Raw genomic sequence first — 115,611 nt, 5'->3', positions numbered from 1 at the left:
GCAGGAGAGTTTAGAAGTAGTAGTGTGGAAGAGTGTGTGGAGCACTCCTCCAAGACTGCATTCTTGGGCATATGCAGTGTTACATACGTTATCTTCCTGGGGAAGCAAGGGGTGATGGATATGAGAAGAAAATATTCATTAACCAAAGGCATATTGGAGCTCAACCCAATCTCAGGGTGGTGTGAACCCAACAGGTTATGGCACAGAGCTGCTCTCTGGTAGCTTGCTAAGGCCTTTCCTTTCTCAGCCCTGGCAAAAGACTCTTTCCTCTTAACTTTGCCGGGAAAGGCAGAGTGAGACAAGGCCAGGAGAATACTTTGCTCTCAGTGTCACGACAGGGTGGTCACAGTATAGCCCAGGGCTTCCTTCTGCTGGAGGGGAATTCAACGTCACCAGCTCTGAGGGCTGACACCTCATGCAATGGGCTACTGAAAACCAGGCTTTGAGTCATGAGGCTTTGACAAAGCATAATGCATGATGAGTCTTTTTGCTTCCTGGTATCAAAACCCCTAGTAGCACACACAACTTGAGGTTTGAGATTTATTTTTTTTTCATGTGGAAATCTGAAGTTCTCGCACAGTAGCGAGAATTGGGAACTGGGTTACAGAAACAGGGAGCATCTCTGGCTGCTGCTGGGGTTTCTCCATCGCTGGCAGTCCATGGTATCATCACCACATTAACATCACAGCAACCAAAAATATCATCTCCATTAATTTTTTCTTCTCTTATGGCTACAAAGTCTGTTTTTATGAGAATATTCTCCCATAGACTGGACAACAAATGTCAGGTTGACCTAAGGATAGTTCTTTCCTCAATTTCCTTCAGGCTCCCTTTTCTCCAGCTAGCTGGGTACAAGTTGTTTCAAGTGTAATTAGACTATTATAAATCATCTTCTGCTCTCCCCCCCCTTCCACAAGGAGCACATTCTCATGCATTGATACACACTTGGGTTTGTTTTGTCTGTCAGATTTTGTGCAATCCTCATACCTCTGCAGCTGACCAGCACAAAAGTGTTTACCAAACCTCACCAAGAACGAATCTGCAGTCTCTCTCCCAGCAGTGTTTTGAAGAGGAATCAATCATGCAACCAAATATCACAGGTGCCTGGACCTGGACCTGCAGCTGCTCTGGGATAGGCTCATGGTAGGACACAGGTTCAGGTTAGTGGAGATGACCTACTGCTGTCCACACGGACAGGGGATGGACCTGTTGGCCTGCTCTGAGACCAGGTCATGGATCAGCTTTGAGAGTGAATGTGTGTTTCCCCCCCCTGCCCCCCAGCCCCATCCCAGTCGACTGTGGGGAAGCTCCTAACCATTTTCACTTCCATTATCCATGGTGCCACATCCCAGGGCCGTGCCTGGATGTATCTCCCTGCTGTGGTGGCTTCTCAAGGGACTCTCTGCTGGGTTCCCCCACTGCTGCCCGGGCATGTGAATGGGAAAGCAATTTTCCTCTGCCCAAGCAGACGTGGGGTACCAAAGCAGGCTCAGCCCACAGCTGCAGTGCGGACATGCCCTTCGGGCTCCTGCCAGCATGGTGTTAAATATGGGGTGTCTTCTGTAACGCCATCCTGATCCCAGATCAGAGGAAAGGGTTATGAGAGAGAGAGAGGACAGGTCTGAACCGAAAACATGCCCAGGACCTTCTGGATACTGGAGGGGAACATGCTTTCTCTGATTACTTGCACACAAATACCCTCTTGGCATTGCCTGGCTGAATATATCTTAGTGGATCAAAGTAAAAAGCTGCAGCCAACAGAGCTCAACACATGTAAATGAGCAAGGAGCAAAGCAAAGGAAGAGAAAAATGAGAAGGAAGGGAGGAAGTGATTTAAGAAAAGTGAGAATTGGCTCCTTGTGAGGAAGAGTAGAAGGAAGGGAGGGCGAAAGGAGCAGGAACAGAAACAGGGGAAGGGACGACAAGAAGCACTCAAGGAAATGTCTAGCAGGAAAAAACACAAATAGAAAGGGAGAGGGGAAACGTAAGGAAATGGAAACGAAGGTCCTGATGGCAAGAAATCATCAACAGTTGGAAAAATAACGGTATGCAAAACTTGCAGAAATCCAGCCTCTAGGCGCGGTTATGGGTGCTTTATCACAAGTGGGTGCCTCTGCTGCTTCACATGTTCTCCTGTGCTTTGGGGTCTCTCCTCTCCGCCTGCCAGCAGATTGATGCCGTGGGTGGGCATCTAGCGGCAGTATGACGTGCAGGGTTCTTGTGGGGGCCTGGCTGCCCTTAATGCTCTTGCGAGGATGTCAGCTCTGCAAAGGGGCAGATGGCCATCTTGCTCTTCTCGCATCCTCTAGCAAGTGTTTAATTGCTCTGTTGGATGTTTCACAGTCAAAACCTGCTCCATGTCCCCCCCTGGGGCGGGGGTTGGCTGCTGGTGGGGCCTGCTGCCCTGCAGCTTTTTTGGTGACCAGGGAGCGGGAGCAATGGGCAGGACTGCGGGGCTGTAAACACCCACTGCTGAGTGATGGAGGGCAGGGCTCTTGAAAGGGCAGGTAATTTTTTTTTTTTTTTTTTTAAATTTCCACTTAACTTTTGGCGTCATGTTGGAGGATGCAAATACGCCCTCCGCCCCTGAATGCGGATGCAGCTGCTGGAACCGTTCATGCAGACAGTTTCTGATGTGACCTCTGGCTTTCACTGTCTTCTAATGAAGGGAGAGCTGCGTGTTAGGAAAGACTGGGCAGGACTTGGCGGGCATGCTGTAAGGCATTTGTGGGTTTTGTTTAGTTTTTTGGGTGGGCTCCTGAAAAATCTTGCGGTTTAGTCTGGATTTAAAAGCAAATTAATTAAGTTAAATTATAGGTGCTCTACCTGGATAAAGCCATGCTGTCGTTACCAAACCCTTTGCAGTGCCTGCCAGTGCCTGCAGACTGCCATGCCAGGGACCGCACTGCCCTTCCACACACTACAGCTTTCAATGGAGCTGATGAGGGTTGGAGGCAGGGCAGGGCTGGGCCAGGGCTGTGTTTCATGCACCCCGCCAATTTCTGAGCTCTCTTATGCCAGTAGCTTCCTGAAATGGTGACTAAGCCTGTAGCAGAGCACTGGGTGACAGATTAACACTTTATGGGTTTATTGCTGCCATGCACTCTCGGTGGAAATTTTGCACATACCCACCTTCCACTCTTTGCTCTAAACACTGAGTGGTTACCAGGGCTTTTCGGTGCTTTTCCGACATCAGGCTCACCTGCTACATCCCTGTCCTCAGAAGCTGAGTGATATTAAAGTGGCGATGAGGGAGCAGCCGCCAACACGAGTTTACTGACTGCTGAGATCTGCCCAGCTCTGGCAGTGGTGGCTAGGGGCTCGTGCCCGCCTGCACCGTGAGCAGGCAACAAGCAGCTCTGCTGGGGCTGCTAGGGCTGCACTGGGGGAAGATGGATGGGAAGCATCCCCCAGAGACAGGGCTGTGGCTCACGGGCTTTCCTTGGGGTTGGCCAGCAACAGGGTGCAACCAGGGCAAGGCTCGGACCTGATTTCTCACATTTCCCTCAGCGCCGCTTATGCTGATATTGTCTTGTCCAGCACTCGAGTCATGGCATGAGCTGATTGCTCCTGTTGTTTCCCCTTGGGGCTACTCCTGAAACAAATGTAAATGACTGTTTCAAAAAAGTTCTATATTTCCTGTAACTTGGAAAATAAGCCTAAAAAACTCACTAGTGATGAGTATGTGATCTGAGCACAAAGCCTGACTGGCTGAGTCACGAACGAAGCCCTTGCCTGTGTGCTGGCTGCGATTGATTCCTAACAAATAAAATATTAGCAGGTTTGTAACAGAAATAAAACCAGGCTGGAGTGGCACCTTCTCCGTGCTGCAGCTGTTCAGGGTGCTTGGGGCTCCCCTTTCATTAACGTCCATCCTGAATGAAGGTTCTCGTGGGGCACGCTTGCCTTGGGGTTGGTTTTAGAGGGCCAGCTCCTTCTCCCTTTTCTTCCAGCAGCGAGGCTCTACGCAGGATGCCATGGGATGCCCTCTGCCATTGACGGGCTGCTGTGCTCCCAACAGGCTTCCCGGTGCCCCCCTGGAGCAAAGGGGAGGCAGGCAAAGTCTTGTTTGGGTGCATTTTGGTTTATCTTCATTTATCTCTCACCCCTAGCTGATCCCATAAAATAACACAGAAATATAAAAATTGAGGCCGTAACTTTCCCAAAAGCAGTCACTAATTTCCTCTGCACAACCTCTGCTGCTTTTACAACACCCACTTAGTGCAAAACATCAGCCCTCCTTGATGTGTTGAACAGGACGTGCTGAGATGTGTCTAAAATCACACGAAAGCATACACCAGGTTTGTAAAAGCAGCGGAATGAAGGAGTTTCTCAATATTCTGGTTCCCACCTAGGGCTGCAGTGAAGAGGTGGCCCCGGCTGACCCGCGGTGCCTGGGCAAAGCCAGGAGCCCATACCCGGAGCGTGCATTGACTGTGCCAGTCACTCCCACCCTGGCAGGAGCTCTAGACCTGTGCTTGGGTTTTGCTGCCCCGGTCATCCTAGGAGCAGGGAGAGGACAAGGTGCAGAAAGGAGCTCTCTTGTCTGGCTAGCACAGGCTCCACTGAGGACCCAAGGTCTTTCTTGCTGCTTTGGCAAGGCAGCTCTGTGAGGCAGCCAGGCCAGGCTGGGCCAGAGGACCACAGCCCAGCGAGTGGCAAATCTGTATGTGGGATGCGCAGATATCTCTGCTCCTGCTTTTTTTGGAAGACCAGGCCTCCTGCAAGAGGAAATGGAAATCGTGAAGCCACTGTCTGGAGTGGTTTCTGCTAATATTTTTCCATAGAGTGAAACTGGAAATGACTTTTTAGAAAAATGTAGAGTGATTTGTCTGAGTATTTTTGTTCTGCAAAAATACCTCATCGTAATCAACAGCATCCTTGCTAGGGAACAAAAATAAGCACATTGCTAAGGATGAGCTGATGTTTTTCCTCCTTGCATAGTAATAAAAAGCTGACCGGGTTCCAGTTACATTGCACAAATCCAGAGAGTTTCATTGGTGTAACTGCAGGTGTCTCTTGCTTAGCAGAAGACTACAGGTAAAATGGGTAAAGGAAAGGGCTGGGATGGGCACCATGTAACTGCGAACACTTGCAGGGGCAGTTGCTTGCAGCGGTGATGAGAGTGGTCATGATGCTGGTTTAATGGCCGGGGAGTGCCGCTTGGCTGATACCCAGAGCCTGTCGAGTGCAGCCTTGAGCAGTCTCATTGAATTACGATTATTCTCTCTCCTTCCTTACCTGGAAGATGGCTTCAGGCTTGTACCAAGCCTTCACCTAGATCACTTGGCAGCACGCTGTCTGGGTTGCAACTCTGCTGTGCTCAGGAGCAGTAACAGTATGCCTCACCTATCGTAAAACCAGGGCTGGGAAAAGACCTCTGTGCCTGTCCTGAGGCAGGATCCACTACTGAATTCACCCTGATTAAAGTCAGTCCAGCGTGTTTCTGAAATCCTTGAGAGCTGGGAAATGCAGAAACCTCTGAATGGCCAGCACAGTTGCTACCAAGCCTGATGACGAGCCTAACTTTTCTTCGCTGAAAGGTAAACCTGTTATTACATGTCCTTCCCACAGCGGTCACCGGCACTTTATACCCTTGCCTTTGCAGCAGCTTCTTACATACTTAGAGAGTGCTGTCATGCTGTGCCTCCGGCTTATCTGCCACAGTCTAAACAAACCCGGTGCTCTAGGGGCTCCCCCCAGGCCGTACTCCCCAGCCCTCCCGTCGCTCCTCCTGCCTTCCTCTGGCTTGCCCCAAGCCAGACTGTGCCTTTGGTCACAGCAGGGTCCCATGGGGCTGAGAGCAACAGCGGGGTTATTGTACACATCCTTCAGAAATGCTTATACAGAGCCAAGCTGATATTTGTGCCTTTTTTTTTTTTCTTTTTTTTGGCAAAAGCTGCCATTATCAACTTGATTGCACAGGAACTGCTTTACCAGCAAGCAGCAGGCTCCCCTGGCCACACTCGCAAGCAACCCCAGCACTTGATGTGCCAGCTTTCTGCCAGGGATCAGGAGATAAGGGGGGTTCATGTGCACAGGCCACCGCACTTCAGGAGGGTGTGTGCTCATCCAGAGCTGTGCTTCAAATGCATAGTGAATTTAAATTTAATAAGTGTCCTTATTAATTAAATATCAACAGGTTATTAAAAACAGCTTTATTGGAGATTAGCAGCTGAGAAGGAGTGACATCTCCATTTAAATAAACTGGGGCTGCTTGCATTGTGGGTTGGTTTATTGTTTGTTTGGGTTTTTTTTAAGCTTGGAGAGCATGTGGAAATCACTCGTTTGGCCCGTACGGGCTCTGCTAAGGACCTCGTGGCTTTGCCTTTTTGTTGCTTACCCCTGTGTCGTCACCCAGGACGGGCAGAGTGCAGCAGTGGGAGGACGGCGTGTCTCCCCCAGACCCCTGCCCTGCTTGTGTCCCTGAGCACTGGGCAGCCTTTGCGTCCAACCCATCGCTCTCCAGTTAAACCTGACATCCAGGAAAGGGCTGGAGATGATGTGCTGAGGGTGCTGCCAGCCCTGCGCACACCCTGCTCCATCACCCTCCCTCCGTCCCAACCTCATCCAGGGTCTAGCACAATGCACATAAATGGCACCAAACTGGACTCTGAGGCTTGCCTCCTTCCACACACGGCTCTGCAAAAGCCAGACGGCGCTTGGTAGTGAGGGCCCTGCTTTTGGGCCCTTGTTCGTTCTGCTGGGCAGCTGCTCACTTGAGTGCTCCTGGCTCAAGCAGTTGGCTTGGGATGCGAGGAGGGGACCCACAGCCCACGCCTCCCACCTGGGACACAAACACCCGGCAGCAGTGGCTGGGGAGCCCTTCCCCTCCACCAGCAGTCCAGGTCTGCGTTCAAGCCCCATCTGCAAATCGGCTCTGCGATAGACCGGCACCAATTTAATCCACTGCAGCAGGACAAGAGCCCCAGCCAGCTCCAGCAAAGCACTCTGCCATAATTGCTCTCCTGCAGATTGCACCCAGCACCTTGTTTACTCTTCTATAAATAGCTCCTGTTGAACACTGCTCACAGAGCAAAACCCAAGCGGGGTATTACCAAAGAGCTGTCAAAACAATTCTCAAATTGAAATATATGTATATGAAGTAGTTCTGCTGCCAGTCTCCTTAAATTACAGGTTCCGCACCTGCAATTTTTGGTAAATATTCTAATGCATTTCTTTACACGTGGGCGTTAGAGCAGCAAAACCTGCCTTAGCACTATGTCAGATGTCTTGTTCTCCTCTTGGTTTGCACATCCAAACTACTCCATGAAAGCAGTCCCCAGCCTTGGCACCCCATGCCTCATACGAACGGCTGTGCTGGATCACGGCAGGGGTCTAGCTGGTGCTGTTTTCTGTCCCTGCTAGCAGACGCTCAGAGGAGGGTAGCAGAACACAGAAGAGTATAAAACCTTCTTGAGACAGATCGTGTCCAGTGAAAGACCTCTATGTCTTCTGTGGTCTTTTATGGCTCGCCCTCCCATGACCTAAACAGTAGCCATGAGGACTGTGTGCCTTTGCTGATGACAGAAAGCAGGGCAGTGCAGGGTCTCACCAGCCTTTGAGCATCTCCTATCCATGCAGGTGCAGGTGGCCAAAGTACAGCGGGCTTTGACACCGGGCACCTCGCTTCTCCTGTGCTGTTCTTTTTTTGAATGATGCAGTTTTTTCCTGAGTTTCCTCATGGAAAGCCACGGGAAGCAGCATGCTAGCAGGCAGGCTCCATCGATTTCCTGCAGAACCTTGTCAAATCCTCTGCAGGGATTTTCCCTCTCTGCTTCATGTCAGATACGCTGGGCTATACGACTGTGCATGTTTCCACCTCTCTCCTCCATCTTCACAGTTTCTCAACTTTTGCAGTATCTCAGCTATGGGAAATAAAAGGCTGACTCTCTTATTTAATTGAAAAAATTGATTCTAGATTTTTCAGATGGCTGAATACCCGGAACCTGTGACAGTGCCCTCCGCCTCCTACCAGCCACCAATTCATACACAAACTTTTTACAGTAACTTGTCTGTGGATCAGCTTAATCAAAAGAGTTGGAGTGAGTGGCGCAGGGGATCTGCAGTGCCCTTCTAAGCGCAACTCCCCTCGTTCAATGGAACGCTTGCAGAAAAAAGGGGAGATTTTGAATTAGCAGGGTCACAGTGATGAGGCCAGATTTTGCTTGCTGTGTTCATGTGAGTAGCTGCAATGAAACTGGAGTGCTGTGATACGTGTGACTGATAGACGATTTTAGATTAGGTGGGGGAGTTGGTACGCAATATTTAAAGCTAACAGGGCCTGAACTGGCTTTGATAAAAACATCACAGTCGAGCAATGCTGTGCAGACTGCTTCAAAGCTATTCTGTATTTTGAGGCAGGGCTGGGAAAGGTGCGAGTTTACAGCCTCCCAAATGCTGCAGCTGAGCAGCCACACAAAATCTTGAAAAACATGCTGGTAGGTTTACAGGATCCCTTGAGGCTACCCCTGAATCGTTAACAGGGCTGTGATTAGGCTTGGCAGCCACTCCAAAGGGCAGAAACAATCTTAAGCACGGATTCTCGTGGCTGGAGAAGTAAGAAATGTGAACTCGGGCCAAAGAGTGGGGAGCTCATCTCCTGATGCCGCACTCTGCCCTTTGCCGGAGAGCTGCAGAGCCGGCGTGCACCATGGCAGCAAGGGTGAGGAGAACAAGAGCGATGGCTCTGTCTCCAGGAAACAAAAGCAGTTCATTTGCCACCTGTGCAAAGGGTCTGGCTGCTTCAGCAGAGTCTGAGCTCTCTGCTGAAATATCCATGCGGAAGCTGGGCTGGGAGCTTTTATCTGATAAGCACTGCTCTGCAGGGTGCTGGCTGTTCCCTGCGTGACGCGTGTGTTGCTGCCGACGTGCAGTTTTTCTCCTCCGATGTCCAGAGAAGCCCGAGTTCCCGGGACTGCGCTGCTTCAGCTGCACTGCCCGGCACAAGAGGCTCCTCTTGGTGCGGCTTTGCTGGTCCTCCTTGTTCCGGCCAGAAACGGCTGGAGAGAGGGAAGAGACAGAGTGGAAAAGGAGCTGAGAGCAAAGCTGCCTTGACACAAGCCCAGCACGCAGGGTAGGACATGGGCTCCCCAGGGCTGTCCCGGGCAGCCAGGATGTGTTCTGCAAATGTCTTTATCATTACCTCTTCTCTTTTTGCTCCAAAGATCGTTCTTCATGTTGAAAGGCCTTTCCCAATGCCCAGCTTTTGCAAAGACACTGCATCCCTCCCAGCGCCCAGTGTGGCTTTGCCCACGTGGACATTGCGGAGGGGGAAGTCTCCCAGTTACGCTTGCTTTGGCTCTGACAGGGCAGGTCAGACGTGCCTGTAACAAGGCTTACAGATACCTGTGACCCTTTTCATTTAAAAGGAGTGCAGCCCTGTTGATGCCACTAACCTTTGGTAGCAAATCCTCTTTAATGGTCCTCCCAGCAGGCACAGCACAACATGGGGTAGCTGTGCTCTCATTTGCAAGATTATTCTTACCAGAGCTGCTTGCCAGCTCTCTGCTTCCAGCCTCTGGGCTCTTCTGGCCTGACTTGTGTACATCATGTGTTCGTTTTGTACCTCTGCTAAGTTACTTCTGCCTGTGGTAAATACGGCATGTCTTCAACCACCAGACTATCACAAACCCCCCAAACCTTCCTGTATTCAAGGTGCAGCAGGTCTGGTAAAGAAGATGGAAAACAGAGGTCCAGAGAGCATAGCTGCTTACATGATCGTATGTATTTTTTGGACAGCAAAAGAGATCAAACTCCATTTCTAAACTAGTGTCCTGATCAGTGGACTGTCCTGCCCTCTCTAGGGCTGTGGATGCTCAGTACTTAGAAGAATTCAACCCCAAGTGTTTAGATCTGGAAGAGAATATGTGAATCTAGTCCCTCGTTAGAGATGGCTATTGTCACACCATTCTAGGCTAGAGTTTTATGATCTACTCCTTATTTTCCTTATGGTTGTTGGGGCAACTTATTCATGGACTCATGCAAAGGGACTCTCCTTCCCCATCCACTCTATAGGCGACTCCTGTTTGGAAGATGTTAGTATGTGACCCCAGAAAGGGCTCCAGGATAGGAACTAATGGCTGGCTGTCAGTGCCTGGAGCTCTTGTATTGTCAGTGTCAAAGTCTAGTCGAGCTTTCACTGAACTTGCAGAACTTGCCCATGCGGCCAGACCTTGGTGTACACGCCACCTCAGTCTTCAGCGGTGTCTCTGCTCATTGCCGATCAGTGAAATTCTTGCCTCTTTCCTTTTAGAAAGAGCAGTCTTATGTCCGGCTGCACAGATGTCCAAGGAGCACCAGAAATTTACTCCCTGTTGGACAATATTTATTTGCCTTCATCCAAATGATAAAACCCCCCAAACCCTGGTGCTTCAGAGAGAGGGGGCAGTGCCAATACCTCCATAAACAGCCAGTCTGGAGCTGCTGTCCACTTGCATGAACTTGTATGTGTAGTAAAATTTCCCAGGAAAGCAGCCTGGAGGAAGAGTATTTAGGCTTGTGGTACCTAAATAGGAGAGCATAGTATCAGTCTCATGCCACAAAATAGGTAATCTGATGTACTGACACTACTGATAGCAAGATGGATTCACACCTGCCAAAAATAACTTCATAAAGCTAAAGTTACTGTAAGATTAGCATGAATAATTGTATACCTTCACAGACCTTGTGTGCTCATCCATATCAATAGCAGGCCACTGGAAAGAAGGCTTTCTAATAAACACAGGGGAAGAGCTCTTGGCCAGACTGTTGCACAATATCATTCTTTGGTGCTTGTTACCTGCAGCTTCGGTCATGACTGATCCTATCACAGCCATAAAGAAGCAGTAGCAGCAATTTTATCAGCACTAAGAAAAGGTATCTCAGGGAGCACAGAGAGGAGACACATACCCCTAGAAATCCAGATCTAGCCTCAAGACCTAAAGCATTCACCAGATTTGGGATCTTCAGTTCTAGAGCTACTTTGTATGGGGATAGGCTGGACAACCTTCCGTCGTTTTGTTTTAGGAGCTGGGATGCAGGGTAAGGATTTAAACAGCTGTGATAATGTTGTGGATCAGGCCCAGGTTTGTAAAGCATTTTATGTTCTTCCCTTCATGGAAAAAAAATAAAGCCTGATATTTAAATGCAATGATACTTCAATACTATAGACTTACAGGATTTCTTTTGTTTTGCATGCCAAGACAAACCATGTACAGATGTGTAAGAACCAGAATCTCCTTCAGAAAAATCCTAAACAACTAAGTTTTATGCAAGAGTTCATACTGTTGCCCACCAGGACAGGTTTTTATTGAAAATACCATTACAGAACGCCTGTCGTGCCAGGTTGCACAAAGGACTGGGTAAGGAAATTTTGCAGTAAATACCACTATGGAGTCAAATTCCTGTTTATTTCCCATGAACTCAATATTTGCATAGTCAGACCAAATGGCTTTAATTTTCACTTGGATGTAACAATGAGGCCGACACACCAACTGATGCCTTTTCTAGATAATCTCTAGCTGTGATCTGCTGAAGTCAGAAGACTCCTGCTGACGGAGACATTTCAGGTGCTTTCTCTCTCATTCCTGCACATTTTCCAGAGCATTAAGCATGTGAAGCAGATTTTAGAAATGTTCGATAAAACCACAGAAGTGTTTATAGGAGTCTACATTTTTTTACCACATTCTGGAGGCCATTATAATACACAAAAACAAATAATTATTGCAAGCAGCATACCAGTTAAATGATGAATATTGTTTTGCATTAAAAGCACACCATGTGTCCTAGCCTGGCTTGCTGGCTGGTTCCTAGCATCAGTTGACCAGCTGTACCTACCAAACGTTGCTGCTTGATTTTCATCACCTCAGATCTTCAGCATAAGCCCTAAAATGCTGAGACAGCTGAATACACAGCGAGCCATAGAGTGAACTCCACTTAACCTTCCTCAGTTGCTCACCGCCACATCTGACCTCTGCGCTGGAGGTGGTCCAGAGGGAGAAGGCAAATTCTTCCTATCGCCACGCTCTTGTACAGCACTTACTTGTGAATGAGCTATTGGGGGGGCAGGTTTAATTTACTGCTTGAGTTGTGAAATCTTCTTTAGAAGTACTGGAGATTTCTTGTTCTGTCGCCAAGTGATATTTATGCAGCTTGATAAAATTTCTCGAGGGTGCAGGAGGTACGTGCTGGGACACCGAGCATTGCACGGGGCAGGAGTTAATTAGCAGCGCTGTCAGGTCCTATATCAGCACCCAAATAGCTGATTGAAACAAAAAGACATCCAAAGACACTGGTTGGTATTGGTCTTTCATAAGCTGTGGGTAACTGGTTGTGCATCTGGGAACCAGTTGTTCCCCTGTTATCTCCTGCCTGGGCACAGCACAGGCAGGCACGGGACGGCAGCAGCTCCTCCCTGGGGGGACGCAGCCCCGTCCCCCTCCCCATGCTCAGCACAGGGGTTTGCAAGAGGCTGCTGTCCTGCCAGGGCTGAGGAGGGGTTGTGAAACTTGGCTCACTAGTGATTTATGTGTCTTTTGTTTTTAAAAGGGGATGAATCTAGGCCTGAAACACAGGCGGTGGAAACTTCTCAGTCATCGCAGTGGATTTATGTAAATAAAAGCTGTACCAGCGCAGTGCTGCTGTATCCCAGCTGCTACGGCTGTGTTAGGTGAGCCCTGCGCACCTCAACGTGCGTGTAAAGGAGAGGATTGCCTGCTTTTCCCCTTGCATATACAGCCTCCCAAACCTCTAAATGCTCTCACTGCCCTTCTTCGAACATCTTTTGGTTTCGCTTGCCCTCAGAGAAGAGGCTGCATCTACCTGTGCACCCTTTTTAGAAGGCATGAGGTCCGGTGCCCCTCTGCCCAGGCTGCTGGTGACGATGTGCGGGATGCGGGCGGTGGTGGCTGCCCCAGCCCAGAGAGGGTCTCAAGGCACCTGCGCATCTCGCAGGGAGCAGCCGCCTGCTGAGAGCAGCCGTGGGGAGACGTTTCTGTTTTGGGCAGATGCTCATGCCAAGGGAGAATGAAGAAGTAGCAACAGTTTTAGCTAAAAACAGAAGCACCAAAAAGGCTCCTTAATGCTCCCATCCTCCTATTTGCCTCCCCTGGTTGTGAGTAACAGACGCTTGAACCTTTCTCTTTAGCTGGTGCTAAAAATCTGCCCTGAAGGAAGACTAAAACTGTTGCTGGCTGCACCTAGGCAAGGGTTTGCTACAATCCCAGTGCTGCTATGGACCTGCTGCTAATTCTGCTTTAATATCCAGTGGGCCCAGCTCATGTGTGCATTGAATGGAGCTACCTCGAGAAGGAACATGCCCCCAGGTCTCCTCCCTGTTGGGGCCAGAATGCAAACAAACTTAATCGCTGGCGGTGGGCAAGGGACTGCAAGAGCCAGAGCCACGGCTCTCACTTCAGGCTCGCTCGACACCACATGGAATTCATCTGCCCTCCCCAGATGTCTCTATTTCTGCTCATGGAGGCTGTTACAACATGAGAACTCGGCATGTGAGTTGTTCAGATTGTTCCTTCTGATACACTGGGTCTTGCCCGTGTCTTCCCTGCACTTCACGCGCTGGCCTATTGCTCAATGAGCTACTATGCTACAGTCCTGCCAAGCTCTTGCCAAATCGCTTGCGGTACAGACAGAATTTGCTGCCTTGCTCTTCACTTCATCTTCTAGATTGAGCCTTAAGAGAAGTGCGAGGAAGCACTGTCGTTAGGCTGGCTGCTCTTTCTAGGGTGGTACCTGGCTGTTTCTGTTTCTCGTTTTTCTTTCCCTCTCTCTCTCACGCACACAACATTTATTTGGCAGCCAGGCTTTACCTCTCCCCTACAGCCTGCATGCTTTGCTAAGAGCTTCTCACGAGGGGCTGTATCAAAAGCTGCAAGAGCTCTCAACAAATGATTTTTCACTGATAACACTTCAGAAGTGCAGTAACAGCTGAAGTAAGCACGATTAAATGTACAAATGCTGCAATAGGTTGTCCTTACCCATTAACTCCTCTTCACAGGGAATGTTGCCTGCTGGCCAGAGCATAAGCTGGGAGACAGACTTGGGCAGGATTACAACCAATGCTGAATGCAAACCCTGGGGAGAACAGTAATAAGGTACAAGTGAGGGCAGCAAAGCTGGGCTCCTCTGCGGAGCCAGTCAATCCCACAGCCCAGGAGTGCAAAGTTCAGCACTGAGCTTGCTCTGGGAGTCTCAGCCGAGGGGCAGGGAGTGGGGAGCGTGGTGTGGCACAGAGGAGCACAGCTGCGGCCGCAAGACACCTTGATGCCTCTAAACGACTGAAATTCTCATCACCTCCAATCTCTCCCTGCAATGGGCAACTCCAGGATGCAAATACGGAAAATGCAGTAGTACATCTACCTGACTTTAATGGATGCAGCATCAAAATACCACAATCCCGCTTCAGCTACAAGATGCAGCATCAAAATACCACGCTCCTGTTTCAGCTACAAGCTTGACAGCTTCTCCAGCCTGGCTTGGAAGTGCAACACGAGCATCAGCTGCTCCTGTGAGCTCTGTGTTCCTTAGGTTTGTGTTGCAAACATCTGGCAGGCTTTTGCTTGTTTGTTTTTCCACACTTGCACACATTTTAGTCATTTCTGCCATGCTCTGGACGTGCTGCCGCGGACGATGCTGGGGGAAGCCGCAGCACTCTGCAGGAAGTGAGTCTAGCCAGTGCAAATCTGTGCTTGCTTTGGGAGGGAAGTCGGGAAGAATGAATATTTGCCCTGTGGCATCAATTTCCTGTCTAGCATTCTCCAAAAAGCAGCTGGAAAACGCCCAGGAACACAGATGTATACATATGGGCCTGGCACCCTCCTGGCAGGGGTGAGAAGGAAAGCCTTTGGTCTTTCCCTCTGCTTGTCATAGACCTTCTTCCCTAGCCCCGATCACTGTCCCTCTCCAAAATTCACAGAACCATCACTTTGCTGGAGAGCTCCTCTCCTCCAGAAATATGAATTCATTATTCAATTTAATGTACCATATGGGCCCATGTGGAAAAATGCAGATTCTGCCTCAGAAGACCGAGTGATGCAATCAACTGGGTCAGCAAGATGTGTGCGAGGGAGGCTGGCTGCACGACAGGTCCCGGGCCAGCCACACAGCCAGCAGCTCCTCTGCCAGCGCTTAAAAAGCCTCACTCAGCTTGTCAGGACACCTCCGAACTACTTGACCTTTTTAACAATAGTGAATTTTAACGATTTCCTTTACGAGTCTTATGCATGGTAATTCAGCGCCATGTCCACTGCTGACATCCTTCAGTAGGAGTTGGTGGGATTAGAGGACAGAGGAATATAATTCATTAGTCATAGGAAATTGCCTCTCGTTGCTGTGTAGTTTCAGTAACAACAACAAAAAAAACCCCAAACTGATTGATTTTAAATGTGCCTTACCTAAGAATGAAATTTTGTTGTGGATTTCATGTAAATGGCTTTTAATCCTCAAGTTTTGCATGTGTCATGAGTACAGGTTTGCTTGAGCATGAACTGCTTTAGCAGGCAGCTGCAGCGTTGGGGGCCTTGCTGGGCAGCAAGCACAGACCCGGTGCCTCCTGCACAGCTTGAGAAGACCTGTCTGTGTGCTCTGCTAACCAGGAGAGTTCACAGCATGTGCTGAGTCCATCTTCAAAACAGGGTGCTGGATTATAGCCACTCCATTTACTGTTTCAATAGGTGGCATCTGTATCCTGTTCTATTATATGACGCTGCTTGCACACGAGGTTTCTAATGAAACGCTGTGTTGTCCTGGCCCTCACAGATCAAAAAAGTATTGGCCCCTTCCCAGGCATTTCTCGTACCCCTCTGATGGCGTGGAGCAGAACATTGTCTCTTCCAGCTCCTTCCCACGCGGGCAAATGTCTGCTATCGAAAGCTAGCTTCTTAATGGGACCCAAAATAAAACTTCTCAGTCCATGTTTTCACTTTCCTTCTCATGAAACTTATTCAAAAAAGACTTTCTTTGTCACTTCACAAACTGTTTGCACTTATTGGTTCTGGTTATGGAAATACTTTATTTGAATAGTTATGGGAACAAATGTCAGCCTACGGCTTGGTTCAGCTCCAATCACCTCCTAGCAGCGCTGAAGCTGCTCTGGCTGGGTCTGGAGGCACTGGTTAGATCTCTTCCAGCGCTGAAGTAAAAGGTGAAAATCAACAACTTTCTGGGATCTGGCCCTTTCGAGTAGAGGGAAAGGGAGGCTGCAAGGTCCTGTGAAGGCTCCACGTTCACTCAGCAGTAAGGTCTCAGCTGCTGTTCAGTCCTACAGCCGTGCACACAAAGTCATTGCTGTCATGTTTGCAGTGAAGGGACTACGATAACAGCATGGCAGCAGTTCTTGAGGAGGAAGGACAGAAAAGACTACGAAGGTTGTCTTGGGAAGGAATAACAACTGAAAAGAGTTGTATTATGGTAACAGCCAGAAGACGGCGAGCCCGCAGTGGAAGGCAGTGTGCAAACCAGTAAGATGATCTTTGCCCTAAGAGGCTCAGAGTCCAGCTGAGGGCAGTCGGTGCAGAGGAAAGAGCACTCAATGGACGTGTGAGCACAGGGGGAGGATTAGCTGGGTAACAGCAACAGATTGCACAGATTAGCTACACTGGTGGCACAAGGCTACGGGGGCAGCAGGGGGGAGTGCACGTCCGCAATGATACCTTTCTGATAGCCTTTCTGATGTCGTTCTCCCTCCTCTCTTGCCCTGGAGCAGCCTGGCTGTAGCTGGCCATCTTGGCCTGCACGCAAAGCAATGGGTGCCAAGACTGTAAGACTCCCAACACCCTCCAGCATTTTGCATCATTAGCTTAGATTTTTTTCTGATTTCATCAGTTGTGTAGGTCCGAGTCAGAAATGTATTTAAATCTTATTTACAGTTCAAATACATGCTGAAAGTTAAGCAGACGCTAAGCACTCCCCTGATACAGGCTGCTAGTAGTGCGTTTGGGTTTTATTTTTCTTTTTGTATTAAATCATGCGCATAAATAATGTGACTGAATTTATTTGGCAATCTTTTCATCTGCAACGTATCTTGTGGCTTTTGAGGGGAAGTAAAGCAAAAATAGCTATAGCTATTGTACTAAATAAGGCTGTCACCAACCCCAGCTGTGGAACAGGGGATCATTACCTGTCTGGACAAATAAGTGGATTTTTCTGTCTTCTAGGGTACATTTTCCCTTTGCTGTGCCTCTGTAAGGCCGATTAACATTAATGGGAGTTGTATATACACACCCAGAAGAGAGCAGACCCTTACAGGAGGACCTTGTTAGCTCTTTCTGACTATGGCTTTCATTCTGAGTTGCTAAATTTTATGGATTAGCAAGAATGCTAAAAAATATGGAAAAGCAGTCCTGGATATTGCCATACCAAAGTGCTTACTTAATGAACTTTAACAAGTCAGGTTTGAGAATGAATTGGTAGGTCCATGTATAACTAGACCACTGGAAAAACTATACAAAGGCAATCTGATCAGGCAGCTGTATAAATATCCCACTGCATGGTCCTGACCTCTTCCACTCAGACAGTATAATTCCCTGAGAAACTCTGTTTCCAAGGGAAAAACACTAGAAATTCTCATAAACTTTGCTTTCTCAACCTGCCAAAGAAGAGGCATTTGCAAAGGGAGTCACGCATAGGAGAACGCCCAGAGAACCTCCTTGGGACAATAATGCTACAAGGATTGCTCATCTCCTGGGACAACGCTGACAGTCCTAACCATCCTCCATCCTCCAGCAAACTGAGCTGGTGTTTTTAAGGACACTGTGTATTTAAGACAACTATGAGAAACCTGCAGCCTCTGACATCATTTCTCTGGCCTAGGGATGCTTGATTTTTCCCACGTTATGGTGGGATAACATTAGATGTGTTTTCATGTGTGGTCTCCCAATGGTATTTGAAGGGCCCTCAGCAAGGAAAGATTCTTGCCTGTTTCTTCTTCTCCCCGTGGGTTTGATGGAATGTAATTGCAGAAGGAAGGCAGGTTCAGCAGTGAAGCTGTTTCTCATCCCTGTCTTACCATATACACCCTGCACCCTGGAGTGCAGCCTGGAGTGAGGGGCTGGGTTGTATCAGAACAAACCCTACATATTTGCCGGTCAAACAGCAAAGCATGTGAATTCAATGTGTATCAATATGGACTATCAGGATCACGGGAAAAATGAAGACAGTTGAAAAGGAATGATGATACCATTATAAAGCACACGGAGATTGGGAAAACACCCTCCTTTTTAAAGAAGCAAGTTTTGAAAATCTTAAACAAATGTCATATTTAAATAGAAAAATGTCCCTGTGCAGTAGCGATCATTTCATCCAGCTGGAATCCCACCAGAAACTCTGCCTCCTGTTGCTGTTCTCCAGCACACGACATGTTGTCTTCTGCTACATGATGCCTTCCTGCCATCCCCTCGCAGAACGCCTGCTTGCAGAAGGCAATTGCTGGGGTACCTGAGGCAGTACACAGCCCTGCTAAATTCAACTCACTACTTTTTTAAAGAAAGCTGGCATTTGTGGGGAATTCTTGAAGGCCTGGAAAGTCTCAGGACTATCCGGATACTCTCTTTCCTTCCCTGCAGTCATCTTCAAAAGTATTTCTGTTCTTTCTGCTCCTCCGTGGAATATTTTTTCATTCTTAAATTGATGATTTGTCCTTTATGACGTTTCTGTGTGATTTACATGTCCTCCAGTGAGGCACATAAATAAAGAGCTGAACTCTGAAAGCCATGCAGCCTGGTTTATGTATCTCTGAATTGCCATGATTTTTCTCCTGACTGCTCACCCTGAACGTCCACTTATCTCCACCTGCATCTCTGTTCTGCACCAGACAGGTCTCACTGAACTAGGCTCACTGCAGGACAAGACCTAATTCATTGTGCTTCCTCCAAACAATGCACAGACAAACACTGGCTCTGGGGGAACTGCACTGATTTCACTAATTTGCTTTTGAAACTCAGTTACCTTAAATTGCACCATGCCCTGGTTGGGGCTTACTTGCATTTGCATCTGTAGTACGCTGATTTAGCTCAGAAAAAGCTCTAATTAGTGTGTCAGCTGGTGCAAAGTGTAAGGGCTGAGTGCGGGGATGCCCAGGGGGTGGCAGTCAGTGAAGCCTCCAAATACACTTGGGTATAGAAGGGGAGAGTTAGGTCTCCGGGGGAAACACTGCGTGGGAGGGCAGGAAGATCCATGAGAAAACCAAGTGGAGAAGGGACCTGGGGTGTCTTCTTTATCCTCAGACTGTCCACAGCCCATCAGTCCTCTCCCTGCCTGTCCTCACTTCCCACGTCAGTGGAGAGTGGCCTCGTTTACCTCGCCGTTTACCAAGGAGGGGACTGCAGCAGAAATCATGCCAAGCAGGGAGAAGAGGCTCCTGCAGCTGTCCCACATGAGGCACCTAGCTATTTTGATATTCTCATCTCCCCTTTCAGGCCCTGTCATTTTGAAATTAGCTCTTGGGGTTGAATTTAGCATTCTTACTTTCAAAAAAGCAAGCAAACAAAAAGACAAGGTTTTCTTTTTCATTTTTATTGTTGTTTCCAGTCCAGCTCTTTAATGTTATTTTTAGAATCCTGTGTTTTAATGCTGTGGCATGAATTGCTGGGATTTCCCTTTGCTAACACAAAATAGACGATCTGCACTTTGGTATTAGCAGTCAGCCAGGAAATCCATGCCTGGTGCCAAAAACGGGCCTTCTTTCATAAATCTGTATTTGTTTTAATTTCCTTTTGAGGCAATGACACACCAGATCAGCTGCGTTGGTTTCTTGACATATTATGTAGTGCCATATAACACAATAGGCTTAACTGGAAATGAGAGACCAGATTTGTCTCTATTTGATTCACTAATGATACACACAGCTGGGAAACGCCAGTGTTTAAGAAATTGGGGAAGAGACCATTTTCTGATCCCTATACAGAAGAACTGGCAGAAGGCAGTCGTTCTACAGGGAGCTTTAAATGTTTGAAAATATAAATGATTAATCTGGTATGTCTAATTGCCTTTAACACCTTGACAGAATTATCTTTTACTGATCACACATTTATTACAAGGCAAGGAAGCTGTAATCAAGTAGGCTGAAATCAACTGAAGGATCCAGAAATCCGGATCCTCTTCCAGCTCTGCCACTGTCTGAGCAACCCACCTCTGTTTTGCTGTGAAATGGAATCATTCTGTTGATCCACTTTCTGTGCAGTCTGTGAAGGAAAAAGGCTCTGTATAACTAACTTGAAATTATGCTTCTCTCTGGATCAGAGTTAATTTCCAAAACACTCATGTCCTGTTGCTACTGTGGCTGGTCTCTTCCTCTCAGCCAGGAAGGTATTACGTGGTAAGGATTACGTGAAGCAATTTTTTAACTTCTATTTTTAAGAGTTCTGAAAGGCGATACCTAAATGTTAGTCATTGCCATCCTTAAAATAAACAAAATGGCAGCTCCAGGCACTTTGACATTCATGGTTAGCAGGGAACACGCAGAGTGTGGGGAATGCAGAGCAGCAGCGTGCATGGCGTGGCGTAGCATCGCTCTGTACAGCTCGCTTTCAGCCAGGTTAAGGTTCCCAGTGTATCGTACCAGCTCTCTGGCACAGTTCCCTCAGACTGCCTCACAAAAATACAGCTTGTGCAGATGTGGTCCAGCAAGGACTGTGACAGCCAGTTCCTGGAACAGGGGTCAAAAGGGCTACAGTTTATCTCACTGGGATGAACTCCCTTCTCAGGGGGACAAAGTTCGGCAGAGCTGTTCAGAGCAGTCCTCTGCTCTGTGCTCAGGGTGGGGGGAAGAGTTCACCAGTCACACAGCAAGTGCTGCTCCGGGGGAGCTGGGATCTCTGGGGTAACCTGTTAAAACACACTGGCAAATCAAGCCAGGTGATTTGTGTACCACTGGCGATGCACGCAGAGTGTGAGGCAGCAGCCCATGAACAGATTATTAGAGACTTAAATTCATCTCACAAGTAGATCCCTGGAGGCTAATGAAGTCCCAGCGAGTACACTGGCACAAATGCCCGAGCACTCCTCACTACATTGTGCTGCAGCATGATAACGCACAGGAATGTGCACGTGAATAAGCAGGTCACAAGAAGCAGCAACTGAAAGCAAGGCACAAATGCAGCAGTAGCAGCAGGTATTGCACTTCATTTACTCCTCTGCAGTTTGGCCCACAGTGATGCGCTGCATCTGGCTCTGTACCTTTGAGCTACGCCCAGTGCCTCGTGTAAGGATCCTACCTTGGCATGCTATGAGCCACAAGTCAGGCTGGAGGTAAATGTGAGCTCAGCCTCGCTTGCTTTGTTGTGCTAAAGCTGATCACTTCAGATGATACAGCAGGCACCGTGGAGAGCAAGTGCTTTGAGTTGCTAGAGGAAGATGTTCAATAATCTTCCAGATGTGGATAAAGGTGATGGTTAGAGGCATGTTACACACATTCTTGGATTGCTGAGTACTAGACCTTATTTACTCGCAAGCCTATACTTCCATAGGCAGACTTGTATTAGGAGGCAAGTCCTGTTGATGCCTCTGCTGTCCCAGCCAGTGAGAGGTCCAAATGCCACCCCTGCACTTCCCTTCAAGGTCATCTGCTTCCAGGATTTCCTCTGCAGTCAATGCCAAGCTGCCCTGACCAGAAACTGCTACTCTCACCCGATCCCCAGTCCTGGGCTTAGTCACTTCCAGCCACTGCTTCTGCTTCCTGCCCTGGTGCTGCCAAGGCCTCTTCTAATTGTGAAACCAGTGGTTAACATCATGCCCAGCAGTGAGCAAGCACGCCCATCCCACTGCCGTGTGCAGGCCACCCTGTGGCAGTCTTGCCTCCTTGACTGTATTAATGCCTGCAACACACCTGGGTGAAGCAGCAATATTTGATATCTAAGGAGTTGCACAAGAAAGAAGCAGAGTCACTTGCCCAGGACGTCTGAGGAATAGAAATTGAATGTAGAACTCCCACGGTCAAGGACTGTGCTTCTACCTACCAGAATCCTCTTCTTGTAAGAGGGAAAAGGTTGTTCCATGAGAAGAGGTACTTCTCAATGCAGAAAGCTTGCCCTGTGCTGTATGGTTTGTTTTTTTGCCAGCTCCCATCCTGCCCACTTCAGGAATGGTGCATCTTACAGAAGTCAGGCATTTTTAGCAGAGGGTCCTCATCTGTAAAACAAACGGGAGCCAGAACTCAGCATTAAAACAAAGCCTCCACCCTCTAGTACCACTGATAACTCAGCTGGTCTTTCCACAAGCAGAAGGTTTATGAAATAGGCATGGCAGGACAGCTCAGGCAAACAACCATCCCAGGGCAGTGGGTAAGCCTGAGCTGGGGCTGCATTCTTTTGGGGCAGGGACTGGCTCTTATCGTAAGTTTTTAGAGCACCAACTACTGTGGACCTTAATCCTGATGGGGCCTCTAGGTGTGACAGCTATATAAATATTTAATGTGCCTTTAATCTTGGGATGGGGAATATGACTTGTATCCCCAAGAGGAAGTACTGATCCTCCGTTTGTATGACTGTGTCATTGTTGTACTTAAAGATACTATGCTGCGTATCTACTACAGTATCAACTAATACACTGTAAAGTGTATTCAAAGGGATATTGCACAACAAGCAAACAGTAGCATGGGAGCGCTTTTATTCTGCAGGCACTAATCCCAGCTCAGCAAGTAAAACACTGCAGAACTCCCAAAATCACAGAGTCTTTGAGTCATATCTGACTTGGATCCTAGAACGGGGGTTTCTGCTGTTTAGTGTGGTGCCCTCCCGCAGAGGAATGGTAAGAAGGAAGAGCGCAACGGCAGAGGGACACATTCTGTCCTGGTGAGCTGATCTCAGTCTGCTGGGCTGCCAAGCACCTCAAACCCTGCTGAGAGAAGTGGGGGTTCTGTTGGCCTTCACCCATTTGCCAACAGCTGGTTGGTTTAGCTAGAGAAGGCTTTCTGCACACCTTGTGGAACAAATACACAGCCTTTTCTCTCACATTTGGAAAGAAAGGCCATCAGGTAAAGGTCAGGAAGCTTATGTTTTTGTGTAATTTTGTATTCTGTAGGGAAGAAAAACATTGACTGTGAAAGGAGCCTGTAAACTGTAGGATGCAAGACTTGTTCTTCTCCGTGGCTTTCCTGTGGCTAAGGACATGACTAATCCCCTGTGACAGCGCCGTGCCTGGAGCCTGCTGCTCTTACTGGTGCAGCTGGGGACTCTGTCTCTTTTCACCATCAAAACATGAAATGAAAACTCTTTTGCAATGAAATTGTTTCTGCAATGAAATGGAGGATCACTAAAGCACTTGCCACAACCGCTGGGAATAAATTAACTTTTATTTTATTCACAGTATTGTGAATAAATGGTGAATTATGTATTGCAAATGTCCCCTGTGTGGTATGATGTGGGTGTGTATAGTCCTGAATGAACTGTGAATACCTTTGGTTTTAAGCCATGAGCTACCGCTCTTTAAGATGGACCCGGAAAGTGTGGCAGCACCCTCTTAGTCACTCTGGTGGAACCCCAGTTCAAGCCTGACTTCCCAGTGAGGTTCAGTCTCGCACACGTACTGATGAAATGTACATTGTACCTTGCTGTTCTGGATTCCCTGGGGAGCAATTTCACCCCTGCAACATATATGGGCAAGTCTGCCCTCACTTGTACCTCAGCAGCTGCAGCCTCAGTGGGCTTTCAGCAAAAAGGAGGCCATGGCTACATCTCCTCTCAGCCCACCACGATGCAGCCTCCTGCACTGCAGCATCCTGCAGCGAGCTCAGGCTCCGCGCAGCCAGCCCCATGCCTGTCGTTCTTTCAGACCATAAAAAAGCTCTGGCAAGTTTTATCGCCATGGCGTGTCAATGTGGCTTGAAAATTGTGGCTGCAGTTCACCAGAGATGGGTGCAAAGCTACTGGTGAAAAATTATGTAAACAGGAAGAAAATATGCCTGTTCCCTTAGTGACTCCATAGTGACAGAGAAATGCTGTCCAATTTCACAATCATCTCTTCCCTCTCATGGGTCAACTTTTATGCGCTGGCTCTCCTGACTAGGCCTACTACTGTCAGTAGTGTGACAGTCTTACTGTGAGTAAGACTAGCTGGATTCAGCCCTCAGCAGCACTTTGCTCTGCACATCATGACATGTCTCTGCCTCTGGACTGCCGACCTCCTGCTTCTCCCTAGAGACAAGCTGCTAGGCAGCTAAAATGTACACCATAGGCACCAAGCTCTGGTAAGCAGCTGGACGTTAACCTGTCATGAACCTTACCTAGGGGCGAAGCAGTGTAGAAATCAGACACCAGAACTAAGGTCACTCCACGTGCTGAACCTCTCATGGAGCCTAGCAAAGGGCATGCTGCTGTTGAAAGGCTGCAGCCCAAGCTCTGCTGGCACTAGGTATGCTCTTAGCAGGAACTATGAACACCACTTTGTGTGTACCTCTGATAACATACTATACGTCTCCACTTGTGCTCCCAAACATCTCAACAGTGTGGGCCTTCTGCCGACAACTGTTCCAAATTCTTCAATAGCTTTTTTCAGGACAAATGGCAAAGAAACCTAGAGCTTTTAAAGCAACTATTTTGTCTAAAATTTCCTTTCTTAAACCGTTTAGGATAACTACAAGTAGCAAACAGATTACGTAAATCATGACTCGCTGACAGATAATTCACAGGAATGAGAGCTAAATTAATGCAATGAACTGTGGTGCTGAGCAAGGTCATCATGCTCTTCTTACATGCCACAGGAGACCTGAAGCAACCACCTTGTAACGTCTGCTAATTTCTATTCCAGGCCTCTCATAAACCAGCTTGCACAATGATGGTGATGCCTGCCACAATTCATTTAACTACATGAGCTCTCATGAGCTGCCAGCTTAGCCAGCATCAGAGCAGCAATGCGATGCTGGTTATCTTAGGTGGCCACAGGCCATGACTGCTGAGCTCTCTTTTGCTTAGTGCAGTTGCTGATGGCAGTGCAGTTGGTCGTTAACAGTGCACAGGGGTAAGGGAGCAGAAGCAAGTCAAACTCACTTGGCCGTCATCTACCCCAGTATCTATCTTTAGATCCCAGAAATAACCATTTTTGCACTTCAGTAAATGTTACTTATATTTTGGGTAGCAAAAATACAGGCCCCCATTTTGGATGGGGTCTTGACCTTGCCCCATTTGAAGTCAATGGGTTTGACTGACGAGTGTAAGAGGGAACAGGTTCTAAATCACAGCAAGAAAAATCTTATTCTATCCTATTTTCATTTGAGTTCCACACACCAAGGTATAAGGATATGGCTGTATTTTAACAAGGTTGTAGCAACAGCATGCAGTCAACATACATATGGTGTTACCTCTTTGTGGGAGATAAATTTAAATTGCCAGGCCATGCCATGGAAATGCAACGTTTGCATTTTCCTTTCAGGATGTGCCAGGACATTACAATGCAATCGCAAATCATGAGGTAATAATGTGAAGTGGAGGGAGGAGTAGCCTAATCTACTGCAAAGTACTATATGCTGTCATTTAGTATTTTAAAAGGGTGCCCATAGCACCAGGAGATGGAGTGGAGCCCAAGAAAAGCTCCAGAACTGTGTCAACAGTAGATATCATAATACAATTTCAGGGCTTGCAAACCCAGACTCTCCTCAATATTCCTTATTCATATGGATAATCCCATTCCCTTCATTGTAGGCTGGGAGACTGATGCATCGTTTTTGCATGCTGGATCTCAGAATGATGTATACGTACTGATCTTGCCTCCTAGATTAAAGTCAGCCTCATCATCTTCCTTGGTATGCTCCATCCTCTAAACATCCAGGCTTCCTTCATTTTTCTCTTTATCTTTTCCTGTTTCACAATGATTCCATAGTTCCTTCATCATTGCCCGATATTTCTTCCAGTAGCTCACCAAGACTGTAAGTAACATCTGTCTTGTTTCATCCATTCTCACCCTCTTTCAATGGGGAGGGCTTTGTGTGCAGTTTCTATTTTGGCAGGATTTTCAGAGGTTTTTTTTTAAAGCCAACAGTATAAACATATTCCTCCCTACAGATTGTGTGTTTAAATTAGGAAAAAGCAGATCACTCTGCTCCTGGATGGGAGGAAGGGGAAAGATTTATGGGGTTTCTGAGTTCCCGTGGGAGTTTCCCAGCCGGCCCCTGGGAAACTGCCGAGTCCTGCACAGATAAACCTCACCCTTATGGTAAAAGTTCTGTTTTGCCCGAGGAGCCATCAGAAGTGCCACTTTCATCGTCGTCCCGGAGCATTAGGTGATCTTTTAGATATGCTGAGCCCAGGCCCTTGAATGCCTTAAAGAACAAAACCTTGAACCCTTCTGCACCGTTTTCCCAGGGGTTTGGGCTTTTGCTTGGTCATTTCCTCCCCAAATCACATCCTGTTAGCTGGCTGTCCGTGCCCTCTTGCCCTTCGTGCCCGTTCCTAACCGCTCAACTGCTGAAGCTGCCCCTGTGCTCTGCATTCCTTTCTCACCTCAGCCTCGTATCTGTGAAACTTTTCCCAGCACCCCTCCCAAGTTCTCTTGCTGCCAACTCAGACTCAGTATGAGCTTCTTGTATTCCCTTTCAAATCCTTTTCTATCGTGGCAAATAAACCCACTGTCCTCTACACATACACTCCTGATACTATCCTTGACAGCTCTTCACTTCTGGCACTCAGCTGCTGTTTAATCATACAGATTCCTTCTCTGATTCACCTCATGTGCTCTTGCGGCCAAAAGCTTGACTTTGATTTGGCAATGTCACAACAGGAGTACTGGGATCTCCTCCCTTATGATCTGATTCCTGCCTCGCATGCCCCACTGTCATTAGCACGCACCTGTTTCACTCTATTTGGGCTGGCATCATGGCGCCTTCAGAGACTGGTATCATCACCTCACCTCTGCCTTTCTGCACATACCACCAGTACCCTGCTCCTTTACGCTTTCCCTGATTTTATCATTTTCAAGCTGCTTTGGAGAGTTTCTATCCTACTGCTGTCCCTTTGCACAGAATGACCTGCCTGACCTTGACTCCCAGGTAGCCCTCACATTCAGATCCCTCCTCCAAACATCCTTCCACAGAGACTGCTCTCCCACCACAGTCTCATCCTTGTGACATTTGCAAAGTGGGGGGGCAGAGCAAACCAAACAAATCTAGCAACCAATATAGCTTGAAAACCGGAACTAACACGATGTGTATGCAGCACCAGAAATAACCGTGCAAGCCCTGTCCTTCCCTTGACCCCTCCCTCTGCACGTCTCCTACCATCTCTCCTCTTCGTGTCAGCCTCTGCTGTGGGCCCCACCACCGGGACCCCTCCTGCTCCTCCGCAAAGCCCTTGCATACCTACGGCACCACAGGTCTGAGCGATAAGCGCTTGAGCTGTGCTCCTCCCTAGCAAAACAACTGGAACCGCCAGCAGCTTCCCAGAGGAGTTATTTTCAGATAATGCTGCAAAACCACTTCCCTGCACTGGTCTTTGTATTGAACAAATGAAAGGACAGCCTAAAACGAGGGCTAGTATAAAAGTATGATTTCTCTTTTACCCAGGAAATGTTGCAGGTGCAGGCATACCTATTCACCCTCACAAACACACCCCAGCCGGTCCTGCTTTGTGCAAAGAGAGTGTTCGTGTTTATTAGCCTTTTTCCCTAGCTGCCCACTGGCACAGACTTTGCTCCTCCGGGTTGGGACTTCTAAGCAGCGGGAGGCTTTCCACGTGTGTCTGAGAAGGTACAAACCCTGCCGGAAAACAATGGAAATAGCTGGCTTATGACTGCTGCGTGTCACGCACTCATTTCTTGCCTGTTCGTTTGTCCTTGCAGCTGCTTGCACCGCCTGGAACCTGATCTCAAGCGGTCCTGGTCATTCAGGCTGGCACGCACACCAGCCTGCCGCCACGCCACGTGGGCAAGACACGGCCGGACTCTGGCCCGGCCTCCCTGCCCTGTGGGAGCTGGAGGCCTGCGACAGGGGCAGATAGACCCCTCAGCCCACTGGAATCTGGAGCCACCCCAGAAACGCGGACTAGGGTGCAGAGCTCATGACAGACAGGGGATTTTCTGTGGGCTTTCTGCTGGGAAATAGCCACTGCAGAGGGGAGTGTGGCAGGAGCAACCTCTCCTGTGCTGTGCTTCCCCCAGGGCCCCTTGCCTGTGAGTGTCTGGGCTGGCAGCAGCATGGTGCCTGCCAGGTTCTCCTCACCTCCTGGACAGGCTCTTCTCACCCCCCAGGACAGGCTCTCCTCAGCTCCCCCAAGGGCTAGATGTCCTCACCCACCCCACCCCCCCCGGACTGCCTCTCTTCAGCTCCCCCAAGGACTGCATCTCCTCAGCCCCCCCCAAGCACAGGCTCTCCCCAGGACAGGCTCCCCTCAGCCCCCGAGGGCTGGATCTCCTCACCCCCTCCATCCCCATAAGAGGCTCCCCTCAGCGGGCACAGCCGCGGGCGAGGAGGGAGCAGTCAGCGTTCCACCGCCTTCCCTGCATCTCCCGGCCGCTGCGTGACGGCCGCCTTCACCCCCCCGCGAAGGGCCGCGGTGATCCGCGCTGATCTCATCGCCGCGCCGCACGACACCCTTTCCCGGCACGTTAGGCGGCCATCGCGTGAGAGGCGCTGGGCGCCCGGCCCGCCACCCCCCCGTCGCCATCACGCAGGGGGAACATATGCCGGCAAGGCGCGGCCAGGCGCCCCCCGCGCCCCGCTCTCCGCGCCGATCAAAGGCGCTGCCTTCCCCGTCTCGCTGTTAATGCCGCTCTTAATTAAATGTCTCCGCGGGGGGCCAGCCGCCCTTCACACGCAATCCTCCCCCCCCCGCCGGGGTGAGCCCCACTGCCAGCCCGCAGGCACCGCGTAGCGGTGAGTGCAGCGCGCTGGGAATCCCTGTACTTCATATTTATTTTTAAATCCCCAGCTCTTTTAAATCTCCCCTATTCTGACCTTTGAGCGTATGCGATGGGCGAGTTAATGTTTGCTTTGCGCTGCAGGGCGATGACTTGGGCGACATTCCCACGCCACCCCCCCTTTCCACGCGAGACACCCCATCTGTCTCCCGCTCCCCTTATCCCAGACCTCGCGTTGGATCACGAAGAGGTTAAAGGAGGTGGTGTGTGGCGAGGAAGCTGGGGCATGCGCCTCCGGTTGCTGCCAAACCGGGGATTAACGATGCACCGCAGCACGGAGGCCGGCACGCAACGTGGAACGGGTCACGCCGGCAACACACGCGAGGGCTGGGGGGAGGGGCAGCCGTCCGTGGTACGGCGCTGCAAAGCCGGGAGACGAGGGAGGGCATCAGGTGCCCGGTACCCTCCCTCGCCCCCCCGGCTTTGCATCTTTATATCATTGCAACAGCTCCTACTCATGCAATTTTCCTTTTTTCCAATAAAATTCATTATCTTCTTCAGTAGCAAGCCCTGCCCCGCCCTTGCCCGCACACAGCTTACTCCACCAAAAAAACCTATTCCCTATTCAGCTGCTCGGCACTGCTCTGAAAAACATTGCTGATTCTTTGCCCTACACGGAGCTGCCCCAGAGACTGAACCTTTGCAGCTAAGAGCAAGTCATGCATAAATTAAATCAGGTTAACAAGGCCGGTGGAAGGTCACCTCGTTTTTCAGGATGGCCCCTTTCCAGTTTTTAGTGGCTGTCCCTAATTTATTTTTGGGGGGTGTATCTTTTTGTGTAAGGCTTGTAGGGAATGCTTCGGGCATATAGGAAATTCTCTGGGCATATAGGAATCACTTTGGGCAGGCTGGAGATCGGCTTTGGGAGGTGAGCAGCCCTGCTGCGCTCATGGCCCCTCATCTGCAGCATCACACATCTACGCGAGGTTCAGGTGGAGAGAGACCCAGGCTGCGCCAGCTCCCTTGCTGGGGGTGGTGGGGATGAAGCAGATGGCCACTGCGGCACGGCTGATGGGATGTGATAAAACTGAGTCTCATGGCAGTGCGGTTTTCTGACCCCTGTCGAAGGGACCGCACATAAAATAACCAGCGATGAAAAGGAGAGGGGGGCAGAATGTGAAATTAATTCCACTGAAATGGGGTTATACTGAAAACTCCCGATTCTCACATCTTTTCCTGATTTACTTATTTTTATTGCTTTGCTGTGAACTCAAGTGGATTTCATTGAGAGCTGGCAGCGCAAACCCGGTTCATACGGAGGTTGAGCACATGCCTCGGTTTTGACATGTAGGTGACCCAGGCGTGAGGGTCAGTTTTGGGGCGATGGCTCAAATGAAACAAAGGCTTTGCAGTGAAAGGGGGTCCGCATTTACGCTGTTTTCCTCCTCCTACAGAGCCAGCTCCAGCCCTGGCAACGCAGCTCCTCCCGTTCCTAGCTATTCATTTTAAATCGGGCCGGTTCGTTATGCCGGGGCTCGGGGGGGAAGGATCTGGGGCACCGCAGGCCCTCAGCCCCCCCCAAACCCTGCCGGCTTTGCGCGGGCCCAGGCCAAGGGCGGCCGTTCCGCCGCGGGCGCGCGCCCCGGCCACGTGACGCGCACGCGCAATGCTGTGCGCCGTTGCCGTGGTTACGGAGGAAGCCGCGGTAAGAAAATGGCCGCCCCCGCTGCCTTCCCTCACCCCGCTTCCCTCCGGCTGCCCCGGGCTCCGACGCCTCCCGTGGGAGGCTGCCCCGGCCCGGGGGCTCTGTGCCGCCGCGTCCCGGGGCGGGTCGTCCAGTCCCGTCCCCCGCTTCCCTCCCTTCCCTCGCCCCCGCCGCAGCCTGCGCGCCGCGACCTCTCCCCGGGCCTCGCCGCTACCGGCAGCCACGGCCTGTCCCCGAGCAGGCGGTGCGGGCGTGGGGAAGCCGCGCGGGGCTGGCCTGGGCCGCGTGTAGCATGCGTGTGCTTGCATTTCCGCGTGTGGACCAGAGGAAACGTGCGGCCCCGTTGCTGACGGCATGTTCTGACCCTGTGACCTCTGGCAGCTTCCCTGACGCCGCCGCGGAGTTTCGGGAGGCCATGGAGCAGCACATCCCCGTTCATGCGCTGCCCGAGGAGATTCGAAAGGTATGAAACAGTGGAAGTACAAAAAACCCAACATTTGGAGACCGGATACTACAGTAATTTAGCGATATTTCACTGGCCTTTGGACACTGGTACATTATCTGGTACATTTTGGTCCTGGTTTTAGACTGGGTGTGTTCTAGGTTTCATCATTATATATGAAGTGTAATTACACGCTAGTGCTATAGGAACACTATAGAGGAACATACTAATTCTGTAATGGTATTGTCACTGCTAGGTGAGTTTCACATTCTACCCCATACAGCATGTTTTGTTGCTGTAAGTTTGGAATGACTGCAGAGCATAACATGTAATTGTTCCAAAGGAGTGTCAATACAAATAGGAACAGAACATTCCCCTTCATCTTTTCTTGTATCTTCTCTTTGTATGCGAGGCTGTTCTTTTGTTTGGGAGACAGATTATTACCAATGTAACAATGCTGCTGTTTATATGAGTTAACTTATGGGGAGGCTCTTTATATGTGGTGATGCACACAAGTGGAACACGAGTCACTTTTTGTAACACTATGAAGTTTGTACTTTGGCAATAAAACACTTTGCTGTCCTCATTTTTTGGTACGTGTCTAATAATCAACAAGTAATTTAAAAGTTTTATGTACTTAGGCTAGCACAGCCTGGAGAAATTCTCCTTGGAATAGTCCAGGAGACTGTTGAGACAATTTCTGAGCCATCAATGATGATTTCTGAGAATTCAAGCATGGGTAAGATAGCCAAAGGAAGGGAAAAAGGAATACTTGCCCTTAAAGAAGGGGGGGGACAGAACCTGGGAAATTTACAGACTCATTAGCAGCTATTTTGGTAGCAGGAAAGATACCAGATATGTTTGTGTATTTAGAAATTAGTTTGCAAGCATCAACAGGATAAGGTGGTTAGCAGAAATCAGTGCAAGTTTCTCAGAAAAAGAGTTGTGCCAAATTGTTGCATGAAGTATATCGGGGAATTGAGCAGTACTAGATCCAGAACAATATTTCCATTAATGATTTAAGGTTGTAGTTTGGTGGCACTTCAGCTGTCTGGCTTTCATTTGGATCAGTTCCTGATCTGTGCTACATGTGTGCTAGCACAAGGAGGAAGCAGGTGTGAGTGCAGGCACAAACTGGGAACAGAAAGGGGGTGACATTACTTCTTTCAGTAGGAGTGTCAGTGTCTGCTGTTTTTCATTGAGCTAGGATCTTAGATTATAATAAGGAATATACTGATGCCAGTTTGGGAGGGGTTGTGAGCACTCTGGGAACAGCATTAAACTTCATATTTTTGGTAAGAATAAGGCATATTTAAAAAGAGTAAGTCCAGTGCATCAATACAAAATACATAGTAACTGATTAAGCTTCCTTGTTACTTGCCAGACCTAACACTGAGGTCTATAATCAGGTCATAAGCAGAATAATATTAACAAAGTGGTGTTACAAAGAATGCAAGTATTAAATGTATTAGTATAGGAATTGCATGTAAAACTTGGGCCATCATTATTGCTCTGTTCAGGGCTGTTGAGGTATCAGTTCTGAGCTGCAGGCTTTAAGAAAAATAATGCAACTGATGGAAATCTAGAAGAATGCAAAAATAGTAGAGAGCTTAAAAATCCTGTTCTTGGAAAGGGTAATAGAACTGGGTTTACTTATTCTAGAAAATATGTGAGGGCACAGTAACAGTATTCACATTTGTGGGAAGATGGTGGTTGTCCTTCATCTCCAGCTGCAAATTAATCTTATCCTCACCTTTCTGGACTTGCTTTGGTTGAATGTTTGGAACTCTAGATGTAGGCGTAGCTGAGCACTGGAGCAGCTCACCCAGGGGAGTTGTGGAATTCCTCCAGTGGTACTGAGGGGGACAAGCTTTTGCTTTGGAGTGGAGCACTGGACAGGCAATCTCTTGAGATCTCGTTTCAGTTCTGCAGTACACCTTTAGCGAAAAGATCTATACGGAGAAGGCACATCAGTACTTCTAGGTATGTACATGAATAGGCTTATGTTCCCATCCCATCCTACTCTGTCACCTCAATGTGAGATATGTGAGCTCTGAGGCAACGACAGCCCAAGATTTTTGGGTTCAGTTAAGTGTCAGGGTTTTACATATCCTTTGCTGCTGTTCGTCTCTTCACTCAGCTGACTTGCATTGTAGTTGGAGTATAGTTACAAGATACAGAGCTTGATTACAAGTCATTCTCACAATTTCCTGTCCTTGTATTTTCTACCTTTTATGTACATGTGTTCTCATTCCCTTCACATTCTCTGCTTCTTGGATTTTATAGCATCTCTCTTGGAATCTTTCTTTTTAGATTGCTCCTAACATAAGCAGAACTTGTGCCAGCTGTAGATTGCTCTGCCAAACTGAGCACATGCTCCCAACATGCAGCTTGCAGGCCAAAGGAACATGTGTGTCTGGAGGGAGTATGTTAAGCATTGTGATTTCAGCTGCAGAATGAAGAATATTCCCTTGCTAGGTGCCGTTTTGAGTTGGCTTGCTGGAGGTTGGGTTGTAGGGCTGACAACGGATCAAGCAGCTGTCTCAAAAGAAAGGATGCAGACCAGAGCTCTCATCATTCCTCTCGTTCGTGCTCCTCATGCATGGAGCTTCACAAGCTGCTTATCAATACTTGGAGCAGTGACATAGCTGCCTCCAAAATTGCACTCTTCTAGAGGATAGTATGGAGAGGGAAAGGGGAAGGGAGCATCTTGTGCCAATCTGGACCAGACTGTTCTACTGCCAGAGAGGAAGACTTGTTAGAGTAAAGCCATGGATGTCATGGCAGAAGTTGATATAAATTGACTATTTGCAGACTGGGTCCAGTAGGTGTTGCCCACTATCTTTATTAAATTTTAAAGGAAGTTTCAATCTAGAGGGGGAGAGATTTTTTGGTATTTTGTTAATGAAATGACAGATGTGAAGGGACTTTGGTTCTTCAGATTCTGATCAATTTTGCCTTAGAGAGTCATGTAAGAATTTTACATGGCCCTGCTTCTCTCTCTCTCCCCCCCACCCTCTCTCCCTCCCCATCTCTCCCCCCCCCTTCTACTGCTCTCATACCTCTTTCACACAATATGCATTGCAAGATGGGTGCTAAATGAAAATCAAGAAGTAAATAAAAAAAAGATTTTAAGCTTTAATAATGGACATGTGGATGTTTATTTATTTACAGTTGCATACTTCATAGGAACTAATTATTAGTAAAGATCTAAATCATGGTTTGTTTCTAAAAAAAATAAAAAAAAACCCCAGAGTTGTGACTTTGCCTGTTAGCATTTTGGTTACCTCACTGAGCAACGTTTGTCAATGTTAGAAGTCAGCTGGAGTCGGTTTTCCCTGCAAGTTTTGAAGGAAGCTATGCCACATGGTGTGGTGGTGATGGTGAATATGGAGAACAGCTGCTGCTGTTTTGGCAGCAGACAGGGAATTGGTAATTTTCCGGGAGGGAAATAACCATGTCAGTCAATGGCAAAGTCCAAGCCATCTGTGACAGTTTTTGGGGAGGGTATTCTCTGGTTCTTAGCCTTATTTTAGGGACACTTGCACACTTCTGGGAGGTGATGTTTGCAGATTTGGTGTGCCAGATAGCAGGTGTTTTAGCTAAATGAGTAAGTTGGTTGGTCTGCCTCAGTAGAACCCTACATTTTCTTGTAAGTGTACTGTCACAGGACTGTAGAAAACTTTGCAAAGATTGCTGGCTTGTAATGCCTACTTTTTCATATATTTACATGCCTTAAGGTTTATGCCATCAAACTCAGTCTGAGAGGTATCATAGACCACCGAATAGTAAAGGTGTTTCCTTTACTCCAATGTTATGGATGTGTATTTTGGGGGAGTTCTCTTTTTGTTGTTTGGGGTCTTTTTGGGTTGGTTTGTTTGGGGTTTTTTTTCCTCAAGAGAAAAGAAGATTATCATATTGCACCTTGTTAGTTGTCTGTTGCTAGTGGTGGACAAATCTTTTATATGCTTGTGAACTTATTAAAGTTCTGTTTGTTTCAGCATTGTTGTTATCCATTTAATGTAAGTAGATGGGAAGATGCAATTTTGCCAATGTTACAGCCTGAAGAGATGGAAGGCTCTCAACAGTGAACTGGTTAGCCATGGACCCATAGTTGATTTGGGAAAACCAGTTCCCGGATAGTAAAGGCAGCCTGCTTTGTTACCACTGCGTATTGCGGTATCAGAGGATTTGTGAAAGCAGATCTTCTGAACTTGGATAATGATCTTCCGTTCCTAATGTGAGAATTCTGGAGTCACTGGTGGTCACCTAGGACAGCAAAGGATTTTGATCTCTTGCTATACTCATAAGGCTAGGGCTGTATTCACTGTGTTCAAGCTTTTCTGTACCCTTTCTGCAACTGGCATCCAAATATGCTGCTAGGAATTGGAGGGATTGCAGTATCTCTTGCATCACAAGCAGTTGCATTGTAGCTAGGAGGGGCTTCCCAACTGTTGCAACTACAAATGCAAAAAGTCAGTATTGTCAGCCAAAGATATGGTTAACAATGGGCCAAATTATCTTTTGTCTGTGCAGGCATCATTTTGTTGCAATGTACTGTGGTTCAGTTTATAAGAACTCTCTGCTCTGTATTGCGCTGGAGAGCTGGAGTGTGCCGTTAACACATCCTGAAAGAGCTTATGAGTACCAGTAAGGTCTGCATGGCCTGTTGGCCACGTGTTAGGTATTTGCAGGGCTTGTGTGAGTGTGTGCAGTTACTAGCAGTGCAACACAGTCTTTTATGATTCATTAGTCTGCTTTACTCACAGGCAGGAAAAAATTAAAGCTACCTGAAATCCGAGTATTATTTCCTGTCGTGACAAACTGATTATTTCAAGGCATGTTTTGAATGAAACTTTTGAGAGCAGGACATTCTGTTTTTACTACAAGCCTATTTCTACACTATTCATATGTATTTAAAGCAAGTACTGTGATTTTTATTTTGCAACTGCTATTTTATGGAAGTTGAGCAAATAATTAGGTATGCAGCGTGGCTTAGCATTACAATCTGTATTAGTTTCTGAGTAGATGCTGACTGAAAACTTTGACTCAATAAATTTTTTTTTTAAGACGTGAAGTTTCTACTGAGACTCTTAAAAATCGTTCTTTGAATAATACAAAAAGATCAATTTCAATCAAATAACTCTTCAGTTTTGCATATACAGCAGAAGACTCCACTTTCTTCCTAGAATATTAAATGTGTGGTTTGAGTAATGACTTCTTTCTTGTGTAATAAGGATTGGCTAGTTTGTCAGGAGAGGGACAAACAGCATGAGAGAAATGAAAGTAGTATGGGAGAGGAGAAGTAAAACAAAAAGAAAGTAGATTCAGATAATAAGGTAGAATCAAGTAGAGGTAGAATAAAACAATCAATATACAGAAATAATTTAAGAGCACCCAGCTGCAGCATAATGATTTCCCCCCCCCTTAAGTTTTATGTATTGTTCTGCTACAAGTGTAGTTTGGACAAATACAGGGTTTTTTTGTTATTTGGCCAGTCCTTGCTAAAGCAGTCTCAGTCCTGACAGATCAACTATGGAGGGAGCAAGAGCTGTTATTACTGTGTTGTGCCTAAGGACCACTGGGTGATGCAAGGAGGATGGCGAGTGCTGCAGTTCCCTTAGGCTCTCCCTCCCCTGCACTGTAAAATTAATGTACAAGGAGTACATCTGTGCTCATGGCTCTATGTTTTTATTTCAGTGATGCACAGAAACATATTCAAAGCTTTTTAAAAAATCTCATTCATTGAAGACTTAAGTTCTGGCTTTTAAGAGTCATGGCTATTTATTAGCTGCTTGTAACGGACTATTTTTAGCACAAGTGATCCATATGCTGTATGTTGTAATACCAAGGCACTGCTAAGTGAGAAAGTAGATTATTTTTCTTTTAACAAGAGTTTAGCTCTTTATCGTGGTAATTTTTACGGGTGGAATCTGAAATATCAGAGGACAAGAATAGCAGTGCACAAGCTGACGCTCCCTGTAGTTATTTGGTCAAGTTGAAATGATATAAATTCTTGTCTTGTCATTCAAAAGGCTAAAAATGGTCCAGACCACCAAAGTAATTTTTTTCTTTTTTTCCTCATAACTTATGCTCTACAGATGCTTATAGTACTGAGTCAGACAGATGTAATTTGAGTGACTATCCATCTTGGCTCAGTTCTCCACTTGCCCTTGGTAGCTAAAGAAATCTATGTAACCATGGAATAATATTAGTTCTTCCAAAACTGAACGCAGCTTTGAGTTGAAACTACTCCTACAGATGCTGTAGTGGAACAGCTGCTGGAATATTGCAGCTAGATATGTTACCTTGCGATACTGTTTGTTCTGGACATAGCTCTTGTCCTTTCTTTGTAGCATCTGGTGTAATGTGTATCAGAATTGTAGCTTAAAATCTTATGGATCAAATATCTTCCTAGCACTTTGTCCTCAGTGAGTTTGTTTTTCTTTTTATGTTGTTATCGTGCACGCAGTACTGTCGTGTTAACTCAGATAGCAGTAGTTTTTTAGTATCCCTCTGTTACCTCTTGGAAGTCCTCTTTGCCCTCAGTTTCTCTGTCCAGGCTTACCAAAACCACAATACTAAAATGACCTTCTATTTGGTTTTTTTTTATCCCTAATTAATTTTTTTCTATTCACTGCTTATTCTCACTGTTAAGGACGTATGCAGTCCCCTTTCTGGTTAGAGCTCTGATAGTTTCTTTTTCTGTTCCTTCCGAACTCTGCTTTTCCCCTGATTTTTTTTTCTGCTTTGCATTTGAGAAGATGACAACAGTCTTTTGATCAAATGTAAATAGTGAAATATGGAATCTGAAAACATAAATCACTGTGTATGTAATACACATTCTTAGTGGTTACTCAGCGATAATATTATTCCGGAAAAGGTAGCTTTGTAAGCATAAGGACTATGAAAATTTGTTTCCTACAGACTTTTGTGTAATGGTTGATCAACTTTGGTGTCTAAGATACAAGGTCTAATGGAATCTTTTCTCCTGGACAGACCATTTATAAGGCTCTCCCCTATATGAATTATCTGATAAGGACTGCGCTTACACTCCAGAGTTTTCTTCAGCAGGGAACTTAGGAAGTCTTTATTGCCTACCTTGTTGTCTAAAACTTTTAAACACTTAAATATTTCTGCCCTCAGTGTCAGAATTGGTTATAAATGACCATTCTGGTTCACAACTTATTGAAGGGTGTCGATAGAGAAATACACACATGGATGAAGTAATGTTATTTCTCTTGGAAACTGCAAAACCCAAAAACATTTCATTTGTAAGTAGTCTTCAAAGCTATAAAATGCTTTCTGGCTCTGACCTTTAAATTGGTGTAGCCCTAAGATAGCTTTGTCATTATTTTGGCTGAATGAAATAAATATGTACAGCTTGACAGCATTTCTCTGTACCTGCCTGTGTGAAGCTTCAGTAGCTTCTGAAAAATGTCCAACCAGCTCAGGAATTTCAGGAGATATTTTAAGTATCAATGAAGAGAACTCGGGTTGTGATGTTGACGATGCGGGGGGGCGAGGGAGGGGGCGATAAAGTCCTGCTTATGATTTGACCACTATGGGCATGAGAGAGGAATCTTGGGTTTAGGATGAGAATTCCGATTAGTATGCCCCTTGCTCTGCCCAGTTCAGGCCTTGCTCTTTGGAGCTCTTCACTTTCAACTGGGTCCTGTTAATTTTCTAGGCATATTGGGTATACATGTGCTGGATGTAAATTAGTTAGCTTGCTTATTGGTGTTAATCTACTGCAGCATGGAATTTAGTTTGGGCTAGCTTGCCTGTTGAGCATCACTCAACCCAATCCAAACCCATTACTGGTATTAGGAAACCGCTACTTATACTCCAGATAGATATTTTAAAACTAGTTCAATCTATATACAGCATATTGCAGTGGCTGCAGGATAATTGTGCATGTACAGAAGCAAGGTTCTGATTAAAAGACAGAACTTTCTTTCCTTACTGCAGTAATACAAAGCCCTCGGGCTTTCCTGTGATTTTTTTTTTTTTTGACTATGTAGCAAATACTTTAAAAATTCAACCTGATCTGAAGTCCTTTCAAGTTTTTACTTCAACTGAGGAATGGACGTGAAGAACAGGACCCATTTCCTGCTAAGTCCAAATAGATAATATTTATTGTTCTATGACTTCATTTATTTTTAAGTTCAGTAACAAAATTGAATTTGAAAACTAAAAAGTTTTAGTACTTGCATAAAATATTTTCAGTTCAGGACCCCAATTGTTTTATTTTGTTTTTAATCCTAGTACCCAGTGAAATTTCTATAAGTGTTTATTTGAAAGACAGCAGTGGTGGTGCTGCATGAGAGCACAATGTTCTTTCTGGGATATGAGCCCCCCTCCTGTGCTCCTTATAACAGCTCATTTTGTCCTTTTTCAATATAGTAATTTTAGTGCTTTGGAACTTTATGGTAGTTATCCTGAATAACAGTTTCATATTTCCAAGCACAGTTTGCAGCTGCCAGGAAAAATAAACTTGCATTTTCAGCTCATTCAGAGCAACTGTAACTAGGGGTATTTTAAACTGGGGCAAAACTAAGAAACTGGAAAATAAAGCTTGGCCTGGTGCTTCCAGGGCATCCTGAAATACCATTTTTATCAAGATATATTTAAAGTGCTAATGATTATTGAATCATGGGATAACAAGTCTTTAGCTTATAATTTTTGAAAACTTTTCTTTCATCTGATTTCTTTGAATTTATCCCAATGTCTCAAAATGTCTTTTTTTCTTTTTCTGTAATGCAAGGGATTCTTACATTCGACTTAAACTGTTTGCAGTTTTCCAGCTTTCTGATTTTCATAGTCGTTGTGTTAAAATTCTTGTAACAGTTGATAATTGCAAGAAAGGTTAAAGCGCGTTTTAAGCTCTCAGTACACAAACACACAACTGCTTTTTCAGCTGCCACCCATTTCCCATCTTTCATGTCTCCAAGCTTACCAATACCTTTTTATATTTGTTGCTTTGAGGTTGTCTCTTTAGCTGTATTATGAGTGTCCTCTGATCTAGTCTTAATTCTAACCATCTCCTCTCAAATACATTTATGCTGTGACCCAAGAACAGGGTAAAACCTGTCACATTCAGGGATCTGTGCTGGTAAGCAGATGCTTGCATGTCCCCTACTGAAGTGTCAGACCTTCTTGGATTGGTCTGGCTGATTTATTTACTCAATATCCATTCCTTGTGCAGGTTCAGTTCTGCATCACTTGTAAACTGAGCATTTTTTTCTGGAAGTGAAAATTATTAAAATACACAGGAATAACTGATATACTGAGTAGTAAGTACGTATCAAAGTCAGAGCACATCTATCTTCATATTTATGAATAATAATTTGATCACTTACAAAAGTATGTTTCTCAATTTAAGAAGTGGTCTTTCAGTTAGATGTGTATTACGTACTCTGTATTTTTTTTTAATCAGTGATAAATACTTCATACCTAGTAAATGGGTTACATTTTCCACAACACTCAAGTGCCGTGGACACTACATGATAATAATTAGTCCCTTACTGAATTATTTTTGTAAAGATTGCTGGATTACATCATTCTTCCACTTTTCATCTTGCCTACTTCAATCGGATATGAGTTGTCAAAAAAACACAGTAAATAACATTTTTCTGGTTCAGGCGATCACAAATTCATTAAGGAGATAACTTTGTAAAACACAGCATTTTATTTTAAATTAATACATCAGATATAATTCAGAAGTACTTCCGTTTAGAATTCCAGCGGGAGTTCCCACATAGTAAATTGCATAGTTGATATATCTTGTGAAGTTTCCAGTAAGCGAAAGTACTGCTATAGCTTGATTTCATTTTGCTAATGTAGAATTTTGTCTTTATTATTTTGTTAAAGCAATAATATAATCTGATCATAAATGCTCCAGAGCAGTAAACGATTTAAACTATTCAGATTTATTATTATTATTATTATTATTATTATTATTATTATTATTATTATTATTATTATTATTTTATTTAGTGTCATTCAGATTTTTTTTTTTTGTTCAACTTGTTTCTTACAAACAATCTTACAATTTTATCTTTTTCTAGATGTCCCGGGATGAGACAGTGTGTAAATACTGTGGAGTCAGCTATTTGATACTTCATGAATTTAAGGTGATGGAAGAAAAAGTAAAAGCAATGGAAAAGGAGATTAAATTTTATGAAGGAAGTATAGAACGGGAAAAAGGACTTCAAGCAGAATTGCAGTCTCTTTACCAGGACCTTGAACACTATCGAGCTGACAGTGAATCAAAAACGGAAAGGTCAGAGCATATTATGTAGTCTGATGTTATTCTCATGTATGTGTATTAGGTAATTTCATTCCGAAGAAGTTTAAAATACAAATAAGATTTGTCTTTTATCAGATGTACCATATATACTGTAACATTTAATTTAAATAATCTTTCATAGTATTCTCTGGAAGCAAGTTTTAAATTCCTTAATAGTGTAGAAACGGTCAATATATTTAAAGTGAAAGAAAGGCCAGAAGGCATTTCAGAGGTATCTCCCCTGCACACACTCCCAAAGGGAAATGATCAAATATTTTATCTTATAATTTTGTGATAAAATTGTAGTATTTTAAATGAAATTCCACATTTTTGGGAGTTTCACAGTTCTGAAATTTTTACTTATTGTCTCATAGTAACATGGTAAAGAATTACCAGCGTTCTTACCCTGAGAAGCTTACAGTTCACTCTCTGAAGGGATGATACAGAATACTAAAGCAATTATGAAAATCTTGGGTACTGCTTGTGGCATTGTTCCTCAGAAACAGGAGTTTGCAAATGCTTACTGGCAGGTATGTAAAGGTCCCAATTAAAGGGGGAGTTTTGCACTCTTAAGAACTCTAGCAGTTAACAATAGGCCTCAGAGCCACATTTATATTTTTAGGGCACAATGATTAGAACCTTTAAGTGTGTTCTCTTTCAGCTCATACTTACAGGCTTTTGTTGTGTTCTTCTTCTTTATCACATTGTGATAACTTTAAACTTAAAACAGGGAAGACATACTTTGAAAATATTTGTGCTTTTGATGGGCCTACAGCACAGCTTTGGTTCCTAAACCTTCAGATTGGTACACCAAATATAAAAGTTCATTTTGGGGTGGACATGAGAAAACAAAGCATAAAAGGAAAGTTTTGAAGACTACTTTCCCCTCTACCCTTCCTTCCTTCATAATTTCTAATATTTTTCCTATTCTTTGGGTTTGCAGTAAAGGGTGCAAAGGTAGCTATACCCAAACTAGCTTTAAAATACATGGCTGATTCATATACTCTAAGTGGCATTACTGAGGCAGTCCAGTGGCTGCAGAACCTGGCATCCACCTGTGTTAGGTTTTGTGCCACCATAATTAGAGTGCCATCAGGTTCTCAACCATGAACTTCAAGCTAGCTTGTTAGCTTTGATTTGTCCATCCTCAGTGGTTATTTATACTGTATAAAGAACTTAGACTGAGAGGGAAATTGTTGTAGTCAATATGAACATTTTATGATATAATTAGCATTGTGGGTGTTTTTTTAGCCTTATTTTTGCTGTAGGATTTCTGGACTGATATTTCTGGTTCCTAATCATCCTTCTGTTGCTTTTATGCTGTTTTATGACACCATGACAATATAACAAATTTCATAATAACAAGTTGTATCTTTTCTGCACTGTTCTGTGAAAGAAATAGAAGTGTTTTGGCCTCTTCCAGACCTGGAGCTCTGAAGAACTGCCCTTCCTTTTTTTCCTCTTATCTTCTACTCTTCATAGTCAGATTTAACATGGATACTATGTGCTGGCTTTCTGTATCCTAATTGTCTATCCTCATATTTTGGAATCTATTGTTATATTCCAGTGGTTGTTTACAGTAGGACTATAAACATTGATATTTATAGTTGGCTAATAAAAATACTTTATAAAAATATAGTTGCTATCAGTTGACTACTGATAGAATAATGTGGTACAAACAAGGGCATCAGAAACTTCCTGGTAATTTCTCGCTCATCTGAATCAAACTGTCAGAAGCTTTTTGTAAGAATGAGATTATAATTTTAATTATCAGCTCAGTCATTTTGATTGTGAAGACCCCCAATAGAGGTGTTTCTTGCATGACTGACTCATACCTAGTAACAGGTGATCTCAAACTGATAACATGGGGCATTTTGAGTATTAAGGTGCTCTCAAGAGGTTGGACTGGAATGCTTTGGAAACACTACAGAGGAAACAACTATAGCTTGTCTATAGGTGAAGCACTCAAATCCATTTACTACTTTTTTTTTTCCGAATAACTCAAATGTTAAGAATTTAACATTACTATTAATGGATTTAGTTAGGCTTGTGTTTGGTAATATTACTAATAAAAGATTAATTTTAAAACACAAGTTCACACAAAGCTGAACAAAACGCATATATCTTGTAGAGCACTCTACTCATATTGTTTCTTGCAATATTTTTTTATTTGAACTGAACATCCTCCAACCCCCCCCCAGTATTCAATGTTTTCTCTGGTTTAACATTGTATTTTTGAAGAGTGCATATGCTCCTTGTTCCTTTAATGGCTCTGGGTGGCAGTTATGGTGGCAGTATTCAGTGTGTTAGCAAATGCAGTGGCAGCACATTCTTCTTGCTGAGGATCATTTGCCAGAGGTAAACTTAAAATTTTCATTTAGCTGACCTTTTGCAGTAAAGCTGGAACAGTTAATAAAATTTTTATCTCTGCATTTTTTTTCCTCTAAGGCTTGACTTGATTTAAAACCTGCTGAAATCAAGTGGAATACTTTCAGTAGGCTTTCAGTCAGGCCATAAATCAACTATTATGCCTTGTTAAGTAACTTGTCTAAATATTCCTTATCTCCTCTTTACTATCCTGGGCCTCTCTTGTTACCTTGTGCTGTTGGCATAAACTAACTATTCAACGTGCTATCTTCTGGTTCGTGCAAGGTTGACAAATCATTCCTCCCAAACTGCAAATGTTTATCAGAAGCCAAATATGCCTTTTAAAAAAAAAAAAAAAAAAAAAAAAAAATCTCTGGTAGACCAAGAGATTTAATCTTTCTTGTTAGTTGCGGACTGTTTCATTTTTATATTCCTTTTAGGTTAAAGTATTGCTATTGTACCTGTTGTTAACCTTGAAAGCCACCCGAGAACCTGAGCTTTTGCAGAAATTAGTTACCTGCCCTTTGGGATTTTGTCAGAAGAAGGGAAGCTAACCATTGTGCAGTTAACTACACGATTCGATTTAGCTATTTAAGTCTTATTCTTATTCCATATTAAAATCACTTTAATTCCAGAATACTTGCATGAGAGCTATTCCTGAAGGGTTGTGGCTAGCTTGAAATAGCAATGTCAGTCAATACATGTGCCAACTTGAGGTAGGCTGTGCAGCTGGTAACTGCATTGTGCTCTGCGCTGTTGGCTTTTCTTCTAAGAGATACTGGCTACTGTCTGCAAGAGCAATGATTCATGCTTAGTTAAGCTGAAATGCTGGTGTGTTGTTCGACTAACCATTTTTGGTGTGTTACCTATTTAAACATATTAGTAACAGGCACTTTCATTGGGGGCCTACTTCTCTAATTCATTGGAGATAGCTAAATCCAACCATACTTCTATGTCTCTGTGTGGGACCCCGCCAGATTCCCGGAGTCCCTAAAGCTGAGTGTATTAACAGTTTTTCTCTGGCACTGTCTTTTGACATTTGTGACACTGCGTGAGGGGTACACCATATTTGTGGTGAGAATTTTGATAATTCTCGCAACATCTAATATAAGAAATGTAAAATAGATTTAAATACTAAAGATGCTTTTTAAAGGTATAGTAGTGATGAATATCATGAATGTGACAAGGAGCAAAAATGTTTTATGATGTTTAGACGTGTGGAGAGGTGTATAGATACCACTTACTGAGTCCTATGTCAAAGATCCCTTGTAAATAGATTCCTGAACACTTTTTTACAAATCTAGCAGGAGGAGTTACTTGTTGGTTACTACCATGAGACTTATGCTCCTGAGTCACGCATGTAGATGTTGAAAATTTTATTCATAAATAATAAAATCTTGAAGATAATGTAAACCTAACATTTTAACTTGCGGAAATTGTATTCTTCCATATTTGTGTTTTCTTGAGTTCGTTGGTTCCTACCACAATAGCAAAACTTAATACCATGGAAAATGCTCTGTTGTTGAATTTGCCTAAAATAAATCTTCCTTTTTGCAACATGATTGCTTAGGAAAGCAACAGCAACTACCTGGCTTTGTAAAGTCTAAACTTGTAATAAACACTAAAGTCACTGGGCAGTGATAACAGCACACTACTCTACCCTTAGCTACCAACCTACGCAGCAGTTTGGTAGAAATGATGTGTGGTTTCTTGTCCTAGGAGACTGAAAATACTGAAAAGCGTAGGGAAAAAGGAGTGGTACATGCTTTAAGAACTGTGTCACCGTTTTAAAAATAGGTTTTGAAGGGAAAGAACACAGGGCAAAAAGGTCACTTTAATAGATTAAAAAAAAAAAGTCTGTTTCTGTTGAACATTTAGTGATAAAGTGGAGTTGAGTTGGTGTAAAAAAATCATTGAGAGTCAAATCTGAATGAAATAAACAGAGGTAAAGAACTAACCTTTTCTGAATGTGGTTTAGGGCATACAGCTGGTTATTCTTATTATATACCATCATATGTGGGTACCTTGGGAGATTGCACATCTTTTGACTGTTTTAGAAAGCATGACTAAGGAATAAAACATTATAACCACTGCAGCACATGTATTTTCAAAATGATATTGGTGTATCATCTAATGCATAAGAAGAAATCAGTTCATAAAGTAGTAAATGAGTGTTCTTGATCACACTACAGATGTTCTGTGCGAGTTTCAGGTGGGTGCTCCTTCAATGGCTGCTTGGAAGAGGCAAGTAAATACAACAAGCTGCCAAGAAGTATCAGCTGGGCATGGGATTCAGTGAGTCCCTGGGTTTCGCACTCATCATTTCCCAGCAAAAGGAAATAATGTAGTGGTTTTTCATTGTAGGGAGAATATACAGCACATAAGTACTGGAATTTTTCTGTCTCTTTATGCATTTGATTCTACTTCTAGGTAGTTCAAGTTGCAGTGTTTAGAAGTGCACAAGGGCTGGTTTGTACTTGGAAGTGCCGTGTGTGTGAGTTTTCTGAAAAGAGGATTATGAAGTTTACTAAGAAATAGCGCCTTCAACTTTTTTATTGAATCTGTTTTGTAAATAACATAATGGTACGTACTTCTCTAATTAGCTACATGATAATTTTAGGGTGTACTTATTAACCAGGAAAAAGCAGAATTTTGTATAATGCCAAAGTGTTTTAATATATTCTTTTTAATAGTTGCAAACTGATCTGTATGTCTTGTCCTGATGGTGTCATCATAGTGACTTGGGTATGGCTCAGGCTTGTGCAGAGAGCCAGCAAAAGGCGTAACAGAGTTTGTGGGACCCAGGTCCTGTGTTCACCCTCTGTACAGCAGTGAACTTTACTTTTTATACTTAAAAAAAAATCACTGACAAATCTTGTCACAGTCTCAGAAAGCCAATCAGCACAGTGCCTTGGGGAAATATGTAAAGTATGTTGAAGCCAGTGTCTTCCCAATAGGATACATGCTTTTTGCTACTGACAAGCGATAGCTCAGTCCCACTCTTGATGTGTTAAAATTGTGGTTGTTCTAGTTTTGACAAGTTTTGTTCTAGTAATGTGATTAAGTGCCAAGATTGATTATTAATAAGCAAGACAAATTTGTTTACAGAGCTAGTTCGGAAGAGTGATTAATGAGTTGCAAAACTCTGCAGTAATGTTCAACCTTCTCCCAAATTCCTGATAAAATGAACCTTCTTCTGGCAAAACAAAATTCCTTATCTGGAAGAGGCTGAAACAGCAGTCAGTGGAAAATGCAAAAGGCAACATGAAATCTGCATTTTTTTGCTCCCATGCATACTTTTCATGTATATTTAATTAAAAATATTTTCATATTTAATTAAAAATATTTTCATATTTAGTAGGTAAAATTAAAATTTAAAGTTACATTTAAAAAGTTACCACAGTTTTTGTCATCTGAGAACAGTGCCGCATAATGCAAAAATAGCCTTGAGAGGTGTTTATTGACAAGAAAGGTCCAGCAAAGATTCCACATAAGTCTATGCGTGCCTCCATGAATGGCTAACACCATCAAGAGACTGTCAGGCAATTCAAATGCGATGTTTTCAAAAGGGCACAGAGACATGCATGAAGTCATCAATTTAAGGGCAGATGGCTAACTTTTCTCAGGAAAATAAAAGTAGTTAATCTCCCTTAGTGTAGGTTTTTGCGTTAGGGATGTATTTTCAGTTCTTTCTCTGCTTATTGTTTGAACAGTTTATATGCTACAGTTCTTGAGGTTTTCCAGCTTCAGTGCTCGCAACCATCTGCAATTACGAGGACTAGTCCCTCTGTTATACCCTTGCATGGTTCCAGTGCTGAGTCCCTGCACAGCATCATGTACAATGGCAAAGGCCATATTTACCTGTTTACTAGGGAAAGAGAGCAACAGGTCATATAACTTAACTCTTATTGTGAACAGCACAGTTGCATATGAGAGATTAAAGTAATGCTTAGATATTATTTTATTGTAACCTGGTTATGATACTAATAAATTGTCAGATAATTGAATTTGTGTTTAATATCCTGCATTGCATGGTAGATAGAAGAAAATGGTGCGATGCACATTTGTTTAGGTTTTTTCCTTTCCTCTAATGGGTAGTCATTTATTTGTTCACACTATAAGCTCAAGTTAAAACTTTCAATTGCTTGGGTTTAGTGAGTTACTATCCATTTTGTGACTGCTAGTTAAAAGCAAGAAAGCAAGAATGCAAGAATGACGCATCAAGAAGTTTTTAATAAAATAATTTACCTGCCTCTATCTCCACTTTATAATTTAATGTGAGATTTGTAAGCTTGATCCGTAGTTGTAAAATTATTCTGGGCATAATTGCAAAACCTTAAACAGTTTCATTCAGCCCATACTCAGACAGAACGTCTTGCTGAAATACACAGGGGGTTCTGCTTTATTATCTTTTGAAGTGAAATTTGAAAGCTTTGTGGTTCTTTATGGAAGAAGGTTAATATATTGCATGCATGTGCATACAGGACAAGGTGTTATGTTCTGGAGTTCTCTATGGCCACATAGCAATGAAACTTGGATGGGACCAGAGGGTGAACACAGGCTAATCTTTGAATACTGAGACACCTATTTTCTCTTCTGTTTTTGACTTCCTCTTGCACTTGACTCTGCTTTTAAGACTGCAAAACGGGAAGGTGGCTACCCAGAGGAAAATCTGGGGTAAGCTCTTTTGACCATGGCTGCGTTCTGAAGGATTCTCTAGTAAAGGGAAGAGGTGAGTATGGGATGGATGAAGGTCGCTTGCTGCTCTAGATCACTGGGCTCTGTGGATTTGGAGGTCAGGGAGCCTCTCATCAGAGGGAAGATACGGAAGAAGAGATTTCATGTTTGGCAAGAAAGAAGTAGTGAAAAGATAGGTTTACTTGGATTGTGACTGTGTTAGAATTCAGAGGGAAAATTTAGTTTCCGCTTGCATTCAAAGATGTAATAATGTATGTAACAGAGTTGGCTTCATCAGCAAGACACTTGTCTAGTTTGAAAAAAATCCAAACACATAAAATGAAATATATTTGTATTATGTTAGGGGAACACAATGTATTGTCTTACTTCATATAATTATATGCTCTTTACTGTGCCTGCAAATCTAGAAACTAAGAAGACTTCTGCTTGGGAAGTATACTCAAACATACACCCTTGGGAAACTTCTGTTTGAATCTGCTGGTGCAAATTTGTAGTATAACTAAAAGGTCACCTTGCCAACGCCTTGGCACCACTTCTTTTTATGCAATTATCAAATTACTCATAACTGTAATCTTTTTTTTTTTTAACTGAATCAGCATAACTCCACCAGCTTCAAAGAAGTTTTTCCAGAGTTACACTGCTCTGACAGTACTGAGTATGACTGCTATGACTGAAATTGTGTAAATTGTAATTACTGTAGATTGGTAGCTCTGGGAAATTAAAACCTGGGTTTCTTCAGAGATAAATTTTGAAGTGGTTGTGACAAGGCAGTCATCTTTCTATCATTGTTTTCCAGACCTGTTCCAGAGATTCACCTTTGCTGGAGCAAAAATTATCCAAGATGTCTTCACAATACATTTTATATTTTTGCTGAGATAATAAAGAAAGATAACAATTAATGCAAGATTTGAAATGACTGTCAGCCTATGTGAGACTTGATAGAGACCTTCACAAAGAGCCTCTTGGTTGTCAGAGATAATTTTTGTTTGCTGTCAAATTGGGCCATATGCTAACCTGCAGTCGAGAGGTGAATGATTCTATAGTGGCACATGAAAACTATTAAATAGTCTTGTCTTAACTTCAATAGTCTATGCTGAACAGAATATAAAAAAAGACAATTATGAAGAAGTTTGTGGATGATATTATGTGCAGTGAGTTTCAGACTGTGCAATTTTATACATATTCTATGCCAAATTTATGAATGAATACTCAGGTTCTTCATCGCGATGCACACTGACTTGTCTACTGGAAGGAATGCAATATGCTGAAATGAAAATGAGCAACTACTGGCTCTGAGCAGGTCCTAAAGTTTCATGGAGCTGAAAATACTGTAATGAAACTTTTTTCATTGACAGTAAGTTCCAGCCTCCTCTGTGCATACTGTCCCTGCTGACTCCAAGCAACTAGGGATGCAATTGCTCATTCAGGCTTAAATGGGTCCTACTGGGACTCATAAAGGGACTGTGTACCATGTAGTCTGCAAAGATAGCATTATTTCTTCAGATCTTAACTTTTGTGAAACGCAATGTCTTAAATTTGAACAACGGTGGTAATTGCTCTTGTCATTACTTTTAGGACAATGAGTATATTTGTTTGCTGGCAAGAATCTCTTGCAACTACTTCTTTATGTTCTCATGCTATTCTTTTCGTTGTCAGCACTAGTAGTTAACATGTTATAATTCAACTCCCACTCTGGGCAGGCTTCCTCTGATATTCACTAAGAAAGTATGCTGGCTGCAAAGATAGGATTTTAGTTTTCACAGTTCATGTAAACTATAGGACAGAGGACGAGATCGCTATGTTCTCACGATTCTCTCTTCATGCTAGCATTTAATGATCCATTGAACTTTTGTGCTAAATATCGCCAAAATAACGTTTATTTTTATTCCTTCTTATGGTGATGATAGCAGAGTGCAACTGTCTTGCCTTCTCCACCTGTTCTTTTGTGTGTGAATGACCAGGGCATACCGATAATGTCCCTTTGCACTCTGAGGCTGCAATTCTGTGCTAACCTCATTAGATCAGATCTCTGGAATGGAAAGAGTAAGAAAATGTGTCTGTACTTATTTGCAAGTTTCCTTTTTAAACCAAAAGATCTTCAAATACTGCCCATTCTGGAATGAGTAAGAATAGAAAATGAGCATCCAGTTTTTCATGGATCCCAAAGTTTTGATTTGCTGTTGTTCAGTAATAATCACTGCTTTTTTTGCTCAAAGTATAGTTAACAGAATATATCATCTGCAAAAGTAGATTTGAATTTGTGTGACTGTTAAGGGGATGATCATTTCTCCATTAGTCAGTGACACCAATCTGATTCTGCTCCCAAATGCAATCAAATGGATTTTATTCTCTCCCCACCTGCCCTCCACCTCCAAAAAATTTACAGGTAGATATGGGTAAATTTTCCTAGCAAGGTAATGCCAGAAATTTCTTCAATTTTTTTAAGTTTTATCCCCCCCCCAGTGATCACAGTTGAGTCCAAACAACTTGCTTTTTAACTACCAGATGTTCAGTTTTGGTTTTGGCAGAGCTCTACAGATCCAAGTTTCTTTATCAGGACTAATATTTTTTTAAATTTGCATTTTGGTGCAAGTGTGTTACAGATGATCTATCTGATAACAGTAACTAATGCACATTAATATTATGGCTAAATTTTTTTTTAACTATAAATCATTCTCATTTTCTTTTGCTTTTTAAAATGGAAGCAAAGGCTGATGTAATGCTTCTGCCATCCTTTGGTTTTGTAAAATATTTGTTGATTCAAATATTATTTATTTACTCGTGACAATGAGTCACCAGTAGACAAATAGATCATTTACTCTGCTTGCAGTAGGTTAACAGTAAGTGTTGAAAGCTTACAAAGGGACTGATTTTTAACAGTTGCATATCATTGTAGTTGTACTTTTGGGGATAGAAGAATATATTAGAATGGTTACCTACAGCTAACAGAAAAGAAAAAAGTTGTACTGTAAACTGGTATTGATGTGCTATGTGGTATTCTTTCTGCGCATGTAACACAGGAAGGGAATTGGATTCAACTGTCTGTTATTCCCATACGGTTCCATTAATTTCATTACAATTATGGGAATAAATCCTGAGTTGTTGAAAGAACAGTGTTTAAAATGTATTTATTTACACTGATAGCTGTGCTTGAAAAATAAACAGGTCAGAACTGCTGCTGTAATGAAAAAGTTCAAAAGGTAAATTTTAGAGGCAAAGAAAAACTTGCAGGTCAGCCGTCTGCTCCTTTGAACTGGGCGGCTGCGTTTGCTGTAGCTTAGTGTCCAGCACGAGGGTGGGTCATATCCTAAGCAGGCAGGAGAGCAGCGCGTGCAACTGTGCACAGCTGTGCAGTGACGAAAAGCTCCCTGTGCTTCCCAGGGGCTGCCATCCTCCTCCTCTCCTGTGAGCAGGTGATGGTGGTAAAAGAAATACTGGTCGGTTCTCCTGTGTCTTATCATGGGGCTGTTTTTTTCAAAATACATGTACAAAACTGGAAGCGATTAAAATGAGAACATTGTTCAGATGTTAGCAAATGCACTGAACAGCGACCCTGAGCAGGCAGCATCTCTGTGTGCTTCCATGTGACTACAGGAATTGTGCCCAACCGCAGCCTCTGCTACACCTGGTGTGGGAATGGGCTGAGCCGGCTGCGGAGCAGGCAGTCTGGCTGCCTACTGCAAGAGTGAGGCTGTGAGAGTGGGAAATCCCATACATGGGGAAAGCCTTCGCCAGATCAACCTCATCTGATGAGGCGTCTGGTTTTGTTCCCCCTTTTTCTGGGTGGGAAGTGCTGTGGAGACAGAGCAAAGCCTCTGTGAGCGGCAGTGCTGCTTCTCCCCAGCTGGGTGATGTTGTTGTGTGGCCGAGGCAGGGGCTGGTTAAGCAGCACTGTCTGCTGGCTGTGAAACAAGCTGTTAGTCCACAGTGGTGAAAGAATGTTTTTTCCCCACTTTATACTTATTATACATCTTGAGTTGAATATTCCCGTACATAACCATGAGCACGTATCATCTGTCTCTGATCACTTTTCCCCCAGCACAGGTATTCTACCTCTGCAATGTCATAATCTCATTTAAATAAGCATAATTGAAGCACAGATGTGACAAATGTTAATTTGTATTTTTAATGGGAGGGAGGGTACACAATGTATTTGTGAGTCCTGATAACAGTAAGCTTTTCTTTCCCACTCCCAGACTTAGGATCTTTTTTGGTGTCAGATTTGAAGTAAAATGCTGGAAGTTGTCACCTGCACTGTAATTTAAAAATTACGTGCTGTTGTGATGAAGCACACTCCATACCTAGGAGAAGGAAGCATGAAAAGACTTTTCAATATATTCAAGGCAAATACTTACAGAGGGTGTTGTGGCAGTGTCTCCTTTGATCCTCTTCTGTAAGATGATCGCTTGCAGGCATTCTGAGGGGTGTTAGGAGAGGGAGGGGAACCTGAGGAGAGCTGAGGCTTTGGTAGGAGCCTGACACCTGGCCAGGATTTGACAGGTAGAGCCAACAAATCACAGCCTTACCACTCTGTCTTGTGGTCAACAGTGTTCTGAGCCCAAAATCTGTTGCGTGGTTTGGTGTTTTTTTTTTTTTTCTGAAAGGAAAGAGAGGGGAGTAAAGAAAATAAATGCATGTTCTCTCTGGCATATTGTGGGACAAGCTGGGAACATGAAAACCTAGCTCTAGTCCAGAACTTCCTGCTGTCTCCTTAAGTCTTCCTTAAGACAAATGTAGGAAAATAACCTTACTACCTTGACATTTTTGATCATTTTAATGCTAATGTCATTGCCTGAGTACATGGAAGTAACATCTGGTGGAAACATTTTCTGTGAAAAGCTTCTCTTTAGCTCTTTAAAATGCCATTGTCAAGCAACAGAGGTCTAAATTCCAGTTGGTACAAAAATAATGGACAGGAGGAATATATTTTACACATGTATTTTTTTCTATTATTATTTGCTGAGCACCATTAATTAATTCAGCAGTGCAGAAGTACAGTTCCATGGACATGAGTGTGAAACTCTGGGCAAAGGGAAACGAGAGTGACTAATTGGGATTCCTCTTTTGCAAATGTCTGAAATTAAGAAATAGATAAACAATTTGAATAGAAAAAAATTATGGTAACAGTAACCAAATATTGAGTATTTGCTGTTTGTTGACTTTAGACAATTTCCCCTTCAGCTTAGGTGAGCTCTCCATTACCCTTTCCTGCACGTCCTTGCAGTTGTGTGTAGAACCTATGCAGCTCATTCTGGTACCTTGCATCACCCTGCTGGGACAGGGTACCTACCTTTTGGGTATTGTAGCCCCTAAGCTGGGTACTCAAGTTGAACTTTAAGCTGAGATTTTCATAATGGCGCATGTTTTTTGGAGGATGAATGGGTTCTGTGTTCCATCTGTGAATGACCACTGGATTCTTAAGATATTTATATAGCATTGCATATGAGCTGATATTGGACATACACATTTCCACATTATTTTACAAATGTATTATGAGTATTACTTTGAAAGAGTTGCTCAAGTGGCTCATACAATAGCCAGAAGATTAAATTCTCTCCATTTGGAGATCTGATACCTCGGTCTGAAATACGTGATTATTATCTTTGGAAAGACTTTCAGCATGTTTTTAATTTAAAGCTGAAACAAAAGTTAGAGGTTGGTTAGTAGTGCAAATAATACTTTCTGATTATTTTATTTACATCTATAGAATAAAAAACCTAACAGTGGAACTTAAAACCAAGCAAGATGAATTAAAAAATGTGAAAGAAGATTTGCGGTATTTCCAAGAAGAAAAGGAAGCTGCCTATAAGCAATCACAAGTGCTCAGGTAAGAACCCAAAAAGAAATCCCAATGTTGTGCTTCCTGTGAACACATACAATCAGTTTAGAGGATTCAGTGGAGATGCAGGTGAAGGCAAGGGCAATACTGTGTGTGAGAAGAGTGTTTCTAACCATCCTAGTGTTTCTTGCTTTTCCAGAATATAGTGAGATGCTGTAGTGTTAGCAAATGTAACCAGAAAATACCACTGTTGATTGCTGATGTTATTAGCCACAGGATAAATTCTTCACAAATTTAAAAGTATTGATTAACATTTAAAAGCAAATGTGTACCACTTGCTTGTAATGCATTGGAAATACAGTATTTCTTACATATATTGTTTATAAAGAGTCAACATAAGCTTGGACATATGGTCATTAAACATGATTACTCTTTCTCAATAAAAATGATTGTACAATTGTCTGTAGAGTTTTCTTCATTTATACATGTAAGCTCTAAATCAACATTTAGAAGGGAGAAACTTTTATTAAATATACAGCATATTTCATACACTAAATTATGTAACCCAATATAGTATGAATTATCATATAACAGAAAAGTAGATAACAAGTTTACTTTAGTTCCCAAGTTTACTAATAGTATTTTGTCATTTTAAAAATGTATGTCTGGTATTATTTTTCTGTCTTGCAGAAATACATTGGAACACCATTGCTCAACTCTGAACAAGGCTGTCTCACTGTTTCCTTTTATTAGAAGTGAACTAGACAGTATTAAAGAAGTCATATCCTGTAACCTGGAGAACTGGGCTGCCATGAAAGAAGAAATTTTTCTACAAATAAAAACTGTTAGCAAAGAAGCTTTGACAGGTAAATAATCTTGCAATAATTTTGGGCAAGATAAAATATTTTTTGGTAGTTGAGTGTAACACAGTAAACTAGAAGGTAAAATTACTTAGATAATTTCTAATTCTGACATTAACTTGTCCAGTTCCAAAGTATTAGAAGACCCTATCTACTGCTGTGGCACCATGCGAACTGAGTTGAACTCGGTCCAGTTCCTGTTGGATTAGTGTGCTGGACCAATTGTTCAGTCAGCCAAGTCAGACTGAAATGGAAGTAATATAAATATTTACCATGATTTGAAACATAAATAATACACTTAGTATATGGATATGATTGCAACACGAAGACTTGGAGATATTTTAATTGCCTTTTGTCTCCTATTGCCAGTTTTTAGCACATGCTCGTATACACACACGATACTATACGGCAATGGTATAATATCCTTTTGTGGAGCTGCTTGAGGGTCCTGCAGTGCTACCTCCCCATCCCACGGGCAGGCTGCACCTCTTCCCTTGAGCAACCGATGGGTGTACACATGTGGTTGCCTTGAATGCATGAGCCACTGCATACGAGCAAACCTGCACCCAACATGTAGCAGCTACTCCCTCCTTCCGTTTCTGAATAAGAACAAGTAATACTCAAATACAGCTGTCTTTATCTGAGGGGTCTTTGGGATTGAAAGGGGCATGGAGCAGCCCGTGGGCTGAGAATAATTCACTTGGCCCACAGCCTGCTTCCTGCTCAAACAAGGGCAGCCTTCAGGAAAAGAGAAAGCTGGAAGCAAGACACAACCGATGGCTTGTTTGTGAAGGTCGTGCCCAACCCTCAGGCTGGTGGTCGGACTTGAAAACTCAGATTTATTCTTGAATACCATTTTTGCTCTGCCTCAGTTAAGAGATTAGTTTTGCTAAAAAAAGTGTGCAGTAGTGTAATTACAGACTGTACCATCCAGAGCATCCAAACAGCCCCTGTGCTGACTTTTACAACTTTAATGGTCTTTGGACATAATTTTCATGTACATATTCCTTTCCTTATAGTTTTTGTGTGCTCTGTGTGTATGAGTTGATGAGCCGCTATTTGCTCTGGAGGTTAGTTTTATCAGGGTTATAAGGTAGCAAAGAAGTAGGTGAGCTGATGTCACGCTTTTTGTCCTTGTGAGAAGGAATATAAGGGCATGGTGGGCGATGTGCATCTCCCAAATCACTCTGCCAGTGAAACTGTGTGAACTCCAGTGCAAATTCACAGCTTAAGTGAAACCTGCATGCGTGGGGTATCTCAGAAAATGTGTAGCTTCATTTTAAATAGTAGCTCCCCAGTAGCCTATGCTTCCTGTGAAATTAGAAGTAATTTTTAATGTTTTCAATGATTGCTTTGTTCAGACTGGGAAGAAATAAGTGGGGCAGCTGTGCTGCAGGAGCAAGTAGGCACGCATCCCACTGAGACAGCGCCTGGGTCTGAACAGAGAGTTCGGGGTGTCCTGAGCCCAGGCAGCAGAGAGCCCAGAATGGAGGGCTCTTGCCTGCTGAAGATGAGCGTGACTGGAAAATCATTCTTTAGTATTCAGTTTTTGTAAGAACAATTAATTTAAATGTCAGTGTCAATATCATGCATTTTGATTCATGACTTCATCTCCTAATTAGACTGAGCACAGAAAGTATTGTATGTCCCTAAGTATTCCTCTCTTCCTGTGCTCATTCTCTGCCTACTTCTAGCTAATAAAGGGAATATGAGCATGCATTTCTGCAAACATCTTCAGGTTCAAAGAGATTCATAACATTTTAAGGCTTCTTTTCTGGAGTATCTCTTGTTTTATTTGTTGTAATACTGCAAATATATAGAATATTGAAGCAGAAGTGCAGCCTTTCAGGTTCTTTTGATGATTATACATGCCATTATACATGCTACGTATCCCCGACTGCATTCAACAATATCCCCTTGAGAATAGTGCCACAATGTGAATGTTACATACATCCTTAAATCTAGCTTTCTAAATCAAAGCAATTTAGTCACACATAATTTTTTTTTGGCCTGTGAGTGCCATTCAAAACCTTTTATGTTCTGTTTTATGAGTTGTTCATTATTAATATGTGGCAACATATGAATATATAGTAATTTTTTTGTTTATTTTACCTTACTGTTTTGCAACAAGATTTTCAGAACTTATTTTTCATTCAGATTTTTGAGAAGAAAAATGTTACATGAGGTGCTACTCTTTATGCCTAGACCAGTTTGCTTGGTTAGTTTGAAAACAGCTTATAAAAGCCCTTGTATATGTACATTATTTAGCCTTGGTTAATTAATGGGAAGTAGAAAGAAGTATAAGAACATAAAATCTTTTGGTATTTACATCATTTAGTCTAACAATAAATTGATTTAAGTGTGGAGTAGTTGGGAAAGATTGTAGGTAATGAAAATATTTGCACCGCAGAGAACTTAAAATTTGCACGTGGGCAGCATATAAAACATATGTAAGAGCTGACTTGACAATAGAATTAGACTTCATCTTACTTGAACATTGTCATCATTAACATAAATAAAAGTGATATAAGTTCTTTGGACAACTGAACATTAAGGGCTGTAGTTGGAGAAGGCATAGAAAAGAATTGCAACTACTTTTGAAAATGTTCAAATGCACTCATCAAGGATAACTGAACTCAGGAAATAATATGAAAATGTAGGAGACCCACTATACCCCACCCATGATTTACTTATTTACCTTGAAGTAAAAACTACCTGGGAAACTTCCTTGGGACTGCTGCTCTTCCATGTTGAAGAGCTGATGAAAGATAGTGACAAAGCCTGTCTTATATAATGAAGATGTACTTTGATTACTTTAACAGCAGTAGCCAGCTAAAGAGTGAGAAAATAAAATGTAATACACATGCCCAAATATCTTCTGAACCAAAAGCTTCAAATTGAGCTTTAGCAGAGTCTAGCCCCCTTGATATCTTCTCAAATTAATTTCAAAATGAGTCTGCAACTGTTTTTATATGTCAACAATGGTTTGTGTATCCTCTTAAGATAAAAAGCTTGGATTCAAATATTTCTGTCACCTATTGTTATTTCATTTGGAATATATATGTGTATTTTAATTTGATTTTGAGATCTTGGAGGAAATACATATTATTGCTTTAGAATAAAATTTGTATTATTTGTCAGTAATATGTGTTTGGCTAAGTACAAGTTATCTGTGTGAAGAGATATTGCACAAGGCACTTCTTTTGGCCCTCTACATTCTCAGCAGAAGCATTGCTAATATATGTGGCTTACACTGCCCAATACCCAAACTAGGGTTACAGAATGCTGAAGTCCTGAGATTGTAAATCAGGTCTAATACTTTTTAGTGAAGAAGGTAAATTTGACAACAATCTATATGATTTTTTTTTCCCCCCTCCTCAGAAATACCCAAATTGAATCAAAGATTAGCAAAATCCCAGAGAGAGAATGAATGCCTACAAGAAAAGGTAAAACATCTGACGCTGGTGGCCGACACGGTTGAGCTGAAAACTCAACAGCTTCAAACTTCACTTCAGCAAGGGAATGAGCTTCAAAGTAGATGCCGTGAACTACAAAAGGAAACATTAGGTAAGGGAATTCTGACATTTCAAGCAAACTTCCAAGTAAAATGAAATGTAAAAAAAATTTTTTTAAAAGCACCTAAATTGTGGCTGTTACTGTGAAAGCACTCAACAGCTCAACTCAGGCCTGAATAAAATGTGGATGTTGCACAGTCAGAAAAGACAGTATGTCATTCTGAGGAGTCTGTTACCCTACTGGGAACACGAGTCAGCTGAGTGGGGGGGGGGGGGAATGAAGGAAGGGAGGAAAACAATGAAGATGGTGGTAATACAATTATGCTGTTACTTGTCAGTCTTATGTAAAACATCAGGGAGAAGGCTCTGAGATTAAAATTAAAAGAAATGCTCTCATTTTGAGTGGAAGGCCAGGAAGGATTTTTGGCAATCAGCAACAGAACTGAAAAGTAAGTCAGGCTAAGCCAGTCTCTTTTCTCATAGATTCATTAAACTTGAGACTGTCTAATGATTTGCCCTTGATAGTGTGTCTCAAGAATCTAGAGAGTCCTCTTGAAAACTGTAAGAGTGGTTATAGCACTTGAAATTATAATATCTTGTGAGCTCTGAGACAATAACTCATTACAAAAAGATTATTTATATTAGTATCTCTTGAATCTCTCTTCTCTTTAAAGTAGTATGGCTTTTACAGTGCTTTTAAGCATTTTAAGACCTTTAAAACATATAGAGGTTGTGCTGTTCCGGGCACAGTTTTGAGTCATCAAATTGGCACAGCAATTACCATGCTGCCTTATGCACAGTATGTAATGTCAAATTTAAAGCAGTAGGTCTCAGCGCTAGTCATGATGAAGGAATTTCACTGATCCTTCAGTGCCAGCGATAATATCAAATGTGAGACTGCAAAGTAGAAGACTGCAGATACCATCCAATGAGTTATCAACCCGTGTTGCTGAGAACAGTCTTTATTTTTGTCACTGTATGACAATACTGTTAGGAAAGCTCCAGCAGGGATGTGTTTGAATGGTAGAAATGAGCAGATAACTCTACATCATTTTCCAGACAGTGTTCATATAAGAAATAGACTTAATATGTCTTCCTTTTTGTGGTATATATTAAAAAAAACCCTAACTTTAAATGAATGCAAAATCAGTTAGGTTTTGCTCTGACAAGATTCTTCTGTGGGCTATTCACAGCATCCACTTTTGTCTCCCCCCCCCCCCCCCCCCCCCCCCCCCCGCCTTGGGGAGCTGCTAAGTGTTCCAGTATCTCAAAAACTTGCCCATGACGTTTTTTGGTAGGCTCATTGTCTGATTGTAGCTACCTCTTGTTATTTAGTCCTCTGTTCAGAGTAAACTCTGGCAGGTAGGATTTGGGGAGAGGATTGCCTTAAAAGTGTTTAGCTATAAGTCATTAGCCACAGTATCTCATTCTGAAGACCTGAGTAAATGGAAAGAAATGCATTAATTCTATTTAAATTTCCTTTTTCAAGACAATCTTGAACACACTGTTGGACAGTGTGAAAAATCGTACCTTTTTGTTTGGCTTGTATGTAAAATCACTAGGAGAGATTTTTTTAGGAAACATGAAGTAAAATGCTGGTAGTACATAAATGGTATCTGCTATGTTAATTTTTTGCAAAAAAGTAAACAATCTCAATATTATATGTACATTTAATATATATATATAAAAGTATTATATATTTGAGACAAGAGCCTGGGTAAAAAATAATAATAAAAAAAGCCAAAATTCCAAATAAGCTCAAGATAACATCACTAGAAAAGATAAAATTGAAGGACTAGGTTGATAATTGCAGTGATTTATATGCCACTTTGAAGATGATTGTCACAGATGCCCTGTTCAGAAGCCATGCACCAATGTTTTGGTACATGCTTGTTACATGCTTTTGTAGCGTCATGTTTTGGTCACGCTGTTGCATTCTTGAAGAAGCAGCAGACATACAATGCTCGTTTTGCCCTAATACTTGTCTGTCTTCTGTGTTCTTTATAACCGGAAAACTTATTTCCATGTTCTTTTTAGAAACATCTTCTCCTCTATCCTTGTATAAATAGACACAAGTAGTGATAAGTCATAAGCTGTTAGATCATTTAATATTTACATTTCTCTAGAAATCTAAATTTCTGCAGTTTTCAAAATGGGTCTACTACCTGGCTGCCTTGAGGAAAACATAATTACATTTCACATGCATTTTGTAGGTGGAAAAATTAATCAAAACAAAACAATCTCAATGCAAAAAATAGCTCCTTCTCAAGTATACTTTGACATTTCATTTGTGCTGAAAAGTGTTTTAATTGTTTTATACAAAATAAAAAAAAAACTCGTGAGTGGCACAAGTTAAGTTGTCTGCTGGTGTGCAGACTGTTGTAGTTCCTTCCTTAGTGTAAGCACAAAGAACAGTCCTTCGTACAATTTCCAGAACTGTAGATTTTACTTTTTATAAGATGCCATGTTCAATATAACTCAGATAACTTTACACATTACTGAGTTAAATTTTTCTGGTGAAGTGGCTGTATGTGGGCATGTGAAGCTGTCTGTGAATTCAGTGGTAGTTCACATGCATTCTTGGGAGCTGGAATGTTGGCACTCGCTGCTGTTGTAGAAAGTCTAAAGTCCATTTAATTCAGTATCCTGTCCTCACCACCGAAAAACACGGCGTGGTTCAAAGGAAGGAGCAGGAACTCTAGAATAGCAATTATAGGATAATCTATCTTCCTTACGTATCTTATCTTGATCTAAGAGGTCCTTGAACCTAATAAGACAATCTTTTAAGCTTTGAAATATGTGGTTTAATATCATTGCATAAGATATTTGTATCATTACGTTTATGCTGATATGAAAACTACCCTTAGTTAGAATTCCATTTTCGGTTTTGTAAAGCTGTTTACTTCAGAGGTTCCTGTAAACAATGAGTTCATAGTTTGTTCACGTGCATTGTAAAAATACATTCTTTTTCAGTTTTCCCCACCTTTAACTCCATGGAGAATTGTCTTGTTCTTATGTTAGAAGACCAGAGAAAGATGCTTGCAGTCTGTAATTTTTTTTTTTTAAAGATTATTTGGTGTGTTATATATTTTTTGTGATGCTTGCATGGCTTTGTGGCCCATCTTCTCAAAATCTGAATTTACTTCCCTAAGTTGACATGTTGCATCAGACCATCACATCAAGCAGTTAGTTATATTTAGGTTCTAATTTCTTACCTTTAATTGATATGCATAACTTAGGGCAATAATGGTAGTGTATATATATGAGTACCATGTCATGAGCAGGTTCAGACTAGCTCACATAGAGCATCTCTACTTTTTGTGCTGAAAAAATCTGAGCTTACAAAGAAGTGACTATTACAAAGTGAGCTTACAAAGAGGCCCTATTCCAGTCTGTGGATCATCTTGCTCTTTTTTTTTTTTTAATTAAGTTTTGCTGTATAAGAAAACCAAGATTGCTCAACATTTCCTATAAGATCATCACTGTTTTCAGTGGCTTAGAATATTACCAAACTTAACTACAATGATTTTTGAATATTAATTCCAGTAAAAATGGTCATAGCTTTCACAAGGGCGGGATGGCTGGAAAAGACATTGGATTTTACGTTTAAATCTTATGCTGCAAAAATTTTGTTGAAAACCCCATGAATCTTCTGTTCTCTGAAAGAGGACTTTGAGACAGGAGGTTTGACAGTTTTCTTGACATAGAGAACCAAGTTAAACTGACTTCTAAGCCTTTGAAAACTGAAGAGACATTTGTTGGTGTGGTGGCTAAACTCTCTGTGTTTTCAGTTTCAGTCTCCAGAACACAAGGGCTGGGCAGCGCTTTCCCAAGACTTGCTTGTTCCATGTGTCACTGTGGTATTGGGCAACAGGACAGAAGACAAGGAGGTTGTCTCTGCGGCATGCCCTGTGCTGTGCCTGCCAAGTGCCCTGGCTCCTGGGGAAGGGAACAGCCTGGGTGGGGCAGAGACCAGTGCAGGAGCGCATAGGTTAGGACGTTGTGGCAGGGATATCAGGGAACTTGGCTTACTGGCTGCTCTGTAAATGAGCTGGGGAACACACACTGAGCAGTGAAATGCCAGTCCTGAATAGCTGGAGTTCTTTCGTCCTGTGTGGCGACAGGCACAGAAATCCTGTGGGATAAAAAACAGTATGTAATTATATCCTGAACAAATATTTCATAATGCATAGTTGATAACGCATGAAAAAACAGCTGATATTTTTATGTTTGACTGCAGCACTTACCACAATCACTAGTGCAGTTTTTGAGTGTTGAACTGTATATATCTTATCATAGAATCATGGAATGGTTTGGGTTGGAAGGGACCTTAAAGATCATCTAGTTCCAACCTCCTTGCCATGGGCAGGGACACCTTCCACTAGACCAGGTTGCTCAAAGGCCCATCCAACCTGGCCTTGAACACTTTCAGGGATGGGGCATCCACAACTTCTCTGAGCAACCTGTTCCAGTGCCTCACCACCCTCATAGTGAAGAGTTTCTTCCTTATATCTAATCGAAATCTACCCTCTTTCAGCTTAAAGCCATTACCCCTTGTCCTAACACTACACGCCCTTGTAAAAAGTCCCTCTCCAGCTTTCTTGGAGGCCCCCTTCAGGTACTGGAAGACTGCTATAAGGTCTCCCCGGAGCCTTCTCTTCTCTTCTCCAGGCTGAACAACCCCAACTCTCTCAGCCTGTCTTCATAGGAGAGGTGCTCCAGCTGATCATCTTTGTGGCCCCTCTTTGGATTTGTTCCAACAGGTCCATGTCCTTCTTATGTTGGGGGCCCCAGAGCTGAACGCAGTACTCCAGGTGGGGTCTTGTCCTGGTTTTGGCTGGGATAGAGTTAATTTTCTCCCTAGTAGCTGGTATAGAGCTGTGTTTTGGATTTAGTATGAGAATAAAGTTGGTAACACACTGATTTTTTTTTTAGTTGTTGCTGAGCAGTGTTTATACTAAGTCAAGGACTCTTCAGCTTCCCATACTCCGCCAGCAAGGAGGTGCACAAGAAGCTGGGAGGGAGTATAGACAGGACAGCCGGTCCAAATTGGCCAAAGGGATATTCCATACCATATGATGTCATGCTCAGTATATAAGCTGGGGCTTGTTGGCTGGGGCAGCGATCACTGCTCGGGGACTGACTGGGCGTTGGTTGGTGGGCGGTGAGCAGTTGCATCATCTCTTGGTTTTGTGTGTATGTTGGTGGTTTTTTTTTCCTTCTGATATTCTCCCTCTCCCTCTTCTTACTTTCCATTACAATTTTTTTTGGTTATTGTTATTATTTTATTATTTCAAGTATTAAACTGTTCTTATCTCAACCCACAAGTTTTCTTACTTTTGCTCTTCCAATTCTCTTCCCCCATCCCACTGGGGGGGAGGGTGAGCGAGTGGCTGTGCAGTGCTTAGTTGCCAACTGGGGTTAAACCACAACAGGTCTCACAAGAGCAGAGTAGAGGGGGAAAATCACCTCCCTTGACCTGCTGGTTACGCTTCTTTTGATGCAGGATATGGTTGGCTTTCTGGGCTGCGAGCGCACATTGCTGGGTCACGTTGAGCTACTCAGCAACGAAAACCCCCAAGTCCTTCTCCTCAGGGCTGCTCTCAACCCATTCTCTGCCCAGCCTGTATTTGTGCTTGGGATTGCCCCAACCCATGTGCATCCTAGCCTGCACACTGTCATTCTTCAGTGAGAAGCATGATTAGAGCCATTTCCTTTTTGGTTTGAGACCCAAAGTCTACTGTCCCATTCTCATTTTGAATCATCCCCAAAATCCAGGGACATTGCAGGGTGTTCTGGAATAGTGTTCACAGAAGGAAACTGGAGCGATGTGCTAAAAGAAAGAACTTGAGTTGGGTAAGATAGTTGTGCTCTGTGGTGGCTGGGAAGAGAGTGCTCTCAGCAGTGTATGTCAAGAAAGAGCTAACGAGTGGGTGGCTGGAGTCAGTGTCCTTCATCTCTCCTGCAGCCAGGGAAGTGCAGCTTTCTCCAGGCTACATGCTGTGCAAGGAGAAGATGACTACAGAATGCTGCATCATTAAACACAGCAGGTACAGAAGGAAAAGCAAAAGAGCTTTTCCTTTTTCCCTCTGGCCTAGTTCCAGATGACTCTTAAGTTTAACAATGGTTTGTTGCATTGGGTGTCCTCAGCTGAGCAACAGCTGCCGTGTACTTCTCAGGCGCTTCAGTTCTAGTTTCAATTCTTCTATTGCCAGTGAGTTGAGGGAAGAAGGGGAGCATACAGAGTGTGCTTTTGATGGTGTCTAGCGTTTCACTGGAGCAGATCAAAGGTGTCAACAGCAATGGGACTGCAAATTGTCCTCTCCCCTTGCTGTCCTGGCTTCTCAGTCTTGCACACACCACAGCTCACTTTCACCTCTATGTCATCACCAGGAGCTAATGATTTTTTTAGCAAGAAGAAAGTTGATGAAAATGTCCCCTTTGCCTGCTTCTGATGGAAAAATTTTACTCTGTCCCCATAAATCCTGTGGATTTATATCTATCAGCACTGCTGGTGGATTTTATTTCTAAATTTTTGCATTTTCTGTTCCGTATTTATGGTTTAAGAAGTTGCATATTGTAGTTTCTGTAGTGATGGGGTCGAATCCCCCTCTGATGGCTGGACATTTGAGGCTGTAACTGGTATCGTGTACCACGTTTGTGGGTATGTCTCCTTTTGCCTTTATTTCTTCCATCCTGCCTTGGGTGCCTCTGGGCGTGAAGAGCGGTCACTGACTTTTCTTCCAAACAGTATTAACAAGACTTCCATATCATCGAGTAAAGCTGTTGACCTCCACAGGAAATTGCAAAGTAAAGACATATTAATCAGCAACCCAGGTGGTGAGTATCACATCTCTAATGGTAAACTTACCATTCACTTTCCAAAATTACTCCTTTCATCCAGAATCCTTCTCCAAGTTAATTTGGGGAGGATGTTTGTGATTCAGCTCTCACCAGTTATGCTGCTCTTGGAATTCAGCGTTAATGTGAGCAACTATAGAGTTCTGGTTTTGATGAGAGAAAAAACTTGGGATTTATTGAACTAAATTATCATTTTTCACTTTGTGACATGACTGAAAGTGAAGGCATGACTCTTGAAAGAAGCCTAAAATGTTAGAATATTCTGAAAAAGTTTTATCCATGCTTGCATCTTTATTAACTTTTTTCCACTGCTAGCATTGATAGGAGACCTAGCCAAGAGCTGCCATCTATGTTTTTGTCTTTTTTTTTTTTTCCCCCTGTCCACTTAAAAAGGAATATTTTGGAAGCTGCTTGTTTATGTTTATAAAGAGATTTGAAAATTTACAGTGCTCTACAGAGCTACTCCTTCCCTCAAGAAATCTTTGAAGTGCACTGCCACTTTACCTCTCCTGCTCACTCACCTTTTTAAAATATGTTTCCAGAGAAGAGGGATTACAAAAAACCAAAAGCATATGTAACGGGGTCACTGAAAGTTATCGCAGTGGTTAGGGTGACTGTGTGGATTCTTGGGCATCTCGGCAGTGTAATACTTGAGCAGAAGGGTCAATGTGACCGCCGCTCATCATGCTGTGCTGTTTGACTCACTATTTACTTATTTTGCACGTGTCAGGTTTCTTTTTTAAACTCCATATAATAAAAACTTGAAATAGCAGACATTTTGTGGAGAAAACACAAATAAAACATTGTATATGGAATTAATACAGAATATTAGGACTCTGCGAAATCTTAATGAACAGCTAAAATATCAGCTAAGCAGATTGATGTTTTATGTGAGGCATTTTAAAATTTATTTTTAAGAATAAAAAAAAGTAGCAGTTACTTCATAATAAATCAATTATTAAGAAGCAATAAAATGTTTGATGTGGATATCCAGAAGGAGATTTCAAGACAGAAAGACTGCTAGCTCAGGCACTTTTATTCTACCCTTCCTGAATAAATCAGTAAAACACAAATCCATACGCATTTGAAGAGGTCTGTCTGTATGGAACTTGTTTCTGGATTGGGGTAATAAAGCCGGCTAACGCACTGGTGATAAAAATGTTCTCTTTGAAATACAAAATACAATTTTCTTCATGAAACAAACATAAAATATTATATGAGTTTACCACTATATTAAAATAAATTAGTGGGAACAAACAACACTTTTTTTTATTGCCTCATTTGATGTTAGTGAAAATCAATTCCAATTAGTGGATTTACACCATATAAAGTCAGTCTGTAGGAAATCAGTCAGATCTAGAGTGTCCATGGTTTGGGAGGGGTGTGGGTGTGTGTTTGGGGTGTTTTTTTTCCCCACAATCTACTTTGAAGTTAATATCCCTCTTTGGTACTGAAATAGTTCAATGCTCCAGGAAAAAAAACCTACTGGGATTTGTGATTTACATGTTTTGAAAGGATTTTCCTTTCTGCACCCAATATTTTGAAGATTCTGGTTTTGTGTATTTATCATAGAATTGTAAATTATTGAATATTTCATATGATAGCAGTCATTAGCAAGAGCTGAAACTAAGCATTAGTTTCTACTATTATTTCTTTGGTTTTGTGCTTCTCATGACTTTCCGAAAATTATCTTTGTGAATTACATTTTGCCAAAGAGGTGAATTTGATTGCTGGTTTCATACCACTTTTCAGACTCATAATGCATCATCCAGTTAGCTAGAGATGACAGGTCTTGAAAAATGCTCAACGCAGGGTAAGGTCTGGTGAATAATTGTCTAATCAAATAGACTCACCAAAAAAAAAAAATCAATAATGCCTTGTGAAGACCTGCAATAGCACATGCTCCTAAAAGAGAGAAGCTGATATCTGTGCTTTAATTTTTATTTTATTTCATTTTATTATTATTCATTATTTATATTTTATCTGTATTATTTATACAGATATAGAATAATTTTCTTCACAAAGTCATTGCAGTTTTTCTTTAGCCCGTTTATAGCTACAGATTTACCTCTGGGTTTAAATTGCTGGCTATGCACATGAAATCTGTCTTTTAAATCTTTTGATGCAACTGCTTCATAGGCTACTTAAGTTACTGAATATAAACTTAGCAGTGGTCTGCTGACATAAGATGACTAATGAGATGATTTGAAAAATGCAGGCAGCTGTAGGAGTAGCTGGGTAGTTTGAGTGGGGAATGTTAGCACTCTTCATGGAAAGAAGGAGCAGTATTTTCATCTACATGAAGTGTCTTTAATGACACTTTAAAGACCGCTTTGAAGAGCTTTGCAAATCCAAAGAGAGAATAGTTTCCTGTAGTTTTAGGTAGGCTGCAGTTCAAATATCCACTATTCATACTACAAGTACTGTTGAAATATTTTTTTATTAATTCCAGCTGTGGTACTGAGAATTTGAAGGGCGAGAGCTGGGGAATGCAGTGTTGGTGTTTGAACAGAATGTGACAAATGGGTTAGACAAAGCAATGGCTCATTAGTGCTTTTCAGCAGTCTCTTACAGTGGAAGAGGAAATGGATGAATACGGTGGAAAGAACAGCGTCCTAGTTCTCTTCAGCTAGGTGTTGGGATAATGCTGTGTTTGAGTATGATTTAGTTACAGAAGGGCCTCACTTTGCTTCTTGAGGAAAAGCAGGAATCCATATTAAAGGAAATATATTTATTATATTTTGTTTCATCTGCTTGGCCTAAACACTGAGAAAAAAAATCTGTCTCCAAGGAAACTTAAGGTCAGAAGCTCAATTTTCTCACCTTCAATTTTCCCAGCCAATAGGTAAGTGACAGTATTTCGAATCAATTTTAATACATAGGAGAAGCAGGTCTGTAGGAACAATTCTGACATATGCCAGTTACCTTGGGTTCAAAAAGGCAGGAACGTATGCAGAAAATTCAGGCTTAAGGACCAAATCCTTTGACGCCAGAGTGTGAACCCCAGCCATGGCTGAGCAAATACCATGTAAGCAATCCCTCTGACTGCAGAAGTGTTTGTAACATGTCACTCATGCACTCGGGAAGTAGGGGGGGAGCGAGAGGAGCGGGGTTTGCTCGGATAGCGTTGTTTCTCTAATTAAGCACTTCATAAGGTCTTGGAAAAGATAGCCATCATGTTTGCATGGTGTATGCAGTTGCTGGCTTATTCTTTTGAGAGCACTGAGGGTGTTCTAGATTTGTACCACTCAAAACTGTTTAGAATCTGGTCCCTTCTCTTGCTTTTTCTATGTTTGTTTTGTATATGAATGTGAGAGAACTAACATACTAGTTCAGACCAGAGGTCCAGAAAGCCCAGTCCTGGCAGTGGTCAGCAACATATGCTGGGTGAGATAAGAAACAGACACTCCTTTTTCTGGCACATCCTCCAGTTCCTGGCAGCTTTTAGTGATTTAGAGACTTCCTGGTGGCATTGGTCAGGTCTCCAGAAAGGATGTAAATTTATACGGCTGGAGTCCATCCCTGGGCTCCTTCCAGACAGGCTTGTGCTTGTGAGTCACAAATAAAAAGAAGTACTTTCTTGTGTATCCAAAAAATAATTTATCTTAGAGAACATAGTGCATGAAGTATTATAAATAAAAATAAATAGTTCTGTTCTGTGCGTGCAAGGACTCTTGAGTATTTAGTTCAGTTCTTTGGTCTCCTTAGAAACATACAGTGAGGCAAATTTTTCCTAGTGTGACAGTAATTTTTCATGTATGTATTTCATATTTCTCACAGCTTCTCTACTATGCTTTTTAAATAAATGTACTTAAAAGTATCTGTTAAGTATACATCCTAATTTGATCTAGCATTAATGTTCTAAGAAAATTTAAATATTTTTACCCCTTTTGACACAGCTCATCAGCCAGTATTCAGGGTCTTGTCGGTTGCTCCCTACAGGGAGTAGTTCTTTAATAGGTTTTAAAGAATACCTACAACCTCCCGTTTTCCAGAATACCGGAGAAATTAAGCAACAGGAACTGGGTTCCAGTCTATCTCAGCCAGGGATCTGTGCAGTGCTCTCCATTTCTATCTCCTGACTGTCTTCCAGGTTCAAGCTACTAGTGTTTTCCTGACCCCTTGGATTCTCTGTTTCTTTCTGCCTGTCCTTGTAATGTTGCTGGGCTGCACTTGCCCTGCTCCCTTCTGCCTCAGTTCCCTTACGGCAATATCGTGGCTCCTGCATTTGAGTTTCTGTTCCAGCCAGTCCCTTCTGTGCCCGAAAGAGCTTAACTGCTGCTCACCATTTCCTGAATGAAGGACATTTCTCACACTCACCAGCCTCAGGGAGGTTTCGTTCAGTCCGCCAGCATGACAAATATGAGGGGAGTGTCTCACAGGGTACTTGTGTTCACGTATATATGGACTAAGTCTCTGAAAAAGATTGATCCTAAACTGAGATTAATTGGACAAAGGAAACTATCATGGCAAGAGCCGGGCTAGTCCTGGCTGGCCGAGAGGGGACCCAACAGCAGTCTGGAAGTGCCTGGAGGGCAGAGGGGAAGGTGGTAGATCCAGCCTCTCCCAAGGAGTGGCAGGTGGTAAGGCAGGGGACACCGGCCACAGCTTTGGAGCCTGGGAGCCTCGGGATGGACGTTGGGAAAGCTTTTTCAGCAGAGCGTGGTGCAGCGTGGGAAGACGCTGCCCGAGGCTGGGGGAGTCTCCAGCCTTGGGGGTCTGCAAGACTCAGTTGAATAAAACCACAGATAACCTAGTCTGGTTTTGTCAGCGGTACTGCTCTGGGCAGAAAGCTGAACAATGCAACCCCCAGAGGTCCCTTCCAGCCATCTTCTCTGTGAATCTGTACCCGGCTGAATAATGATGAGAATTTCATAAAGCTTGATAAAATAAAAAATATTTTAATCTGTGATTCTTCTGCAAGTAACTGTCTACTGCTGGCACACATGCACTGAGACTGGATATTTCTAGTCAGCAGGACTGGAGGGCAGCACGTGCAGCCTGCACAGCCTTTCTGCTTCTCGGTGAGAGCGTGAACGGGACTGCCCCAGAGGCTCTTTCTCATCAGTAACCGCTATGATGAGTCAGAGCTTGTCTTATTTAAACCAAACTATCTGCCAGTTGTTCCACAAACCATGCTTAAATAAAGGGAAAATGAAACTACTTTCTCCCTGTGCTGTTTTTCTATGTGCTGTAGAGTGTGGTTAGAAGTAGCAAATCCACTTGTTTGCAATCCCCAGGCAGGTAGTAAGAAATGGACTGTATTTCTGAAATTGGAAGCAGATAAACTTTGCAGACATGCATTTATTCTTAGGTAGGCACAGTCATTTTATGCCAGAGACTTAGTGATACAGAACAGATTCATACCGTGACTGGCATTGACCTAAATAGAGCTGTGCTGTTGAGTTTCTGTCTGCCAGCAGCTGAGCTGGTGGTGCTGCTAAGGCAAAAGGGTCTCAAGTAATGATTGGGGTCTGCATGTTTTCAATGGCCATAGCTGTTTGAGCTGTGCATATTAACCTCTCTAGAAAGTCTTAACTACTGGCAAATAGTCTTCCTTTTCTTACACATGTATAAAACACTGAGCTTTTATTTAGCTGAGACCAAAGTTTTCAGAAAACGTCTTGGATTTTTTGTAGGTTTTGCAGGAAACTGAACTGATCTCACTGTGAATCTGTTATGAATTAGATGCAGAATTGATGGCTTCCAGAGTGGCTGCTTCCCCAATGTGAATATAGTTCACAGTGCTGCTTTTTTTTTTTTTCTTTTCCCACTGAAAACTTTACCAGTTGTTGCTATTTACAAAGCAGGAACTGGAGCCTTCATTCAGCACCGTGCCGTTGGCTGGGCAGCTGGAGAGGATGCAAACCGGGTGGCTAAATTTCCTGAAACCCATTTCTGGGCAGACTCTGTGCTCAGTGTTTTGCAGATACTGTGGGCTGCATCTATGGGAATTTGCCCAAATAAGAAGAAACAGTCACCAACTTTGGTTCTTTTTCTTTGGTTCTTCACATCTTTTCTCTGTGCATGTTCTGTGCTGTGCCCTCCCGGTCTCTGTCCTTATCACAACAGAGTCTCATTTTATGGAGAATATGATACTGCTAAAACACAGAGGTGTAGGGGAGGCAGTTTCTGCCTTATCCACCTTTTGTCCCTGTTTGGAGGGAGGGCTGATTGCATGTGCTGCCTGAAAGGTTGCTGTTGACTGTTTATGACTATGGTAAGATCCACTGTGAATCACAAAGATAAGTAAAATTAAACATGAATGATACTGAGATGCATTTGGACTGAAGATTCTTTAAAATGAGGTACTTCTTAAAGCTTTAAAATGAGTATCAGTATTACAAAGTGTGAATGCTTTTTGTTGGTTTTGCATATTTTGCAGTAAGCTTTATTTTCATTACTGGAGAACATTTTTACATAAGCATTTGAATATATTTTTCTTTATTCAACAAGTTTTCAGCATAAGCTTCCATTTGTATTACCATTCTCCTTATTAGTGTCCTCATTTTTACTATGTTTTTTCAAACTTGATTGAAATCTCTGTTATTTAGTCTCTGTGGGCGTGGGTCTGATCCCTCAGACTTTCTGCTAACCAGCTCCCATTGACTTTGGTGGGAACTCTCTCCAGAGAAGACTTGCAGAAACCAGCCGTATAATTGAATCCATCTACTCCCTCATGAAAAACTCCTGTCCAATGCTCAGTCATTATGAAAACTTCTCAAAACAAATTGAGTAAAAGAAGAAACAGAGCCGAAAGAGACCACCCAAAGTACTAGAACCAAAACAAGCACTACCCCTCTCCTTTTCCTTTATTCCAGAACTTGTGTCCATACTCCCACATCTAGGAAGAGTAAAAAAGACCACAGTTGTTAATAACTGCCAGAGATCTTCTATAATAACAATTTAAAAGAATTGTTAAAAAGAGATGTTTGTGAAAAACTTCTTTGTAGCAGCCATCCCCATGCAAAGAAAGGCAAAGGGCTCTCCTTTTTGTGTTGCTGATCTACAGTAATTTGGTCTTAATCTGTTTTAACAAAGCAGTCACATTGCAGTCGAACTTGTTGTTGTCAATGTTAGATTGTTCCCACGTGTTCTGTCTAACATCTGCTTGGTGTGTGAAGCCAAAGTTTCCCCTTTTTTGTAGGCATTCAGAGCCATTTACTTCATAAGCCAATGGCAGGATGAATGACAGGAAATTAAAGTTGAATTATTTAGCTTTGGAAAAGTATACAGAACAATACATTACTGAAGAATGCCCAGTTGAAGAAACTAAAGTAAACGAAAGTAACTGCAGGTGGTCTAATCTGTCCTCTGTGTACTTGGCCACAACTTCCCATTCGTAGAGAAGGCAAAGATGCCAGCTCTGAGCAGCAAACATCGCAGCTTGGTCCAGTGTCTATTGTGCAGTTTTTTGATGCGGATAACAGGACTTAGATAACATAGTGACTGCATGGCTTTGATTACAATGGGAGTTTGTCAGCGAAGTCTTTAAAACAGCTGAGAGGAAGTTTTGGCAAGAACACTGTCACACAAACACGGTTTTTAAATAGTCGTAAGTCATCAGTGATTTATCTCTATGGGTTCTGTTCAACAGCAAGCATGGATGCTCAGTGGCTCTTTCCCAGGGAACTGAGGGGAAAATGTGGTTGGCTTTCCAGGCACAAAACTGAAACAGTGAGAGGGTACTGAAAGATTATAAATCACTGGTTCCCAGTGTTTTTGACAAGCAGTTAAGCTACCCTCACCACTTATTGTGGTCATGCACTACCATCAAAGTTTGGGTACCGTTGAAAATAGCTCTGTGGAAGAGCTTCAGACTACCTTCCGTCAATTTGAGGAGCACAGTCAAACCAAAGCATCTGAGGACTTGGTATCACAGGAAGAATGGCAGGGACAAATAAGGATAAATGCAGGTTACCATTTATTTAGTAAATATTATTCCAAGTGTAGTCAGCATCCAGTGCACCAGAACAGGGGTGCAGCCATGAAGAGCTGGGAATGTCCCCTAATCCAAGTAGGAAAAGAGAAGGTACCAGTCTCCATCTCTTTTTTTTTTTTCCTCTAGGAGTTGAGGTCAGCAGTCTTCAATCCTTTTTTACTGCTGAATGCTACTCCTTGGTTGTACCCAGCTTAGAAGGGGCACTATGAGGAATACTGAGAAACTGTAGAATCTGAAACAACTTGGTTTTTTGATTTGATTTGATTTTTTTCAGGAAAATTCCTTTCTAATGCCTGCAAAGCTGTTAATTGCTTAACTCATCGCACAGGAAAACATACAGTCATAATGGGTTAAGGAGGGATGGGGAGAGCAGATGAAAAAATGTTGAACCAAGTTTTAGCTGAATAGTTTGCAGCAAAGTTGTGTGTGCTATTAAATAGGATTACTGCCGCTGAGCACAGTGGTCAGGGAGGTGATGTTTGGAGCAATGCCTCTTTAGAGTTGACTGTTTCTTCTTCACCTCAAGCCTCTCCTAGCTCAGCTGTTGCTGCACTGCTCTGTGTTTTATGGTGGGAACATATTCTGTGTCTGCTGCTGCTAAGACCAGTGTTTTTGACAGCATCGGTACAGTCTTCCTGAGAGGTCTTGGCTCTCCCCCAGCTGACTGCATGCCTATACAAGTGGAACCGCACAGATCCTTGCTGTTCTCCTGACTGTCTCTGTACAGAACCTACTCTTCACATCTGGGGAAATGAGGCAGGGACTGGTCTGTGGAGGTAATAAATGCCACTTGGAACGGGGTGCGAAGGAAGTTTAACTTAACTTTTGCCAGACTGTAGCTTGATTTATGTGCAAGGCTTAACTTAACTGTTGCCAGACCTTTTCACTTTCCATTTCTTTTCAATATTGTCATGGGAAAGCAACCTTCACCACAAAGCTAGAAGTATCTTCTTCCTATTTGATGAAGGGGGTCAGTCTCTATGGATTTCTGAGACTTCTTTTGTCTAAATGCCAATGTATGGTGCTCTCAGGTAGAAATGTATCCAGTTGCTCCTTTTGATTCTTGAAGTTTCTGAAAGTCTGATTTAAATAAGAAGTATTCTCTACTAACTGAATATAGATAACAGTTAATTATTAGTAGTAGGTAACAGTAAATATGGATGAATTATTATCTGTACTTATGATGTCCTTCTCCTTTTAATATGTGCAATTTCCAGAATGCCCAGAATATCAACTCTGTGTGTGTGTATTTGTAGTTCATCTTGTTTTGAAGTTTTGTGGACTACTTACCTCTTGAAAAATATAGCATGACGGTATTCTGTGAAAGACAATTTCTGGAATATACTGGAGGATTAGTTTACACCAATCTAGCTACATTTATATAGTTTTTGCATTAATTCATTCCTATCTTCAAAGAGGAAAAATTTGCCTAATGAAAGTGTAGTGAAAATAACCTCTCGGTTTATGTATTTTATGAAATGGGAAAAAGAACTTCTGAGTTGTATCTAGTTTGACAGAAATCTGAAAGTTGCTAATAACTCATAGAAATGCTGTGTACTTGGGCGTGCCTTGCTGAGTGCAGGAGACCTCCTGCAGCTGTTGGATACCAAAAGGTCCTTTTGACACTTTTATAAGGAATGCCAAGGAGATGGGCAGGCAATGATTCACCTGGGAACAGTCATCACCATTTATCCCTCCAAACCTTCTCAAATAACTCACTTGAACAACAGATGCCAGAAATTATTGGAAATTATGCCAGAAATAACGTAAATAATTTAGATGTTTCTAAAAAGTCCTAATTTCTAGATAAGTTTTTACCTCCTGTATGATACTGTGCAAAGTGTTTTGTGAATATCTGTGATGAATAATGTATATATTAAAAGACAGCAAATATTCACTCCATTCAAACTTCGGGAACTTATTTCACATTAGTCAACTAGACATTGCAACAGAATATATATAGAAGTAACCTTAAGCTGTGAATTCTAGTTTTTTTTGTAATTATAAGGTTTTTTTTTTTAGTTGCAATACTTTGTATCAGTTCCTTTAAACAAATCTATCAGTAAGTTTAAAAATGTTTATATTTCATAATTTTCTTCTCTTTCTAGACCATTTATTGCTGAAAAACTCTGGGGAATGGAAAACATGCATGAATATTCACTTTTTTTATATTATGCAAATAATGTCAAGTGTAGAAATGCTTGTGAATCTCTTGTGATCACACTCTATGAAAAAATGAGAGTGCTGGTTGCAGATTCCCCAGCTTCACATAATTCTTTCTACAGCTTTGAACTAAAATATTTTTCATGAAAATGTATTTTATACAAAGAAAAAAGATATTCTTTGTATTTTTTAAATAGTTTCAGCACAGAAGTATGAGGACTACTCTCTTCTTTCTTCCCATGCTGCATCCTCAGAAAGAGGCACAAGTGCCTGGGAGAAGAGCCATGGGTGAGCTAGATACAAAGGGGTTCCTGAGCAACCTCCAGCTTTCCCGGTCTGAGCAAACATGCAGACAGCCCGACAGCGCCCAGTCATTACTATGGCTCCCTTTTCCTCCACCCACATTAGCAGCACTTTATGAAAAAGTACAGTTATAAATTGTAAAGTCATTTTAGAGATGATACCACTGTGCTGCTACTATAGGAAGTTTTGTTTTCAAAGTGTCTTTTTCTTTTTAAGAGTCTTCCGAGAAACGATCTTAGTGTCATCTGTGTATCACTTCTTCAGCAGCGTCAGCGAGAAGGGTTTGGGGGTTTGTGTTCTTCTGCTGGTTAATGCAGACGTACTGGCACATCCATAAAGTTGGCAAAAATAAAAGTAAGCTTGTGTTTTTGTCTGGCCAGTGATTAAGGACATATTTTTATTTAAACAGCAGGCTTTTCTGATTCTTAATTATTTTTTGATGACAATCAGTCACCCAGTGATAGGCAAAACTCTTAAATATGGACTAAAAATCCCATACTCTTTAGGGGAAAAGCAATTGGAGCAAATTTACAGTATATTTTCAAAATGAAGTGAATTTTTGCATACATTTGGCTGCTCCATTCACTGCTGTGTTCCTTTGCCATAGTGGTGACTTATTTATAAAGCATCACGTGCTATACTTTGGGGTAAAAGAGACAGAAAATTTGGTCTATAAAAAGTTGGTATTGTTGGAGACCTGGAAAACGACATGAGAAAATAGACTACTTCAGATATAATCGTCCCTGGAATGGAAAATAGAGTGCAGAATGCAAATGATGAAGCAGAGCCTTTGAGGGGAAAAAAGAAAAAATCTGCTCTCCAGGCTGGAGAGGGTTTGCTGTGCTTCCCACTGCAGCCCTGGCCATGCTGAAAGGGGCTGCTTTTCCCATTGGAAAGCATTTTAGTCTGAGTTTTTCTCTCAGAGCTTTCACCTATATTTCCAGATGAGATAAATTACTTGCATAATCTCAAGAATACTGGGTTGTTTTTTTTTTTTTTTAAGAGCGGCATATCATTATGGACTCTTGGATTTCCAAATCCGGGACAGGCAAATTTCCATGTGAATTGCCATTTGCCATTTTTCAATATATTTTGGCAATTTAACATTTTATGCGTTAATACCCTGCAAAAACATTGGAAAAATAAGAAAAATAATGTCTGGAAGTAAATAATTTTAGACCTTCCCTCTAGTTGTCGGTTCTCATGGAACACTGTTGATTTCTTACTATATGTATAGTTTTATATGTGTATGTGTATATACACACACACTATTTTTCAGTGTGATACTGATATAAACCATACCTGGTGATTAAACATACTTTTTACTTTTTCCCAGCAATACTGTTCTTTTCAACCTGTTCAAAAATTGTGTTTTCTGTGATGTCTCATGTTTTGTGGAATAGGTTGAACTGTTTCAAGGAGGCAAAAAATAAACTTGGGTGACATCAATCTGAGGCAGCTCACTGCATGCACAGCAAAGAGTGCTATCAGCATCCCCTGTGGGCTAAAAAAATGAACAGATTAGCTCCAGGAGGATCTATAATGTCCAGGTCCGTTCGCTTCTGTCAATCAGGGCTTGTAATGAGCAACGCTTTTGTGTGAATCCATTCTCATTTATTAAAAGGCTTTTTTTCTTGAATATCTACTTACACTCTTCTGTTTGCTCATTTAATTATGTGGACCCTGACTGATGTGAATCGGAGTAGAAGCTGTTTCAATGTTAAAGGATTAGTGACCTGGCAATGTCTCTAAACAATTGCAAAAATGAATGCAGCAGGACTGCATTAATTTTTTTGTGTCTGAAATGTATAAACACAATGGCAATGGTATCTTACACAAAAATATATTTTATCTGTTTTGATGTCTGTGGCAGGTGGTATAGAAAGTGCTTCTATAATTAACTTCCACTGACTTTTGCAAGGGCTTAGTCAAGCCCAAAGAAATTTTAACTTTCTCTTAAAAAAGCTCTTCATAAATGCTGATAGTTTGGGAATGTATCTGACAGGTAGTGTGTACTTTACCGTATATAATTCTCTCCCTGATTTTTTTAATTGCAGTCTGAGATAATGAACAGCTTTCCCTTTTCCTTTATTGAAAATATGGGACTCTTTCATGTAGTAGGATTTAGCAAGATAAGGTGTGACGTGGGGGATTGCTGGCAGGAAATCACACTCCGGGATTATCCAGCATCATGATAGTTGCTGGAAATGACTGAAATAGGCATGTAGGAAAAGTTACAAAAATTCAGTGAATTCTGATGTCACAAATGACAAATGTAAGAACAGGAATCACAGTTAGATTTGACTTCTTGGAGGATATATCAGAGAGCTTTGAAGACGGAGAGGTTGGACTTTCTTTGTAGCTGTTAACCTTTGGAGGGGAAGTCAGCTCATCTAGTTTGCTGTTGCATTTTGAGGGACAATCTTGTTTTTTCTTCCACTTCTAGATTTGTTGCACTATTCTATCGTACATTTTTTTCCATGTAGTTTATGATGCTGCCTTTTTTGTAGAGACAACTTTGATTTCTGGTCATTCTTAGGTTTTCTTGAAAGCCAGCTCTCCTTGTTCATGAGCTTATTTAGATATGTTCATTAAGATGAGAATCAGATTAAGGTATGTGCTGTTATGTCACTTTATAGGGCTTCAAATCTTGGAGTTATGACTATGCTTAGGATTTCTCTTTAAAAAAATGAATAACATTAGGCCGCATGCAAAACTAGATGAGGTTTCTTTGATATATAACTGTTTGAGAAGGTTGAGAAATTTAAATTATTTGTTAGTATGTTCTTTGAGATAAAATGGTCTAATACGTGTCACTAAGGGATTTTAAGTAAGCTTTTAAAATTAGTTTGCACCCGTAAGCAAGCAAGCAGTTTTAGTTGCAAATGGTGAGAATGTTTGTTCTGTTCTCACCAGCCTGTATTTTTGCACAGCATGTGCTTGTTACCTGCGTGCAACAAAATGCTTGGGTGCTGTGCTGCAACTGCAAACTGACGGCCGTCTGTCCTGCAAAGCCATGTTTGAAGAGACCCAGCTTATGCAGAGGGTTGAAAGCTAGTAAACCAAAAGCGTTACATGGTCTGCTGGGAGTAAATTTGTCACTTTTTCATTTACATGAGACTGTGCAGAGGAGTGATATTTAACAGTTCTTTTATCTTTGTTGAGTATTTTCCTTGGAAGGTTTTTTCCCAAGTGGGGGGGGGGGGAAAGGATAATAAACTAGTTGTACAGATGAAAAGAAGTGGGATATATAACGAAAAGAAGGCAATGGCTGATTGAAACTGATAGGTGATGAGTTCTGAAAGATAACATTTAGCTAAGAGAGTCTAAGACAAAACGTATAGTCCCATTAAGTCAGTGTCAATGTCTTACATGAAGTAGTATTAGCAGGTTATTTTTAGGTCCGCCTTCCTGCATGCTTTTGCTCTCAGTGTTATGTACAAACTGTATGATTTAAAGCATTTCATATTTACATTTAGTTGAATTTGATGTTTCCTGGTAGGATAAAAAACCCCAAACGAAAAACAGCTTCTTGCTATAAAGCCAGTCTCTGCTCCAATAGAAATTGGAAGGCTGTTCTGAAGTGTACAGTGGTGCAACAGCATTCCAACCTTTTCAATAAAAGTAATATGTTATTCTTAAGAAAATATAAACAACTGGCTTATATGGTTTGTAAGCAGTGAGAAATCAATTCAAATATTACAAATCATAAACCTGTACTTTTCACAGATGGCCATTTTGCGTTGTTCAGAGGCAGTGCTGTGATGTACTGCTTTGCCTGTTTGAGGTGGGAGTGAGGAGCTACATGTCCGAGATGCAAATAAAGCACAATAGGTATAAAAGTGAATTATTTTTAGTATAAATACAGACATGAAACCCATGTTTTTGTTTTCAGATTTAACAAATCAAGTAGAGACAATTGGACTGAAGCTGCAGAAAGTAACAGCTGAGATGGAGCACTACAAAAAGCTGTTAATGTAAGATTTCTGTTTGCTTGATTGTTTTGCCACTGCGCATAAAGCTGTGGCATAAAGACCACTTTTTTTCAGAGTGCTGCTTGTCATGATGATTTGAGAAGGTTATGACCAACAGAGAAAATATTTTATCTTCATATTAAACAGTCCGTATTTCTAATCACCTAACTGAGCATGTCTGTCGGTGGAAGCAGGGCTTTCTTCCTCCAGCTGTGTTTAATGATACAGCAAAGAGGAGGGTTAAGTCAGCTTAATCTGACGTTTCATTTAACACACAACTGTAGGATAAATTTTGTGAAATCCACATAACTTCTGGACTAAAAATGTATGTGGAAAGTAGTATTTCACATTGTAGGTTTGGGATGGAGGGAAGGGTGCAATAAAACTAATCAGAAACTTTAGTATTTAATCAGTGACTAGGATTTCTTTTTTTATTTGCCTCCCTCCCCCCCCCCCCCCAGTGTAAATTTCCCATGACTTTTCCCCATGCACCAGTATGCTATTGCAGTTTGTAATTTTACTGTGTTGTGCCTATGGTTTCAAGTAAGAGTATGCAAAACCTAAATTAATAGAGCAAAAATAGAATGTTATCAAATACTTGTTGGAGCTAACTGAAGCACGATGCCTGAAAAGAGAGCACTCACACAGAGTGAAAAACTCGGCTTGCTCTGTCTCCAGCCCACCCAAAAGAGTGGCGCCCGCAGGAGTGCCTGCCCGGCCCTGGGCGCTGCCCTGCTCAGTCCTGCTTTCAGATGCTGCTGCTGCAGCCCACGGATTAAGGGGAGAACAGAAATGAGTCCTCTATCAAAACTTGAGGAATTAAGAAAAAAGATGCACCTCTTCTTAAATGTTGTTGTGCTATTGCACACTGTTCTCCTGGGTTAATGTTTCAATGGCCAAGCAAGGGCCGTGCAGTGGAGTTGCCATATTCCCCGTGCCCCGAGGCTGCCCTCCATTGACTTCCGTGGGAGCTGTATCGGGCACCCAAAATTGTGTCACGCGACCTCCAGGGTCCTGTCCAGATGCTGCGGTGCTCAGTGGGACCTGTGTCGTCACCTCTAAAAGTTGCGGGATCTGGGATCTGAATACTTTCCTGTATTTAAAATCTTCATTGCTTGCCTATAGTGTAGAAAATCATTCGGAAACAGCAGCACTTTATAATTCACTTTACAACACTTTATAATTCACTACTGAAAATAAAAATTACTGTTTCAAATATTAAGCTCAAGACTAATGAACTAGTACTGCCAGTCCTGAGACCAGCTATCATTGGGGTTTTTGTGTGTTTTCCTGAAATTTAAACAAGGATTCATTCTTTCATGATGTGTACTTTCTGGTTTTGGTTCCTATATTCAGAGCGTCTGATCATAACGAAGTTGCAAATATTTGGAATGCTTAGCAACAAAGTATTTTAATGATAATACAAGCATTGAGTATGAAAAAAAGATTTCATGAACACAGTTAAATAAACAGTCAAAGGTTTCCAAATGTAATATTAAAATTTCAATGTAATATAGGTACAATTTAATAAAATAACATATTCTATATCTGTTTAATTGTAAATATGAAGCTTAACCAAGGTTATTAATTGGTGAAATGATGACATAATGACAAGAAACCTGTAAAGTTTCCAGCCCTCTTACCTACTAAACTGTTATTTGTTCATTTTTATTCATATCTTACTTGAAACTTTTATCAGCGTTGCAAGATCTCACTTTCTTGTTCACAACATTAAACTCGTGATCCTAGGTTAGGCTGAGATTACATTGGAAGTGTAACTTTCAATTACTTAAAAATGTTAGCTAGAACTAACAGAACTTTTTGTTGTCTGCCTTTTAACTATGCAGAAAATGCAAGTTAGATAATATGTCAATAAACCTGATGTTCAGGTTACTGCATGAGTAAAGGCTATCATTTCTTTGGACAAATACACATTTTTTTAATGTTTTTCTTAGGGTGAAATCAGCAGAACTTGATGTCTGTCAAAATGAACTGAAAAAAATGAAATATGAAAATGGAATTTCTGAGTCAAGGTAAATGCTGAAATGTCATAACATAACATATAGATTTCTAAGCAGTGAGAGCAAAAATTTATTTTATTATTTTAATGCAGCTTTTATACAATAGTTTTTTTCTGGTTTTAGTTTCTATTTTTGTGTTCACGTCACTAGATTTAACTTCATAAAGAATATATAGCTTTTTGTCTAATATTTTATTTTCCAGATACACATAATTTCTCTCTATTTAGTATCTGTCTGTAAATAAGAATATAGTAACTACCATGCTGATACTTTTTTACTTCATCTATAGACTTACAAAAGAGCTCAAGGAAAAGGAGGAATCTTTTCTAATTTGCCAACAAGTATGCAAACATTTACAGGAAGAGGTGGCCGAGAGAGAAAGGAAAGAAGAAGATCTAAAAAGACGAACCGGTCGATCAGAAAGTGAGCTGGAAACACTTAAAGCTCTTCTTAGACAAACAGAGGAAGAGGTGGTGATGTTGAAACAAGAAAGGTAATCGGAGCTGAGTCACCGTGGGTAATCTCCTGTGACTGCACGTTCAGCCTAGATTGTCTTTTTTTGGAAATCTATTAAAAATAAAACATTCCTCCTCTGCCAGATCCTCAACCTCTCTCACTGTTACCGAAAGGACAGATAGATTCTGTAAAGCACTAGAGGTGGTTTGTGCCAGCTGGGATGTGGGAGGAGAAGTGGCAGAACAAGGAGTGTGGCTATGGCACTGGGCAGACTGGGAGAGACCTGCTGGTCCCAGCTGTGTGTTCTGAAGTCGCTGCCTTGCCTGTGCGCTCAGGACAGTCCTGCCCTGCCACTGCCCCCTCTCATCTCCTGCTTTTAGGGCAAAACTCTAAAAGCCTTGGCAGCCCTGAGCTCATATCCTGAAATTTTGGAATTCATTGGATGGATTTTTTAAATTATTACAGTATAGACAAAACTTGACTGAAAAAGAAAAAAAAAAAGAAAAAAGACTATTAAAAAAAAAAAGAAGAAAAAAATCTTTGCTTTGCAGGCCAGGGCTTCAGCTCAATCTTAATCAAAACACCCATTTATTGCAGTTGTTATAGCTGCTATTTCTTATGTGAGGCTTGTAGAGAAAAAGCCCTGGAGAGTTTAAATTCTTGTAACTTACATTATTAGCAACTTGCAAACTCTAACAATGCTATAAATATTACAATATGCCAGGTTATTGGATATGGTCTAGTATTTGGTGAAGTGTATGGGCAGCTTCCTGCCAGTAAAATTTCAGTTACTGGTAAATTAGCTTGTCTTTTATTGGCAAAACAGAAATGCTGTCCGCTACTTAAGACATGGCAATATGTTATTGGTTTGACTTGTGTACAATAGAAAATTTATTCAGAGAATTGGCTTTTGGAGAAGATAAGCATTTTTTGAGTGATGTACACCAAGAGGCATTAAGCTGTTTTCATATTTAAAGGGTTTGAATATTCCCTGTACTTTAGTACTTGCATGAAAAGATATTACATCTTAATTTAAGAATATTTCCCTTCTACTTAAACCCCAGATGCATGAGTTGTTCCAGGTGGTACATTGCTAATAAGCTAAGTTACAAGAATTTAAACTCTCCAGGGCTTTTGCTCTATAAGTTTCACATAACAAACAGTAACTCTAACAATAGAAAGCACTCGGTGGTTTTAATTCAAAACCTATTACAATTTTTTAATTAATGATAGTAATATTCTGAGTTCATTAAATAAAACAATTTCTGTTTTGAATATTTTAACAGTTTTTCAGTGTTCTTCAAAATTTGACTTGAGAAATATTAAAAATATTTGAGGTTTAAATATGTGTGTGGAAGAAAGATCAACTATAGCATTTTCTTTAAAACATAAAATTCATAAAGCGTGTGATGGCATTATGCAAATGCTAAATAGAGATTACTACTGTGCCTCTGGGCTCCAGGCAGGATTGCTGGGCTTATTGCACAGAATACTAAACAAAGAGGAAAAGACGAGCCTTTGCCACAAAGGACTTAATTGCAAGAAAATGGCATACCACCAATCTGGGCAGAGCACATATTTACATATGAGTTTTTGTGGTTTCTAGGGAGTTAATGCTGATTTCTCATCAGAACAGAACAGAGCAGCTGCAGGAAACATTAAGACAGAAGATGCGGAATGAAGATAACTGGAGGGAGAAGGTAATACTGGATGTGCAGTTGGCACCCTTTTGATTTTTTCTTTATTTTTTTCAGTTATAGTCAGCTGTCACGAATGAGTACAGTAAGCCAGATACCTATCTCCTCAAGTGCAAACAAGTCAATAGTATTCTTTGTACAATGGGCGATCTGTCTATGTGGGTTGGAACTGAATGCAGAAGGTATTTAGTATGAGCATTTACAGACTTGGCAGACGTTCAGGTTTGATCTGGACTTCCCAGGTTTCAGTGTATTTGCAATGTGCCTGTGCTAGGAGTGCAGTCCCCTGAAAGCCCGGGTGTGAGGAGCAGGACTGAGCCCACTGAACCTCTGATCTTCCAAGCTCTGTGCTTTCCCCATGTGCTCTGCAGGAGGGGGTACAGCAGGAAAAGCCCAGTCTCACAGGCCATTGTCCTACACAAGCTCCAAGGAGGTGAACATACAGAGCCCACCCTGTTCTGTGTGCAACAATCCAAGTTATAGACCCTGAACCACGCTTCTGCATGGGGGAGTGCATCAGTGCCTGGATTTGTTTCCTGACACATCTGGCAGAGAAGCATAGGAAAGCATATATTTAATATTGACGTAGTTTCCCAGCAAAAACAAGGTTGTGCGTTGTTGACAAGATGGAGAGAACGCAGAGCCTTCCTGCTTGCAGGTTAGATGAACTGAAACTGAAGATTGCTATTTGTAAAACAAATCTATAAAATAAGCAGATGAGCAAAAATGTCCTTTTCTCAGAAGGCAGGTATTTGCAAACCAAAGCAGAGCTAAACAAACAAGCTGTTGTAGCATAGTGATTCTGGAGCTATCGGGAGTTGTGAAATAGCAAAAGGCAGCGGAGTTGTTAGCCGTACAGCTGACGAGGAGGGCGAGAGGTGTGTGGATACCCTGCCTGGTACTTACGGCAGCTATGAATGCAGGATACGTGTTCATGCCATCGCCGGGATGATTCTGTCACTCATGGCAATAGGCAAGTGAAGAGATAACATGACAGTTTTATCCTTTCCAAGTCCTCTGTGAACATGAAATTTGTTGTTGTTTTTATATGAACCCACAGTTCCCGCTGGTGTCAGGACAAGTCCCCACATGCATGGAGAGGAAAATGACACCCCCAAATTTGCAGTGTCATCTAGCTCAAGATCTGAAGTACTTGGAACAAGCATTGATTTTGCCCTGGGGGCGCAGGGAAGGTTGTGCAACCTGGAGTTGGGTTACTGTGCCCCTCCAAGCAGTCTCCCTGCTGAGTGGTTGAGAGGCACCTTGTTCTGCCTGACCTGGCAGGCTCTGCGTGCCCACAGGCTGAGCAGACAGCTCAGTGGGAGATGGGTGTTGGCTTGGTGAGCGTGCAACTAATTGCAGCATGGGAACCTCAGCAGAAAGTAGGTGGTGCTGGCTGTCAGCTGCAACAGGGCGCTAGGGGAGAGGGCACAGTGGGTAGGTGGAGGAGCCTGGTTAGACTGGGAATTGGGAAGGGAGATGTGGTAGCAGAAAGAAGGTATGTGGCTCGTCCATTCACTTGAGCTGGGGGTTCTCACAATAAAGAAGAGGTAAACGAGTTGCACAGTGAAAGTCCCGGAGCTAGAGCGGACCGCTGGGGTGCGAAAGGCTTCTGCTCTTTCTGCTGACCTCTAGTATCACCAGTTCCTTTCAGGCAGTCGCATCTCTGCCAAATAGGCTCCTGCTAATGACTCTGCTGTTTTTTTTCCACTTGCCTTCCCTTCAAATCAGAGTAGTATGAAAATAAAGACTTCAGTGACATTTACTGTGAAAATACCTCTGTATTTCATCTGAAAAGACTTGACAGTCCTACGACTTGGCTTCTCCGTGAAATGGCCTATCCTTTGTTATTTTATTCATTCTCTTACAAAAGCCTGCAAAGCCACTTTCATACACCTTCCCACCCAGGCTCTTTTGGTAATTGGATGATGGTTCCTTTCACAGTGAGGAGGAAGGGGAAGGTGGGAGGGAGAATGATACACCTTCCATACATGCATGCTCCTTTATACATGCCCATTTTTCCTTTATTTAATGGAGTGAAGGAAAAAAGAAGTTAAGTAAAGGCTACAGATGAGAAGGATAGTTGAAATACAGCCAGGAGGACACCCCGAATTCAGGGGGTAACTGGCTTGGTTGGGGAACAGAGTGGGAAAGAGATTACGTCTAGTCCTGGTCCATGGATGTAGGGTGCGACATTATGAAAATAGCTCAGACGCAGGGCAACACACCCAGCTGCACACCCGCCCTCAAAGCACCTCGCCACAGCCATGCCAGTGCTGTACGCATTGCACAGGTCTGTTCCGCAAGCATAAACTCCTGTTAACGTGTGTTTTCTTGTTAGAAGGGTTTCCCACCGCTAGCTGCATCTTTAATGGGTATTACTACATTCTACAAAGTTAGGTTATAACTTGTTAGTCATCTTTTAGTATGTACTTGGGTTTGGGGTCTTCTGTGGAAAAATATTTTCAGCTGATTTAAAAAAATAAAAGTGTATGTCCACTGTATGTGCTAGTTGGATAGGTTTCTTAGATAATTGCACAGCTGGTTGGAATGTGGCAATGCTACAGCTCCTCATTTATACTGGGCTTTGAGCAGCCTCACTGTGTAACAGCGACCTCGGGAATCGGGACCTTTGGCTCTGCTCTGCGGGACAGATCACTTTTTTTTCTTGTAGTTTTGGGTCATGCTATGAAGTTCTGAGCTGGAGACTCTAACTGGGATTGGAGAGTCCAGTTGCCAGTCTCTTCCAGTGGGATTTGGAAAGCTGTTTACCATAAACAGCTGTGAGCATGTAAACTTTGTTTTAATCTGCAACTTTTTCACATTTGCACCAAAAAAATCCCCAAACTGAATATAAGAAATTAAAAAAAAAAAATATGTGAAGGAAAAATTGAAAATAATGTTGAACAATAACTGACTTTTCTGATTTAAGCCTTACATAATTGGTGACTAAAATTACTGTCTTTTTCTTTTTTGGTTCAGTATGTGGTAAGTGTCTGAAAGCTTTATTTAGTCTCAGGAGAATTTTTGAACTACTAGCAATTAAGATCAGTTACATTTCTTTTAAAACTTCTTAACCTCTCTGTCGCAGGATATAATTTTAGAATGAGGTCACACTGTCTGCATAATCATAATGTATTGTTCAACCTGACATTAAAAGAAGATAAAGACTGCTGCTAGTAAGAGGGAGCAATTACAGCGTTGGTATCACAGCCATTAAAATGCAGTGAACATCAAGTGCTCTAAAAACGTTCTCATCAGACGAAAGAATCGGAAATGTGACCAAGTGACAAAGTTAGCTTTTTCTTGGGTCAGTGTGCCATTGCATAAGTATAAAGTGTTCCAGTTTTCTATTTAAAATACAGATAAACCTTAAATTGTTTTAATGGAACAAAAAAAAATTTCTTTTACAAAAGATTTTAAGATTGATGTAAACATTTGTTTTATGGATTTTTAAAAAAATATCAATTAATGAGGGGCATGTAAGTGGTTTTAAAGCAATTAGTAGCCGTTATGCTTTCTTTGAAGATCAACTGCCGTTTTATTTCCTGTTCTGGTTATCAGCTTTATCAGCTTCAAGTGTTAAATGTGAAAAATGCTTGTATAATTTTCAAAACGAGCTCAGCTTTTTATACTGCCCTCATTTTTTTAGTCTTTGTAATCAAGTAGCCTCCAACATATGATCGTCTTCTATAAAAATATGTAGAGTTAATAAATTTGTTTTTCTATGATTAGAATCCTAACTGCCATATCTAATAATATAGAAGATATATCTATAATAATAATAATAGTCTACTTTGAGGATCTTACAAATATCCAGTTTTAAGCTAAATCTTAGTGGGGGATGTGTGCCTATTCCATGCCCAGAATTGGATATATTTTGATTTAAAAAATAATGAAAATATTTCCAGTTTATCTTTTCCCCAAAAAGAGTTAGGAGGATTTGTTATACTTTTGCTCATAATTAGTGTGTGAAATTAGATAATTATAATTAAGCTCATTCTGGGCTGTTCTGCTTTTAATAATTTTAAGTAATTAGGCTAGTGTTGTGCATGTTTAATACGCCTTTCATAGTCTTCAGCGTGCTACAATTAAGTCCCTTAGAATTCAGCCTGCAGAAATATAATATTAGCATACTGGTTTAGGAATAATATTTTTCAAAATACAGCCTTCAGTATTTCCTCCAGAATCCAGGCTTTTATTCTCAGGAAATGATGGCTAAATTTTCAAATTTGAATTTATAATATTAAATATGTGAGATGCCTTAAGGACTTGGATATTTTACCCAGAATTTGCAACTCTTTCACTTTTCATTTCTCCACTTTTTTTGTCCAGAGCTTGTCCCACATACATACCACCAGCGCAGTGTTGTCTGGACCCTAAAGCGAGCTGGAGCTGCTCCTTGCTGTCCTTGAGCCTTGGAGCCTTGCTGCTCTCTCTAACCTCGACTTGGCAATGGGGCCAGCACAGCAGCCGCGTGCCGTTGGCACCGGGCGATGCTTGGAGAGGCAGGCATCCTGCTGATGCCTTGCTGAGAGGTTCTGTGGAGGTTCCTCTATATGCTCCTTCCCCTAGATTTCTGGTGTTTACAACAGATTTAGGGGAAGGGGGACACGTGATAAAATAGATATGTGGTGCTAACGTGCGCTGCACTTCTGAATTGCAAGATAGCACGCGTGGAGTATGAGTCATCTGAGTGTGGTCCCTGGAAGCAGACAGACAAACATTTTATATGGTAAGTTGCTATTCACTGACAAGGCTGAGTGGCAGAGCATGAATAAAAAATGATTTTATAAGAAAGAGTTAACATCTTTATATTTTAATATTGAGCTTATGGCCTATTTTTAGCACGGTAGATGTCATTTGCTATGAAACATATCATTTTGCTGCATTTGAAAATAATAACGAGCTGAGTTTTACCTCCAGAGCAAATGCTTCCAGCAAAGCAATCATCTGTTTTAAGAACCGGCTAAGGATTTTGTGATTTAGCGTTTTCATAGTGATTTAGAGTGAAGTTCAGCTGCCTAAATTTAGGCATCTAGCACCACTTGAGACACCATGGGGCTTGTGAGACACCTTCCAGGGGCTGCAGGGTGTGACTCAGCCCTGATGCTTTGCGGAGCAGGAGCCGTCCACGTCGCTGTGAGCCAGCGGGAAGCGGGAGCTTTCCCTCGCCAGGCTCCAATGGTTGCAATCATTTTGTGTTTGTTCAGCGTGCAAAATCTCAGTCTGCCAAATTTCACATCACTTCACTTATGGCAGTGTGGAATGTGAAAAATATTTTAAGATAAGTTGCTACATATTGTTAAAAAACACTTGCTCCCTAGATGGAAATTGATCTGGCTAAAGGTGAAGCACGACACAAAGAAGCAATTCTTAAAGTCAAGGAAGAAGCAAGAGTGGAACTAGACATTGAAAGACAAAAACAGCAAGAACTAATCACAAAATATCAGAGAGATCATGAAGAGCTCCAGAAGAAGGTGTGTAACACTCAAGAGAAAAGTTTTATGGCAGTAGATAATGTAAACTTCTGAGAAATAGTATGTGAAGGAATAAAACCTTCTTTATGTGTAGTCCTGTATCTAGATGATACAATATTTTTTTCCCTGTCTTAGTACATGGCATATGTTTTGGGTTTTTTTTTTTTTTATTATTTAATGGAACAGTGTAAAAAGTAACTATTCTAGTTAAAGTTAAATGGTGTGGAAGTTCTTTCTTTTCTCTCATTTTCTCTACTCAGAGTTCATATATGTCCATAGACTGTAGTTGTTAATTATTTTTAAGCAGACATCATCATTTTTTTTTAAAGCTTTGGACTGTTTCAGACTATGACAAGTTGTCACAAAACCATCCACACTGTTTGTTCCCTTCCCAAATTAATTCAGCACAGATGGGGTAAGGTCCAGTGGGCAGTTAACTCTTTCTTGTCTGTATTGGTGGTTGTATCACACGCAGTTGGCTATTCCCAGCTACCCAGACCTACAGTTTTTGAAGTTTTATATAGAAATTGAAAATTGTACCTATAACCTTAGTTTTCAAAAGATTTGACACATTTGTTGAGAATCTGGAAAAATCAAAGAAATTTGATGAAATTATATTGTTATTTAAAATTCGTTACATTACACAGTGTTTTAAAGAGCTGAAAATAACAGTTTGACTTAGTTCACTTTACAAATATTTGACTATGATTTTAAAACCCTGAAGAAATACTGGCTTGCTGTAAAGAAGTTAAATTTTCCCATTTTTACCTCTATTTCTCTGTTTGATCTTGGACATACTAATTAATCTCTTCTGAGTGAGTTTTGATCAATTTACAGCTCTCTGATATCCTTTGAGGGTATTATGTAAATTCAAAGCATTTTTTTTTGTCTCTGAGGACATGTGTGTTTGCATTTGTATTTTTTTTCCTGAAGTCAACATTTGTCTGGTACTTAATTCTACATATCTATCTAAAGACATCCACTGAATGTAGACTAATGCAATTTTTGTCTAATCTAATGCAGATACCAGGATTAATATCCAGTGCCACCAATAGCTTAAGGATGGAGACAGAAATCCTTGAAAAGAAGCTACAAGATGCCCAGATCAAACTTGCAGAGAAAGATGAAGATAAGGAAAAAGAAATTCAGAGCCTTAAAAGACTAGTTACTGAACTTGAATTTCAGCTGATGATGGAAAAGAACAATAATGAATCATTTCTGGATAATATGAGGAAAGAAATTAAACACAAGTCAGATGAACTGGAAAAATTAACCCAGGAGAGGACACAGCTGATTCACAATTTGAGTCAAGTTCAAAAGGAGGTAGGAACATGACCGAGGAAATGCCTCACTATTTTTACTTAGAGACACGTGATTTCTAAAATCATTCAAAGCATCTATATTTCAGACCCTGTTATGTACTGGTTTAAAAACCATTGAAATTAAAAGATTTATAAAACAAGTCCATCATAATTTCATAAATAAAATATATCACAAAATACGAGAAATTTTTAATTCAGCAAGCACTTAAACTAGTGTTTTATTTAAAAAAAATATATATTTTTCGGGTCCTGCAAGACATTTATTTCTTAGTCTCTAGCTTCACATCATGCTACGTAAACATGAGTAAACAATAAAGCATTCTTCATGTTTTTAAAGTGGAAGACACGGATATTCCTCATTCTTTGAACCAGACAGCAGCAATCCTCCCAGTAATCTTACTTATTTTGGAAATCATCTGTAAGAAAAAACTTCATACTGTCAATAGGAACGGGAGTGGGCACAGTCCTGTTCTGAATGGCTTCTGGGACAGAGATTGCATCTTTTAATGTGGGAGTATGTGTGTGCATCCTGCTGTGCTAATGGGGATGTATCCCACCTCCCACCAGTAAATCCACTTTTTGTAAACACGAATGCATAAAAATTAATCAAATGTGAAGAGAAATTCGACTGATGGATATTCTTACGACAAGCCTTTGCTGAATGTTTGGAATATAATGGGAAGGGAGGAGAGAGAGCTATACTGCTCTGTGAGAAATGTGAAAACAGTGAAGTCAGGGACTGTAGATAAGATTAGACTGGAATGTCCAAAGTCATTAAGTGGCAGAAAAAAGTTGGTAAACACTGAAAATAAAACTCTTCAAAATGAACTAGGGCTTGGGTTGATGTTTATTTCTTCCTTGGAAAAGATTCAGAAACACTGTGTAGTGAAATTAGAATGATGTTGGCAGTCGTTCTGTCCTGTACCGATGGAAAAGGCTCTTGGAAAGACACACACTCTTCAAGTATTGGTCAGGAGCTTCAGCAGAGTAAGGAACACACTGTTATCATCAATTGTGAGATTCCACCAGCTCTGCTTATGCTCTTAGTTTTCCCCACTCTGAAGCAGAGTTCCTCCTCTAATATAATTATATTAGGAAATGGGGAGATAAGAGTGGTTGAAAATTGAAACTAATTTCAATTGAAACTGGTTTTAAGATAAACTTTGCACCAGGATGTTTTCTCAGATTTGCAGGTAACACTTCCCAAATAATTTCATGGACTGTCAGTGACCATCTGAGTGGCAGGGAAAGTAACATCTAACTTTCTTTCATTAAGTGGTCTGCAGAGTTAGGTATTCAGAGAATAAGTTATTCTGGATATTTACCACTCTCCCACTTCTACCTCTGCATGTAGTTATGTTCCTTCGCTTGCAGTCGGCACAGAGGTTAGACAGCCTGAGCAGAACTTCTGTGTTTCCACTCTACATCCACTACAGATGCTTTGACCGAAGTAAAATGTTAAAATCTAAAAACTTGGTCAACAAAGGACTTTTCATTTCTCCATCATTTTTCAAGTTTTGACGGGAAAACACAGACAAAAATTTAATAGTTTTAGTAGCCTCTTCTTGGCTAAACAGAGCTTACCACCTTCCACTTTAGTGGGAACACAATTCTGTGCTCTGACTTTACTGACACCAGTATCGCTCTTCAAAACATCAAAACAGTGCTATTGAGATTATCTTTCTTACATATTTTCTTCCCTGTATACACCCACTGTCATAATCACATAGAGAATTTCAAATACAAATGTTTGTCCTCACTTCAAGGTGATACGTGATCTGACCCGGCATACAGCTCATACTTCTAGCATTAGAGAGGTTTACATAGAAATGTTTGTGTCCGGGCAATGAGGTTGTGCATGACTGAGAGTGTTCTCTGTTGGGCTCGATCATCACTCTCTGTGTTGGAGACTGCCTTGGTGCTTGCTTCCCTTCCATTCTCGTGGACCCTCAAGGTGTCAGCAACAATTGCTTGCTTAGAAGAACAAAAAAGTGGCTATTTTCTGCTTGTATTAGTGCTTTCAGTAGTTCTGACTTTTATGAATCAATTTAGTGATGTTGTCCCTTGTGTTTTATTTACTTTTTGTTTCAGCTGGAAACCAGGAAAATGAGCATCACAAGTAACTTCTACATAATACACTAACTTGGGGTCTTCTGTAATACAGAAACAGTTTCAGTTGTCTGATCAAGGCCCAGTACCAGTTACTTTCCATTTAGGTATCAGTAATCACAGTGCAAAGTTTGTGAAAACACTAGACTGAAAATCATTTATCCCTATTATTTGGCAAATAATAAAGAATGCCGTCACAAAAAATCAGTGCACAATTATTTAAACTGCAGAGGAGGATAACTTCTTGAACATCTTATCATAACGAAGTGGCGCAGTAATACTCAACCTCCGTACGTTGCTTTTTCCTTTCCAAGAGCAGCATTCCCAGTTTCCCCCTAGTTGGAGGATGGGCAGGAGATCAGAAGTAACTTCTGATAACTTACCTCATGTTTTCCACTGTCTCCTGAGGGAATGAAGGGTGTGTAAATGCTGACGTATGTCCTTTGGGTGACTTTCAGAGAAACCAACATATGGGGAAGTATTGAAGGATTTGTGTGCATCAGTACCCTCCAGCCACCCCTGCCTTAAGCCTGAGGAGCTGAATAGGCACAGTTTTTGACTAATGGCATTTTGTAAAGCCAGTGTTTGTTTCTGTTTGCAGAACACTCTTCTCCAGGAGACGGTGCGCAGAGAGTGTGAGGAACGCTATGAGCTGACTGCAGCTTTGACTCAAGCCAGGGAACAAGTACTGGAACTAAAAAAGCTCAGTGGAAACTTCCCGTTATCGCCGTGTTCCCTGACTCAGGGCAGCCTAACCTCCTCTGCTGCCCTGCTCGCTGATTACGGACAGAAAAGCCGCACAAGTCCCAGCGCTGGGAAGGAAATCAATCTCTCTGGACAGTTTGGTATTTCAAGAGCTGCTAAGGCACCCACCTCCGGTAAGCGTAACAGCAGCGGCAGTGTGGGCTTGCCGGCTCTAACCCCACCACACCCTCCAAGAGGAAGAGCGGCTTCACTGAATGAGTCCAGGAGCAGGATTGCTGCAGTTACAAGAAGACAACTGAGTCAGCTCTGACAGCTCTATACACATACACAGCACATGGGAAACCATTCCAGTGCATCAAATAACCATTTACTTGTGGACCCCTGGGGTCAAATCTTAGCCGATGCAATTCATGCATTTCTACAACTTAAAATTTAAGTTAAACTTTTATATATTTTTGATGCAATAATGTTCCTTTGTCCATTCCATATCAATGTAATTAAATGCTATCTACGTTTCAAGATGAGAAAAGTAAAAAAGAAAAAATATTGTCTCTCCAAGAGAAGCACATCTTCAATAGGTATAATTAAAATAATTGCCAATTTCAGATACTGTTTTCCCTAACCGCTTTGTTGGAATTTTCATATTTTGTGTGTTCTCCCATGTAACTTAATTGCTCGTTTCTGGTGTAAAGATGTGATTTGTTCAGTTAGAATCAGATTTTTGCCATTATTTAATTCAGTAATGTTATATTTGCAAATAATTATGCTTAGGTCAGTGAGACTTGCTAGTTCTGGAGTATGTATCACTCAGCATGAAAATGTGGCAAATCCGTGTGCTCAGTAGACTAGCCATTGGCAGGGACATAGCTTCATCTGTGTGCGAGTCTTCAAGCTGTGGTAATTAACAAGGAGTTGAAGACTTAATGCGTTTTGTCCAAAAGATGGTTGCCTCTTGGATTTCATCAGAAAACTTTGTTAAGCATGATTTTTAGCTTCAAACTAGGCATGCTGGAGTTCTCCGTAAAATTGTTACACGGGAGGATCAATATTTTTATTTTACTGCTTGATACATGGAACCATAGTTTGTTTTGGAGCATAAAAAGCCCAGACAAGTCTTGGTTGTCTTTGTTAGTGTGCAGGCGCTGCAGAAGTAGCTGCTCTTCGAACAAGGCATGTCTGCTGTTGGGGCAGTTTGTCAATGTGGAGCAGTGGGTGGGCGAAGTGGAACAGCGATGGGCAGCACAGACACAGTCTGAGATTTTACTTACTATGTCACCAGATACTCAATTTTTTTGTTCAGATAAGCCCAAACAGGGCCAGTTTGGTGATAGTAACACGTTCTGGCAGCAGCCCAGCAGTCATCAGACAAGGAGAGGCGATGAAGCAGGCCCAGGCCAACCTGGCAAGTCCGCTGGGCAGAGGTAGAGCTACCACGTAGACCCAGCTCAGGCAAGGGCTGGGGCCAGGGCAGGAGCTGGGGTTGAGCTCCCAGGCCAGGGCAGCAGTGCAGGGGTGGGAGCCCCAGGCACAGGGGCAGTTCAGACCTGCTGGGTGCCCCCAGTGCCCCGAGAGTCACTCTCTTGAAAGACTGCTGTTCATCTTCTTCTGAGACCATCGGCTCTGACTTGGACTGGAACTTCATGGGAGGTAAGTTAGAGGGGAACATGTTGGGAGACTCTCAGAGCATGCATATGAACAGCAATTCATTGAATCCCATGGCATAACAGGGAATGAATTTTATTCAATAAAAGAAGAAACGACCATTGTAGATTTAGCATCTGGGGCTAGATTTGAAAACGCACTTTGTCTTAGTTAACTTCTGTTCCCACTGAAACTGTCAGTAAGCCTCACCTGATTTCAGTGGTAGCAGAGTTTATCCAAAAGCTCAAAAATCCTCTATTCACAAATTCCAAAAGCAACAAAAAAATCAGTATTATAAAAGTTACTCTGGTAGCTGCTACTGCTGCATAGAGAAGGTGACTCTGCCGTCGGCTGGCAGATTGAATGGACCCGAACTTGACAGTTTTATGCACTGACCTCAAAGAAACTGTTAACAAAAATCAGCTGATTGGGGTGTGTTAGAATCAAACACAAATACTGTCCCCAGAAGAGTATAGACTCAGCTTGGTGGAGGTCTGAGCCTGACAACAATTCACCTTTCAGCTTTCCTCAGCTTTGGCTCAACAGGAGGCCTGATGGCTGCTGTGAATGAGGCCAGCTTGCCTTCCCTGATGCAGAAGAGCCTGGCTGTAGCTTCCAACCCAAGCATGTACTGATAGGCCGTATCCTCCCTACGCTCAGTGAAGGCTTGTCTAGTTTTACTAAAACGGGATTGTGCTCAATACCAATTGACTAATTAATTGGGCAATGGCAACAGCGAGTCTTAAGCACAACCAAGATAGCTGGGAAACAGTGGGAACTGTCTATGGCACCTGCTGACTTTGCTCAGTTACTCGTATTTTTCTTAAAGATGTTGAAAATTTGAAATGTCAAAGACTGAAAGCAATTCCACTGAAACGCAAGCCTCAGGAAATTCATTTTTCAGTAATTCCACAAATGCAGAAAGAAAGGGGTGGGGGACACTCCTGAAAGCCTGTTTGAAGGATGGCCAGATGGTCCCCTTCTCTGGTCGGTGGTGATGCTGATTTTCTTTTTTGTGTTTAGGAAAGGTCCTGACTTCTTCGAGCTTGAAAATTGTTATTCCACTGTCCACCCAGAGTCTTCCTGTGCTGAAGTAATAGATTTTCATTGAGGCAGTTCTTAAAATGATGAGCTCCAGAGCTCTATTATGTAGATTTTTTATAAAATTTTAGATGAAACAGTTGTATTTTACAGTCTTATGAGAATTTTTAAATTATGTAAATCCAGTAAATGCTATTACATAATTTTACGCCTTTGTATAGCTATGGAACAGGTGTCACGGCGAACCCTGCGGTAGCTGATGTCGTAGTCTGGAGTTTAATATTGGAATGTTTATATCGAAGAAGAGGTGGGATGTTGGTCCATAGATATGTGGACCGTTCTGCTGGCTGGAGATCACCACTGTGCAGTAACGTCTCTGTGCTTAAAGCAAAGCCAGAGCACAGATGTGGAAAGCAGCCTGTCCCCGTGTAATTCTTACCTTCGGTAATAGAGTATATCCCCAATTCTGTGTTGTAGCAGCTATTCCTCCCCTTGTGCTGCTGGGGCTGTGCAAACAGGCCGGATTTAAAATCTGGGCTCTTGTCCACTGCTTCGGCATTTATGTCCTGCAGCAGCAGCAGTAACGAATGACTGTGTGGTCATAAATTGTAAAGAAAGGAATAGCACGCAAAATAATGAGAGCAGTCACAGAAATAATGTTTCTAGCATGAGAGCGCCTGTAAATCATGGATCCAAACCAAGTCAAGAACAAATATTTCCCTTATTTCCCCTCCCTCACAGAAACCCAGAACTCCTGCTTCTAAGCAATAAGCAAAGTATATAAATGCCCGGAAACCTTTTTTACCAGCTTTTAAAACCAATTAAATTAATTTCACGTAGTCAAGGAAAGTTTACAGAGTATTTCTTGTAATGGGATAAAACGCACTAGCAGAAAGTACCATGGAGAATGTAGACACCTAATTATATCACCACATTTTCAGGAAATAAAACTTCCTGGAGGCGATGCGTCTTGTAGAAGCGGTGTCATTTATGAATGGGCTTTTCGTATGCTGGACCTTGCACTCTAGGACTCATGACACAAGGGAATACTAAAAAAATCTCCAAGCTTGAAACAAATCTGCCTCTGTGGGATCCTGACCCGCTGGCTGTAGGCAGTAAGCCATCCTTTCACTTCTCAAGGTTACAAGAAAATGTCCCATTGCAATGGGTTGTCTTGTTCTTGCCTAATGCAAAAGCTTCTGTTTTCTTCCTTGACAGAGCTGATATTGTTGCCCGGTCGAGAATAGTAGCTTGTAGAGTCCTAAATCTTTCCATAAAGTATTAATCCCACTAGCAGGCTGCCAGTTTGCATACTGGGATATCCAATGCACTAACATACTGTGTTGTTACCAAATTTATCCATGTATTTTTATCCAGTAGTCTTCACTTCCAGAGCAGTTTCAAATATTTAGTGCCTTAGTATTAATCGGAGAGAGTCTACACTCAATGGCTGAGCACAGCATGTGAGTACTGGGAGGAAGCAGAAGTGCCTGGGTGCAAGCTACGAGGGGACTGCTGTCACACTCGTGGGTTTGTGGATGGGAAAAGGAGGCCGTGGCGAGGTCGGTGTCCTGCGAGGCCCTGGTGAGGCTGAGCTGGGCGTTGCAGGCTGTGCCGGCCAGTGCTGCCCCACGCTTGCCCTCTCCAGCCTGCCCACCGTGCCATTCCCGATTCCTCTGGGCATGAAAATAAGAATCAGTAATACTGGTCTAATGCTTTAGAGAAGGCTTCATGTGAGCATCAAACATCATTTGTGGTTTGGCCAACTGTCTCTTGACTGCAAAACCATCATTATTGATGGGGAAAGCACTCATATATAGCACTCATATACCTGTGTGTGATGGGAGGGGATGTACAGGGCACTATCCAAAGCCAAGGTGGGACAGGGCAAGTGAAGCCATCACAGTGTTTCTGGCATACAGAGCAACGGAAGAGTCCTTTTGGGATGCCTCAAACTTCTGCGTGTGCTTTCTGAATGCTCCTTTTAAGCTGCTGTCCCATTCTGTGTTCACCGAGGAGAGCTCCCCAGCCTCAGGCCAGGCCTTTGCTCTGCCCCCATCCCTGCAGAAGGTGCAAATGAGATAAGCTGAAGATGGAGTTTCTGGCCTGCAGGCCTTACACAAGCAGTGTGTATCTGCAGTGATGCAATTTTTAGACAACTGCAATATAGGGTTTGTCCTCTTCTTGCTAAAGGCTTGCATCCTAGGAGATAAAACCAGATGGACACAGACACAGCCAATATTGAGGGGGGAAGCTTTGAACAGGGGAACTCCTGCAGGACAGGAGGACAGGAGCTCTTCTGGGGACAGTCCTTGGTGCAAGCTGCGCTGAGAGCTGTGCCTTGACTTCATCTCAGAAGGAACTTGCTGGTTCACTTCAGAAGAGGAGCAGAAACAAACAGGAAAGACTGACCAAGTACCTACTTATAGCCTGGACTGTCAGGAGAGCTGGACCCGCAGCAGATCAGGGAGCTGAGTTCTTGGGCGGCGTTGGAAGCACCCAGCATGTAGACTCCATGGGCTGCCTTGGGTAAACCTAACTCAGGTGTTGATGAGCATCAGAGCCCATGGTACGTACAGCAAGAGCCAGGCATGTTATTTCAAGCACGTCACAAATGCAAATTGATGGCTGTTGGACAAGAAATGGCTCATATCCAGCCTGTGGGAGCTTGGGCAGGAGAGCCTGGGCTTTCCCCAGACACGCTCCCTGTCCCAGGTCACTCACTGGAGCAGCAATCAAATTTAAAGCAGTCAGTCTATACCTCATTATGGGCCATCACTTTTCCACTAAAAGTTGCCCAAAATTTCTGTGTTCTCCACAGATAATAGTGCAGAAAGAGTCAAATCCACGTCTGGTGACATGGAGCTGTCTTGCCGCTGCTTTGACAGGAGATGAAGTTATTGCTTGCCATATGTATCAAAGTGCTTGCCATATGTATCATAGATATAAGTGCTTGCCATATGTATCAAACTTTTATTCCTAATAGGCTATTACAAAATAAAGCAGTGATGTGCCTCATGTATTAAAAATGATAAATAGATCTTTAACTGAGTTGGTATGTATGATCTGGGATCCCAGCCTGTGGCTTGCGTATGGAGTTTTTCCGTGAAGGAAGAAATTAGACTTCAGAAAAAAGTATCTTAGTATCTTAGCAGCATTAAAAGTATATGAAAATAGAAACTGGAGCCAGACCCAATGCCATATATCACTAAAATGTGTTAATCAGAAAAAAAGACTGACTGTCTTTTCATTTAAAGAAACAGTTGTGCTGTGAGATATCCTTTGCTTTAAATTCTTGATTTGGCTCCCGGCATTTTATAACTGGTTTCCTTTAAAGCCTGCAGTATGCTGCAGAAGCACTGGACATTTTTAATACAAAAGAAAGAGCAGAAGAATGAAACTGGGGAAATGTCTTTTCTCAGACAAAACCCACACATCTTTATTTTTAGTTATTTAAAATGGGGACTTATTTAGGTAATGAAGATTTGATGTTCGATTTCATCTTTAATTGTTATAGGTGGTTAAGTGTATTCTACTGAAGAAAGAATAAACTCCATATGCATCTGTAATGGCGTGAAACAATATAACCAAATATGCTTAGCACTTATGTGGGTTTTTTTCATCCTCAAAGCATGGTACAAAATTAATTTTGATAGGATAATAAAAAGAATACTGCAAAAGATTAATGTCGAAGAGATTTTAACACCGGAAATATAATTTGTGTGATGGAAAATATGAGCATCTGGCATTGCACTGTGAACGGTTCCTAGTTAATGAAAAAAAATCTTCCAAGTAAGCATGGCCAGTTCCCGCAGATTATTTTTGCTTGTCTCTCCAGAGATACCCTCTATCTTCTGAAACAACTGCGCAACAAACGTTCCCTCCTTGCAATTTTCCATCTGGAGCCTTGAATGACTGGTGAATTAAGGTCAGTGCCAGGATGTGACTATATTTCTTCCCAGTAAGCCAAAGGATGATCACTGAGCAGCCTACCAAAGTAATGCCTTCTGTTCTACCTGAGTGGATCTCATTGCATTATAATCGTGCAGCGAAAACAAGCACAGTTACCTCAGTGCTTCACTGGCAAAAGCAAGTGTTACCTTGAAGTTAACTGGGTAATGTTGGTCACACCAGCCTGTTACGATTTGCTTTACACCAGTTTAAATGGACAGTCCTTCACAGTGCGCTTCCCATGGAAAAGTCCATAAAAGAATATTTAGAACTCTTAAAAAATTCTGCTTTTAAAAAGTATTAAGATAAAAAGTGTCTACAATGTGTATTATACCTTATCCCCATACCTTTTGTGAGAAAGAAAGCCCTTTTTGTGTGCTCCACGGCTCTTGTCCTCTGCTGAAGTAGGCTTCAGCGATTCGTTTGATGCAAAGGCAGTTTCACATCTCTCTGCAGAAAGCTTTAAAGAGACTTCTCGATGTAAATTGCTGTGTCCAAGAAGTGACTCCCAGCAGCTGGGCTTCATGGTGGGGGAGCGTGAGCTGCCTTTGATACCTCACAGCACTCTGCAGGGACGCGAGGGTTTGCCCTGGAGCAGCAAATGTCCTGGGGCTCGGCACAACAAGGGTTTGAAGAATCAAAGCAGAATTGGGCAGCCAGGTGGGAGCTAAGGCAGGGACTCAAGGCTGAGCTGGAACAAAGGCTCAGGTGTCCATGAGAGGTGGAGCAGAGCTTGGAGGGAGCATCGTGCTGGGGTGGGACGAGCCCTGCATGCCTTCCCACCCTGGCCATGTGTGGGGCTGTGGCTGTGGGTACACCACTCCATACAAACATACTAAAACTGAAAGTGGAGCAGAAATGACTGGCAAGCTAGTAAAGTTATGACATTATCAGACTTGGGTGTTGTTAGGGTGTGGATTGCACTGTGCACATTGCCTTCGTTCTTTGCCTTTTTACTGTGGGTTTGTACATGACCACCCCCTGTGTAGTCCATAAATTGTAGGTTTTACACCGCTGGCCCGTCACATCACGGAACTGCTGTGTATTCGCCTTGCTTGTTGTACTGCAGGCCACAGCAAGTGACATTTTGAAATGCAGTGCCGGTCAGTGTGCAGGGCAGCTCTGAAATATGGCACATGGAGAGAAACGAAAGCGGTTCATTGTCATCCCTACGCAATGGTTCCTCTGCTTCTGTCAGCACATCCCCATTTCCACAGGTCATGAACAAGCAGATTCTAATAGTTTCTATCAGAAACTATTCTATTTAGTTTTTTTATTTATCCTCTATTTGCTGTCATACTCTAAATAAAATCAGGAACAAAATGGATGTGCTAATGCAGAAGCCGGTTCAGTCGTGAAGCTTGTCTAATTGCACCAGAAAATGTCACTGTCTTGGGTCTGAGCGCTGCAGCAGCCTCTTCAAAAATCAGATTTAACTATTATCTTTTTGTGTGAGTCACAACCTAACATACTAGAGGATAAAAGAGCAGTCCCAAATCACGCTGCGGGTGCCATCTGTTTCTTACTCTCCTGTTACCTGCACTTGTTCATTTAATAGGGTGTGGAGTGATGCTGGCTGCTCTGAAAGCTAATATCTCCTAAATATCAATCGATTTCTAAATGTCAGAAACATACAAGTGATGACACAGAGCCGTTTTAGCCTATAAAATCTAGTTTTGCCAGTTCCGCAAACCCACAAATTTACAGGAAATGGTTTGTTTGGGGAGCCTCCGACTTCCAAAAAGACATTGAATGTTTTTCAAGTTGATAGAATATCCTGTTTTGACACTACTGAATGTTAAATTTGTATTTTATTCAGTTTGGAATTCAGTTAGTGACTTCATTAGGGTAAAATCCCATTATGGTAAAAACGAAAGAAGTTGGAATTCAGACCAGAAGTCGAAACATACAGGACTTAGCTTCAGCAAACCCAGAAAGTTTCACTTTTCATTTTCTTATTTGTGGAAATCTTAAACTCTCCCAGGGCAGGAAAATGATATCTTGTGTGACTCGGTGCTAAAATCCCATGTTGGCCATTGTGCAAGATGCAGAGCATTGCACGTGGTTGGTACAGCGGTGAAAGCAGATGCAGACGGAGCCTGCTTCAGGCACATGCCCTCCTGTCGATGCTGCGGTGTACGCTGGCTACTGCTGGAAATGCTTCAAAGCTTCTGAATTCATTGATGTAAGAGTTAAAGAACAATTTGGTATAAATAAGAAGTTGATTACTGTGCACATGAAGAAAGCCAGCTGCAGTCAGCGGTGTGTAAAAGGTCTTTAATGATGCAAACAACTTTTGGACAAAGTACAAAAGAAGATAATTAAGCAGCTAGGTCAGAAAGCACGGCAGGCATACGTTTGTAAGAGGTCCCTTCATGGTCTGTTTTGGAAGCAGTTTGCTCTAGGCACAAACACAAACCTGTAGACTTGAGGACCAGCCCTTTGTCATACCCATTACAAAACCAAAACAAACCAAAAATGGGAATAAATGGGGTATTAGTACTGGCCTTTGTACTTGTTATTGCTTAGGCTGTAATTTAGACAGGATGCCATGCTAACATCCCTGGTGAGTTTAAATTTAGACGTGGTGAAAAGCCCAGGTGATGTGAGGTGTGCTCCGAGGAATCGTGGGTTTCAAAGGGAACTTTGAGGTTAGTGACCAGCTTGGACAGGGCTGGTCTTAAATATCATTTAAAGTGAAACCCGACATCCTGACCCAGTCACAGGTAGGTCTCCTCAAGTGACACCTCAGAACGAAGCTTTGATTTGCGGAATTACAGGTCATGAGGCCACATCTGCAGGGGGTGAGGGGGCCTGACAAGAAATGATGTCTCCATTATAATGGTATGGTATTTTGTCAACACAGCCCAATGATTTTAAGAGTCTGAAGAGGAGAACCAGCCAAGAGCTCGGGGTGACCTTGCTCAGCAGGAATGCCTGTGGAAGCTGCTTTATTTCAGGGGCAATAGTAGAAATATTTTGACTGTGCAAAAGCTGCTAGCTCTTTACAAAATACAACCAAATCTTGTTTCAATGGGAAATGTATGTAACACACAAGACATTGGTGCCAGATCTGCCTGAACTCAGATGCCAACAGGGAGACTCTGCTGATTTGGCAATGCCAGCCAGGTGCTGAGTCCATGCTGGACTGGCCCAGTTCGATATCCAGCTTTGCTCACTGTAGCTAGCGCTTTCTCAGGTTTTCTCCTCGGTTGGGGCAACTTCTGGGTAATTACTGGTAGCTAGGTATGCCGCAGCGTCATGTTAATGTTTCTATTACAAGTTTCTGGGGCACTGTTACAAGTGCCCCATCCCTGGGCATCCTGGGTTGTTGCTGGTGAAGGGAGGGCCAAGCTGGCAGGTGTACACACTCCTAAAGAGAAGGGTCTTTTCTTTTTGTCTCCTGTTAACACTGTGTGATATACACAAATTAAAAAAATAAAAATTGAAATAAACAAACAAACAAACAGCTAGATTTAGTATGGTTTGGCAGGTGTCCCTGGTAAGTAAAGCCTGGCTGCATGTATTGTGCCCTTCTGCAGAGTTGTGGCAGGAGGTGTTCCGCGTTTATTCAGGTTTTAAACAGCAGTTGTTGGTATGAAAGCGCAGAGGCTCCGTATCAGGAGCAGACTCATGGTGGCCCCTGGCCGGTCCAGGCTGACTTTGTCCAGGCATGAGTGAGGAGCCCTGGCCAAGGCAGCAGGCAGGGGCAGCCCTGATCCTGACACCCGAGCGTCTGCCTTCCTCCCGTGGGTGTGAGATGGAGGCTTGATCCGGATTTTTGGAGTTCACAGTGTTCTCCCCTGCCCGTCACTGAGTCAAGAGGAAAGTCCTCGCTAACATCTGTCACTGGCTGGCTGAACCCTGGCTGGTGGGACCGCAGTCACGGTTTTGCGCTAGGTTAGCCTGTGGCAATACAGCTGCCTACTTGTTCTTCTTTTTTTTTTTTTTAAAAGTAAACTTGCAGATTGCGAATGAAGGGCTGAATGCAACAACAACCGCTGTACACTGAAGAGAGCCGAAACAAAGCTTTGGAAAATGTGAGCATCACTGATCGATTCCAATCTCGGTGGCAGTGTCCTCAGCTCACAGAAAGAGAGGTGCCTTGTTCCATGTGTTTTGCCCAACATCTTGGTTGCTGCCATGAATGACCGGGCTTTGGATGCATGTCATCATTCATCTGTGCCCTCAGCAAGGAAGAAATTAAGCTAGAGAGCACTGTTTGCAGACACTGGTATCTCCCTTTGCTATCCCACGTCAGGCTTTGCTGGAAGTGGCGCTGGGAAGGTCTGAGCACTGCTGTCACCCAGTTTGATCCGCAATTCCCTCATCCCAGCCCTGGGGCCACCAGGCGATGTGTGAGGTGGGGTGGAGGCTCCACCAGCTCTCTGCTGCTGCCACTGAAAAGCTGTTGTAGTTGCATTGCTTACTGCAGCTATGGCTACAGATAAATATTTTGTATGTGGGCATCTCTGGTGTTGGCTAAGCAAAACAAATCCCAAGTGGTTAAGTTGCCATAGTAGGTCAGTTGGTCTTTGCGTGTACCCGGAGTGAGATAAGAGGATCTGCAAGGTGAAGGACTCCAGGTTATCTGGGCCTGAGTACTGAAACTGGGAAGCTTGTGTCTTTTGCTGGCATTGTTTCTTTTTCCTTTTTCTTCCAGCGTAGCACAGACAGCGCAGTTGTAGAGGATTAATGCAAACAGGTCACCTCTCCACCCTTTGCCACCCAGACAGGAGTTCTTTCCTCCTCCTTCTCTCCGCGTCGGTCTGCCGTGAGTCACCACCTTCTGCCTCCCATGATCCATCTTTCCCCACAGGTTTGTCAGATCCCACGTGGACACGCTCACACGCACAGGCCTCTATAGGCTGAGCTGTAGGGTCTGTGAGGGGGATGCAGCGCAAAGCCCCTCCGGAGCCCTCGCCTGCCCAGGCGCTGCTGCAGGCAGTGCTGGGACGGGGCTGGAGTTACTGAATGATGCAGATATACACAAAAGTTTGTTGCCATTTCAACATAATATCAGGAGACGTGACTCATGGCCAGAGCATCTGGTAGCCCTCCCCGTGCAGCGTGGTGGGGTGCTGGTGCTGCTGGGCCAGGCGTGGGGCTGGCGTCCCCCCTGCTTCGTGCTGCCCCTGCCCCTCTGCCAAGACCTCCAGGGCAGGTTTGTAACGCCAGAGTCACTCTGTTCTGTGGGGTTGCTTGCTAAGGGCTAATGGGAAATTGAATTTGTAAGGGTATGAGAGGCTGGTGGGTATTTCTGAGTTCTTCAGGCTCTGCAGTCCTCGCTGTGCCCTGCACTGCTTGCCACGATGCAGCCCTGCAGCTTTTTCCCTGACTGTGGTCAAGGAATCGCAGCATTGCAGAAAAACACCAGTGGTGTTTCTTGCCAAAAATCACAGATAATTTTTAACTTTTTTTTAAAGCAGGCTGCAGAAGAATTACTCTCATCAATTTTAGGTGGTGGCAGAAAGGCGTTCAGAGGGTGTGATGGGGCTTTTGTAGCTGTGTCTTCTCGCCTGTCTTTGCCACAGTGATTGTAGCATAGAGCTGTAATGCCTCTCATCCCATCATGCAAATGCTAATGAACAAACGTTGATTGTTTCTCCAGGGCGCAGAACATCCGTTCTGCTCTCAGCACTTTCTCAGACTAGCTGGGACCCTGCTCAATCCCGTAACTGCAGTGCACTTTGGATCAGGCTTCCTGTGGGCATTTTTGTGAGTACTCCATTTCTGTGAGAAGAGCACGATGTCATGCCAGAAGAAAGAATTTGAGGCCAAGTTTCTGATGTTTTTTGTGTAAAACTAATTGTTCATTGAGGGCCATGCATCCAGCTGTTACGTGAGTGTCCACGGTTTTTCACAGCATCCCAACTCACACCTTTATTTTCATACGGAGCCCACATATCTGCAGTTTAATTAGGATGGGTAGCTGGAAGCAGGTTATGTGTGGTGACATCTTCACTTAATTTACATACAACCAGAAAATATGTCCCATGAGTGCCACCAGTCTTCTAAGCGTGATGAAGACCATTCCCTCGGTTTCCTCAACAATTATAGCAGTTTAGGCTACTGATTTTCTTTTTGCTAAGTTTAGGTGGGTATCAAGTGTTTGAACTCTTCTACGACAGCCATACTACACTGGTCGCTTTAGTTTGTCAATTTAGAGGTTGTCCGAGTTTGTCTGCATGAGGCACAGACTGAAGATGGTTTGCCTAAGGTGTCTTTGTGGCCACCGCTCCAAGCGCCAGGCACCACACTGCCTTCTTTTATCTATGGGGGGATGTATCTGCCTATCAGAAGTACTCGCGCTACGGTGACAGGCACAGAATAAAAACTGAGGGTGCTAAACATCAGTGAAAGGGTGGAATAATTCAGGGTGGTCCACGATGGGAGTAATGGGATGACATTTAGCAAAGGAAAGTTTCAGTGCAATACAGAGGAAAATATCCTCACATGGAGTTGTGTTAGCCATGGAAGATCTCTGGGGGGAGCGGTGGAGCCCCTGTGCTTGGGTCATTCAAAGTGGACAGGAAAAAAGCTATGGAAAATGTACTGGCAGGAGCAGCCCTGCACTGGCAGGAGCTGATGAACCACATGACCTAAATGGTATTTTCCGTTTCCCAATTTATGTGACATGGAAAGTGATTTTTTTTTGGCCTACCTCCACTTTACTACAATGAATAATACCCAGCTGGCAAGTACCTGCTTTGAACTCTGGTTAAAGAGTCCTTGAAGAAATCTGGTGGTCACAGAGGCACTAAGAGGCCTGAAGATCCACTGCAAGTGCAGCAGGTTTTCCTTTGCTGATAAGGGTCAGTTTGAGGGTCATGCTCTCTGTCCTGCCCAAATGTCCTTGTCAATGAAACTGGTCCCTGAGAAATAAAGCAGCCGAAAGCATTAACAACACGTGGATTGCCCTCTCTTGACTTATGAGATCACTTTTTTCCCATGTCCGGGTCAGCTAAGAAGCATTTAATTGGCAGCAGGAAATGTAGATGAAACATACCCCCAATGCTGTATTTTGTAAATTCCTCCTATTGTGCTAAAATCGCACATGATGATGAGGGTGGGCATTAGGGCAACGACACGCAGAGCGGTGGACAGGGCGGTGGAGTCTGTCTCCGGCAGAGGAAGCTCCTCAGAAACCCGAAGCTGACCCTGCTTTCTGAACACCAGTTTTCATGAATCATTGGCTTTTATGGAAATCCGTTTCAGCATCCATTTATCCAGCTGTTTCCTGTGTATGGGAAGCATTGTGCGAGCTGCAATATTTGTTTTAAGTTACCAGGAGTGAGTGGTCATTTTAATCATCGTAAAGGCCTGAACAAAGAACCACATGTGCGTTTTGGGAAAAGTACCCAGAAAAGGATCATCAGCAACAGCTGAAAAGTGTCCAGAAAGAGGTCAGATGTGGAGAATGATTTATGGGTGCTGTGGGTGTAACCAAGTAGCAATATTGCCTCAGTGCTTTCATAGATCAGCAGTTGCCAACTTCATTATATTTGCCGATGTCTTTTTTGGTTTTTGTTTTTGTAGATTCCTTCTAAAAATAACAATAGCACCTCCTTCGAGGGTAATGGAAGCAGTTACTGGAGCTGGAATGAGATGGTAATTCATCTGCTAAAATTGTACACAGGAAGCGTTTTCATTTTTAATTCCCGTGCTATAATACAAAAGGATAAAAAGTTGCTTCTGAAGACTAGGCTTTTCTATGAATTAGTATTCATAGAAATTCATAGAAATACTTTCCTCTGGCTATCTTTGGGCAAGGATGTTACAAACCTGCTGTGCATCCATCTTACAAGGAAACAGTCCTTCGCCTGAAGTACTTCATATGAGGAGATGAGCTGTATGTATATTGCCTGACTCCCAGGGTGCTCTGTCTGTGCTGCAGTAATGGGGACACGGGTAGGGTCATGCAGAAGGTCTGCAGAACATCCTTTCACCACGATCACAGCACAATTCATGTTTTGCGTAATAAGAGATACACAGGAGAAACCAGACTACAGCACAGATCCCAAAAGGCAAAAGTCTCCAGTGATCCCTCTTAGCCTGACCCAGCGAAAATGATTCCTGGACCTTAAACCTCATGATCACTGTAAACCTGAGAGCATGAACAGGACACACTGATCGTGGGCTGGCACTTCGCACCCAAAGCCCTGTCTTTAGCTGTGCACAACCTCAGTGTCTGGTTTTGGGGACTTTATGTTTAAAGTAACGCATTTAGGGGTGAAAACTCATTTCTGGCCTTGTGGTAATCAGCAAAAGCATAATTAAGCAAGGTGTAAACCAATCCAGTTAGCAATGTTCACATCTCCTTTTCCACATCCTCTCCCTTGCCCCCGTAGGCAACTCGGACGTAGAGAAGACTTCAGTCACATTGCTAACACCAGCGTCGCACCTTCCTCATTGCACAGTCCCTACCTTGAACTTTCCAAACTCTGTCTTACGCCAATTTGTGTGACAAGTAGTGGGATGCAGATCACCTACTAACCCACATAAAAAAGGAGTCTGACATCAGGTTGCTTTGCAAATCGGGCTCCCTAGGATTTAGTGTGGCATTAAATAATTCTCATTTTCACTCAGTTCTCCTGCAATAGAAAGTATGTTCAAACATGCCCTCAGACATACACACGTGTCCTTGTTCAATGGCCTGAATGTTATGCCACATATTTTTTTATTGTCTTGGTAAAACTGAGGCTGACTTACCCGCTCAGTCTCCCTCTGTGTGTGCTGTTGTGCTGTTTATCTCTGCTCACTTCCAGGGGCTGAGCCTGGGAATGACAGAGGGTTTCCCAGCCGAGGAGCTCTGTGGTTGAAAGGACATCCTGCTATTTATTCATCTGCCATCGCTTTGGCTGGGCAGCCTTCAGGACATTGTGCAAAGGGAGCTCATTTGCTGTAATATTCATCAATTGTCTACGAGTTTTTCAGTCCCAGGGCTGGATGAATGTGAGTTTAATAAGATAAATCCTGGCCAGGAAAACAGCATCCCCCAGTTAAAATGAGGGGGTTTGTCCTCCTCTTTCCACCTGCCTTTATCTTTGTGTCTAACAAGTCTCTACATGTGGAAGCAGAGCCTGAAGGGCAATTGAGTATCTTGGCATCATTTACTAGCCTCCTGGTGCAATGTGGTGAGGAACATATGAGAAAATGTGATGAAGCTGGAGAAGATGTAATGAAACTGTTGTGACAGCCCTTGTGATCATGCGGATCACGTGGATTGCTGGCTGGCGTAGTGCTGGTGGTTTTCCCCCCCCTGCATTATCCCGATGAACACATAAATCTTTGAGCTCAAGAGGTGCTTGTATTCTGGAACCTGGTTTTAGCCTTACCTGATGAAACCATTCTGTTCAAAGGCTGAGGCTCCATGTTACTTCCCCAGAAATGTAGGTGAGGATGAGGGACGAGGCAAGAAGTATCCTGAAAGCATTTGATCTGAGGAAAACAGTGTATTTTTCAAGTAGCTCCCTTGGGGGCTTGGGAAAGGAGAGAGCTCCTGGAGACATCGTCTTTCCTTAGAAGACTCTCCAAATTTGCTTGCTCCACACTGTTCCATTTCATACAACTCAGGTTGGAGAGCAAGGAAATAGAAATTTCCACCTGAAAATCTGGAAGCCCTGGAAACCTGCCTTCTCTCCGTGCTCGGCGAGATACAACAGCCCTCCCTGCTGCCCTGCTCCCATCCCCCCCTCAAGACGAGCGTTTCAGCATTTGCTGAGCCTGGATCATCCTTGGGTGAGGAAGCCCAGAAGATGCTTTCTCACCATTTACCTCTGTGTTCATTTTGTTGCCATGGAGTTGCTCACATGATTTCATTCGCTTGCATCATATTAACAGCTGTTTCTAGTTCATATTTTTCTACACTGAGAATTTTATTTACATCCACCCCAGCCCTACTCACCCTGTCACCATGTCACCCTGTCCTCTTTTAGGCCAATCTCCTTGTTGAGAAGGGCATCCCACCCCCTTTCGCCCATCTTTGCTTGCGGCAGAGCCAGGGTGAGGGTTCAGGTGAGAAATTACTCTCTTAACATCAGTGTAGTTGTCAGTAACCCTCCCTTCATTTGCAACACATGAATCACAAATGTTTGGGTCTCACTCCCAAAGCCAGCGTCCCAGATCCTTGTTTAGTAACTACATGAAAGTAACTGGTTTTCGGAAATACATTCACTACAGAGCTCAGTGAAATCCCCGGAAGCTACAGCTGCTCGGCTTTTCTGAATATCAGGCCACTCAATTTTGGTATCTAAATGTGGATTAAGAAGGCCTGACTGCAGCCGGCCAAGCCCAAAGGTCTGCCCAGGTCGTCATGGCTGCCACTTTCTCTTCAGACACTGAAGTGCTACTGGCACGTCTCCAAATATGACCAACTGTAGTTAGTTCTCCAACCCCTGCTCTGGGACCTAATTGTGCTCATTTTAAGGCTACAGCTGATCTCAAGACGCATCCTGCAAGTAATCCTGCCTGCCCAGTGCTGGGCGTCGCCACCATGGTCTGCAGGTGTGTGGCCCCGCAAAGCTGCCGTGCTGGGGAACGTTGTGCTGCTAAAAGATAGCTGCAATGTTTGTAAAGTCATCAGTGGAGGAGGACATCCATGTAGGAACTGAACTCCCACCCTTACCAACCAACAGGACTTAAATGCAAAGGAATATGTCGCTTTTGGCCCAGATCCTGAAAGGTATTTCAGTGCCCACCTCTTCCTGAAACACCTACGATGCTACCAACGCTCAGCAGATTTTGTAAAGCTCACAAAGTACCTAAAGCTGCAGACTGGCATATACTGAGGTTGCTGAAAGGGCCCAATGCCTGGGTTCAGGGAGGACTCGAATAGCTCGTGTCTGGCTGGGAGCAGATCCCAGCTGGAAGTCCCTCCAGTCTCCAGTCACCTCTCCGCCGTTGGGTACCCAACCCTTTTTTTTGCCAATCTTTCAAAAAACCCAGCAGCTTCCTAAACTTTCTTGAAAATGGGACCTCACTTATCTTGACCACGTGCACATGAGTGTGCTGGGGCAAACCATGGCCTCTGAGAACTTGCTCTGAGTGTGTCCCCGTGCCCAGTGCTGCTTCTAGGGGATGTGCAGCATCCTGCAGGCAGGGGTTAAAACGGAGGTGGCCGCCGGGCATGGGGGGCTGTTATCCCAGGAATCCCCAAGCACAGCTTCTTAAAAGCTCTCACATATGGGGGGGGGGTTTGAAAAGGGTGGATGGGGATCACATTTCCCGACATGGCTCGCTGGCCTGAGGAGTGCTGGCAAAGCACAGTTGCAAGGTCAATGCCTGCCAGCATCTATGGCCAGCACTTGTACTTGGCTGTCGAGGACGTGTACGGGGCGGAGGGGAAGGGTGTTCGGTCCTGCCTTTGTGTTTTCAGCTCTGGTATCCATGTCGTTGGCTTTGCTGTTGCTAGGGGAACCCACGAGTAGTTATAAAACAAAAAACAGCCCCAAGCCATATTGTGTCAATTAATGTAACCAGACATATTTCCTCAAATAAGAACCATATGTTAGAGATAACATCTTTGTTTGTTGCTTGCGGTTTCCTTGATGGCAAACTACTGTGCTCTAATCCTTTAGTGTCCAACTCGTTTATAAAATCGTTGTGGATGAAAATACAAAATACCGAGAGTGCTTGCTTGGGGCTGGGCTCGCCCAGGGCTCTGAGCCCCTGGAGAGGCACCCACAGGGCTGCGGGGAATGGAGGGAGGCAGGAGGATGCTCTTTGCTTGGAGAGCATGTATTTTATTCTCTTGAAAGGAACACCTGTGATAGCTCTAGTCCTCTCCCTTCCAGTTTGTTCTCTTTAGTTATATGTCAGCCTTACGTGTGTTGTCAGGCAAGGTGTCTTCTCAGCACAGGGGGTAAATTTCGAAACATCGCCAACTGGAGTAAGATGTTTAAGGGTTTTATTTTCAGAGGTATTCAGAATCATAGAATCATGGAATGGTTTGGGTTGGAAGGGACCTTAAAGATCATCTAGTTCCAACCTCCTTGCCATGGGCAGGGACACCTTCCACTAGACCAGGTTGCTCAAAGCTCCATCCAGCCTGGCCTTGAACACTTCCAGGGATGGGGCATCCACAACTTCTCTGAGCAACCTGTTCCAGTGCCTCACCACCCTCATAGTGAAGAGTTTCTTCCTTATATCTAATCGAAATCTACCCTCTTTCAGCTTAAAGCCATTACCCCTTGTCCTAACACTACATGCCCTTGTAAAAAGTCCCTCTCCAGCTTTCTTGGAGGCCCCCTTCAGGTACTGGAAGACTGCTATAAGGTCTCCCCAGAGCCTCGCCTCTCTCTTCTCTTCTCTTCTCTTCTCTTCTCTTCTCTTCTCTTCTCTTCTCTTCTCTTCTCTTCTCTTCTCTTCTCTTCTCTTCTCTTCTCTTCTCTTCTCTTCTCTTCTCTTCTCTTCTCTTCTCTTCTCTTCTCTTCTCTTCTCTTCTCTTCTCTTTCTCTTCTCTTCTCTTCTCTTCTCTTCTCTTCTCTTCTCTTCTCTTCTCTTCTCTTCTCTTCTCTTCTCTTCTCTTCTCTTCTCTTCTCTTCTCTTCTCTTCTCTTCTCTCCCTTCCCTTCCCTTCCCTTCCCTTCCCTTCCCTTCCCTTCCCTTCCCTTCCCTTCCCTTCCCTTCCCTTCCCTTCCCTTCCCTTCCCTTCCCTTCCCTTCCCTTCCCTTCTTTTCTCTTCTCTTCTCCAGGCTGAACAACCCCAACTCTCTCAGCCTGTCTTCACAGGAGAGGTGCTCCAGCTGATCATCTTTGTGGCCCCTCTTTGGATTTGTTCCAACAGGTCCATGTCCTTCTTATGTTGGGGGCCCCAGAGCTGAACGCAGTACTCCAGGTGGGGTCTCACAAGAGCGGAGCAGAGGGGAAGAATCACCTCCCTCGACCTGCTGGTCATGCTTCTTTTGATGCAGCCCAGGACACGGTTGGCTTTCTGGGCTGCAAGCGCACACTGCCGGGTCACATTGAGCTTCTCATCAACCAAAACCCCCAAGTCTTTCTCCTCAAGGCTGCTCTCAATCCATTCTCCGCTCAGCCTGTATTTGTGCTTGGGATTGCTCTGACCCATGTGCAGGACCTTGCACTTGGCCTTGTTGAACTTCATGAGGTTCGCATGGGCCCACCTCTCAAGCCTGTCAAGGTCCGTCTGGATGGCATCTCTTCTCTCCAGCATGTCGACCGCACCACAGAGCTTGGTGTTGTCGGCAAACTTGTGGCATATAAAAGCTGACAGGCTTTGAACAAAACCTCAGCCTCTATACCACTTTAAAGTGGGACTTAAAACTGGCTGTGAAAGGCATTTGGTACCTAACTCCTGGTTAAATCAATACAAACCCGAGGATCCTAAGGCACATCATAGGTATTTTAGAAAGCTGCACCGCTTCACTGAATGGATAATGGATGTATTTGAATCTGTGCAAGCCCTTAAGTAGATTCACTTGCTTTAAGATCATTTTGCTATTGATTTCCTCCCTTGATTCCTTATCAGCCCAGGGCACGTGCCACTTGGCTGCCCAGGACCTGCCCTACCTCAACTGGATCAACTCTCCGGTTTGGCAAATGGGCGCAGCCTCTGCCCTGCTCACGTGGACATTTGCTGCAGCAGAGAAACCCTTTAACAATGGGATTTCTAAGACCACAAAAATGCACAGGAGACAGGAGAACTTAATTACTCTTTTCATGATTGTTTTTCACTTAGATATAATGGCTCTCAGAAGGGAACAGCAGTATCAGTCTAATAATTCTGCCTTGGTCAATCCCTTATGATATTTACACAGCGGCTGTGCAATAGCTGGTGCGTAAATATCATTTCTTTGATCAATGCTCGCTTATGGCACTTCGGAGCCATTTCACGCTTCTGTTTGAGGAAGGATGCACAGGTCGGCATCCCCGCCACGCTGCTGTCCCCGTACCCTCAGCTCCCTCTGTGCAAGTCCACTTGGGCTATTTGGCTCCCTCCACACCAGAACACTTAGTCAGCTAAGTGAATAATTTTTACCTTGGGGAAAAAGGCTCAAATTGTAGTTGTATATGTTTTTTTCCTACCAAATTAAAAAAAGGTAGGCTTAAAGCCAGGCATAGCTGAAGTGGCACAGTCTATAGAGCAGGCAGAGCCCTCACAGGTTGCACGCAGTTAAAATGCGTATGAATTTTGCCTTCCAATTAGCTGACAAGTTCAGGCCATTTGCCTTGCTCACCAATTATCCGTGCTCCTGCAGAAGTATTTTGCTTTCACAAGTACTCAGCAAAAAGCGTACGTACAGTTTTTCTTTTTTAACATCAAGGCGAAGGGACTCGTTCCTTGTGCTCTGCCATCACTCTCCATGGTCCGTTGCCATCAGTTCACGCCCTTGCCCCCCCCCCAACTCCTAGTCTCACCTGGGCATCCGGGGGACAAAATTTTGGCTGGGGTGAGCAGAAGTTGTGTACACAAACCCTCGAGCTGCAGGAAGACTGGAGCCCCTGGCTGCCCCATGGGCACCGGTGTGGGCAGCCACCTCATGGCACGGCACGGCACAGGCGAGCTGAGCACAGCGACGGGATGTCTTGGCTTAAACAGTCAATGTTTTCCTCCAATATTTGGTACTAATACGTACCAATCAGATCTCACACACAGCCTCTCATTGTATTGCTCTCTCTGTGTTTGTACAGTAATTAATTCTGACTGCAGCGACTCCATCAGCCTCAGGGATTGCTGTGTATGTGCCTGCGCTTGTGATGTGATTTTGGAGGATGCCTGAATGAAGCAGTGATGTTTGCTGTGTGATTTCAAATTGAAACCTGATGACAAATTGATTATTGTTGAAACAGAAGGAGCGTGGCGAGCACAGTCACACACAGCCTGCACAACCCTCCTCGTGCAGCCCCGTCCACAGGCGAGGGGCTCCAGGAGGCTCTGAGTGGCCGTGTGGTGGCTGGAGGAGCCGGAGCACACCAAGTGCTTGCCAGCCGGACGCTTAGGCTTGGCCCTCTTCTTGCCAGAAGCAGAAAAACTAAAGGTGCGATTTGGTAAAGCCAATCTGAATTCCCTTCCCCTGGGGGGTGTCTGCTCCGATCATGGCACACCTGTAATTTCCATCAGACTTCGTCTGCTGCTTGCTCATGCATCAAGGTTGAACTGTGCTATGCAAGGTGCATCAAACGAAATCCAGATACTTTCTGAACACATACAGGTTGCTGTTGCATAAAGGCAAACATAAATCACTCTCTTCTCATGTAGGAGGGCAGCGTGGCTTGCAGCCACATCCAGCCTGCTCTACCATGAGCGGTGCTTGCTGGGAGGGAGGTCGTACCACGCTGGCTGGGTATCGGCGTCAGGGGGGAGCACGTGTTGCCCACCCCTTGCTTCCCTCTTTACCCGCTGGCTGAGGCTGTTGGCATTTCCAGCACAAAACTTCACTTAGTTCCCCCTCCAATTCTGCCGTGAAATCCTCCCGCCCTCCAAGCAGCGCAGGGTCGGAGCTTGGGTTTGCAGTGTCTCTGCAGAGCCTCCCGGGCAGTGTTTTGGAGGTGGCT

The 115,611-nt window shown here is 43.0% G+C and overlaps 1 protein-coding gene across 1 annotated transcript; it reads left to right on the top strand.

Annotated features, from left to right (window-relative positions):
* Positions 1 to 30,465: 30,465 nt before the first annotated feature.
* LEKR1 (leucine, glutamate and lysine rich 1) lies at positions 30,466 to 94,563 on the top strand. The gene is made up of 13 exons (XM_076341477.1): positions 30,466 to 30,478; positions 30,860 to 30,941; positions 40,991 to 41,205; positions 53,984 to 54,103; positions 54,746 to 54,921; positions 58,297 to 58,482; positions 79,595 to 79,676; positions 81,629 to 81,706; positions 81,984 to 82,187; positions 83,757 to 83,850; positions 89,175 to 89,327; positions 90,351 to 90,650; positions 93,360 to 94,563. Exons 2-13 carry the CDS (start codon positions 30,894 to 30,896, stop codon positions 93,771 to 93,773), a joined length of 2,070 nt encoding a protein of 689 aa, XP_076197592.1. The 5' UTR covers positions 30,466 to 30,478; positions 30,860 to 30,893; the 3' UTR covers positions 93,774 to 94,563.
* Positions 94,564 to 115,611: the final 21,048 nt, after the last annotated feature.

Source organism: Aptenodytes patagonicus, chromosome 6 (genome assembly GCF_965638725.1).
Source record: "Aptenodytes patagonicus chromosome 6, bAptPat1.pri.cur, whole genome shotgun sequence".
Classification (NCBI taxonomy): Eukaryota; Metazoa; Chordata; class Aves; order Sphenisciformes; family Spheniscidae; genus Aptenodytes; species Aptenodytes patagonicus.
This window is presented reverse-complemented; position numbering and strand designations above follow the sequence as displayed.

Bases quoted from the DNA above. Each gene is read 5' to 3' on its own strand.
- LEKR1 (XM_076341477.1), top strand. From the start codon at position 30,894: ATGGAGCAGCACATCCCCGTTCATGCGCTGCCCGAGGAGATTCGAAAG. The intron at 30,942-40,990 runs GTATGAAACAGT...ATCTTTTTCTAG, and splicing joins TGCCCGAGGAGATTCGAAAG to ATGTCCCGGGATGAGACAGT. The intron at 41,206-53,983 runs GTCAGAGCATAT...TTACATCTATAG, and splicing joins AGTGAATCAAAAACGGAAAG to AATAAAAAACCTAACAGTGG.